The 129,513-nt window shown below is 45.8% G+C and overlaps 4 protein-coding genes across 5 annotated transcripts; 2 read left to right on the top strand and 2 right to left on the bottom strand.

The window, feature by feature from the left end:
* The first annotated feature begins 11,115 nt into the window (after nucleotides 1-11,115).
* Nucleotides 11,116-12,678, top strand: KCNA10 (potassium voltage-gated channel subfamily A member 10). The gene has a single exon (XM_090025380.1). It carries the CDS (start codon nucleotides 11,116-11,118, stop codon nucleotides 12,676-12,678), a length of 1,563 nt encoding a protein of 520 aa, XP_089881506.1.
* Nucleotides 12,679-40,960: 28,282 nt separating this feature from the next.
* On the top strand, nucleotides 40,961-74,169 carry LOC149853887 (adhesion G protein-coupled receptor E3-like). 2 transcript variants are annotated; one of them, XM_090026149.1, is made up of 16 exons: nucleotides 40,961-41,101; nucleotides 50,140-51,060; nucleotides 51,161-51,285; nucleotides 54,459-54,535; nucleotides 55,297-55,404; nucleotides 57,758-57,932; nucleotides 58,365-58,481; nucleotides 60,117-60,304; nucleotides 62,541-62,711; nucleotides 66,533-66,730; nucleotides 67,211-67,446; nucleotides 68,436-68,502; nucleotides 69,572-69,663; nucleotides 70,881-71,049; nucleotides 71,552-71,659; nucleotides 72,927-74,169. In XM_090026149.1, the coding sequence occupies exons 3-16, from the start codon at nucleotides 51,213-51,215 to the stop codon at nucleotides 72,978-72,980; spliced, it is 1,833 nt and encodes a 610-aa protein (XP_089882275.1). In that variant the 5' UTR covers nucleotides 40,961-41,101; nucleotides 50,140-51,060; nucleotides 51,161-51,212; the 3' UTR covers nucleotides 72,981-74,169. The 2 variants fall into 2 exon arrangements, with proteins under 2 accessions (XP_089882275.1, XP_089882274.1); XM_090026148.1 differs by having other exon boundaries at nucleotides 50,140-51,285.
* A 194-nt stretch (nucleotides 74,170-74,363) lies between these two features.
* LOC149853888 (embryonic pepsinogen-like) lies at nucleotides 74,364-85,992 on the bottom strand. The gene is made up of 9 exons (XM_090025460.1): nucleotides 85,917-85,992; nucleotides 85,268-85,424; nucleotides 83,140-83,257; nucleotides 81,138-81,256; nucleotides 79,845-80,044; nucleotides 78,910-79,023; nucleotides 77,262-77,406; nucleotides 75,914-76,012; nucleotides 74,364-74,610 (listed from the first exon to the last, which is right to left on the bottom strand). Exons 1-9 carry the CDS (start codon nucleotides 85,970-85,972, stop codon nucleotides 74,473-74,475), a joined length of 1,146 nt encoding a protein of 381 aa, XP_089881586.1. The 5' UTR covers nucleotides 85,973-85,992; the 3' UTR covers nucleotides 74,364-74,472.
* A 22,133-nt stretch (nucleotides 85,993-108,125) lies between these two features.
* Nucleotides 108,126-121,259, bottom strand: LOC149853889 (embryonic pepsinogen-like). Its single transcript, XM_090025492.1, has 9 exons — nucleotides 121,204-121,259; nucleotides 120,554-120,710; nucleotides 117,827-117,944; nucleotides 115,289-115,407; nucleotides 113,332-113,531; nucleotides 112,400-112,513; nucleotides 110,769-110,913; nucleotides 109,530-109,628; nucleotides 108,126-108,274 (listed from the first exon to the last, which is right to left on the bottom strand). Exons 1-9 carry the CDS (start codon nucleotides 121,257-121,259, stop codon nucleotides 108,137-108,139), a joined length of 1,146 nt encoding a protein of 381 aa, XP_089881618.1. The 3' UTR covers nucleotides 108,126-108,136.
* Nucleotides 121,260-129,513: the final 8,254 nt, after the last annotated feature.

A 129,513-nucleotide genomic window follows, 5' to 3' on the forward strand; every position in this document is an offset into this window, starting at 1 on the left:
CATCCCTACTAACAGGTTTCTATTTGCATGACAGGTTGCAGTCTGATTGTTCTCTCTCTAAAAATTAATCTACGAAGGAGAGCAAATGTGTATAAAGCTATTCCCTTTCTTAAGATGTGTTGCCTCTGTAACTAGAGAGATGAAGAAATGCTTGGGAACATGGGCAACCAATGAACAATTAAAAACTGGAGGCAGCATTTCACGACTGGCCTTATAGGCTGACGTTTTTGGTATAAATGCTTCAAACAGTCGAGAGTAAAGAATGCACTTGTAATTGGAGCTGGGTAAAATCTTTTGGCTCCAGCAAAAAAGATTTATATTTAGTGAGGTTCAATCATTTTTTTTAAATTGCTTCAATGTCACCCAACTTAACTAAAAAAAAAAAAAAAAAAAGGCAGGAAAACATGGCAATGCCCAGCATTTATTTAGCATTTTTGATCTATGGATCTCAAGGTCAGGTGGAAATATCACTACTCCCTTTGTATAGCTGAGGGAGGGAAAAGGAAACTGCCTTGCCTATGGCCATGTGGGAGCAGAGCCCAAGTCCCAGCGGAGCACTCCAAATTTCCAGTGTTTCATGTATTAATTAATAATTTTTCTGATATTAAGAAAGGGATGGGGAGTAAGTTGGCAAAACCTGTGGATAACACCAAATGATTCCAGTTAATGAAGGCGAGAAAAGTCTGTAAAGTATTCAGAAGGATTTCACTAGCTGGGTACATGGACAGTGCAGGAAACAAAGGACATTTATGGTCAACAATGAAGACAAATAAAATCTTTTACTTTCAGGGCTCTAAATTAACTCTAAATGGCTGGGGCAACAGGTCTGGGTACCGGTAGGGACATTTTTACGTACGGCGGCAGTCAAAGCAAAGGACTTTCAGATACAAGCTCCAAAAAATAGGAGATAATGCTGCAGCTAGAATAGTGGTGTTCTCATCTTCAACAGGATTGAGAAGGGGTGGAAGGAAATTCAAAAATGGTCCTAGGCCTGGTGAGATGTTGCTCGGAGGAGAGAATGAGAAGATTCGGGCTGGTTAGGGAGAAGGGAAGGAGGAGAAGGGGTGGGATAGTGGGATGCATAATGGCTTCAAACCCTGCAAAAAATAAGGGGTCCTTCCATCATCAAAAACAAGCCAAATGAATAGTCCATAATTAGCCGGTGTCAATTCAGTACTGCCACCAGATCTCTGGGGGTACCTTCCAGGCTAAGTATTTTAAGAGTGCACTGAGGCCACCCAGGAGCTCAGCTGGATGGATTCAGATAAGACAGGGGGGAGTGGGCAGTTTATGGGTCCGGAGAACATCCACAGTCACATTGGCTAGGGTAATTTATTTATTTATTAATAAGGGATATAAGCCTTCCTGCTCTGGGGCAAGAGCCAAAGCCTCACTAGCAGACAGGCTCTGAGAAGAGAGACATTCTCCCCTATGAGTAGGTTATTTCCCAATCAGCCACTACAGGACTTGTTTGCATCTTCCTCTGAAGCATCTGGTAGCAGGCGCTGTCGGAAACGGGATACGGGACTAAAATGTGCCGCTTGCCTGATCCGCTGGGGCGATCCCTGACTCAGTGCAAGTGTAAGCGTGCTGTCTTTAAAGGAGCCCGGCATACCTGTGATTGCAGGAGAGAGGTAGGCACCTTGAGTTATACAGTGGCTCTTGGGAGGATAGGAAAAGCTTACCCTGGGTTTTCCCTTTTTTAATACTGTTCTGGAGTCGCATATCAGAGTGTTTTGTTTAAATCTCTCTGCTGACGGCTGTCTTGCCGTCTCCTCCCCGTTCCAGTCTGGAAGTCATGCCATGAGCAAGAATTCACCGCTGTCAGGAGGCGGTTATGGAGTGGCATTACTGGGGATTATAAGCAGGCTTGTGCCCTGTTTCATTGAGGAAAAAAAGATTTCTTTCCTTCGATGCCCTGCAGTGCTGAATGGATCGGATGGAGGGGATCTCATGCAGTGGGTCATCACAAGAAAAATATTTGTCACGAAGTAGGGGGAATAAAAGGTGGCGTATCACTGAAGGAATGAGACCATGGCTGACACAGAACTGGGGTGTGGGGAGGGCTTACCTGCCTTCATTTCTCCCTTTTCTCACGGCTCCCAGGGGTTGTCTCATTTCCATCCCAGCTCACACCATCCAAAGGTTTTAAAGCACAATTATCCACAGGCTCAACAAATGCTTTCCTCTTGTGCATCTGAAGTACCCTATGAAGATGGGTGGGAGAGGAAAAGCCTTTCCCTAGCAGAATCAGTTTGGGTTAGGACAAATAGGGGCCAGGCTCTAAAACTGAAAAACACCCCTCTTTTCCATTTGCACTTAGGCAAAGCCGGTCCTCTAGCTATAAAGCAATCTATTATAAAGTTTAACAAAATAGAAGGGAGCCTGGCAAATTATACAGTCTGCTTCCTTTTATCCCAAAGAGACCTCATTCTCAGGCATGTGCAAATTAATTTTTCCCTTCCACACATTTCTTTCTGTATTAAATTATTTACTTCAGAAATGCACAAAGCTTTGAGGATGCACTGCCTTGTGCTGGTAAGTCCCTAGGTGACTGTGATATATAGGGGCATTGCAAACTGGGGAGGGGGAAAGCAATTTTACGGCTTCTCTAATCTGCTCAGCATGCCCAGTTTTCAGGTGGAGAGTTTTTAATTGCAATAAGTATGAGGGATCATTTGTGTTTATAATCTCCACCAGGCAGAAGCAGAAGCAGAAGCAAACCATGTGTCGTTCTTGCCAACAGCAGGGTTTGAGGTGGAAGGAGAGGGAAACTGTGACAAAAAATGATTAATTTGCAAAAATGCGCTAGAAAAAAAAAGCCGCGTAGTACCCTCTAAAGTGACCTTTATTTTTTTTTTCCAGCCTAGGATTTAAGATAAGGGATATTAGTTAATCAGATTCTGGGAAGCAGATGTTAAATGGTTTAGAAGGGGGAAAAAAGATAAATTTCTGGCTCAGACTACCACCAAAACTCATCTCACCTTCATGTACCTCAGTGGCACTGAAATACTGCATAAATGCAATTTTTGGCTTCAAGAACTGGTGGTAAAATAGGATCACTCGCGTATGTGCAAAACATCCCCAAGTGGCAGGGAGGGGAGGCCCCTGTGCCTTTTAGCCCTGTGGTTGAGGCACTTGGCCAGGGAGCCAAGTTTTAAGCCCCTTTACCCAGAGGGGACTTGAACCTTCACTTCCCACTGACTAACACAGGGCTATAACTATGAAGCGATGGGACAGGCAAGTAGGGGCCAACCCTTTTGTATGTCCTGCATCCTCCCTGAGTGCCACTGTGATCCCCTTCCCCTGCCTAACCTGCTGCTCTGCTTTCTGCTCCCAGCTGCCACGTTCCCTACCCTCCCTGCTCTGCTGTGTGCCGTACACAGAGGTTTCCGGTGGCACGTGTGCCACAGATTGGCCACCCCTGGGCTACATGGTGTCCAGTGGGCCCTCTGGTCCTCCACTTGAAGCTCGCTCAACGATCAGCCAAGTGAGGAAGATTATGTGGGGCCAAAGGGAAGCTCGTAAAACCCAGAGGGAGCATCTCTTACTAACATAGACTTGGAAAGGAGGGAGCCCTGGTTCCAAACAGCTTTTGGCAGCATGCATTTACTATTTATTCATGAGTAAACAGGGGTGGGAGAGCGTCCTCCCCGCTGGCCAGATCTCACTGGGGAATTTGGCCAATTTTGATGTGCTTTTGTTTAGGGAAAGAAGCCGAAGCAAAGCCTTTTGATGAGGTGGTGCACAAGAAAAACCTTTTGATGTTCCATTTTGACTTCACCAGAACAAAAAGATTTTAGTTTTCATTTCAAAATGCCTGTTTGCATTGCCCTTTATTATACTTTGCATTCAAACTAACATTAGAATAGACAATCAAGTCAGGATTGGCGTGAAATGCTTTGATCCACATGGAAAGCACTGATTCACCCGGAAGGATTTTCTTTCAGTCTTTCTTTCTTTGAAATCTGGTTTTAGTTTTTCAAATGTGGCGGTTTCTTGACAGTGAGTTTCAATGAAAAGCGCAAGTTGCTGCCTTCACTTTGCTGCAGAAACAAAATGAATTCCCCTAATGTCAGGATTTGATGTGCAGTGGAAAGTCTGAGACCAGCTCTGCTCTTCAGGCCAAGCATTTGTTAATCTCAGGGAGCATCACGGCAGAATGCAATAGGATGAGCAAGACGTGTTTATTATAGACCACAACCAGATCTCCTTACAGCACGTGCTTCATTATCTGTAGTGATTTGGTATCATTTCTAAGAATAACTATGGCTAAAATACAGGGGGTTGATCAGCGCTGGGCCCCACACCAGGGCTTAAGTAGTCTTCAGACACAAGGCACCCATGTCAACTCCAGTCTCCGCACCATGGGTTAACTGTTTCTTAAACAGTTTAGCCCTTTTGTGTAATAAGTATCAATCGTCATCCTCACTGGGTGCATCCTCACAAGACGCTCACTGCACAGTAGCCGAATAACACTGCACAATAGCACGCTGGGCAAAACCTGTGCTAATACATGGCTGCGCGGTCATATTAGGCTACTGTACAGTTAAAGTCCAAAAAAACCTATGCGCACCGTGGTGCTAGTGTGCAGTAGTGAGAGTTACCGAACATTGATGTAGTACTTGGTAATCCAAGTACTAAACTTAATGTGCAGTAACTATGGTGCATGAATGAATGTGTAAACACATGCACAGCTAACCTCAGAGCATTTTACAAAGAAGGTGACTATGGCCATTTCTCCCAGGAAATCTACTGCAGAACCAGGAAATCTTTTCAGCCACGTGCCTGTACCTAAACAGCAGACCTGGCCTTCCTCTGATTTTTATGTCAGATTCTTCCTGTTTGTATAATGGTATTATGTGTCCCAGTGCAGATGTCAAATAACTGGCTTTGCTCTCCATTATGCATCCTTATAAAAAAAAAAAAAGCCAAAGCTCTTTGTTTAAGGAGTGTGATACAGTGAGATACCAATGGTACCAGATACCAAATGCATTTGGGAGGTGAATTCTGGAGGAACAGAGAGCAGCTGCACCCACAAATTGTACTCCTGAGAGAAGAAAAAAATTTTCTTGATGCTGTTCCTATACGTTTCCAGTTGTGCTTCAGTGTCTTTCAACAAGTATTGTTATTCCCTAGCTCTAAAAAAGAAAAAGAAAAAAAGACAACCATGCAAAGTAGTTTCCAAATATCATTTCATGGTTTGGAGTGGTGTTGAGCAGTCCATTATTGCTTTACTTTTCTGCCTGCAAATGGGTTTCTGTGGTCCGGCGGAGGGGGGGGATATATTTATCAGTTTTGTGGCAAAAGGCAGGGCCAACTGTAGCCCTGTCCAGATTCACAGATTCATAGGTGTTAGGGTCAGACGGGATCTCACCAGACCATTGAGTCTGACCCCCTGCCTAGGCAGGAAAGAGCACTGGGGTCAGATGGCAACTACCTACCGTTCTCTCCCCTCTCACATACACAAGGATGACATCTCATTGGGGGTTGATTTCCAGCCTAAACTGCGTGCTGCTGCTCTCTGCAGCACCCTGATCTCTAACTGTTCATTGAATCATAGAAAATGAGGGTTGGAAGGGACCTCAGGAGGTCTAGTCCCATCCCCTGCTCAAAGCAGGGCCAACTTTCAGCAGTTGCTGATTAAATCCACCACTATTGCTGCCCAGAGAAATGCCAGAGAGAAGGAAGGGGAGAGATGACTCCCCTTTGGGAGTCCCACCTGTGACAAAGGCGAGGAGGAGGAGGAGGAAGAGAATGATGGCTCCCACACGGAGGCAGGGTCTTGGTTTGTCCTTAGCAGCAACAAGCCTTTAGCACTAGGGCTGTGTTTTCATATGTATAGTACCTAACACCCTAAGGATACAGTCCCTGACCCAGGGCCTCAAAATATTATAAGGCATGCAAATAACACTTCAATCCTTCAAATGACAGCATTTCCTACAAAACAGCACATCTTCACACTGCCCTGGGTGGAGCCAGGTAAAATCTTTCAGCTGCAACTTGTTCAGCAAAAAAAATGCAAATCCAGTTCAACCAAAACATGAACTCACCAAATAAATTCATTAGCTCCTGTTCCTAAATGATCATTTTCAGTAGTTTCAAAATGAAACCCGGGTTTTTTGGAATTCCAAATAACATCGCATCGAGGGCTTCTCTTCGGGGGGGTTTTTTCTTTTAAAAAACCCTCATGCCTACCAGAAGGCTTGTACGCAAAACAAAATGTCTCCGTTCTGCTTGAAACACTTCATCCAAACCGACAGGGTGGTGGGGTTATATTTAAATTCACCAAAAAAAAGATTCAAAAGACATTTATTTTGGGTCAATCCATAGCAACTTTTTTTCTTTCTTTTTCTTTCTTTCTTTTTTTTGGTTACACAAAGCAACAAAAGCATCACTTAGACTTTTAGCCCATGAGCAGTGTGTCTCAGAGCACAGCCTGATGCCTATTGACACAGCAGCCGCACTTCCTGTAGCATCTAACTGGCTTTTCCTGCCTCCGCACTATGTGTCATGAGAGCTAATGAGACCACATAGCCCAAAGCAAGAAAGCAGCACATAAAATGGCATTGTTTGAGTGTGAATCCCATAATCCTGCTCGGTGTGCCCTGAGTCACTTGAAAGATGTGCATATCATGACAAAAATGAAAACGGTCAGTCAACAAACATTAGATCTAGGCCAGACCTGAGCCAAGATCCAAGCTGAATATGGAAGCCAGATGACTTGGATCCTATTATTGCTTTTTTCCCGTGATTAACTTCACATTTTCTAAGTCGCCAAGGAAAAACACAGAGACCGGAGCCTGAACTACGGAGCTGAAGGGGTTAATGCTTTCCCCACTTACATTTTCAAACAGATCAAGGCTTCCTTAGTTAGAAGTCTCTGAGTCAGCAGCTGCTCTACTATCCTTTGTTTCCCTTTAAAAACCAACTCCAAAGCGCTGTCTAAAAAGGGTGAATCATAGCCAACAGAAGAAATATTTTGCTGCTCGACAGCTTCTTCAGCCTAGCTGTCTAAAGGTGAAGCATGTATTTGAATCGAGCCCTGCAGTGGACGTCATCATCCACTGTACGCTTTAACTCCCACCGTCCTGGGCATGGATTTTGCAGTAAAGTACTTCCCCAGGAAGAGCGAGCCTATAGCCGTGTTGAAAAGGACCAATTTTGTAGCCATCATCCTCTTTTCTCCTTATTGGCGTGGTGGCCCCAATCACTCCTACACACATTTGTGCCTTGTTCTGGACAAAAAGAAATGCAAAACTCTACAACTCTTGGTTCAGAGGTGATACCTTTTATTAGCCCAACTAAGAAATCGCAATAAAAATTATCTTTCTCCAAGCTTTCAGGCACATGTGTCCTTCTTGGTTCAGAGGTGATGCCTTTTATTAGACCAGCTAAGAAATAGCAAAAAAAAAAAAAAAATCTTTTTCTCCAAGCTTTCAGGCACTCATGCCCTTCCTTAGGCTCAGGGAAAATTAATGGTGGTAAAAAAAAGTCCCCATAGGTAGGAAATAAACTTCATTTTTGCCCAGAGGAAGCTGAAGATGGATGACATACTTCTTCCTGCTCTTCTCCAGTGTCCTGTGGGTGATCCTCTTCCCTGTTAATCACTGGCCTCCCGTCTTTCTTTTCTCTTGGTTCATATTCATAGCATATGATAAATAATACAGGACAACCACAGGACACCATCCACTTCCATTTGAGGGTCACTCAGAGAAGAGAGGAATATTTTCCTATCCCCAGAACACTGCAGTGCATATGAACATTTTTCATATTTTATTAAAATGTTTCTTCAAATAAGACTCATATGGAGGAAAACACTTGGACTCCCAATGTTTTTTGTTCTGGGCTTGTGCAAAGAGTCTGCTTTTTCAGCTCTTCTTGCAGTCAGTGGGAATGAAGAGCTCTCAGCACCGCATGGGGTCAGGCCCTGATCTGCTCCGCCACCGCTTTCCTAAGTGATCTGAGTCAAGGCTCCTAGGCCGAGAGCTTCAAAGCGGTTTAGGTGCCAAATGCATTACAACAGCAAGAGTTATACCTTTATGTAACATTGAGGATATGGACCACTCAACGCCACAGTTCTCCCGGCTGTAAAATGCAGGTCATAATGCTTTCTTTCCTCATTGAGCTGTTGTAGGTATGAAGTATTTAAAGACAGAGAGTAAAGCTCTGCAGAAATTGGAGTTTCATTTTGGCAAGCAATTATTTTGATCTTGAAATCTGGTTCAAATTGGAGCGAAAGCCAGAATTTCAAACGTTTCCCACAAAACAGAATTTTCAAGAAAAAAGCAAATCATTCTGGTCTATTGAAATGTTGTCTTTGAAAGAATGAAGCATTCATTTGGATTCTTACTTTATGACAGATGAGAATGCATAATATCATCTGAAATACATTTTACAATGTGTCCTTTCAAAATGAAAAATTAAACGGCTCCATTCAAATAATACTGGTATTATCCGAATGGAGCACTTTAATGCTTCATCCTCCAAGTGCATCATTTTGATTTGTTTATCAAAACAAAATTTTGTCACAATTGACACACCTCCTCAGAAAGTTTCCATTTATTAAAAAAAAGGGCTTTTTTTTTCCCCACTGGAAAATTTTCATCTGAAAAGTTTTCAACCAGCTTTAGCAAATGATCCTGAATGTATCAGAGAAGATTCACTCCAATTACTTCCAATTTGTATTCACCTATCTTTACTAGTTCCATCATTTTATATGGTCCCTGAGCTCCTCTGTGACTTTATCTGCAAATTAATGATACAGCAGAGAATAAACTAATGGGAAGAGACTGTATGAATAGCTCAACGGAGATGTGCACATAAGTATTCTTTAAGACATACAAGCACTTAGTGCATTTCTTTGAGCCACTGAAACGGAAGTGAATTGTGGCAGAATGTGATAAAGTTGCCAGGTTACTTGAGTGCCTGGTAATTGCAGGCGTTCGTACATGTGAGGGGGCTTTAGTTCCCCTAAATTGAAAGCAGTGGGTTTTTAATTGGTGGGTCCAAACAGAACAAACCCAAACTATGTTAACGCAGACAGCTACAAAAGTGCCACCTAAGCACATGAAGGTGAAATAGGATTTAGCTTGCTCACTCACTCACATGCTCTCTTTTCCTGCTTCTTCTGCTACTGCGAATGCATGCTGTGTAGTAGGAGGTATAGCCTTCCTGGACCTCTCAAGTATATTTTAACAATCCTTGTAGCAGCAGGGCACTGGCCACTGTTGTCCCTCTGCTTTACCTGTGGCAGGTTAGGATGCTATGCCTTGTGGCTGTATGACAGGGCTGACTCTGCAGTTTTAGCAATAGGTGAGCCATTAGTCAAGCCCTTGAATGGGATGGTTTTAATAGGGATGATCCTGCCTCAGGCGGGGGGGTTGGACTAGATGACTTTTGGAGCCACTGTTATATAGTCAAGATAAGCCACACAGTGACCTGACTCTAGGGAGTGGCAATGAGATTGCCAGGTCTCATGGCTCAGGTCTCTAATGGTTCACGCTCCATGGGAAATTAGCTGGAGGGGGGGCACCTGGGCATCTTACAGTGCGATGTGTGCACAAGTCACAAAATATCCCCCAGAGACACCCTCAGTGTCTGCCTTAGCAGATAGGCCAAGGAGGACTGAACCGTCCTTTCCTCAGACACAGTGTCTGGAGTCAGGCGCACTGCTCCAGTGTCCCTAGATGCAGGGGATTTTCAGTTCATCAGCTCAAATGAGAGACAAAGGGTAGAAATAGGTGTTGCCTGGTGACCCATGTGCACTGCCATAAAAAGGTTTATGGTGGCACAAATGGCGAGCGTATAGATGTCCCTACCTTTTGTTGGGTCACATCAGAGGAAAATCGACAAAAAGTAGTCATAAATTCTGCTGCTTTACTGCAGTGGACATTTATTAGCTCTGTGGCGGGACAGTGCAGATAGCCTGAGCCGCCTGTACTCTCCAGCCACCCCAGGGAGGCTCTCTGGGGGCTTGAGGGCCCTGCCTGGCTTTCCCCATTCACAGAGAGGTACCCTGGGCAATCTCCATGCCAAGAGTCAGGTACCCAGACCGGCACCTGGAAACTCCACGGCAGGTCTGGATAAGCGGAGAAGCAGGATTTCCCCACTTACTCAGACCGAATTCAGAGATCCCAGGGACAGGTCTAGGTGAGCAGGGAAAGTCTAGGTCTCCATGTTTACTCAGACCCACCCTTGGGGTACCCAGGGCCCTGTCTGGGTAACTGGGGACAGATCCACCTGCAGGTTTTCCACAAGGCAGGTCATGGGGAGTGGAAAAAGTGAGCAGGACTGTCAGAGTGTGTGGTGCCTGATCCTGGCTCAGGAATTCTTGGGTTTTTCAGGACTAGAGCCCTCATGCCCCAGGAAAATGCACCCCCCCCCTTGTCCCATACCATCAATAGCAGGGCAAGGGGTGACGTATTTTGCCTGGTGAAGCAAATCACGTGTGTTGCAATGCATCATGGCACAGCTGATCTGCTTCATTGGGAGAGATCTATTTCTGGCTTGGGAGCCAACCCCTGCCCGTTGCCTTCAGCAGGACGGGGCTCTGTCCCCACGTCTCTCTTGGTTCAAGCGGTCAGTCAGGACTCCTGAGCTCTTTTCCAGGTTCTGCCACTGCGTCACTCTAACCTCGTGTGCTGCAATTTGTGAAGCTTCGTTACTGTGATTGCACATGCAAAGCAATTTGAAATCCAGGCTTCAGAAGGACTATGACATTGCAAGCGTGGGAGGGCATTTCCTGCCAGGACATGCGAGTTCTATCCTAAGCTCTGCTGCTACCTCACCCTTTACCCTTGGACATTTTAATGTGTGTTGGAAGGTTTAATTGCAATAATGAATGTATGCAAAAACAGTCTGCAGAAGCGTAGACTGACAGAGATAACAGAAGCATGAAATATCCCTAAGTGCAACTGATATTTGGTTAAAAAAAATAAAGGCTGCATGGACGCTGATCTATTTAATTCTTTGCAAGAAAGCAAGCATCATAAGCATGCACACACAATTCACCTCTGTCTCTCTGTGTGTTTGCTTTCAGATCATCATAGCGTGGGAAAGACACAAGCTGCTGGTATCTGACCCGGGGATTTATCCTGCTAATCTGATTACTGTATGATGGACGTGCCCAGTTGGAAGGAGATGGAGGTAGCACTAGTCAGTTTTGACAATGTCGATGAGATAGTGGAAGATCCCTGTTATTCAAACGACCTTATCTCAGCTAGCCAATCGCAGAAGGGACGCCCCAGCTGTGCCAGCCTCCTGTCCAACTGGAGAATCCTCATCAATAGCGAGAATGCCAACAATGAAACCATTTTCTCCAAGTTTTCTGCTGAATTCAGTGAGCACCTGGGCACAGAACGGATGGATATGGATGAAGGTGACCAGAGAGTCATCATAAACATCGCTGGATTAAGGTTTGAGACGCAACTTAAAACCCTCAATCAGTTCCCTGAGACCCTACTTGGAGACCCAGAGAAGAGGATGCATTATTTTGACTCCATGAGAAATGAGTATTTCTTTGACAGGAACAGGCCTAGTTTTGATGGTATACTGTACTATTACCAGTCAGGGGGGAAAATCCGGCGCCCAGCCAATGTCCCAATAGATATCTTTGCCGATGAGATCACCTTCTATGAACTGGGCAATGAAGCTATGGACCAGTTCAGGGAAGACGAAGGATTTATCAAAGACCCCGAGACTCTCCTGCCCACCAGTGACTTTCACAGGCAGTTCTGGCTGCTGTTCGAGTACCCGGAGAGTTCCAGCGCTGCCAGGGGTGTGGCATTGGTTTCAGTGCTGGTGATCGTCATCTCCATCATCATCTTCTGCGTGGAGACTTTGCCTGAGTTCCGAGAAGAAAGGGAGTTTAAGGCCACCAAAGAGGTCACTAGCAATGTGACCAAAGCCATGCTGGTCCCTAGCACCTTTACAGACCCCTTCTTCATCATAGAGACCACCTGCATCATCTGGTTCTCCTTTGAGCTCTTTGTCAGGTTCATCGTCTGCCCCAGCAAGTCTGAGTTCTTCAGGAACATCATGAACGTCATTGATGTTGTCTCCATCATCCCCTACTTCGTGACTGTTACCACTGAGCTGATCCAGCACAGCGAACTCAATGGTCAGCAGAACATGTCCCTCGCCATCCTGAGGATCATTCGGTTGGTCAGGGTCTTCCGTATCTTCAAGCTTTCCCGGCACTCTAAGGGGCTTCAGATCTTGGGACAGACCCTCAAAGCCAGCATGCAGGAGCTGGGCTTGCTCATCTTCTTTCTCTTCATTGGAGTCATCCTATTCTCCAGTGCAATCTACTTTGCAGAAGTGGACGAGCCACAGTCTCATTTCTCCAGCATCCCTGATGGGTTCTGGTGGGCTGTGGTCACCATGACAACTGTTGGCTATGGTGACATGTGCCCTACCACCCTGGGAGGGAAGATCGTGGGGACTCTGTGTGCTATTGCAGGGGTATTAACTATTGCACTTCCTGTTCCAGTCATTGTCTCAAACTTCAACTATTTCTACCACAGGGAGACAGAAAATGAAGAGAAACAAATTCTACCCAGGGAGGTGGAAAGACTACTTACCAGCGTGATTACAGGGAATGGCAGCACGCAATCTTTGAACAAGACCAATGGGGGGTGTTCTCGTGATAAGCCCCAAAACAACAACAGATCATGAACTTGACATGGCAGTATGGCACCAGTCGGGGTTTGATAAACGAGGTATAAAATGTCAACACGTTGTCATTTTTTTAAACAAAATTGGATTTTTTCCAGGCATTTTTCAGTCTCCAGTTTCCTGTGGCTGTTCAAATAAACACAGTCTTTCTTATCTCTTTCCCATGTCCACTGGTCTATTTTATTATCTGATGCTCAGCTGTTTGGCATTTTACTTCTCAACTTAGAAATCTCAACTCATTTCCTAACTGATGCAAGATAGCAACGCTGATACCTTGCTCTTCTCAGCTGTACATCTCAAAGTGTGTTAGACATGAAGTAAGCAATAAGCGTTAGTATTCCACAGACTTGTGAGCACAAGCAGAAAGAGATGAAGCAGCTTGCCCAGGGTCACCCATCAGGTTAGTTGTAGAGGCAGAACTAGAATTTGGGTCTTCTGAAATTCGGACCAGCGCCTGATCTACTAGACCAAGGCTGTCTGAGCGGTCGCCTTTGGGCTGGCTGCATGCATCCTATGAGCAGTTAATTGTAGCAGGTGCCAGAGATGCTGAACTGGTGCAACTCGGGAACCTAGAGGTGTACGCCACTGCTGTTACCTCCCCATCTTACCCACCACCAGATTCACCTGTGAGGCTGGTCACCTATTTGAGATGCTTTCTCTCAATACAGGTAGGCACCAAGTCTAATCTTGCTGAGGCAGGTTTTATACCACAGTCACTGTTTGAAATGAAAGACACTCCTGATTTAGGCAGTGAGTGAAAAGAGGATCAGGCCTAATGGAGGCACTCCTGAGACACACCAGGTCAAGTGAAAGTAGAGCTGGCCTTCCTGATTCCAGTGTGTGTGCATGTGTGTGCGCACGCATGATCTGACTCCCCAGCTATTTTATGCTCCTGCTCCAGAATGGCTGTGCCAATGACAGTCTGTTGCTTTTAGTGTCATAGCCATAAGGAAGTGATGTTGGTGAGTCAGAGTGTCTCTGAGGGCATGTTTTCCAGCCTTTTTCCCTCGTCAAATTCAAACAGGTGGATCTTACTGTAGTTCGGCTTAAGAAAAGTTAATTGGCCCATATTAACCTGGCTTGTGTAGCCAGGATGATTGCTGCTGTTTCAGGATCATAGTGGTAGGAATGTTTTATGGGAATCATAAGTAAGAAAATGAGCGTGAACCAGGAGTTTCTCAGCCTTGCCCATCTTGAGCCCAGTCCCAAGCAGATATAATAGGGTATGTTGACCGACGCCCTTTCCCTTTAGGCTAGGGACAGAAATTACATGTAAACTGGTATAAGTGATCGGAAATTGGTTCAGCTCCTTAACACAACAAAAGTTCAGTGCATATAAACCACTTTCAAAATGGCCAAAACCAGTTTAAGACAAACCTGGAGGGATATAATATCAGACTTAACTGATTTAAGTTAAATCAGTTTATTGAACATCTGTCTTAGGTCCCCTCCAAGTTAACTTACAGTCCCCCAGCATCCCAAGATGCTTTGCACCTCCCCCACAAAACCTCCCTTGCAGGGTGGGCATGCTAGCCTTAGTCCAAGCTGTCCATTTTAGCCACAGAGAGATGTGCTCTAGCACCCCCTTCTGGCCTGGGCCATTGCAGGCCTCTGGTTGCATTTCTAGAATCAAAAGTGCATGTCTCTTCATTTGCTTACTGGTTCAATCTACACAGCTTAGAATAACCCGAGAAGATTGAATTTATTCAGTCTTGGGTTTGTTGCCTGTCTGTATTTAGCCTTAGTGCCACTGTGTCCTGCAGGCAATGACAGACATTGCAGTCCCTTTGCTCTGGAGAATAATCTGCTACCAGCTCTCTGCCTTGAGGTTTCCAGCTACTCTGATGGGCTGGAGCAGAGGCAGCACTGGAGCACAGCTGGCTATCTACAGAAAGGGGCATAAGAGCACTGCCACAAAAACTGCTGCAGTCGTCTCATTTCCCTGCCTGACAAGTGGTGTGTGCTGCACAAGCCCGTACCTTGTAATGCAGTTATCTATCACTACTCCTATGGTGCAGATGGGGTAACCAGGGCTTGAAGAAAGGTTACAGGAAGAGCCAGTACTGGGGATCTTTGGATAAAATCCTGATCTCTTTAAACCAAGGGGACCATTTTCCCCATTTTTGTCTCCTGACGCTATTTGCTAAATCTGACACAAATCTGTGACTTGTTCCATTCACCATGAAATGGCATCTTCTTCCTAATAAACTGCATGTCAGGAAATTTCACTCATCTCGAAGTTTCAGTTAATTTATGCAAAAAAATTCCAGTGTCGACTCCAGCACTTCCTGAAGAAAAATCAATTGCACAGAACATTGCACTGCTGCAAATGAACTGGCAATCGTGTGTGTGAAGCTGGGCATATTTGCAGCACAGCTGGGATTGATATTAACTGCAGTCCATGCAGGCTAGCCAGTGGATCTGCAGCAGATTGAGGCCCTACAAGTCTGTGTAGGGAGGAGTCTGCTAACACTTTTCTGCTCAGCCATAGTTGTCAGAGCTGTAGGCATAAAATCTGGGAACCTGATGCACTGTGTAGATTGGGGTGTGCTCAGCATTGCACCACAAGAAAGCAAGTGGTGATTAACGGGGTGAGCAGATAAAAGCTGCTCCCAGCACAGCTGCCCTCTTAGCTCCCAGCTGATCTTTTTCTGCAAAAATAGATTTCCTCTGATCCCAAGACACCTTGCAGTTGGCCTGCGCTGTGCTCTCCCTTTCTGATCTTGTGACGAAAGACTTGAGGTGCTATTAATAATACACCTTGCCATTACACATCCTGGTGTCTGCATTGTTGCTGCTGCTACTCACAGCCGTTGCAGTGCTGGTTCGATGAAAGCAACTCGAGCATAAACAGACATACCATTTCTGCCTATTTAATGTCCACTGCTGAAAAGAGCTATGAGTGAGATGAGTAGATGCCTACTGTGGATGTTTATAGGGTCCCCGGAGCTGCGTCACATGCAGGGAACTAGCGGATGAGCTGCAATTAACTGTGTTAAATTGCAATGCCCAGAGTTCCTGGCTGCCACGATGGGCTGGAAGCAACAGAGGAATTTAAGAAAAATGTAAAGTGTGTCTTTGAGATCAATCAAGCATGATGCTCATTTGAGGGTGGCCTAATTGTTGTGCTCTGGTGGAGTAGACGCATAGGTATTGCACCAGGGCAGGGATTTGCAGCAAGACTCAAGTGGTGAGCACTTTTAATAATCTTGTTCTTGACTGTGGGGGCTATTAACTCAACCATCCTGTTTGCTCCACAAAGCAGCAGCAAATCTATACCCACTTGCACGTGGGTGTGTCAGAGGAGCAACAAGGCTGCTCATCTCACAGTTCTCTACAACCCAGGGTCGTGTCCCCATTCTGCACTCATGCAGGCTCAGGAACCTCCATCGTTCCCCATCCTCGTCACCATTTCTAGCCTCACATGGACAACGTGCACATGGCAGCTTCAAGGCCTTCTTGGACATTATAAACAGCATTACAATGCCCTTGACTGTCCAACCCAACACTGAAGACACCCCCACCCATTCAAGTGCCTTTTCCAGTCACCTAGTAGCATACAAAGGCAAGGCAGGGCTATGTAGTGCATATCACTGCATAGGGGAACTTGCAGAGGCTTCCCAGCTCCATTGACCAGGTAAAACCCTATCCTTATTCTCCTGTGTCTTGGGTTAAACCCAGCACTCCATTGTCTGTACTGCTCAACTTTGCTTCCAAGGCCTAAATCCAAGCAAATAGTAGTAGATGGGAGGAACTCTGGGTCTTGGCTCCCTTCTAACACCCTAAATAGCAGGTTGGCTATGGCATGAATGAAACAGTAGAATGCCAGGCCGGTGGGACTGAATATTACCTTACGCACTAGACTCTCTTCATCAGCTGTTTTTTCTGCCTGAATAAGTACACTCTGCATAATTGAATGAGGCAAACAGTGAACATAAGGAGAATGTGTAGCATGTGGGCATTGTAATGGAATATGGAGCCTTCCACCTTTTGTTACCCAGAGTTTGTATTGAGCAAATGGTGGTATTATCTGACTGTTCAGCAACCAACTTGGCATGTGGGACCTGCTATCTGGTACAAAACCAATGCACCAGTGTTATCACCACCTGGTCCTGCTCAGGCTTGATGTCAGCATGCGTAAAGAGCTGGTGCCAGACAGCATAAGGTAGAGTAGCCTTATGTCTACCAGAGGGGCAGGCAATTATTTTGGGTGGAGGGCCGCTTACTGAGCCATCGAGGGCTACATGACAGGCAGCCAGGGGCAGATAAATATTAATTTTCTAAATTTTTTAGGGGCCCTGCAGGCCAGATAGACTGGCCTGGTGGGCAGCATCTGGCCGACAGTCTGCATTTTGCCCGCCCCGGTCTACCCTAACCTATGCTAGGAACAGGGTTGACACACATAAGCTTTAAGGGTAGCTTGTCCCACCAACACACATCCTGCAGCTGGCAAGATCCGTGTGACGTTTCTGGGTAGTTTAGTGAAGACTTCAAACTTTAAGGCACTCCTGGCTCAGTGAATCCAGGCTCCCGGCCTTTTCACTTTCATGCAGGGCTAAAAGAAAAGCAATAAAGAATTCAAGGAAAACAAATCAATAGCTGCTATAACCAGAGTTTCACAGAAAGGGGAAACGAGCAATGATCTTGCAAAACAAGCCATCCGGAGAGACAAAATGAACTCATTTCGCTGCACTCTCTTATTAAAAAAGAGGGGAAGGATCTGAACAACACTCTGATTGCTGCATTGGTTCTGGAGTGGGACTTAGCCTCTCCCAAAAGTTCAGAAACACTTTTCTCATTGTGACATGAAGAGTGCAGGAAAGAACATTTCAGGACTATCTGCTTTTTTCCCCAGCTGCACCATTAACTCTTTGCAAGCGGAGTTGCCTCATGAGTAGTGATGGATATTCACACTGAAATCTCTCTTACTACTACCTTGGACAAAGGACAAATTCCCAGGGAGATGACTCAGAAGAGAGTTATTTTACAGCCTGACTCTCTCTTCAGTCTTGCATGTTGTTGGAGCTCCAATGACCTGAATAAAGCGAGTCCTCATCTATACCAGAGTGGTTAAGAGTAGGAGCGGGTCTCCTGGTGCTACTCCTAATTTATACCAGGGATGAGGGGATATTGGGTGTGATGGGGCTTTTGCTAATTGACGTTGAGGGTGAAGGGAAATTGAGCTCTTGATTTACACTGGAACGAGCAAGAAGCAAACTCAGTTCATTTTTTAGAAAGGCACGCTGTAGATCCTTATTTTAGTCTAAATGAAAGCCGATTTCAAAACATTTCTTTTCTTCTATAATTTGTGGCTTCCTTTAACCATGAGGCAGGAGCTAAATTCAGATCCCAGTGGAGTCTTCAGAAAGATGCTGCTTTGGTTCAAGACCCTAATCATCGAATCTACAATGATACACTCATAGATGCAGTCAAATTGCTAGTCAGGAATTTTGTTATCCAAATGAAGAAATCAAAATCTTGGGGCAGACATTCATTCTTTACGTTCACTGGTGCTCTTGACGCATGGATTTCAAAGGAACATTGTGTTGTACCAGGGAAAGTTGAGACACCAAACAGGAAAGTGTGTTGCCAGTGGTAAGGCAGTAGGTCAGTGTCAGAGCTGGGTTTGGATCAGGGGTGGGCAAAATACGGCCTGGGGGCTGGATACACTCTATCTGGCCTGCAGGGCCCCTAAAAATGTGGAAAATTAATATGTATTTGCTCCTGACTGCCTGTCAAAGTTGACAGGCAAGAGCCAGCAGCAAGGCCTGCCCAGCCCTCCCCAACCAGAAATCCTGCCTAGCCCCTGGGATTGTGGGGCTGTTCCTGCTTCCCTGCACCGGAGAGGGAAATGCAGCCCTCGACAGCTTGCCAAAACTCGGTAAGCGGCCCTCCACCCAAAATAATTGCCCACCCCTGGTTTAGATCTGCCTGTCTGGAGCCTTTTTTATTCAAGCTGTGCTCCCAGACAGGGCCTGGGAGAGTTTCTGTACAATAATATCCCACTGATATTTAAATAGTTGCATAAAGCATTGCTGCTCATAATAGTAATACCTGAGCTAAGAAGCTGCTTATTTTGATATAAGTGAAGTCAATTTGGAAAGGTAATATTGGTATTGCCAACTGGAAAACTGAAATATTTTGACTTCTGAGGGGTTTTCTTTTTGTCCTTTATGACCAAAACAATTTGCCCAAATCACTCTGGATTTGTTAAGCTGCGTTTTTGGTGGAAAAAATTCCAGATGAGAAATTTTACTCTATTAAAATGGTAACTATCAATGTACAGGATGGGGCTGGGGTGGCATGGTAGACAGCCCAGAGGTCACACATTTGAGGCCACAGAAGGTTGTTTTTCTTTTCAGAACACCAAAGCACTGAACATTTTTGGCTATTTTTCAAAGAGCTTCAGTCTATTTTCATCTGGGAAAAAATGTGGTTTTCAGAGTTTTATTTATTTGTATTTTTTGATGAAAAATTGAGATTTTTCCACTACCGTTTTCAACATTTTTTCCCCATTTTCGTTAATATTTTTCAAGTGAGTGGGGAGGGTGGAGAATAGCAACTTATAAATGTGTTCAGCTAAACCCCTTCCCTTTCCCCAATGGTATATTTTTCCTTCACCAGATGCAACAGGCAATGTTGCTTCCCCTTTTTTCATTGCTGAACGGTTATATCCTCCCCTAGGCTTTGCCAAGATTGGAACCCAATTAAAATGCCATTATTTCTCAGCAATAACATCTGCTGTGGAAACTAGTTCCCACGTCCAGCTTCAGACTAGAAATGGCAAAAAGGAATAAAGTCATTAGAGAGTTTCCTTTTTGTATGGTTTTGCATAGCATCATTATAACGATAATCATTGTGTTTTACCTAAATCCCACCTGTGAACACCATGCCAGAATAAAAGTGCCTTTTTACCCCGCTCTGGAATTGTTTTGACTCAGAAAGCATTTACCTCTTTGGCTGTTTCCATTTATTTTCAACTGTGCTGGCTTTTTTTTGTGATTTTAAACGACAAAGCAATTGACCCTTGTTGGGTGATCAAAGCGTATGTTTTTAATGCTATTTTCGATGCTTCAGTCAGCTTTTTTTTAGTCCAAGGAAAAGGGATCGGAGAAAAAAGTAAAATAAAATTACGCGCGTGCATGTGCGTGAGACAGAGAGAGAGAACACGTCTCCTCCAGAATGGTCTGCAGTGACTCCATGCACTCTGGGAGCAGAAACAAGGCTTTGAGTTTTTAAAGGCAGAACACACAGAAAATGAAAGTCACCATAGTTTGGCTACAGTGAGGAAGAGCTTTTTAATCAGGGTTATTCAATGACCAGGCAGCAGCACTGTATACAAGTCCCAAAATGTAATCTGTCCGACTCCTCTTCCCTACCTAGAAAAATTAAAAGCCAGAACTTAGGCTGCAAACCTGCAAAGAGACTTGGGGACTTGGGGCAATTTCTGGGAGCCGATGTGAGATAATCCAGAAAAAATGGGCCTGGTTTTCAGAGCAGGCTGAGCACTCAGGCTCTATAAACCAGGACCCTTTAAGGGGATGCTAACCTTGAGGAAAAATGACTTCACGGCTCAAGAAGAGGCATCGAGATGAGGGACCTCATCAGCCCAAATGGGCACGTCTCAGTGAGATGCTGACTGCACAGTAGCCCAATACTACTGCACAGTGGTGTTGCATGGCAAAAACCATGCTGAGATGCTAGCACGCAGAAGTATTAGGCTGCTGCACGACAGCAGCACTAAAACACGTTCACTGTTGCTCCCGTGCAGTAACTCTGGTTACTGCGTATTTATTTAGTACTTGCTTATATAAATGAGCAACGACTGCTCAGTAGTGTCTCATGTAGATGCACCCAATGGGTCCTAAACCTGCAGCCAAATGCAACCTGAGGACAACCTGCCTGCCACCTGACAACCCCAGGTTGTCCTCTCTACATTTTACCCGCTAGAGTCCATCACCTGTCAACATTCCCGCTTTCCCCAGCCTCACTACCTGCTTTGCACCTGTTGTCTCTCTTGGCCTCTGATCCTCACTGCCACGCATTTGCATTTTCACAGACCTGCATTTTGCATCTTGGCTTCTATTCCACCCAGGAGACCGCAAAGCAAGAGCAGGCTCCCCCTGTGCCTGAAGAAAGGTGTTTGTGCCCAAAAGCTTGCAAAGAACAATTTTCCCAACTATTTAAGTTGGTCTAATAAAAGATGTCACATTTACCCAAAGAACCTTGTCTGCCTGGGTACTGTCAGAAACTTTTTCAAATCCACATGGATGCTTTTATCCAGTAGTGGAGGAGGAGGGGGAAATCCAGGCTGGGGGCAAATGTCTCATGGACACCTGGACACTCAGCAGGCACATTGTTGTCACTTCGTAGTTTTATGAGCTGGTTTAAACTCAGAGACCTTCCAAAAGGGTTTAGTCTGGCACCTGGCCTTAGAAAACAGATGATCCTAAGATCTCCAGGGTCTGAACTTTGCCTTCTGGTTTGTCACAGCAGCTACCACATCAATATCCAGGCCCGTGACCTGGCTTCCTAGGTGCTACTGCAAAGACAAAGAATGAAGGATGATAGCAACACACCCCAAGCAGTAAAACACAGAAGACCATTGAGAATCGTTTGATTTATTTGATCCAGGATAGAAATCTTTGATCCTGTAAGCGTCCTTATGACAGCAGTGAAAGCTGTTGTGTAAAAATTGACCTGAGAAAGAAACCAGACCTCTAACGCTCGTTTTGAGCAAGTTCTCCCCAGACGTTGTGGGCAGTCATCTCATTCGAGGAAGCACAATGCCAAATGCAGGATCTCATTAGCAGAATTGGTGGAGACAGAGGAAGAGAAATGAGGTATCTCTGCTGAGATGTGATCACTGGCCATGATGCGCTAAAATCCATGACCCTGCCAGCCAAAGGGATAAATAACCAGGGGCCTAGGACAAAAACAAAGCTTCGGAGAAAACTCTATCAATCCTTCAATAAGCCACGACAGCAAAAGCCAACCGAGGCTAGTGCGCATAATGAGGATGACGGCCCTGCAAAGGTCTCTCCATCGCCAGTGAAGCTGACACCCTTGACGAGATGAAATGAAGGCAGGGGGTGGAATTGAGCTGCAGTTTTTACGTACAGTTGATGTGATCTGTGTCTCTGTGATTTTGTCCTGACTGCCCTTGTTTAGTGGTGCCTTTGTGCAGATACAGGCCTGCTCTCAAACCCCTTCTGATTCCGTTTTCCCTCAGCTGGGCAGGATTGGCGCCCCCCTCTCGCGGCTTGGGTGCAGCCCTATGGCTGCACCGTGCAAAGGAAGGGTTGAGACAGGGTCTCTGGGACTGCTGTAGATGCTAGGGGCCAGATTCGTAACAGGTGTAAATCAATGCAGTTCTATTGATCAGGATGTAGCTGTAATGATCGGCACTCAATGAGGATCCAGCCCTCGCTCTACCCGAAACATTGGATGAGGAGAGTGCTGTCGTAGCATCCGTTTATACAGTGTGGCCTGGTGAGCAGAGCAGTGGACTGGGAGCCAGGAGAACCATGGTCTACCCCGGCTATTCACTGGGTGACTTACAGCGAGCCCCTTCCAGTCACTGTGCTTCAGCTTCCCCATCTGGGAAACTAGATTTCATAGACATTAGGGCTGGAAGGGACCTCGCAAGATCATCGGGTCCAGCCCCCTGCCCAAGGAATGCTGGAACCTATCCCCACCTTTGGAAAACCCTGTGTAATCACTGAACGGTGCCTGATACAAGATGTGAGCCCGCAGGCCCACATCCCATTTCATCCCCTAGGAGATGTGTGTGGTGCATCCAGTTGCCTTCTCCATGTGCAGGTTGCTGCTTTGAGAAAAACCTTAGCTGCTGTTGAACGAAGCCTCGTTAATGCAGAGCCAGCCAGGTGCCTGATGATGCCCATTCTAGAGGGCAGCAAGGATTTCATCCCTCTGCCTTCCCAGAGATTGCAAAAGGTTAATAAAAATCTGCAGTTCAAAGGGCAGAGGGTGCCAGAAGACAACTCAGCACGTGTGGCAAGGCATGTTAAGCAGCCATAAGTGGATGAGCATGTGAGGACATGCAGAGTCCCCCCTTGGTCTGGGCCTGCCAGGCAGCTCCCTGTTTACATGGCGTTTTCATCAGCCGATGAATTCTGAAGCTTGGCCTGGCATCTAGTGGGAAGTCTCAGTACTGTCTCATGCAGTAAGTGGAGCAGGCTGAGCTGTGCCAGCTGCTCAGTGTCTGGGGTGCTCATCATTCTGCTTCTTGGAGAAGGTGGCATTGAGTAATTGCTCTCCTTGGCTTGGAGTGAGTGAGTCATCTAGCATCTCTATTGCTTAGGTGCCTATTTGACATTGCATTTGTGTGTCTTGGGGGGAACAGTTGGAGGCTGAGGAGGAAAGTCCAGGAACTGGCATTTCTAGGGGTGCTGATGAAAGAGGATTTATTGGGACTTGACCGTACTTGGTTGCGTGTGTAGTCCTCAATGCCAGGGGAGTGGCTGTTGCAAAGGACTTCTAGGGTGACTGGGGAAGATGAGGCTGCTTGTCCAGGCGGAGCCAGTCCTGCCGTGGCTCTTTCTCAGTTCAATGCTAAGTGCATCGGAGATCCCTATGCAATGAGTCTGCCTAACCCCTCTAAGGACCCCTTCCCCTCCAAGCACTGCAGAGAGCCTGTCTCTTTGCTCTGGGCTGCTCCCTCCACCCCGTGTATCTGAAGGGGACTGTGCAAAAGAAAAGATGCTCCGATTTTAGTGGCATTTCTTCCAGGTAGGTTCTGTTGGCGAGCTGAGTTAAGCCTAAGCAATGCAGACAGCTTCCAGCCTCTGCCAGAAGCAAGTGAGGACTATTGGCTTGTCCTCTCTCCCAAGTTATTGCAAGCTCTTATCTGACTGGTGTCCTTATCCTGTATTGCAACACACAAAGGCTTTATGTGTGATGAGGTTGTGCACCTGGGTTGGCTTGTCAGGGTGTAGAGGCCAAGTGCTGCTAGTGCTAATACTTCAATTGGTAACCCAATTAGACTGTATTACGGGGGCAGGCCTAAGTCACTCAGAACTCTCCGGTGCTTTTCCATGGTCCTCCTGGCCTGTATTTTCTTGCCATTTACCTATTCCCTGCTTCCAAGTGGAAAGTCACTTACTAATTAAGGTAGCCCAATCAATGCCCCTGTGTGGGCACGCTTGAGCATGGCTTTGCTAGGAGGGCTCTGCCCCTCAATTAGAGACTCATGCTGGGATGGCAGTTTCCCCAGTTAACTCCACAGGGATCATGTCTACATGAGAAGCTGACTGCACAGTTGGTACTGTGCAGTCATTTAGTACTTGCATAGTACCCTGCACAGATGCTTACTGCTCAGTAGCTCATTACTACTGCACGGTAGCTCATTACTACTACGCAGCAGCGTCACATCACAATTCAAGCCCAGCAACGCTACTGCACAGTAGTAACAAGCTACTGTGCATAACATCTTGTGTAGACACAGCCAGTGAAGACCAACCCTGAGTGCAAAGTGTCCAGGTCCCATTATGAAGAGTTTAAATGCTCAAATGAAGAGGGAGGAACAGGCAGAGAAATGCTCCCAACCCATCAGCACTGAGTTGCCCTACTACTGCCGATCAGAAGGCAGGTAAGTCAGCTGCCTTTCCCTGCATGCTCTAACCTACCTCCCTGAAGGGACTGTTACTGTGATCCCTATAGCACTGCAGTACCTCTCCCCCCAGCAAGAAGTTCAGGCCACTATGGTTGCTTTAGTGGCCTCATCCAGTAAAGCCTGGATTATCTGAGTGCTAATAAACCCTTCTCTGTGACCTTTAGCAAACTCTTTTCTTTACTGTGCCTCACTTTCCTCTTCCGTAAATGGGAACAATGATGCTGATTTCCTTGTGAAGCCCTTTGAAGCACCAGATAAGAGGTAGGAATCATTGTTTTCTGGCCATATCTATGAATCTTCTTGCAGCCTCTGAGTAATACCTCAGTGCTCGTTTTAACAGACAATTGCCGTCTCCGGAGCGTGGCCACTAGGTGACACTCCAGGACAAACATTGGCCCTGAAACTGCTTTGCTAACCACTGAATTTCACGTAAAAGGTCCAATTCACAGAGTCATGATTGGGGACTGCACTGCAGTTGTGGCTGGGTATTGTCACTTGGGCTACCCTACAGCTGAGCTGGAGTCATGTTGTTCAGAGCCAAGTCTCAAACTCCCCAGCACTCCACACCAGTTAGATCTGGTACGGCTTCATTTCTGGTCCCAGAAGAGATCACAGCATACCACCGCTCCCATGCTGGGTGCTCCATGAGAAGGAGAAAAAAGCTCAGTCCCAATGGGTGAGGTGGGAAGCCCCTAACAGCACAGGCTGGTGGGCTAGCCCTCAAATTAGGGGCTTTAGCATCCCAACAGCTTTGCAGTCATCCACCCAGAAGGACACTTTGGTGTCCTTATGCTTTGCCACCACTTCTGTTCTGATCCTGGAGCTGGAGAAGCTTCCTTCCTTTCCTCCTGCCATTTCACAATGCTTTGCACTCCTTAATGGGGCTGCCATTCCAGGAGAAGCATGCCAACTGGGACAGCATTGGCCCTTGAAAGTGAGATTTTTGGGGACTGCTGCAGCCTGGATTTTCACACGTCTTGGGCAACCAGAAAGTAAAATGGAAATACATCCCATTTTTCGAGCTCTTTCCATTTGAGTATCACGTGAGCACAGAGACTTGGCAAATCCAGCCCCATCTCGTGACACTGGAAGGTATCATCCTTATTTTGCACATAGAGGAAACTGAGGCAGGGAGCAATGGGATGTCCTGCCTTTGGATGCACACCCACTTGGTAGGACAGCATGGAGTTAGAGCCCTGAGTTCCTTGCTCATAAACCAGTGTCTGAACCCATACGGTCTCCTTCCTCACCAAGCAGGGATGAAAACCATGTTCTGTTCTCATAGGGGATGTGTAACCCTCTAGCTCTGTACCTTGGCATGTAGCTCGTTTTCCTCCAGGTTTCCTCTTCAGTGCACCTTGGAAAAGCCTAAAGACTATTTAGGCCCTGTCCTGGAAGGGAATAATCCGCAGAAGGAAAGGGAAGCTCTGAGGCTTTCAGCGTGTGGAGTTTCCTAGGAAGTGCTTTCCAGGTATCTCCTTCCAGAAGTCAAGAGTTGTTTTTATTTAAGCCCAGCGCTACCCTTTAAGCAGTCAGAAATGATCCAGGCCTCAAAACTGTAAAGACGTCTCAGGTTATCATCAAGTCAAATGAGATTAAACATAACAACGATAAAGGGAAATAGGGGAACTGTCTGCTGGTTCATGTTTCCATGTGTCAAGGGCTGTAAGTGTATCACTGCATAATAAAAGCTGAGGTTTTTGCATACTAATGTGACTCCAGGAGCTGGAGCTTTGTGAAAAGGCAGCAAATATTCCAGAAACTTTGGTGATAGAGATGACAGTGCTAGGAACCACACATGTTAACTGTGGTTCAGATTCTGCAAAAAAAAAAAAAGACTCTGACGAGAATTTAGATCATAAGCTGAACTATATCAGAAAGAGGGAACCCAGCACACAAGATCCAGGGGTTGGTATAGTAGAGAAAAGGGAAGAGAAAAGGAGAAAAAAAGATAATGAAGGATGGTGGGGAGGAGAAAAAGAACAAATGATGGAGGAAAATAATGCCTTCTTAGCACTTCTGACACTTTATCTGCTATCTTGCCATCATCCCCAAGGCACTGAGAGTGTGCTCCCCGTGTATACCACCTGGAGATGTACTGCAGGTCTCCGCATCTGAGTGCTCATGTTACAGCATTAGAAACAGCGCAGTTACAGAGGGGAGCATGCCTAGTTTTTTCTCTCCTGAGATTCCCCTCTTTTTTCTTATACATGGTCTCAGAGTATAAAGGTGGCTCCTGGAATTAGTCCTATGTCTTGCTTTACATGGGGAAGCTTGTATAAAATAAGGTGTGGAGTGAATTCAAAGTCTAATAGCTGTGTTACATATACTCCCTGTATGGACGTTCTTTCTATTTAGACTAAGCTACAGTATCCAAAAGCACTTTTAGTGCAGAACAAAGCCGTCCATACAAAAATACCAGTGTAAGGTAGCTACTTCTCTGTGTCTGAGAGTCCCAAAATCATATTTGAATAATGCATTGGGCTAACTCCTACAAACGGAAGACGCTACGTGCTGGCTTGTGGGAATCAGTTCACAAGAGAGTGCTGACTCTCATGTCAAGGAAAGCATGAAGCTCTTCTGCAAATGAGGAAGGCAAGTAAAAAAACAAAACAAAAGATACTTCCTCTGTTTTTTTCCCTTCCACTTCTTCTGCATAGGGAGCACTTTTTGACCTGGAATATGCTGAGTCTCTACTAAGGGTGCATACAGAGACCTCCCAGAATCGACAGCTCTGAAAACACCCTCCCCCTTCCTTTGCATGCCGCGGATCGTGGCGCACACACTGACTTAGGGGACTAATGACATTCTTACAGCAAAGGCGATAGTGTGAAACCAGGCACAAATTGCTGATGGATTTCCACTGAGCAGAGTACACATTCACAGGCCTCAGGGCAGCTGCAAAGGGAAGCACTCAGACTCCAGAATTGCCACGGCTTGGGCTGCCCATGCCCATATCAGCTGGACTCCGACCTCTCAAACCCACTTGCTACAAGAGTCTGATTCTTCTCCCATGCAGTTAGAGCCATTTCTTTTGGCCAATACTTTTTCTAGGCAAAACATAAGTTTAATCAAAATGAAATGATGTGTGGAAAGGGCACAGGAATTCAGCCTGAAATTTTCTTCCCCTCTCCTTTTGAATTGTCCCTTTCCTTTTGCTGCAGTTTTTGAAAATAAAGAAGAAATCAACTCTTAGTTTCCAGATTTTCCCCTTTGTCTCCCTCCTCCCCCTTTTCTCTCCCCCTGTTCAGCCCCTTCTCCCTTACTGAGAAAAGTAAGGAAAAAGTAACAACAAAAATGGGCAAAAAGTGGGGAATGCCTCAAATTAAAACTAGAGTATTAAAAACCAACGATTCCAGTTTTCAGAACTAAAAAGAAGGTGAAACTGTCCATTGAAAATAAACTAGTTGCTTTAGTGTGTCAAATTTTACATTTTTTATGGAGAAGGGAGTGTCATTTCTATTGGCTCTGCATCTTACTGTTCCCCTGGCCGCTGCCTCCTCCCCTGCTGGGGCACGTAGGTGACTCCAAACTAGCAAGACAGGCAATACATGAAGGGGCAAATCCTCAGCTGATATAAATTGCCATTTTTCCACGATTGCTGTGGCAATTCACATTAGGTGATGACCTGCCACATAATGCTTCACTGCTTCCTTTTCACACTTGCTCCTCTGGGAGTAGATCCCCATGAGATAAGTGCTCCAGCAGCACTTTGAATCACTTCTTACACCACTTGAAAGACCTCACACAACGAGGCAGGGCTCCTTTCCCTGCCTGAGCCTGCCTCCATGGTATAGTCCTATGGAAAGTCTATAAGTGGGTTTATCAAGGGCTTCCTGCTGTTTGCTCCCTGCTATACTTACACCTGCAAAAGCAAATCCATTAGGGTATATTCAAGTGAACCTCAGCCCTGGCCTGCAGGATAGGGATTTAACACTGCTTCTGTTTGATAGCTGGGGATAAAAAAGAGGTTCAGAGGTCTACTCAAAGTTAGATCAGAGTGGATGTGAGAACTTGAAACCTAATTCAGAGGCTAGATCTTCATGAGTCATTGGAGCACAGCAGTTTAGTTTTCACATTGCTCTAGACCTTCTAGATGTGGATCAACATGAAATGAATGATCATAAAAGACTTCCCACGCCCATGCTGTTCTTGAAATCAGCCCTGTAATCATGGGAAAGGCCAGAACCTGTTGGCCTAACTGTTGTGGTGGACACTACAGAAAAAAGAACCTATCTATCTTTATTCATCTGTCCGCTCTGCACTGAAGCTGATAGCTGCCTAGCGGTTCACAAGGCATAGAAGGAAAGGTTGAGAGCTTTGCATTTTTAGTTTGGAGAAAAGGGTATTAAGGGGGACCATGACAGCAATCTTCAAATATTGGAAAAGCTGCCATAAAGAAGAGGGAAAGCGAACTGTTTAATTAGTTTGCATCTCACAAAGCATTACATCTCAGAAAAAGCTCTGTTACTGTTGCAACAGTGGGGCAATGGAATAGACTGCCTAAGTGATAGGGGAGGTTTTCAAGGGTAGGCTGGGTAGGCATTGGACAGGGATGATGTAGGAGTAGCATTCCTGTATTCTCTCCAGGGATGGACCAAATGAACCTCGAGGTCCCTTCCAACACAGCGATTGCATAGGACTGTGCCAGGAGTGGGCCAACTCTATGATCTCTCTGGCCACAACCAACATGGCGACGTAGTCATGAGCCACGGGACGCAAAACTTCAGAGACATGCTTGCTGCACTCATTGATCTGCTCATAGAGTCCAACCATTTCTCTGTCTTTGGGAGCTATGTGAAATGATCTGGGAGCTGTCATTTGGCCACCTGTGTTCAATCAGACATGTTGAGAGCAAGAGATGGGAAGTAACCAGAGAGGAGGGAGAATGCATGCACTTTGAGGAATTTGTGCTTGTTTGCAGAAGTAGATGCAGCAGTACCTACCTTATATAAGCTGCTCTCAGCAATTTAGAGTTCCTTCATGTTTTTGAGAAGACTAATTAAACTCAGGTCAGTGGAACCATGCTGAGCAGATTCCACTTCTTTCTTCTGGGTGAGTACAAGACCCGTGGCTAGCAGCTGGGCATACTTTCTATTAGGAGCAAATAAGCCCACCTTTGAGACCATGGTCCCTGGAATGAGAGAACTGGGGAGTACTGAAAGGACCTTTTCTCCAGAAATTTCAATATGTGTTTGTGTGTGTGGGGGGGGGGGGGGGGGGTGCGCGCACAGAGTGTTTGTTTAAATCACATCCAAGTGATTTGAGTTCAAGAGTGTTAGAAAATACTTTATTTTCCTAAAGCCCAAATGTAGAGTCTGCCTGTTAATGGCTGTACATGAATCCGAGAGATTCTAAAAGGTTGTAAAATTAGTTATTATCATTAGCAGGAGTAATATTTTATTGTAGCACCATTAACTAACAAGCCACTCAGCATGTAAAGCATCTCAGTTTATACTCCCCCTAGATCTAATTGCCTCCTCATAGCGACCTATAATTTATGCCCTGTTGTATAACACAATGGACTCCATTGCTAGATCCCTCCCCAGCCTCCACTCTTTCTAGTACTGGAGGACAAGGAGGACAGCCAGAGCTCCTTTGGGATCAGACTGAGATAGAGCAACATATAGCTTTTCTTGAATCAAAGCTCATTTCAAAACCAAGCCCAGCCTTTGCAAAATCTCTTCTCTACGTGCTCTGCACAGACGGAAATGAGGCAATATAGAAAATAACAGAAGGGCAAGGGAGAAGCTAAAGGAGTTGCTATGTGAAAGGGAGAAAATAGTTGTCTTCAGGGCAGGTCTGAAATGAGAGGGAGACTTGTTGAGGCCGAAGGATGTAGGGAACCTGTTCCATGGCTGAAGAGGGCACATCCTTTTATCAGCAGATGTTCAAAAAGACCAATGAAAGGATCATACTAGATGAGAGAGAGGGTACAGATGGGGACAAGACTTAGAAGATCGGATGGAACAAGTCCATAGCAGGCCTGAAAAGCAAGGAGATCTGACCTTATGTGAACCCTGAAACAGAGGAAGAATAGTCTGGAATTGGAGCTATTTATGACAAAATTCCTGCCTGCAACAGTTATTTTAGGTAGGCAGGTTTCCAGTGGCTCTGTTCTAAGAAAATGTTGTGATTTTGGGGGGCTGACTCATTTTTGAATGCTTGGGGTTGGCAATGTTGGGGACCAGCACCCCGCTTGCATACATTTCCCTCTGATGACCTGGTAGCCTTACCGTCTGAGATCCGGTCTGGAAGGACTGATGCCTGAATAAGCCAATAGGACATGAAATGCCATGCTGAAATAGACTTCTTAATTAGTTTTTCCTCTTCCAGGAGCCTATTATGTGCTGTATGGATCTGGTGACTACAGCGGGAGTGGTGATGATAACAGTGACCTGGATTGTGGTCCTAATGCTGTTCCCGATAGCCTCTCCGGCTGTGTCTGTGAAGAAGGGTTCGTGTCCACATCTGGAAGGGAGCCTTTCTGGAGTATCTATGAGTCCAGTTGTAAGGGTAAATGTAAACAGTTTGATTTTGTTGCTGTAGTTTGGTAGCATCTTTTGTCTAAGGGTCTCTAATTCAGGATGACAGTCAGCCTTTCATGAAACATTGATCTAATATATATAAACTAGTTTTTTGAGATGGAAGGGCGCTAATATCTTAATGTTTTGGTGAAGTAAGTTTTATAGTAATAGAAAAAAAGCCGGGCTGTCACCAAAAGGTGATTTTTGTCTCATCAAATTACTGAGTCTTAGAAATGTGGGCCTCGAAGTGACTTCAGGGAATCATCTGGTCTATCCCCCTACCCTGAGGCAGGATGAGTGAGTGTACCTAGCCCATCCAGGACAGATGCCTGTTTAACCTGTTCTTAAAAACCTCCAATGAAGGAGATTCCCCAGTGTCCCCAGGACTGTTAAAGTGCTTGACTCTCCTTCGAATTAGATTTTTTCCCTTTCTATTAAGGCAGAAATTCCTTTGCTGCAAATTAAACCAGTTTCCTCATGTTTTGCACCCAGTGGGCATGAAGAACAGTTGAGGATATATAACAATCCTTCTATAAAGCTACCTTACACCTATTGGAAGGCTCTTATCACTGGAGAGCTTGGCTTCCCTCGGGGCCTGGACATATTTACGCTGGGGGAAAACAGCAGTCAAATGTAGTGGTATAAGTTGCCTGAGCATAGGTGTTGTGTGTCCACAGTTAACATGCAAGTAAACACTTGTTCAATGCAAACAGGCTATTGCCTGCTTCCCCACTGTCTATTAGTGAGGTTCTGGAAGAGCTTCTTGTAAAGCAGCTACTTCACGATAGCCAGTCAGTCATCTTTCTGCTCTGGGACCCAGGGTAATTATCTGTGGTGTACAAAATGGAAGTAAATTATGCCAGTGTTTATGTATTGTGTATCTTGTTGCTCTCCCCTAGATTCAATAAGTTTCTTTAATCGTGGTGTCCAAAACCAGCCACAGGACTCTACAGAGCCATCATAATCACAGCACAGAGTGGAATTATTACTCTCCTGTGTCTTATATACTAAATTTCTTTTACTACAACCCACAATGGGATAGTGATCTTTTTTTCTTCCATTGCATGACATTGGTGACCACTAGATCCTTATTTGTGATACTGCAGCCTAGCCTTTATTTTCCATTTTGTATTCATGCAAATTAGTTCATCTTCCTAAGGGGAGCACTTGCCTTTATTAGGCCTACGCAAACAGGGAACTATTTGATTCAGGTTTGGATTTGGCCGATTTTGATGCCAGTGATTCGATTAGGAGCTCCGAATCCGTTTCCCGCTTCGATTCGGCGATTCGGCCATAGGGTATAATGAGGAATAAATTAAATATCTATAACCTTGTTGTTTTTGTGCTATTTGGATTAAACTTGCAGACATGGTAGCCTCTGCTGAGATCATGAAGCCTGCCAAGTTTCAAGGAGATAGGTACAGGGGTTTGGGGGAAACTGCACCTCAAGCTGCGGACAAGTAAAACTTGTGACATGGGTAACACTGCATGTTAAGGTGCAGCAGGGTGACAGCTGCAGAGATGGTAGCCCCTGCTGAGGCCGTGAAGCCTGCCAGCTCTCAAGGAGATTGGTGCAGGGGTTCTGGGGCCCTGCACCCCTAGCTGCTGACAGGCAAAACTCATGTCATGGGTGCTTGTGCAACTGTGTCTGTCTTTGCGGGGGGGTGGGGGAGGGTGGAAATACCACAGGCCTGGCTGCTAAGCCCTGCTGTGGCTGTTGAGGAGATAGGTGCACGGGGGTTCTGGGGCCCTGCACCTCTAGCTGCTGACACACAAACACCCATGTCACGAGTTTTGTCTAACTGCCTGTCTCTGTCTTGGGGCAGTTGATTGTCTGTACTGATGATTTCCTCTCCTTAGTTTGTGGTTTTGTAGATGCTAATCCTTGCTTGTTAACTTGTTACATTAGCTAGCTACTGTGTATTGAGGTGGTCCCTGAGTGAATCATGATTGATTGGTAACACAGTAGCTTAGCAGCCAGGCCTGCAGTAGTCTCCCTGTCCCCACCTCCCATCCCCTCCCTGTACCCCATGACAGTCAGTTGCACAAGTACCCATGTCACAAGTTTTGCCTGTGAGCAGCTGGGGGTGCAGGGCCCCAGAACCCAGAAGCCCCTGCACCTATCTCCTTGAAACTTGGCAGGTTTTGTGGCCTCACCAGGGGCCACCATCCCTGCAGTTTTGACCCCACTGTGGCTTAACACACACGTGTGACATGAGTTTTGCTTTCAAGAATTTGGGCTGCAGTTTCCCCCAAACCCCTGTTCCGATCTCTTTGAGAATTGGCAGGCTTTGTGGCCTCAGTAAGAGCTACCACCCTGCAGTTTTACCCGCACTTTGGCTTAATATGCACACACAACACAAGTTTTACTTTCAGAAACTTGGGGTGCAGTTTCCCATTAACCCCTGCACCTATAGCCTTGAAACATGGCACACATCATGCTCTCAGCAGAAGCTACCATCCCTGCAAGTTTAATCTGAATCAGCCAAAAGAGAACAAAGTTATAAATATTTAATCGATTCCCCATCATACCATATGGCCAAATCTCTGAATCTTTTCCGAATCGATTCAGAAGCTCCGAATCAATTTGGAAAGCCTAAGGCTTCCTGCAATTCAGTTCAGATTCATAGATTCAGCCTCTGAATCATCCAAATCATCTCCAAATCTGAATCATGATCCGAAGCTTTGCACAGCCCTAGTCTTTATTATAGCACTTGATTGTGTAGCCCTTATTGTTATGTAATTTAATTTTCTTGATTTTTCTAGGAGTGTTTCTTAGATTTTGAGTTTTTTCTGTCCTCAAAAATGCTTTCAGTCCTCGTCCTTTGGGGTCCCATCTGTAAATGTGAGAATGTACCCTCTGTTCTGTCATCAGAATCCTTAATAAAATATTGAATAGAATAGGGAACAGGACCCAGAAAGATACCACTGAAATATCTTCCCTATTTGATCATGAACTGCCCCTTAAGCATGATTGTTCCATCAGCTGTGCTCACACCTGGTGGTGAGTTCCCTGTTTTGCTTATGAGATTGGATGTGGGATGGTGTCAAGGCCTTGTAAACTCAAGATATATGATATCTACTGCTTCTGCCTTATTCAGTAGACCAAATAGCATCTGAAAGAAGGAAATTTGATTGTTCTTGTATAATTTGTTTTCAACAAGTCCTTGTCACCTGCTTCAGTCACCTTATTAGTCTTCCATAAATGGATTGCTTAATAATTGGTTCTGGTATATTTAATAGAATCATAGAAAATGAGGGTTGGACGAGACCTCAGGAGGTCACATCCAATCCAACCTCCTGCTCAAAGCAGGACCATCCCCAACTAGATCATCCCAGCCAAGGCTTTGTCATTACATTTTTTTATACAAAGCTAACAGTTGGAAGCCACTTTGTATTAGAGGATTTCAGAGAAATAAGGACCAATTATATATAAGCTACTCAGTATGTTGATACATTTTTTATACATTTTCCAAGTATCACATTTGACTTACCCGGGTTGAAAAGACCAGACTCCCTAAGTAATTCTTGGTTCCTCATTTGTTCTAGTGGCTAAGATTAGGAATTTTTTTTTTTTTAATGTTGAGAAAATGGAAATACGAGGGAAAGTATAAGAAACATGAGTAAAACAAGATTAACTCTTGGTGAATAACTTCACTGAATACAGAAAAAATATAGGAAGAATAGACTATTAAAGGAACTGAAAGCATTTGTACCCCACCCATTTCTCTAAGGGAAGGAGTTAAAGTCACATTCATGGCATGCCTGTATTTTAAAATGTCATGCTCAATGTATTTGTGGAGCTCAGCAATTCTGGGCTTCCAAAAGAGTAGATAAAGTCAGAGCTACTACTAACAGAAAATGACTTTGGGGAAGTGCTAAATTAATCTCAAGTCAGGCTCCCATTACTCATGCTTTATGTTGCCATACTATTGGGTAGCAAAACCTGGGATCTCTTGATTTGCATAAAATCTCTCTGAAGTGGTGCCAAAGATAGGGAGGGAATGCAGCACTGAGCTGGAATCACAATGACAGATATGCAAGCAAATGCTAAAAAAAAAGCTATTTCTTTTAGGCCCCACATCACCAAGCAAGGCCCAGGAATCCAAAGGAATGAGGCAACCAAGGGCATGCCTATACATTCTCCTTCTGGACACTGCCACCAAAATAAACCCTGCCCACACACCCCAGCTTGGGTACACTAGGGACCAGAAAGCAGGCAGAGTGGATATCTTGGAGCTAGCTGGCATGCATGCCCCATAGACGCACTCAGGCTCTCTGACTCTCAAGACTGGCACTGAAGTTGGGAGGGGAAGGGTGTTTAGTAGGCCTTTGTGACTCTGCAGTGATCCAATCTGGCTTCAGATCTGGCTGCTTCAGATGGCCGCGATGTGACCCAGAGCTCGGGACCAGGTTTCCAACTCAATCGGGCCAAAGCGTCAGAGCTGCCTTGGAGATCCTGCCACAGGGTATAATGGGGAATCAATGAACTATCTATAACCTTGTTGTTTTTGTCTGATTTGGATGACTTTTTCAGGGATAGTAGCCTCTGATGAGAGCATGGAACCTGCCAAGCTTCAAGAATATTGGTGCAGGGGTTTGGGGGGAACTGTACCCCAAATTCTTGAAAGCCAAACTGATGTCACGGCTGTGTGTCACACCACAGGGGGGTGAAAACTTCAGGGGTGGTGGGTCTTGCTGAGGCCACATCTTGCCAAATTTCAAGATCGGTGCAGGGCTTTGGGGGGAACTGCCCCTCAAGCTGGGAGAAGCAAAACTGGTGCCATGGGTGACACCGTGTGTGTTAAGGCGCAGCGGGGCGACAGCTGCAGGGATGGTGGCCCCTGCTGTGACGCTTGCCAGCTGTGGAGGAGATCGGTGCAGGGGGCTCTGGGGCCCTGCACCCCTAGCTGCTGACAGGCAAAACTCCTGCCAAGACTGTGTCCTTCTGTATTGATTCTTTCCTCTCCTTAGCCTGGTTTTGTGGGTGCTAATTGATGCTCGTTAAGTTGTAAAGTAGTAGCTAGGTCCCGTGTATTGAGCTGGTCCCTGAGTCCCTGAGTGAATCATGATTGATTGGTAACTGGGAACACAGCAGCTTAGCAGCCAGGCCTGCAGCGGTGTCTCCCCTCCCCGCCCCAAGACAGACACAGCCAGTCTCACGGCACCCACGGCACCAGTTCTGCTTGTCCGCAGCTTGTAACCGAAGAAACAAGGAAGGAAGCTACTCCACAGCTATTTGGCCTCAGTCTTCACAAAAAAAATAAGCTGCAACTGGACAGCTAACAAAAAGCATTACAGACAAAGCTGGGGAAATAAATGCTGGAGGCTGTGCTTACTAAAGAGAGCATCAGAGAGCTTTTAGTTAGCTTGAATTAATTTAAGTCAGTGTGCCTGTGTGTGTAAATCTAATTTGCCAGGAAAGAGAAGCTGATTGCTGGAAACCATTTTGCATTAGGGGGTTTAAGAGAAATAAGGATCAATTATATAAGCTACTTAGTATGCCACCGTCTTGAAAGGCTCTGTGGCTTACTCAGAGGGCAGGGGACATGCCTGAGGATGTTGGGATTAGTTTTCATGAAAATCCTTCACATTTCCTAACGTACCGATTTGAAGCTTGGTTGTGTTCATTGAAAAAAAAAAGACTTATTTTGATAGGGAAAAAAAGTGAATGTGCTGGTCTCAAGGAAGTCATTCATTAGCAAAAGATTTTTTCAGCTACTGTGCTAACTGGTATAGTGTCAATGCCTACAGGAAAGACAGCTGTCTGGAGAGTGCCCAGAACAGGAGATCAAGGGGTGGTGTAGAAAGAGAGAAAAAGAGACCGCAGATAATATAGGATGAGGAGGGGGAAAAAAGGTGACGAAGGGAAATCGTGTTTCAAATGCTAATCCACTATTTTTTGCTTCCGTCTCAAAGCAGCTCAGTGTTACCTGTTCATGCAATCTGGAGTTGTGTTGCTTTTCTCTGCTTCTGAGTCTTCATTTTCCAAGGCTAGAAATAGCTTGGCTATTAATATTTAGAGGCTTGTTGCTGGTTTTCAACCAAAGGTCTCTCCTTGTTTCTTGTGTGCAATGTTTGCTAATCTCAGGGTACAAAAAGTGACTCCTAGAACTAGCCCCAGGGCCTGTCTACATGGGAAAGCTATTTATTACGCAATGAAATAACCTATAATTTGAATTCAGAAAGGAGTTTCTATTTCATAATAATTTCCCATGGGAACACTTTCCCTAAGCAGACTAAACCAAACTGCCCAAACATCCTCTTTGTGTGAAATGAGAACATCTGCAGTGGAAGCTTTTTGCTCTTTACCCATGTAGATGGGCCCAGGTTTGCATTTGAATTACATATTGAGTTAATTCTTCCTGCAAAAGGAGGGATCTTCAGGTCTGCCATTTAAAGGTGGGCATTTGCATCGCAAAGGAAAACAAAGGTCCCACCTGTGGGGTCAGTTGAGTTCTTCTTCTTCTTCTGCAATCCCTCATAGTCAAGAATGATTGTCTTCCCTGGTTGTCTTATCTGTGGGTCCAAAGATGGCTGATGAGGCTGATCCAGGATCAATAGGCTCCATTGCAATGAAGGCAAGTGCGGGGTGTGGATTCTTGATTCGGTCCACGACACGCTGTTTCTGCAGCTCCCGCTTTCCTGTCTGCTGTTGTCATCATGAGGTTTCAAAGTAGTTAAATCATTACGGGGTACTGCAGATAAGGATGGGTCTGTCCAGACAAGCGAAGAGCCTACCATACCACTTACCCCGCATATATCTACGATATGTGTCATGTGCCACAGAAGAGGGAAACCCAGGAAGCAGTAGTGTGACACCAAGTACACACCAGCTGTGGTTTCCCCCAGACCAGACAGCACTTTTATAGGCCCCAGAACAGCTGCAAAGGGAAGAAGCATTCAAACCTCTGGAAACGCCAGTGTTAGGCTGCTCAGATATACTAGTCCCTGACCTCTTGAGGGAGTGCATAGCACAGGTCAGCCAGGACATGATCACACCCAACTAGACCTTTTCCACTGAAATGTTTTCCTGTAGATTCAAAGTAAGTTTTAAAAGCGGTGTCTGTGTTGGCAAAACATTCGAATCGATGTGAAATTTGACTTTCAGTTCAGGAATGCTTCTTTTCTCTCCCATTTTACTTCCCTAAGTCTTCCCTGTCTTCTGAACCAATGTGAAGAAGATGCTTTTTAAAAAATTTGGAGACTCAAAACTATTTGGAGTGATCCCCTGCCCCCCCCCACCCCCCCCCCATTTCTGAAAGTGAAGCAAGAGCCTTTCCATTCTCATGAACAGGGTTCTTTCGTTTCATTGAGAATGTCCTTTTGTGAAAAAAAATCCTATGTTTTTCTTGGGAGAGGAACATCAGCGTCTCTCAGCTTTGCCCTTAACTATGTCCCCAGGCCCCCCTGCCTGCTCCATAGCATGGGGCAAATAGTATGCAGAGTTTGTGACATTTAATGGGTAAATTATATGTGGTGACAAATGACTCTTTCCCCTGGGTCTTGCCTCCATGGAATATGAAAAAAAAAAGGTCCCTTCAGGCATTTATAGATGTTATGTTTTTCTATGTTTCTATTTTCTGGTCTCAGATCAGTCCTGTGGTTATAGATGCAAGAAGAGATAAGCTGGTTCATTTGACAAAGCCCCAGCCATACCTCTGGGGTAGATAAAATGTGTCCTTGCCTCTGTTTTACAGCTGGAGAAAACTGAGGTTCAGAGACAGGCCAGTCAGTCATGTAATTGCACTTGTGTTAAATGTTGGTGCTTATTGGTATTAATAACTCTGGTGGTGGACACTTCTGAGAAACCGGTTCTATCTATCTATCCATCTTCACAACCATCTCCCCATATAAGGGACTTTAGCAATTGCTAGTTCCTGGATTACAAAGGCAGAAAGAGAGATGGCTAATAAGGTAGAAAGAGTCCTTATAATGAAGAATTCCTCAAAGAAATACCCAGTGTTTCCATAGGTGAAGGAGGTGATCATTTCTATCCTCAAGAAGCTGTTCTCAGGAGTTTGAAGTCCCTTCATGCCTTCCAGCGGACCATAGAATAATTAACAACCTATTCATGTATTCCAGCAACACCTGCTTGGGTGAGTACAAAACTGGGATCTTACAGCCTGGTGGTGGGAAGAATATATTTTCTCCGATCTGTACCGGGATACCAATTCTCAAGCTGTGCTCCCTGGAACAAGAAACGGATAATGGGCATTTTTCTCCACGGATTTTTGTTCTGCAGAAATAAGTGATTCAAGTTCATGATTTGATCTTGCTTGCATTCATTTAATGAGTTGGTTAATTGTTGACTTCAGTTCATAATTTTTGATTTTTAGCTGATTGACTGAAATTGTAGCCTTGGCTTTGATTATTGTACTGTTTTGTTTTAGAAAGCTTAACAGGTGTTTTAGTACCTAATTAGGAGTTTAGTTGGTTTGTCATTGGTTTGCTAATTAATTTGCAATCAAACCCATACAAAGCAGGCAAAGCTGCTTTCGCTTTCAAAATGTCAGTACAAGTCACAATCCATAAAATGTCAAAGGGGATATATTGACAATACCTTTGACTCTGTTTTTATGTTCAAACCTAGGCTTTTTGACTGGTCTGGCATCCGAACAGGGAGCCTGTTAACTTTTTTGGAAGAAAATCCCAGTTTCTGCACTAATGACCTCTTTGGGGGGATTGGAACTAGATACCAAACTGATTTCAGTATATGTGATCTGTCTTTGACAAGGGCAGGCTGTGAATTAAAATGGGGAAGCAGTTTTGTGAGCTGAAGAGGGAAGTAGATGAGTCACTATTTTGTTGTGACTAGAAAAAAAAAGGGAAGGGTTTTTTTTTTTATAGCCCATACTGGGCAGAGAACTACTTTGCTTTCACTGAAACTACAGTTTGGACCTCAACACTTCCCTCTTATTTTTTAAGCAGTACCTGCAAATTAATATCAAGCTACAGGTTGCCAAGAAAAGCACATGATCCATGAACACTGCTGAGTATATGCCTCATCTGTATGCATTGCTGTGACTGGAGTGGAGCATAGGTTATAGTCACCTTGCTTTAAATTAGCTTGCTCAGGTACTACTAGCAAGTTAGCCCAGGAGCATAGAGGTCAGTGAAAGCTAATTCACTGGCTTTGTAGATGGATTTTGCAGTTTTGCTGACTTCTGTGCTGCTGCTGCCAGACTGTTACCAATACCTGAGTGTGACAAGCAGGAGCCTTTCTCTTGGTGGCTCTGCCCTCCTGTTGTGGGTCAACTGCCTGCTTACTCGCCTGCCATGCCTTAAACTTGATTGACTGATTAAATGTAATTAGTGGGAGGCTGCCCACTTTACGTGCCCCATTGCTGGGGGCGCTGTCTGCGGCTCCTTTTCCTCCCCTACACTGCAGCCCAAGCCTCGCAGATGGTACTAACGTGGTATTCAATCTGGGCCCTGCTGTGATTTGACCCTGTCTTTGCCTTCTCTCAGGGGCTCCACACTGCCCCCCTTGCCCTGGGGCTTCTTGTTCCTTGCAGCCCTCTCTCTGGGCTCCTCACTGCCCTCCCTTGTTCTAGGGCTTCTCACGGCCCCCTTGCTCTGGGGCTGGGGTTAATGCACCCCAAGTGCTGCACACTCTCTGGTGCCAGGGTCCCCAAACTACCGTGGAGCCCCTATGAGGCCTCCTCCAACCCCTAATAGCCTTATCCGGGCCTCTGGTCAAACAGCAAACACAAAACCACAGAGCCCCCGGGCTATAACATAAAAAGCTAAACCGTCGGGCAACATTCAATCCCTACCGGGAAATACTCCAACCCATAGCAGCACTCAGGGGATGCTCATGCAGTCGGGCCTTCTCCCCTCTGTCTGCACTGGCCGAGCCCCCCCGCTCTTGGCCGCCAGAGGGGAACTGCCCTCCTGGCCTCACACCTGGGCTTAAGAAGAGCCAAGCCCTGCCCCTTCCTGTCCGCTGGCTCCCCACCGGTTGCTCTAGCAACCAGCACCTGTGACTCTGGCTGCCCTGGTAACTGGCAGCTGAGCATCCCTCTTCTTGCCACTAGGGGCCTCTCCCAAGCCGGCACAGGGCACCTGAGTGCTCTGCGACACTGAGCTACCTCATTTTAAGCCAGCTTGGGTGTGTCTGTGCTCCTACTGCAGTCCCAGAAGTCTCTGCAGTATAGATGTGTCCTGAGAAACTCTGCAGTGCCTTCCCTCACACCGGAGAAGACCTCATGATGACGAGAGCAATAAGCTAGATTTTTCCACAAGAAAGAATGAAACCGTGAGTGTCAAATGTTTCAGTTGTATTTCTATGAAGCGATGTCTCTCTTATCTAACCTTACATACTAGATTATGGGGGGGGTGGAATTATGTAGGGCGGAGTGCTGCTTACTGAGTTCTGGCAAGCCATCAAGGGCTGCATGACAGGCAGCCAGGGGCAGATAAATATTAATTTTCTAAACTTTTTAGGAGCCCCACGGGCCAGGTAGAATGGCCTGGCGGGCCCCATCTGGCCCCCGGGCTGCATTTTGCCCACCCCTGCTCTAGGACCTAGCTCTGAATCAACTACATCCTTTAATCAGAGTCGGTCAGTTCACTTGCAATGTGAAGCTAAAGTAAGGTTCTTTATGTTAGCTTCATTAACCAAAGAGATCGTGGAGTTTGACCCCTCACCTTCCGAGGAGAGGGGGGCTGTCATCTGCAGAACAACATTACCCAAACTGTTAAGGGCATAATAACAAGTGCTTTGAAGCAATGCTGCCTTTGTTGTGTGTTGCTTTATGGCACTGTTTTTTTAGATCTTCTGTTTGTTGTTAACATAGCAAATAGTCTGGACAGAGAAGAATTAAACTCACTCAGCCTTGGATCAAGTATTGGAAAAAAAGTTGGATCAAAAAACCACAGTGGCAAGAAATTAACAGAAAAAAACCCAAATGAACATTAGCAGCAAACAGGGCTCCTGTCTAATGTGGGTTAAAAAGGACTCCTGGTATGCAGGAGGGATAGAGCCCCTTTGGGTTCATGAAAGGGATGTGACTCAGCAAGGGAGAGAGGCAAAGGAAGCAGTACTTTGAAAGCAATAATTAATAAATGATTCTCCACAAGAGCATCCAGGATCCACAAACATATTGCTACCATCAGAATATTTTGGGAGGCTCCCAGAAGGGAACACGGTTAACAGTTTTAATATGGACCTAAGTGACTAACCCCACAAAATGTGTTTCAACATGCCTCCCCCTAAAACAAGACATAACTAAGAAATCACATTAGGAACAAATTACTCGCTATACAAAAACAGTAAATCCCATCAATCGAGTTTACAGGTTAAGTTTCACAGAGACGCCACCCAAGGACACTCAACAGTCAAAGCTGTGTGACTGCTGATAGCAGGGGAAAGGACCAGACAAGCATCCTTGCTTAGGGCAGTTGTACCAGGAGAAGCCAGTGTGAAGGGTTGGACTGAACCCAGGTAAAACTTCCCATGAAGGTGACTGATACCAGAACTCAGAAAGCATGATTAAGAGCTCCTGCCTAAGGAAATAGAAAAAAAGAAGACACCGTATGCTTGGCCAGACAGTATTTGTGCTTTGAAACCAGGGAAAGCTGATCTGAAATTGGAGCACCCTTTATTGGGAAACTCGTCCCTAAAAAAAAAGGGTAGTAGAAGCTCAGTAATTAGGGTCTCTCCACCATATGTGGTGAAAGAAAACTAAAAACGTAGGCTGCAAAACTTATAGCAAATGGAAAATAAAGCCTCTAAAAAACAGGAAACCCAATATTAAGATATTAGTCTAGGCAGTGAATGACACACAAGAAAAATTGTTGTTCTTGTTAACAACCTATACCAAAAAAGTATGACAGTGTCAGGCATAGACATCCTTGTGGGGACTTCCTTCCCAGAGGAGCTGACTGCAGCAAGGCAGCCTGTAGGAGATGGTCCATACAATTAGGGCACATAAGGAAATGAAAACCCTCACAACAAAAAATATCAAGGGACACAACCAGCACAACCCACATTGGGAAAACCAGGATTGGATGAGTCTATTCAGTTTAAATTCTGAATTTCAAAATTCAAGATCCCCTGTGAAGAACATGCAGAAATTGATTATTTCCTCTCCTTAGCCTGTGGTTTGTAAGTGTTAATCATTGCTAGTTAAGTCCTTAACACCTACAAAACCACAGACTAAGGAGAGGAAATAATACAGACGATCAGCTGCCCCAAGACAGATACAGTCAGTTCCACAAGCACCCATGGCACAAGTTTTGTCCATCAGCAGCTAGGGGTGCAGGGCCCCAGAGCCCCTCTGCACCGATCTCCTCCACAGCTGGCAGGCATCGTGGCCTCAGCAGGGGCCACCATCCCTGCAGCTGTCACCCCGCTGCACTACACAGTGTCACCCATGGCACCAGTTTTGCTTGTCTGCAGCTTGAGGTGTAGTTCCCCCCAAACCCCTGCAGTGATCTTCTTGAAACTTGGCAGGTTTCATGCTCCCAGGAGAGGCTACCACCCCTGCATGTTTCATCCAAATCAGACAAAAAAACCAAAGTTATAGATATTTCATTGATTCCCCATTATACCATACGGTCAGATGTCTGAGGCGGCTCCGAAGCTTCGGAGCCGCTTCAACCAGATCAAAACGGGAACCGGTGTGGAGCTCTGGATTGGATCCCTGGCACCCAAAACAGCCGAATCTGAAGCTGGATCGAACAGCTGCCTACTTGCACAGGCCTACTGCATATTTGCAGAATGGAGCCAGATTTAGACACCAGGGAATCCCAGTTTCAAAAGAAAAAAGAAGCACGCAGAAAAAAAGCAGGGTGGCACATGTGGCAGCAGCATGTACAGCCCAAAAGCAGAGCCTGGTCAGCCAGAGCCATGCTCTGGTTGCTGGCCAGGCTGCATGCACCCAGATTCCTGCTGCTGGAGCCCCTGGAGGCCTCCAGGATGCCAAGTAAGGTGGCTGATGCCAGCCCAGGTGCTGGCCCCAGCCTCCCCTACCCCACCCAGAGCATTTTTCCCTGCACTAACCCTAAGTGTGGGAGCATGCACCAGGGCAAAAAGTAGTGGCATGAATTTGTGCCGCTGCTTTTTTCCCCAACGGCAACTGTACACCCCTGCTCATGGGGATGCAGCCAAATAATGAGTGTAAGTAAAGAGATCTTATTTACTGTCAGCCAGCTGATTAGACCAGCAGGAGGGGAAAATGCACAGGGGTTACACACCTGAAGATGAGATACACAAAATGTAACTGTGCTATGCTTGTTATACATTAAATGACTATAGAAACTAATTACATTTGCATATTTGCTTAAGAAACCAATGATCAGTTACAGCACAAATATCTATGCAGGTGTAGCCTCTTTTACTACTTTGGTATGTGTACCGATTTGTTGCTTCCTTACAATTAAGCCTTTTTTTTTTAAACCTTTCTCTCTTTCTGGGAGGTGTGTTACTTAATTTTTCATTCCCCACGTGCAACTGTAAACAATTTTTTGCTCATTATTTTTGACAGGCCAGCCAATGCAGTGATTAATATCTTCCATGAATGGAAAGGGAGAAGATGCGGGAGGCTTGGTTCAGAGCAAAAATCTTGTTAAAGTAAGGAGAAGAGGAAGTGAGGAGGTTGAGAGGAAGGGCAGCTAGAAGCTGAGGTTTGCTGAGCAAAGGTTTTGCTGAAGCCTTGGTAAAACAATGTCAGGGTTACAGGGTTTCTAGTCCATCTACCTGCACAGCGCTTCTGGATTTGCAACCAGAAGAGGGATCTTCAAGTGAAATTACTTTGCCAGTAAGACCAATGGGAAACCACAAGCTTATAAGAAAACAGAACCAAATTAACTAGGCGCACCCAAGATCAGGTATATCTCGAGGAAGTTTTCTGGGTGAAGCTGTATCAACCTAACACTTCCTTTTGCAGCATTTCCCTTAAGGTCAAAAGCCTGTTGATGGACAAAGACTTCACTGACATGACAAAGTGTACAACTCTCAATACCCTGTGGCCTTTACCATGCAGGCCAATCATAAAAGAAAAGGCCATAACAATGTTTATGTATCACTCCATTGCACGTGGGATTAAAAGCCCTGATAGGACCTGAGAGAAAATAGCTCTGATGTCTATCCAGGGAAAATGGTAATATTTACAAAAGAGCAGTTAGTGCAAATCTCAATCCAAAAAAAAAGTGAAATCTGCTAAATAAAAGGGCTTAAAGCTGTCATAAAATATCCCCTCTGCACAGCCTAGAAAACTTGTGGTTAGTCCTTGTCTCTCAGATGTCCCAGAAGAATTTGAAATAAATGTAAATCTTATGTGAATGCCATGAACTTCCCTACAAGAGGGTGGTGGGCAGGGAGGGTGCCAGGAAAAAAATTGCAGATTAAAATGAAAGGGTGAGCAGTCAGTAAAAACTTTTCTCAATTTCAAAGCCAAAAATCTTAATGAGTACCAGCTTAGTTCAACAGCCAAACAAAAAAGCAGTCTTCAAAACAGTGTTTAACATTTGTGTGGCAGTCCCATCATTAGAAAAAATGATTAAAAAGTGCTCCAAATATCTGAGTAAATGCTATACTCTGCCTGAGTATTTGTAGGTTTAGAGTCTGTCATTCATTTTGAATCAGACTTTATAGTCAGGGTCACAGACTGAATTTAGAGAATGGAGTTGTCTGCTTTATAGTCCGAAGAAGGACAAGTGTACTCTTGCAGACGCAAGAGCGCACAAAATCAAGCCCACACCGGGTGCATCTATCTATGCAATTAGCACGTAACAATAAACTGTAGCACAGTTCTCTCCAGAGTTTTTCTCCCAAGTGCAGTGTTTACACGTGTGCCTGGGATTGCAGCATGTTGAGCCGGGGCAGAGCAACAGGGGAACCGGGAGGGTCAGCCTGCCAGTCTGGAGCTGCTCCACCCCAGGTCAGTGTGCTGTGGAGGGGCTGGCTGGGCAGGAGGATGCTCCAGTGCAGGCCTAGCCAGCAGGCAGGCCCCACACTGTAGCACCCCCATGTCCCAGCAAGCCCCGGTTACTGTGCGCATGTGCGTTTTGGTGCATGTAGCTACTCCATTGTAGGATAGTATTTGTCCCAGACAGTAATATCCTATAGTGGAGTTAGTTTCATAGTTTTATAGTTTCTAGGGTCGGAAAGGACCTCAGCAGATCATCAAGTCCGAACCCCTGCCATGGCAGGAAAGAGTACTGGGGTCAAACGACCCCAGCAAGGTGTTCATCCAGCCTCCTCTTAAAGACCCCCAGGGTAGGAGCCAGCACCACTTCTCTAGTAAATTTACTGCACCCTAATATGGGTGCATGTATAGACGGTGAAGCTAATTAGTCAGCTCTGCAATGACACGCACATGTAGATGCACCCACTATTCCCAAAGTTTGTCAGCTAACTTTTGAAACTCTGTAACAAAACTATGATTGCAGCTAACAGAACAGATGAGCCAGAGATCTGGGAAAGAGCGTTTTGGTTTTTTTTTAATACCTCTCAAAACTTGTTATCCACTAGGATAAAAACCTGTGAATAACGCTTCCTTCAAATTTAGTTAGAACGATGTAAAATGTGTATGTAATTTAAGATTAAACCCCCCCATTAATTATTATTTAACAGTATACAACTAGCACAGAAAATATTTGGCAAAGCAAAAAGTAAAAACAGCTGTTCTTAACATTTCAGGGTTTTTTTGTGATTTTGGGGAGGAAAACTTAGCTTAAGTATGGTTGAAATCCCTACAGATCAAAGAGCTCCATTTCATTTTAGCAAACAATATAAACTACCACCATCTGCTTATAAATCCGTACTGAAGAGACTGGCTACGCTCCAGAATAGAAAAAAAAATGATGCATGAGTGCCATTCCCCATTCAGTAGTCCAATCTGGACTGCTTTAAACCTATGGAAACTGGTGGTTTGCTGTAAGCAGCAAACAGCTTAAATACCCTCCTTTGTTTTGGTGGCTAATGGAATACATAAATCAACACATAGCTGAGGTTTCTAAAGGCAGATTTCAATCCATCTTGGCCATAACAAATGAGACTTGAATCTTAAAGTTGGAGCTAAATGATCAGCATAATTTGGCATTCTTTTTTAATCACCATCAATGTGGAATAAATGCTGCTTGGATAGGCAATTTTTTTCCTATTGCAAATTGTAACGTATATCTGTGAACAGCTATGCAAACAGTTGCTTAAAGAAACCAAATATAGGCAAATAATGCACTGAGCAAAACCCCCTTTTAAAAATAGCACCGGAAGAAACTAAAGTAAGTGGTTGCTGCATTGGGAAAAGCTAAATGAACTAAAATGTCATTACTGAGCAGGACGGCAGTACAGGAAAAGGGTGGATGGTCTGTATATAAAAAGAAAATAGGACACGGATTAACAGAATGCAATCTAAGCTATAAAATATCCTCTAACCTTACAAAAACTTAGGAGTCAGTGTAATTTCTAAAAACAAATCTATTAATGAAGACTCAGAATATTTCCTGTCCCTTTCCCACTTGTTATAATAAACCGGGACAGAAAGAGAAAATAGCATTGCTAGAATTAGAAAAAATAATCTCTGATTCCTTTCCAAACCTCCCTGTCTTAAAATTGCCTGTGCTAAATGTGTTAGTGCTGTGTTATATTTAAAGTATAAAATTAACAGCCATGTAATAAGTTGTAAAGTAAAAACCTGAGCAAGGTTAAAAAGGATGTTCAAATTTGTATAAAATCCCTCTTTGCTATTTGTCTTTTCAGCATACCCTAGTAAGGGGGGGAGTGGGGGGGAAGCTTGTGGTTAGTAATGAAAACACGATAAAATAAAGGTTTCTGCTTAGTAATAAAAACAGTGAAAATGTAATAAATTTGTAAATTTAACCAAACAGACCATGCTAGTGACTAGGTTGGGAACCCATCTGAAAAGATCGAATGCCTGGGGATGGACTCGGGACCTGATACATGCTGTATTCTAAAAATACAGCTAGTTGCATTTAGACTTAGTAAGAGCTCAAGCCTAAAATATTACCCTTAGTAAGGTGATTCAAAATTGGAGGGATGCTAAAACATATGTATGAAACCTAAAAAAATTAAAATAAAAACGAAATGCCAATTATAAACTGACAAGATGCTTTGGTTTAAATCTGATATCTTTTATTAGATCAATTAAAATTGTTGGGAAAATTCTTCTTTGCAAGCTTTTTGGGTACAAACGCCTGCAGACTTCCTCAGCCTGAAGAAGGGTGGTTTTACCTGAAAGCTTGCTAAGAAGAATTTTTTCCAACTTTCTGAGTTGGTCTAATAAAAGAGATCAGATTCACCCAAATAACCTTGTCTGCCGATGTCCTGAGACCAGCGGGGCTACAATGTATACCCCTGAAATTATAAGCTGAAATATTGGCTTGGTTAAAAATGGGTTAACACTAGATAAAGAGGTGTTATAGAATCATAGAAAATTAGGGTTGGAAAAGGACCTAAGGATCTCATCTAATTTAACCCCCTGCTCAAAGCAGGATCACCCCCAGCTTTATCTCCCAGCTAAGGCTTGGTCCAGCTGGGTCTTAAAAACCTCCAAGGATGGAGATCCCACCTCCTCTCTGGGTACCCTGTTCCAGCAGCTGCAAAGTGTTAGACTAAGTCAGTAAAGAAAGAACTATTCTGCTGGGTGGTGCCCTCAAAATACGAAGGCATCATGTTGCAGTATACTCACAGTGAACATTGTGTGAGACACCGAAGAGCCAAGGTTACTTATCAGATGCTCAGAAAAAAAGAAGCCCCATATGTTTACAGCACGTCAGGATGTGCACAAAAGTTCCTCTCGCCTGAGGTTTGCTCCAGACATCATACCCCAATCCTAAAACACCCCCGCAAAACAAAAAAGAAAGAAAGAAACACCCCCTACACACACACACACACACACAGACGCACGCAAACAAAAAAACCCATTTGCCCTGGAATAATATCCAGTAACATCCAGAGGAAAAGAAATAACCACCTCCTTTTATTCACTAAATACCCTTAATAACACTTCAGACAGGTTTTCTGTTATTAAAGCAAGTGTGCTTAGTCACTGAGGCTTACCAGTAACCATTAGATCAAAGGTACTCATTTCATGCACAAGTTACAATAAGGATGTGGAAACTTTAGCAAGTCCGGAGTTGCAAGGAAGTTATTGATACCATCTTCTGAAGAGGCTAAAAAGCTCAGAATGGTTATCAGTATTTAAGCGTGTCAACCATGGCAAGGAAATGGGCCTTAATGTCCTGACATTAAAGGCCATCTCTTTAAAACAGTAACAGGTACGAAAAATGCCATTAATCTCACATCTTTGCTACCAGCCAAAAATATGCCTTCATATTTCTTAGTGCCAGAGCCATTATGCCATGTTATCAGAATGGTGAAGCAATGGCGGCAGACCTGCAAATGCCAAATGTGGTTTAAAAAACAATGGGAAGAAAGAAAAACTTGGTCTAACCAAAGAACCACGGCAAAAAAAGGTTCCAAATGGATAATACAGAATTGTAGTACAACTGTGCAAAAATCTCAGAAGAGCCATTTTTTGCCCCCTTTCTTGCTTGGTATGTTCTTACAAATAAAGCCCCAACTATTACCGTGCCAACTTAAGTTCAGTGAAATACTGAGCCAGACACGACACTGATGGGACAACACTAATCAGTTCTGCTTCTTTCACCTTTATCAGATGGCTGAGCAAAAAGGACAGAAGAAGCAAAAGCAACCTATCAAAGAGTTACACATAAATCTATTTTGCTGGCTTGCTGATTAGAAAGGCTAGGAAAGCCATCTGAACGCGAGGGCCGATTCTCAACTCCTAGCTCAAATAATTAAACTTGCCTACCTAATGAAATGCTCCACTGCAACATCTATGAGTTTTGGGGGACTGACTGTAAAGCTGTCATTAAGAAATATTCTGTATACAAAACGGACTCCTAGTTGGCCCTCTGCTTATCTGTGCCCCAGGGTTTACATGTGTAAGCAACAACAGTTGCTGAAACACATCAGGCACAACATCAAACCAGGGGGAAAAACGTGGCCAAAAGAGGGGAAAGCTACCTGACTTTCTAGCCCAGAAATGGTAACAGAAAATAACGCACCAGGAGACGATACTGTACAATACTGGCTTTGTACAATACTGCTGTTTCTCCAGTTGGTACCAGGCAGCGTCCTTGAGGCTGTATACCAATACTTGTAAAGAAGCCAAAGAAATGAAATGCGGGTAAATGGATTAGAAGTGTGAGTAGTTCCCCCTGCAGGGAAAAGGTCAATATCTTTTTCGCAGTCATCTGTTTTTGATTCTGCTTTTTCTTATTCTTGGAATACACCTATTGCAGATTTTCAAAGAAGCCTCTGATACCAGAACTGACCATTGCAGAGATAACTTTGGGGAACTCTTAAGATGACTTAAGTGCATGTCCCGCCCCTCAAACCCGACTGGACCAGAGTATTATGGTGCAAACCCCTGCCATTTCCTTGAAAGGTCTCTGGAGACATGCCCTGAGGTGGAGCAAGCTGCTTTGCAACCTTGTCATCAGGAAAATGAGTACTTCTGCTGTGCTGGGGCCTATTCAGTGAGATGAGATCAAGACACCATAGGCCAACCAATGGTCCAGGACATCACAGGCTATTGCAACACACAGCGTGACGGATCGGCCAGAGACGACATCGCCTTGTTCCCCTGAACTGCAGTCCTGACCTTGAAGCTCTGAGGACCACACAAGCTAACAATTCAATTTTTTTAAATGGCTTTTTGTTTTTAATTGCTGTTTTATTTTGATTTTTTTGTGGCATGACAGGAGCACTTGCCTATCTGCTAACTTTGAATGATCATTTTTGAGGTGTAAATGATGGTGTGTGTGTGGGTGGGTCTGTCTGAGAGAGAGAGACTGTACGTAAGGTAATAATCATGTATCCAGGCTTCTAGGTGCTGCATCCTTGTTGGTAAGGTTCGCTGTTCAAAGTAGATTGAAATGAATGTGGATGTGACTGCCTGTGCAATCAGCTTCCTATGCAGTGTAGAAATACATTCATCGTCCTTGTCACAAAACTCTGTGTGTGCGCACATGTATGAGTGGTATGTGTGTGTATGTGTGCACTAAGCTGCCAAAAGAGAAAAGTGCAGAGCTGTGAGCCATTTTGTGTTGGAAATTTGAAGAGAAATATGGGTTAATTATATATACTGCGCAGTTACTTCGAAGGGTCCGGCTGCTGTCCTAGGAGGCTGGGAAGCAGGCTACACTTCTGAGCATGCTGGGGTTAGTTTTTCCATGAGAATCAGTCAAAAGTAACTTGACAGTCTAAATCTTGTGGGTATTCAGTGAATGATTTAGTTTTATTTTTATTTTTTTATGGAAGGAGAAGAATGATTACACTGGAGGGGCAAAACTGATTCTCAGATACTGGATGAATGACTTCAGTATCAATGCTCAGACAACAGAGAGATGATGAGTATGTCTTCACTGCAGGAATCGCAACGTACCGTAGGTGTGCTCAAGCGAGTTTTGATCTGGCTAGTGGAACCGCTGCTAGCAACATAGCCACAAAGCCACCAAAGGAGCAAAGAGTTCAGCATCTGCAACCCCTTAGTCCCATGGGGGCTCAGGAAATATATGGGAGGTTGGCCCACAGGGAGCTCTTGGCTGCTATGGGTTATGGCTACCAGTCCCCAAATTTAAAGCTAGCTCAGTGACTGCAGTTCAGACATACTTGTATACAAAGATAGCCCAGAATATGGGATCAAGTGATGGTGTAGACAGAGAGAGAGACTAGGGGAGTGAAGATAAAGCATGATGGAGGGAAAGACTGTCTCATAAAGCCTCACAAATGTTAATCTGCTATTTCCGTCCCCCATCCCAAAGCAGCTGGGAATGTTTTTACCCTGTGTGCAATCTGCACTTCTTTGCTTCTGAGCTTTCATGCAGCAGGGCCGGAAATAGCTTGACTATTAATACTTAGAGGCTTGTTGCTGGCTCTCTGCCTGTGGTGTCTTCCTCTTTATTGCACATGTCTGCTGGTCTCCGATAAGGGCTCTTAGGAGAAGCTCAGTGGATGTGTATTCAGGGAAGCTCTTATGAAATAAGCTCTGGTGAAATGCTAAAGTGCAATAGTGATTTTACTCTAACTCCCTGTGTGGATTTTCTTCTACAGCAGACTAAGCTAAGCCACCCCAAGTACTTGGAGTGCAGAACTGGAACATCCGCATGCTACTGTGGGATGGCTGCACCTGGCTATTTTCCCAATGAAACATTGTATGCCCTGGGGAGACTCACAAGGAGGACTGCCCCAAGACCCATGCCTCTAGTGTCAACAGCTCTGGGATAGAAATCAAGCAGAAACTAGGGCCCCTATGTTTCAAATATTCCCAGATTGTGAAATGATATAACATGTGGATGGCCCTAGGCACCTACATTTCCCAGCTCTTGGACAGACTTGCCAGATAGACTGCCTCTGAGCTGGGAGCTACTGCCATATGGTGTGGCCTTGAGCTTCCAGGGTCCCAAGTTACAAGGCAGATGTGTCAGGGGACTGCTGTGGAGGTGGAGAAGCAGGGCCTTTTCAAGGTCCCTAAAACTGGGGAAGGCAAGCCAGCGACTTCCCTGAAGCCAGGGATGGGGGGGCTTCAGGCTCCTGCACTTCCGTTACAGCTGGCTCCAGACAGACCTGCCTGCCTGTCAGGTTGCCCCAAAACAACTGCCTTCTGACCCCTTAGAAGGACAACAGCAAGGGACAGAGATGTTTCCAGTGTCCCCAGTTCAAGTGACTGCCCTGGAACTAGGGATCCAGAGCCTCCCGGCTTCCTACACATAGGCCAGCACCCCCAGGAGGGGGCCTGGGACACCATTAATGACTTCCAGAGTCTCTGGCTCCCCAGAAGACCACCAGAGACCACCAAAGACCTGCTTTCCACCTCAGGGTAGACCAGCAAAGTGGACGCTCATGAGCTGATGACTCCATGTCTCAAGATTCCCCAGCTTTGGTGCTGACTCACCAGGTGAAATGCTCTGAGACCGCACACCTGGAGCTCTCCATGGCCTCCAGCTGGCTGGGGTTGGGGTCCGGTATCTCCAGGTCTCAAGCAGAACCATCAGGTGATGTGCTCCAGGGCAGGGAATGCCAGAACGGAGTACTGCCAGCTCCAGGACAGTGTCACTGGTAGGACTACCCCCCACCAAGAGCCTGGAGCTCTCTCCGGGTCAAGGGCAAATCTACTTGGCAGACCTCCCTGGATCCAGGGTCACTGTACCTCCGGAGTTTCTAGCTCTATAGTAGACTCTTTAGTTGGACTGCTGTGGAGCTGGAGACATCGTTGGGATCCTGTCTTGGATTTGGCAAACGTTCCTTGCACCTGAGATGTTTCAAAAGAAACATTTTGGGCTTAACAACATGAGGTTTTTCCAGTGAACCTTGTTTATCCAGAAAATTTCTGAGCAGCTCTAAGAACAACACCGCTGCCCTCTACCATGACAGAGGGCTACTACACAGGTCCAGGACACCTGTGGGAGCCAGAGTTTGCAAAAAGAAACACTCTGAACTCTGAAAATGCCACCGTTAAGGTGGTCCTTGTTAACTGGACTCTGTCCTCTGATCCGGTGCTGTTCAAGGGGCTTTAACCAAAGAATTACTAGTCAGAGCTGGTTGCAGCACTTCCACTGTGGTTTTTTTTTTTCCATAGAGAAAGAAGTTTTAACAGGATCCTATTATTTTGATACTTGATCACTTCTTTTCTATAGGCAAAACATTCACACTGACATGGTTTTCTCCTTTTCCTTTTCCCTATGACAGGGGGGCTGGACTCAATGATCTCGTGAGGTCCCTTCCAGCCTCTAGTATCTATGACGTCTATGAAATGCAGCTTTTACTTTGACATTTTTAAAAAATCAAATAATTCCATTTTCAGCTTGGAGAGATTTTCCTTGCTTCACTCAGATACTTTCCTGACTCCCCATTTCTACCCCCCCCCTTCTTTTCCCTGAGACATGGGGGTTAAGGTAAGTAATGGGTAGAAAGTAGAGGGGGAACACCCCCCACCCAACTTCAAAAAGTGAGTTCTTCTGGGATTCCCTGCTCCAAGCTTGTAATGTCTGCAGCGGCAGATTATCCAGGTCTATTTGTCTAAGCTCAGTCTGACCCCCATGAGCTGGGTAGATGCTCTGCCTTTCTGCAGCATCTTTCATTTAAAAGTTTCCCAGGAGCAAACCATGCAGCTTCCATGGTGCTCCCAGGAGTGCTGGTCTCAAGCACTCACATCCACCTGTTGCAGCTCCTTGCGTGCCAGGCCTGGGATGGGGGTCGGGAACCTGTGCTGAGGGCGCCCCCCGCCACTGGTCTCAAGCACACCAGAGACAAAGATCTCCAGAGCAGTCCAGCTTCCCTGACTCCTTTCTGGGTCTGGCCAAGCAGAGCAGGAACAGGTAGGCTGGGCACGCTTGAGACCAGCACCCCTGGGAGTGCTGGAGAAGCTGCATAGCTGGGTCCATGCCTTTGCAGAGTACTAGCACTGGGGCTTCGCGTCTTTTAGACAGGCATGTCCAACACTTGGCTCTGTGGTTTCAGCAACATGATTCTGTGAACAAATTGGATTTGTCTTTTTTTTTTTTAAATGCTTTATGATTATATGAGGCCAAATGGTAACACTGTTTTCTGCCCTGCACAGAAATCCCCTTTCACTGCCAATCAGAGTCAAAAAAACCCGAGGAATACACGAAGAAGTGTTTGAAAGGATCAGACGAAGTAAGTCACACCATGCTTGTGCTTTGTGCTGTTTTGTGGATGTGGAAGACATTGTTAAGTCCACACTTACCTTCATCTATGCCAGTATGACCTGTGGATACTGGTGTACTGGACTGGGATGCGGGAAATGTGCATTCAGTACACTCCTCATTTTGCAGCTGGTTGGATGGGTGACCTCAGCCAAGTGTGACCTGTCACTTGATGGGCATCATGGGACCTGTGCGCCTCAGTTTCTCCATCTGCAAAATGGAGCTAATGATGCCACCCTCCTTTCTAAAGTGCTTTGAACTTTGTTTATCTGCCACATGCTATGGAGTCTTTTCAAACTTCTGGGTGTTGTGACTTGCTGTTGGTTGGGACTGTTAGAAATAGCAGTTTGGGGAGTACCTTGGGTAAGTGGTTGCCTACGAACACATGGAACTAGATTAGATTGCCCAGGGGGCCACCTTGATAAAAAGTGCTACATGAGTGACATATTAGTATCTTCTATTCCAAATGCCAAAGGAAAGCACTGGTCATAAATGCAAGGAGTTTACTCTGTAGAGAGAAGCAGCAAGGGATGTTAGAGAGCCTAGAGATGCAGCATAGTTCTTACATAAAGAGTCTTTATGCCAGATCCTGAGCTGGTATCACGCAAGATAGTTTCTTGGAGGTCTACTGATATGCATAAGCTTAGGATTTTACCTATTGGGTACAATTGGTCTTTCATTCATTAGCTGAATCCTAACACTAGACTTGTTTGTCTTTGAAATATTTTCTAGAGTGTGCAAGGTAGTACGAAAGACAACACGTTCTGCTCTCTGATCAACTCCACCTTGGAGATCTTTAAGTCTTCCTGTGAGAATGACACCGCGACACTTCCCCTGAAGGTCAGAAATGCTTGACTGGGAGCTAGGCAGACAAGGTTCTTTGGGTGAATCTGGTATCTTTTATTAGACCATCTTAAATAGTTGGAAAACAATTATTAAGCAAGCTTTTGGGTTCAAAAACCCTTCATCAAGCTAAGGCGGGGAGCTAGATTCTTCAGTACTGGAGCACCCCTGTTTTTGCCTGGGCTGCAACAGTGTCCTGAGTCTGATCCATTTGGAGCCTGTGTAAAGTGAAAATATCAGCACTAGGAGATTCCCCCTGGAAAACTGAGTTTTAGTGATTAGGAAGATGGACCTGGCGCAGAGGAAGGCTGGTGTTATGGTTGAGATATTAATTTAAAACTTGGGACATGGAGTTCAAGGTCTTTCTCTACCACTGATGTCCTGTGTAGCCCTGGACAAGTCATTTGGGCACAGATTTTTAAAAGGATTTAGGTGCTCAATTCACATTAATTTCCAAGAGCATAAGGTGCTTCTGTATGCTTTGAAATCGGATCCCTCTGTAAAATAGGGGAATAACATGAATTTCAGAGCTGGAGTCAATCTGGATTTAGATCCAACTGTCCCATACTGGAAGGAGATGCTTTGTGCATGTGTTTGTGTGTGTGCATGCACATACGTGTTTATATATTTGCATTGTCCTATTGTGCCTGGGGTTGACAGGCTCAGTAACAGGGACTGGATGAGTACCATAGATTACATAGAGCAAAGGCAGATGAGGATCTAAATCCAGACTTGACTCCAGCTCTGAAAAGCATGTTATTCCCTCTTACAGAGGGATCAGATATTTAAGCATACAGAAGCACCTTGCACTCTTGGAAATTAAAGTGCATTGGGCACCCAAATCCCTTTAAAAAACCTATGCCCAAATGACTTGTCCAAGGCCATACAGGACATCTGTGGTAGAGAAAGACCTTGAGCCCCATGTCCCAAGTTTTAAATTAATATCTCAGCCACAACACCACCCTTCCTCTGCCCCAGGATGAGTACCATAGATTACTGGATGAGTACAGTGAAGAAATTGCCCTTTTCATCTGCCTCCCTGTTCTGAGTCTGCCCAGCCCCCCGCTGTTTCAAACTCTAGCTGCTGGATCCTGAAGGTCAAGCTAGGTGACTAGGTTGTGAAAATTCGATAGGGAGCGGGGTCATACAGGTATCTCCCACCAAGATTCCTATATGACCCTGCCCCCCACCCCACCTGAGGATGCTGATGACTGTTAAAAGGATTGGTCTGCATCACATAGCCCCTGCTTCTGGTTGGGACATAGTGATGAGGTCACAAAATGTTTTAAAAGAGGGTCACTCCATTTTGGAGACGCTCCATTTTGAGACACTGAAGCAAGCAAAAAGGCCTCCAGAGTTCTATCAGTCTCTGGATGAACATGTGAGTAACTTAGCTGAAATGTAGCCAGTAACTTAAGATTCAGTGAACTAGAAGCTTATCAAATGGGCCTACAAGGCCATTCTGATTTGTTCAAGTGGGTTTTCTATTAATTTTCCATTGTTTTGTATTCCTTCCTCACCCTCTCCCTCTTTAATCAATAAAGCGATCTGTTATAGCATGCTTTGCTATGAATGCTTATGAGGGTAGGACTAGCCTTTGAAGCCCCCTTTGATCAGCTGGCTAAAGTGGGCACGTCTTTTTACTTTCCTCTCACACGGGGGGCTTCTTGTTAATGCTTCAGGCTAAAAAGAAGCACCTCAAAATTCCACAGTGGGCTAAGCACCCCCAGGGTCTGCAGGGTCTGTGTACCTTGGGCTGCACTGAACCCTAACAAAGACCCAGGCCTGGGTGGTGGCAGCGGTTACCCCAGGCTTGAGGGTGTGGTCCAGGAAGGGGGCTGGCCAGATGTAGGCACCCCAGGTGAGGCACCCAAAGCATGGTTTTTGGTTGAGCACAATGAGGCGGGTGGCTCAGCGTAGGAGTGCCCTCTGCTGGCCTGCCACAAGTACCATAGATCACACAGAGATACTATGGCGATGGTTACAATGGAAACTCAAGACAGCTTGAGGCCATCTTTCCATTCTGCACTCGCACAGCACTGAGGATAATGGAGTCTTAGTTTATAAATAGGGGTTCTTGACATCTACTAACCTACAAACAATAACTGGTGATAATAATTAGAGCATAGCCAAAAACTGTATTTGCAATAGCATAATTCTCCACCTGGGCCCCATTGCAATAAATAAGACCAGCTGTAAAGTTCTTGCTCCATGTCCATGGAATCTCATTGCCAGGAATACGGATGTGATGTCCCCAGGGGAAGGCTCTTACCTGTGGAGTAAGCAGCCACATAGCAATACCCATGTTTATAGAGGCCGTGAGGCAACCTCTAATCACTTAACCTTGTAGAATACGATGGCATCCTTGGACAAAGCCATTGAAAACATCTCCCTCAAGACACTGGACAGAAAGGAAGTGGCTTCTACTGCAACGCTGATTCTTCAGGGAGTGAGTTCAACTGCAGTGACGTCTGCTCTTGCCTCTCCAGAGAACCAAAGCCAGACTGTGACTACCAACCAAATGGGTAGGAAATAAAGCTGGTGCCAGAGCCAAGCTGGCAAAATCATGTTGCAACTGGAAGCTTCCTACTGACTTAAGCAGGCTTCCTATTGACTTAAGCTGAAAGTTTTGGGGTATTCAGATGAGAGGTTATGGTTAAATCTATCAAGCAAACAGCCTCTGATCTCAGAGCTGGTGTCAAGTCTGGATTTAGATCCAACTGTTTAATACTGGAGGTAAATGCTGTGTGCAGGTGCTTGTGTGCAAGCATGGACATGTGTGTGCATGTATTCACATTCTCCTCTTGCATCTGGGTTTGACAAGAATATCCTTCCCCTTTCTTACCCTGCCTTTTAAGGCTGTTACAGGAACAGAGATATTGCTGCTGTGAACTTTAGAGCAGGCACAGCTTTCTCTTTTGTATCTTCACAAAACCCATTTCTTTATTCCTTTATAGTGATCCAGACAAAGATTGTTGATAACTGTACCTTGCAGACTAATGCTCTCAGACTTGAAGCTCAAAAAAACACCATTGATATTGACTGCGCTGACATCATTGAAGATAATGGCAAAGGTACCGCTGAGGTGTCCCAACAGCTCATTGATCATGGTGGTGACCAGGCCTTGTAGCTCAGACATATAGGGCAGAGCCTAGTGGTATCTATTTGGTGATCAGTTGGCTCTTAGTCTACTGCACTTTTAGCATCTAGTGTGGATGCACCTACAGAGTAAATCTCTTGTGCATTAGTACATCACGGTGAAAGCCATGCTAAAGTGCTAATGCTCAGTAGAATTAGTCTACTGCATGGTAGCGGCACTTAAAAGATATGCATCAGTGCTACTGTACAGTAGCATCAATTACTGGGCATTAATGCACATATAGACGTGCCCTGTGAACAGTGCTATGTGGTTCATGCGATTCCTTGTGGGGTAATTTACTGCCCATTGGCATTAAGTGGCATAAGCAATGATGTTGATCCTACATGTGTAACAGAATCTAACCCATTGCATAAGATTGGCCACACCTTCCTATTGACTTAGTAAAATGTCATTCAATAATGAAATGAGTGTTTCCATGTTTGTGGCTTCTTCTGGTGTTAATCCTCCAACATTACTAGACCTTGTCCATCATTCTCAATACTGATTGATTCCCCAGGAACAGGTCCAGACATTTCACTCCTTAGAAGGCCTTTAATTTCTGTTCCCCTTAAGACCCATGCCCTAAAATTCCCTGCTGAGTTTTTACTTCATGCTTGTTAGGAGAGGGGAAAAAACCCCAAACCTCATTGACTTCAATGCAAATTGACCCTAGAATTAAGTATTTTGAAACATGTTGCATGGGAATGAGCTTCACTTGAGGAAGCTCAAAAGCCTGTCAGAGTCAATGGAAAAACTCATTAGGATCTGGCTCAGGCCATTAATGGGGTTTTTCTATGAAAAGTCTAATTTCCTTTTTTCTAGTGAACATGTAAATGTATCTTCATAAGAAGAAAATGACCAGATATTAAAGAGCTTCTTGATGTAGCAGAGAAAGACAAGGCACGAATCAAAGGCTGGATGTTAAATCCAGTCACATTCAAATTAGAAAGAATACACTGTTTTTTTAATGAGGGGATTTCATCCCCCAAACTATCAGTGGCATCTCTTGATTCTCAGCTGCTTTCGAGGCTTTCAGCTCAAGATTGCCTGACTTTTGGGCACAATCTAGCTTAACAGGGTGAAATTCTCTAGTCAGTGCTATACAGGACGTCAAACCTGATGATCTAATGGCCCCTGTTGCCCTTAAATCCACAAACAGATTCCTGAGCATTGTCTTCTATACTTCTACCTAAGCCCAGTCATTGTAGGTGCTGAGTGTCCACTGCACCGTGTGTAATTCCAGCTACTACTGAAGTTAACAGCAATTTTGAGTGGTCTGAACCTCGGGGAGACTTAGGTATCTTCTTACTGAGAACTAGTGGAAAATCCCCCTTGATTTTCTTTCCATATAAAAAAGGCGTTTTCAATTAAATGGCATCTTTAGGAAAAAATAGTTTTGGTTGAAAATGTTTATTGATGAACGAAAATGCATCCATTTTTAAAAGGTGTCAGTGCCCAATTATCACTTTTGTTTCAAAAAAAAAAAATCCCCCAATTTTCTTTTTTTTCCCCAAACAACCTCAGCATCTCCTCCCCCCCATCTCACTTCCACCTGTGCTCATACCTGCAGAACGTGCTGCTGTGGCTTTTATATCCTACACGGATCTGCAGTCAGTTCTGGGAATACAGTTTTTTCCGAAGAAAACTAAGTGGAGGGAAGACTATGCTCGTGTGAACTCTCAAGTGGTAAGCGCCGCTACCAGCACACAGAGAAGAAATGTTTCCAAACCTGTCAACCTCACCTTGTGTCATACCGAGGTAAGTAACTAGTGTGACTCGGGACCAAAGAAGTCATGATCAACCTAGCTCATCTGCTCCATTCCTATGAATGGCATATTAATAACTTAAACCAGGCCTGTCTACCCAACCCTCAGGGAACCCTGAGGGATTTTTGATTTAGGTCCCCATCTAGATGGGACCTCTGTCTTAGACCCTTTTTAAAATGCATGCTGACACAGGCCACGCAGAGCAGTGGTAGTTTATGGCAAGATTCTCTGTTTACCTGGGGCCTGCTCATGCCGCACGGTGGGGAAAGGCTATGAAAGTGGGGAAGCTACTGGAGAAGTACCCAGGGGAAGTAACTTCAGCCCAGAAATGAAAGGGGCAGCAGGTGCTGGGATCCCACTGACATGGTTTTATTAGGTAGTAGAAGCCACTTGGCCTTGCAAGCCATAGGATTCCCTGTGCAAAGTGGATCATGGACTGCCTCTCGCCTGGCATGGAAAGGTGGAGGTTGTGGCTGGTGTAGTGGGCTGGGGGAATCTCTCCTCCGTGAGACTGGAAGCAGAAAAAAATATGGAGATTGGTTTCCAGTGTCCTTATCCTCACAATCTATTTTAGCCTCTTGCTAGGTCAAGAGTCTCTCTTGCCACACTTCTATGTGCTGTCTCCCTCAACCCGTACCCCATGGGGCTGCTGCCTGACAGGGGCCTGGGTGAGCTCAGGCCCCATCCCTTTTCTCAGCTCCTTGAAGCTATTCTCTAGAGAAGCACATCCAACCCTTTCCCCCTCTTCAGCCTGTCTTCCCCTCCCTTCCTGCCCCATCCCCTGGGATCTAGGAGAAGGTGGCTACAGGCTGTTTTCATGTCCTCTTGGTGGGTTTCCTGGGGTGGGAGGTATCTGTTAGGTTGGGTGCACTTACTTGTGAAATTAATATGAAAATTCAAATTCTGGAGAAGGGGCTAAGTCAGACATCCTGCATCTCTAAGGCTGGGCTGCAAGGTCAAAACTCACCCTGCCCTTAGGCAGCCCATTGGGCCACTGTGGCTAGATACACAAATGTCTGTTCTCCATGGCAGGATATGGCTCATATCACAAAATGGTCCTAGTCCAAATGACCAGGTGTCCACATACAGCTGGATTGGCAGGGAGTGACCTTCAGTGGAGATCTGAAGCAAGGGTTGAACCTTTGTCTCTGATGCCTTACCTACTTTCACACCATGCCCCTTTTGGCTGCATACTAGTACAGCTCAAATTCACTCCTGTCAGGTCTTAACTGATCCTAGCAGATACATTTGGCTTTGCTTCCTATTCTTCTCACTCTCCTGATGCTTGTTCACCCCGTGATACTTTTTCCTGCCTAAGTTTTAACCTCCTCAGACGACAGCACATTTGAATGCCTGGAAAATAGGAACTGATGTGGCTTAAAGGGCAGGGCACCTCCTGGTGTTTAGAAAGCCTTTGGGGTCTATCATGCTTTCAAATGTGACCTCTAACAGGTTGGTTAGTTGCTCTGTGCCTCGTTTTTGCTCTTTGAAAAAAAAGATATTAATGTTCAACTGTGATCCTTAAATACAAATTATTTATGGTGCTTTAAAATGATATATTCATGTATTTACCCATCGTCTGGACCCCAGAGCCATAACAAGGCAGCTGGGTGCCCAGGGCAGCCTGATACACGAGGGCGGTGGTGACTTCCAGCTGCCACCATGCGACTGGTACAGTTATGCAGTGGCAGATATTGGTTTTACACCCTTTTCCCCGTCCCCCCAAGTTGGCAACTGGATCTGCCCTGCCTTAGTTATGCTGCTGCTTCAACCAGTGCCAGTGTGCTGAGGTGGAAGCTTTAATCAGGGTACATCATACTAGCTCCCTGCTTCTGCTGGCTGCAATTAGGTCTTAATGGAGTCATGCTCTTCCATCACCTGAAAATAGGGACATATCTGAAGGTCTCAGCACATCCTAGGAATGTATATTCAGCTGCAGCAGGTCAGATCAGGCATCCATTAATACAGCCTAGCATCTGCTAACTGTAGTCATTTGCATCATGCCATACACTGTGGGTAGAGCCCCTTCCCCCTTTACCCGAAGCCACTGCATCCTGCAGTCCCCTGGCTGGGAATCCACACGCTCAGTTTATATCCTGGGCTGGACTCGCAGCCCCAGGGCGTCCCTTTCTGTGCTGTGTTCCTGAAGTCAGTATTCTCCTAAAGGCTCCTCTTTTATGTAATTGAGTCTCAGCCGCCTTTCTGTCTCTGATTGAAAACCCTTGCAGGACACGTTCCTCCAGGATGAAGTCACCTGCGTCCACTGGAAGCCAGAAGGTACGAGTGGTGCCTGGACCTCCCAGGGCTGCCAACTCATTTATTCCAACGCCACTCACTCAGAGTGCAGCTGTCACTACCTGGCCAGCTTCGCAGTACTGACGGCACCTGGTTTCATAGAGGTATTGGAGGCCTTTGGGCTTGGCTTCATGTGTCTTTGGAGGCACTGGTCCATAGATTGCTGGGCCCTCTGCTTTGCATGCTGTTGTTTTGTTTGAGTCAGCACATAGGCCCGTTGAAATCAATGATGTGATTCAGGTATCTGCTTTGGTGGGGTCCTGTCTATTTTCAAGGGTCCTGTTTTCCTGAACATAGAAACTATCAAACAGCCGTCAGATATTCCCAAGTCTGACACTTCTGCGAGCTCTGCTTACAAGAAGCTCTGTTCCCCTGCTGCCTCTCAGGATCGTGCCCACAACTGCTTCTCGAGGCTTTTGCCTCTAATCCACAGCAGGTTGTGAGACTAGTGTTTGAGGCCCTCCATTTGTACTGTGGGAAACCCTTCAATCCCAAGGGAGGAAATGGGTTGTGAACTGCCAAGTTTGGTGCATTGCTGGTGGTGTTGCTAGAACTAAGGGTTGGCATAAGCCCTTCAGAGAGATAGGATTGCCTAGTGCTTAGAGCACTTATGGTCCTGTTTGAGTATCTCAGGCTTTTTGTGTGATCCAGGCAAGTTGCTTAAACGTTATAAGAATCATAGAAAATTAAGGTTGGCAGGGACCTCAGGAGGTCACCTCTGCTCAAAAAGCAGGATCATCCCCAACTAGATTATCCCAGCCAAGTCTTTGTCTATGCGGGTTTTAACACCTCCAAGGATAGAGATTCTACAACCTCTCTGGGTAACCTGTTCCAGTGCTTTACTGCTCTCTTTGGGAGAAGGTTTTTTTCTAATATCCAACCTAAACCCCCTTGCTGCAACTTAAGACCATTGCTCCTTGTTCTGTCATCTGCCACCACTGAGAAGAGTCCAGTTGCATCCTCTTTTGAAACCCCCTTCAGGTAGTTGAAGGCTGTTATTACATGCCCCTCTCAGTCTTCTCTTCTCCGGACTAAATAAGCCCAGTTCCCTCCACCTTTCCTTAGAAGCCACGTGCCCCAACCCCCTAACTATTTTCATTGCCTTCCACTGGACTCTCTCCAACTTGTCCACATCCTTTCTGTAGCAGGGGGCCCAAAACTGGACACAGTACTCCAGATGTGGCCTTATCAGTGCCAGATAGAGGGGAATAATCACACCCCTCAGTCTGCTGGCAACACTCCTACTAATGCAGCCTCAGATGCCATTAGCCTTCTTGGCAACAAGGGCATGCCGTTGGTTCATATTCAGCTTATTATCACTGTTATCACTGTAACCCCCAGGTCCTTTTCTGCAGAGCTGCTGCTTTCGCAGTCGGTTTCCAGCCTGTCCTGGGCCCATCTCTAAAATGGGGCTAATAGCATTTCCCTGCCTCACAGACAGGCTGTGAGGAAAAATATATTTTTACAAAAAATGCTTAGATGCTATGGTAATGTGGGACAGAAAATGATTTAAAGAAAAAGGGATTTTACAGTGGTTATTTTATTTATTTATTTTTGTTAATAGTCGCAGCACAGATTCCACAGGCTTTCCCCATATTTACATGCAGAAATAATTGTCTTAATTTGGATACTACTTCATGGTTACTGCTAGCTAACACTACCTTCTTAATGGCTACTATTCCACAGCCAACGGTCATCCTGAACGTGTCATCTGTTTTATATTGGTTGATCTAGTTCCTTTTAAAATGGGAATGAAGATTTGGCAATGAGAGTGATCTGTGCAAGGAGAATGGCCATAAAAATAACCATGTTAGATATTTTTTCAGGTGCAGCACCTAGTTAAGCCATAAAGACCAGTAATGAGGATGTTTCCAGTCCATAAATAGCAATGTGAAAAGAAATGATAGTTCAGTGTTAAACCAGAAGACCTTAAAATGTGGATCGAGGCCGGAAAGTCACCAAGTGCAAAGGACACCGTGTTAGCAGTCAGTTCTGGGAAGTGATGTGATGAGCTGCTGAGTTAGGCAAGCAAGTCAGCAATCAGAAGGGCAAGGTTGTCATCTCACTCTCTGATAGGGACTGTGTGTCACTCTAAGCCAGTCACTTTCCCCTTGTGTTTCCCTTCCCACCCTTTGTCTGTCTTATCTATTTAGATGACTAACTCTCCAGAGCAGGCATTATCTCTTCCCATCGATCTGTACAGCGCCTAGCACCATGGGACACTGATCTTAGTTGAGATTTCTAAGTGGCATTGTAAGAGAAATAAGATAGGCTGTTTCCTCCGTGTATTAAAATAAGGTTTTGCAGCTCTTTGCTCCTGTATTAGTCCTGCAAAGTCAATGCAGTCAGGGGGTGTAAACACAACTTGTTTCTCATTCCTGCATCAGCAGCAGACCTGATAGCTAAATTCCAGCTGCAAAAGTGCAAGTGATGGACGTGCCAGGTAGAACCTACCCAGGCTTCTTGATGCTAAGCCAAGTCCATAGGGATCTTGGTAAAGAAATATTTATTTTGACCTGCAAACTGAGCAGGTGAATTATCCTTCACTGAGCCCTGTGGTGCTGTGCCTAGGCTGCTAGCAGCCCCCGAGCTAGCTAGCTTAACGCTAGTGGAGATTTCAGTCAACCATGCTGACATCACTTCTGTAGCTGCAGTGTGGATATATTCGGATGCATGAGGCACGGCCATTTTCAAATAGCAGAACCACACTTTAGTCAAGTTATCAGACAGTGATGCTTATTCTGGGGTCCTTTCATAATATAAACCAAGAACATGTGAAAATGCAAACAATGTCCATTGCCCACCTTGCATAATTGAAAACCTGATCGACAACCTGTCGGGACTGCAAACTCCTATTTTTATTACTGGGGATAAAGATCACAGCAGTAACCGGTAGATCATCAGTCTGCACGTTGTCTTGCATCTATATTATAATTGTAAATGTTTTACCACAAGGCATGTTGAAATGTAGACCTGGTTCTGGTATCTAGTGCATATGCCCACTGGAGGGCACTGTAACATAGGAAAACTTGAAGCAAAGGATGAGCTGAGCAAAGCTGGCAAAGAGATAAATGCCTCTGAACGCAGTTAACATTATTACAGGAGGTTAGGGCCCTGATCCTTCTCATGACATACACACCACTGTGTCTAATAATCTGGGGAAATCCCTTGCCATTCTGCCATTAAAATAAAGCAAGCAATGAGTCAGATCCTCAGATGATGTAAAGCAGCATAGTTCCATTAAACACTAAGAAGGCAGTAGAAGTATGGGAATTAACATCAGCCAAGGGGATCTGGCCTTATAAATGAATTGCAAATAGACTGGATAAACTGTACTAATGACTCACGGTGTATTCCCCCCCAAGAGACCTAAGCAAAGTACTGTGAAGTGAACCACTGCCTTGTATACTATCTTCCTTGCTTCTGGGTGGAATAGCACACATGACACGACTTGCTGAATCACTCAAGCTGGTCAGAGTCTCGTGAGATCCTTCCTAATTTAGATCACGGCCATTGTGTCAGTGTAACAGAAATGGGGCAGGCTGGGGTTTAAGGAAATGATCATTTGTTTCAGACAGCATGTTGTGAAAGCAATGATTCCCTCGCTCTTAAACTGCAGCTGACTCCAGGGGGGAATGCAGCTCTGAAAATCAGTCAAACTTCAGCGCCAAAACCTGAGTCTCTGTCACCTTAGCTAAAGGGAAAAACTATAGCTAGCTTTATAATGGGCACCTGATTCACTCTGTGGGTAACCAATAAGCTGCGGGATGGCTACCTCATGCATCTACCAGGATGCAGTAGGTTCTCCAGCAAGCTAGGATCATGGACACTGAAGATCTTTGATCCTCAGGGAGGTCAATGGGAAACAAATGCAAGTGAGTGGCAAGAAGGCCCAGGATCTGACTTTAACTCTTCTTTGTCACAGGCCAATGTCCCTCTCACTATGATCAGCTACATTGGGCTGATCGTGTCCCTGATCTGCCTCATCCTGGCTATTGTTACCTTCCTCTTCTCTCGCACCGTCAAGAATACCAGCAGCAACTTCATCCACCTGCAGCTGAGCATTTTCCTCTTCCTGGCTTATATTATCTTCTTAGCAGGAATAAACCGAACTTATGTCAAGGTACAATAGGCAGGCTTCCCCAGAGCACAGGTCTTGCCATGGTGTCTTCCCCGGTTGAGGCTGAGCTCCCAGCTGGCCTGATTCTGTTTGCACTTTATACCAGAGTATTCTCCACTGATGTCAGGGGACTTTCTCCTGATTTATCCCAGGTGGGTGAAGGAGGAATTGGGCTGGTTACAGTTTTCATTACAACCCCATGGCTTCAGTGAGTTCAGCAAACTTGAGCTGACATTGGGCTGGGTTTCCCCTTGGAGCTGATTCCATTGCAATGCAGACCTCAGCAGGTGGGAACCTGGATGAAACAAGGCCAGACCCAAAGTCTGCTCTGATCCCTCTGAGCCAGCTGGCCAAATTTCATGTATGACCAGTTTTACACTGGTGGAATATTTTCCTAGCCAGGTGGTTGGTAGCCAGCCAGCATGGGAGAAGTGAACTCTTCCCTTCAGACAAACCCACGCTGACCTCTCATTCCTCCTCCAGCTCCTGTGTTCCATAATTGCTGGTGTTCTGCATTATCTCTTCCTGGCTTGTTTTGCTTGGATGCTCATGGAAGGAGTGAATCTTTTCCTCGTTGTCAGGAACCTGAAGGTTGCAAATTATTCTGGTGCTGGCAGACACATGAAGACATGCATGTATGCCTTTGGCTATGGATTCCCAACTGTGATCGTGACGGTTTCTGCAATCAGTTTCCCAAATGGTTATGGAACTCCTTATCAGTAGGTGCTGGATTCAAGGGGGTGGTGGGGACCTTTGGCCTGGCACAGGGGAGCCTTTGCAGAGCTTTCTGCTTAAAATGTGGTCAGTGCTTTGCATGCCTGGATAATGACTTCCATAGGGTCTCAGCAGTGGGGTCTGAACTTAAACATGCTAGCCTCCACCATGGAGCAGCTCCTTTAACTAGGATCACTAGCAGACCCTCACCCACCTTATGGATCAGGTAGTAGCTCAGTGGACCAGGAACGCATGCATCTTGCACATTACAGTTGCAGTCAGCAGGCTTCCTCCTCTGCCTGCTGGGATCTAATGCCTCTGCTGGGCTGACATGGATTGCAGACAGAAAACAGAGAATGCATAATATTTCTTGCACTCCATACAGGTGGTAAATGCTGATATAAGACACTGTGACAGGAAGCTTCCTGTGAGCTCATAGCATTATTCCAGTTTCCCCTTCCTTGCACTATGTCCTAGCCCTCTGATCTCCAAAAACTCCCATCCTGGGGCACAATTTCTTCCTCGTGTCTAAGATCCCAACTTCCCACTCTGAATCCAAGCAGGTTGTTCTCGCTATTCACGGAAATTTCTCCCTTTGTCCCAGGCTAAGAATGCATCGCCTGGTTTTTTCTGGCTTCTGCTTGATAACCAATGTACCCATCCAGAAACCATCAGACCCACTGCCTCTTTCAGGATTTGGAAGCAATGGGCCCTGGATATTTTTACCAGGACTCAGTCCCACTCAATGTGAAGCATACAGCCTTCTAAAATTCCCCACTTCACACCTGTGATTCTTCTGTTTCTGGTGTCTGACCTTACTGCATGTGTAACCCCCACTAGCTTAGATGGAGGATGAGCATACAAGGTAGTGCCTGTGCCACCAACTTCTATTGTAATGACTTCCACTGTCCAGGCAGCTAAATTAGGTAATAAAGGCTGTACCCCGTGTTCAATACCCGAGTTTTACTAAAGGGACTTCTCTCTTTCTCTTTAGCTGCTGGCTGAAACTTGATAGGAATTTTAAATGGAGTTTCCTTGGACCAGTCTGCACCATAGCTGTGGTGGGTACAATCGAGTCTGGGGATTCCCAGAGCAGCAGGACCCTTGAGTGTCAAGATAATCTATCACAGGAAAGAACAGAGAAAGTATGGGCCCAAAGTGGGTTCATTAGTAGCCATCAGGACTGGAGCTCCCTGGCTTTGGAGTCTTGTTCTGCAAACCAAAAAAACCTGGCCAATGGGATTTTGCAAAGTATGGCTATTTTTGCTCCCTTTCTCATAGCCATCTCTAGTGCAATTAGTCTAGTCCCCAAACAACATCAGGCTGCCTCACTGAGCCTTACAGTGATAAACATTAAAAGGAGACAAATGTCTTGAAAGAGGGAAGCAGCACTGGAGAGCTGGGAACAAACTACGCAGCACACACATTACAAGGCTGTTTGGAGCCTTCAGACCGATTCTCCCTTCACACAAGAGGTACACTGGTCTCCCCCCCAGTCTTCAGTGGAGAATTGGTCCCAGTGGCATTACTCCTGATTTACACCAGGCTGAGAGAGAACAGAATGGGGGAGTGAATATTTTGTATTCACTCATGGTCATAATAGCCTCATGAATCCATCCTTGGGCCTGTTTTCAAAGGACTTGGGCTGGGATAGCTTAATGGTGGGACTTCAGGGTAGGGCCTTGTTCCGTGGTCCGAAATCACTGGTCAAAACTTCCAGCACAAACGTCCCACTCCATATCCCAACCCATGAGCCCCCTGCCAGTGGCTTAAGTCACTGAAGTCAGATCAGGAGCTAGGCTGTCGTACAGCTGACCAGAGCGGGAAGATTGAGAGCACTGTGCTCCTCCAGGTGGGCCGCTTATACAGTCATGTCCATGTGGCACCGGAGGCAGGCTAATTAGCAGGGAGAAAGTGTCACTTTGCCATAGTGATATTCATTGGCCTGCTGAAGGCACTGCCTGGATGTGGCTACATTATTTCTTGTCTAAGAAGCAGCCTGCCCCAAGCAGTGCAGCATGTGAGGGCACCTCTTGGGACTACAGTAAGCTTGCTGGGTAGACGTCCCCATGAGAGGCTAGGTCTTCCATTTCATTTAACATTCATCAGACTTTTTCTTTTCTTTTACAGATAAATTTGGTTCTTTTCTGCCTTACTCTGATAATTTTGCAACGGCACCTTTCCTCCCTCAATACAGAGTTATCTACTGTGAAGAATACCAGGCAAGGTTCAGGGGAGAGAAACTGGGCATCTCTACATGTTTACCTGGCCCCTCTTGGTGTAGTCGGTCACCACCAAAACTATGTACTAATCACTTTCCCTTCACGACACCCAGGGGAGGCATGGAAACACTCAGCCCATTTTACAGGGGTATTATCCGAGGGCCCTGGCAGACATTATACTGATGGTATGGTGTTACTTACACTATAAAAAGTAACCCTGCCACACATTCACTCAATTAACTGTGCAATAAAATGAGAAATCAGCCACAAAGATGGTTCCCATTTAATGCACAGCCTCTTTGGGGTTGATTTGCGTTGCACCTTAAATTGAATGTGTGGCACCCCAGGCTGCTCCACACCACCCGGCAACTCCTCATGCTGACAATTGACCAGTCAGCCAATTGTCAGCATTGGGAGGGGAGCTAGCTCTGGTTAGCCAGAAACACCAGGTTACCCTGTCTTCATGCTAATAATCAGCTGATTGTCATCAGGGCACCTCAATTGGAGCTGCACAGGGGTCTGCAACTGTGGGTGGGGGGAGCTGATCATTTCCCCCACTCCCCAGACAGCAAGTTCAAAGCTGAGCATTGGGAACTTGCCCCTCTGTGGCACCTGCACAGCCAGGCAAGCACAGCCCTACATGCAGGGCTGCCAGTGCCTGACTGTGAATTTCCTAGTTCAGATGATCCCAAACTACCTACTCTGGCAATTAGAAAGGGTATCATTGTGATCTGACCCCTGATTCCAACATCATATATTTTGCTATACATGTGTTGCATGGCATGGCATGGCAAGGATGGGCAACTGTTGGGGTCCAGGATCAGACGCCATCATGCTATTAAATGAACATCTGCCAGGGGTCCGAGATGCAGAAAGATCACATGACTTGCTCACTGTCCACAAGGCATACGTAGCAGATCCAGGAACTGAACTGAGGTCTCCTCAAACCACTACAGCTGCTCTCCTCCCGTGATGCTGGGGATTTAACTGACCTGGCCCGTTGTCCCATTACCAGCCTGCACACGCTCCCATTAGCAGTAGCAGCCTCTTTCCCTAATCCTTACTGAACGTTGAGGAGGAGCAGGATACATTTGCAAGGAGCCCCTACAGTAGGGACCCTGGGGCGAGACTGCTTTCAGATTGCAGCTTCACTGGTCTTGCCCTCCTGACTGGTGCTATCCCACCCACCTTCACTGCTGCTGTTTCCCCTGTTTCAGATTATTGACATTCAAAGCGCTGGCTCATCTCTTCATCATGGGCATCTCTTGGATCCTGGGTCTTTTCCAGATTAAGGCGTTGGGTCTGGTCATGGCATACCTCTTCACCATCGTCAACAGCATCCAGGGAGCTTTCATCTTCCTCGTGCACTGCCTGCTCAATAGAAAGGTGACAGGCCTCCTCTCCTGATTTCAGGGAACCTTGCTATGGGGTCCTCCATGGTGTGTTCATACCTTCGAGATCTTCCTGTGGTTATTTCAGCAGGAAGGTGGTGGGGAGTGTGACTGAGCTTGATCCACCTCTGGGACCACAGCATGAGAGCTGTTCAGCATCATACACTAACTCAACACAGCTGTTGAACCCTGAGACAGCGGGTCTGGATCCTTTGTGGGGAAATTAAGATTGGTCCAGTGAAGCCCAATATCAGCTGAGGACCTGGCCCACAGAACAGAATAAAAAATCATAGGAAAATAGGACCGGAAGGCATTACAGATAGTGACCTCAATCCAACTCCCCACTCAAGACAGTCATGTGCAGAATTGGCAATGTTGGGATTTAGTCAGCAGGCCAGGTTGCTTTTGCTGTGGGACTCAGCATCAAGATACAGTCAGGGATTCATGCTTAATCCCTGTCCAGATCCCATTAGTGACGGTGGGCTTTCATTCCCCAGGTGAGAGAGGAGTATTGGAACTGGTGTAAGAAGTGTCGTCCAAGCACAAAGGGACAACCTTCAACCTCTGATGTTTCTATGGCTACCCTCCCATCGAGCGCTATCTCGGTAAGAGAGCAGAGATTCATGGCTTTAGGGAACCAGCAGCAATGTTGTAATTTCAATTATTCCACCTCTCTCTCTGTGTTGCTCATTTGTGGATGTTAAACTTATGGCCTGCAGGCCGTATCCAGCCCAAGGAGCCAGGTCATCCAGCCAGAGGACTTCTATTCCAGCTCTGGCCATGGTATAGCAGTGTTTCTGCCTCTTGCTAGGACTCTGGTTACTAGTGCCAGGTAGCACTGCCACCACGATATGAGATGGGTTTCTGGCCACAGTGGTAGGACTTCCAGTTGCAATGCTGCTGGGGCTGCCTGCATGAGAGTTGGGCTGTGGCCTGCAGGCACCTGAAAAGCAGGGAATGTGGCCCTCCAACCAACCTGAGTTTGACACCTCTGCGGTAGCACTCTCAGTGAGATATTGTAAGCAACACCAAACCTTGTACAACTAATCTCGCAGGTGTCTTTGCCAACGGATAGAGTCTCATGCCAGTAATGGTGGGTCCCAGGGAACAGAATCAGCTGGTTTCACTGGTGGAGCTGATTGTAAAATTCAGGGGGCAATTTGCAATTTTAGCACTAAGTTGTCGTAATTTTGAACCTTTGCTAAATTTGCTAAAGCGTAAGGGATCAGTCTACACAGCATCCCTTACGCTTTCAAGGCTGTGGCCAAAAATGCCTCACCTACTTGCTCTGCTCTCACGTTTCCCACCTGGAAATGTAATCGCGGACGTGCTCTGGGACTGCTCTGCTCTCATTTTGGAAACCTTGGTCTCCAGAGCACTGGAGAGCAGTGCCAGGAGTGTCCCCAGAGCACCTTCACCACTGCATTTCTGGGTTTGGTGCTCGCAAATGGGAGGCACTGGTCGAGCCTGTGTTCTTTGTCCGTAGCCTCGAGAGCATTGTGGTGCAGGGAAGAGATGCCATTTGGATACTCAAATGGCTGGTTTCATAAATAAATAAGAAAAAGGAACACCTTATGCAAAAGATTTTGTGCATGTCCGTGACAACTTTCTATAAAAACAAAACAACAAAAAAATCCATCAAGATTTTGAGGACTTCTGGAAACTACCTTCACCAATAAATGATTTCAATGGATGTTCTCTTGCATTCTGAATGCTACAAGTAGCTGTTCAGTGGCACGGGAGACTAGAAAAGCCAGGTGCTTGCTCTGATGTCTGTTCTGTGATGCTTCTATGTAAACGCGGACCTCAGCATTTGACATACCTATTTCAATGGCCTATTTTAAGCTTCATATCCTTTTCTTTCTCTTTCAGGATGTTCTGCAAAAGACCGGCCCACCTCAGGAAAAGAAGATGCAATGGGAGTAATCTCCATGTCTTTTTATCTCCCCTGGTCTGATGCAGTGGAAGTAGGATGGCAGACTCTGTGTGTCTGATTCCTTAAAGTTCCTGCATCACCGAAGAATGTCTCTGTTCCCCAACCTTTGAGTGATAATGCCTTGAGATGGTGGATGTAGAGCCATCAGGCAAAACTGTGCCACTTCATGAGATGGGAGCTATGAAGTCCTGATTGCCCAACCTTTCCCCTATGCAAAAGCAGTTTAGTTCAGGTTTAGCTTGAGCAGGACCTGCATCCATTTCTTATAGTTGAATTCAACCAGGTTCTTCTTGGTCTACTCTTTCTATTTTTCTTGAAATTAGTCCTATGGTATTTCCTAGGGATTTTTCCCAAGGCACAAATCTCAGTCCAGAATCAGATTTTCTATGTCTTGACATTTGGCGTGATATGTGAGATCTGGGGGGATGGAGGCAGGGATGATTTTTTGTTCTTTGCTTTACAGAATATTTTATACTTCTCGTTTCAGTGCTTATTGCTTTGTTATTTGTATGCCATATCTAGGATCCAGGCACTTTCAGTGGGTAATGGACAATAGACAGATATACCACATGAAGGAGGAGCAGTCAGAGCTAGGCTTGTGTGTACAGCCATAACTGTGGTATTCCCTGACTTCCAAGTGCTTAATTGGGAGGTCTTGAAGTTGCTTTTCTTGGTGTAGCTTTTTGTTTTAAAGTGTCAGCACTGATTGTGAATAGCACTGTACTTCAAGGGAAGTCTCAAAGATGAAGGATGGTCCGGTGAGTGGATGCTAACTCAAGTTCAGTCCCCACCCCATCACAGACTTCCTTTGTGAGCTGGGACAAGTCATGAAGCAGCTTTCTCTCTCCATTCACACTCAGTAGCTGTGGATGATGGCACTGCCCTGTCTCACAAGGGTGGTGGGGTGCTCAGATACTGTGGCAATAGTAACCAGGTAGGGGACAGCTTCTCAGATAATAAGAGCCACATAGCAGCGTTCACTTCAGTGGAGCAATGGCAGTTTACACCCACTGAGGATCGAGTTCAAAGACTTCGGCAGAATTACTTACAGAGTACAGTAGGAAGGGTAAAGGGAATACAGTGTGGGTCTGTGAGGGGGTGGAGAGTATGTTTGGCAGTTGGAAATGGGAAGTGTTTTGTGTCTTATTTTGTATACAAATAAATATCTGATCAACCAGTTCTGAATAATTCCTGTTTTCTTTATTTCTTGATAAGAATCATATCAATTGTACACCACAGCAATTCTTTCCAGAGATATAATCACATACTACTAAGATGTTACTATCTAGTTCAACAGAATCAGAGCGAGAAGGAGCAGAAGGGACCTATAAGATCACAAAGTCCGTTCCTCTGCTACAGGCAGGAGGTAACTGGGCTCAAATGAGCTCAACAGGTGCTTATCCAACCTCCTCTTGAACACCAAAATATAATTATGGTAAATTGATTGCAGGATGGATCATAGCACCCGCTGCTGGGTGATGTCTAAACAGACTTGGCCAGACCAACCCGGTTGTTTTCCCTGTCAAAGATGCTGTAGTACTCCCTGATGAATACATCTCCCAAGATCCACAGGCTCATATCTGTTTCCTCAAAATTAGCAATGCAGTCTAGTTTGTCAACCTAGATTAGGACAAAAAGACCCCAAACAAAATAATTGGTTAGTAAGTCTTGTTTCCAGAGGAGTTGGTTCTTCCACTGTAATTCCCAACAGCTTTATTACGTCAAGTATTACAGGGTAAAATTCTCCCACCGGCCCCAACTGGAGCAGCAATTGGCAATATCCTTTAGCAGCGGCTGGAATGACCCAGCTTGGGTCTGACACCGGCTGGTGCTAGGACCTGGCTGTGGACACTGCTTGCTTCCCCTTGCTGTGGCACAGCAGAAGCTCCCACTGCCTGGCCATGGCATGGGCAAAGCTTCTCTGCCAGCAGAATCCCGCCAAAGCCCCCCGTTCCACGGGCAGGTTCCCGTAGCTCCACAGGCCAATCGTAGCCCACAGGCCATAGGTTGCCAACCCCTGTGCTAGTCACTGGAAGAGCTTTAAAGAGCCATTGTGGCTGGAACACCAGCTGGGATTTAGACCCTTCGAAATATAGCAGAGCAGAACATCAAGTGATCATCAAATCTGCCTTGTGCCCCAAGGCAGGGTAAAACTAGATGAAGGCTAGCCTCAATGGATAGTTGTCCAACTTGTTCTTAAAATCTTAAATAATGGAGAATCACACCATCTCTAAGTAGTCTGTTCTAGTGCATTTTTTCCAGTTAAAAAATGTTTCCAAACATCTAGCTCAAATCTTCTTTTCCTCGAATGATGCCAATTCTTTCTTTTCTTTCCTCCCTGGACAACATCCAAATACCATCCTCTGAATAACAACTTCTTGCATAGCGAAGAGCTGTGATATTGTCTTCCTCCAACCCTAGTCCCCAGTTTTCTCAACTAAAACCCCCCTACTTCTTTCAACTTTTCCCCACAGGTCCTGTGTCCTAAACACTTTAGGGTTTCTGTTGCTCTCCTCTGGACTCCCTGCAGCTTGTCTTCTTGAAGTACAACATACAGACCTAGAAACAACACTCACACCGAGGCTTCATCACCACTGAGCTGAGCAGAACAACCACTCTTCCTGTCTTACATAAGATACTGCTAATACACTCCTCGGGCAGTAATTCAGACCTCTCCTAGGAAACCTGATACAAAGCCTCATAACATCAGTCTTTCTACCGATTTCAGTACACTTTGGGGCAGGCTACTAACTCCTTATCCCCAAAGCCTTCTCTCAAGCATGCTCCTTGCTCTGCTCCCCAAGCCCTTCCTCCTGAGCAGCTGTGCAATGGGAGGGGGCAGCTGAGCTGCGACTGAACCCAGTCCATTTAGCTGTGCCCCACCGTGCTATTGTGTCCCATGAAGAAAGGCTCCATATCATACCTGCTCAGTGTAGGCTGAAGGAGGCAGAGGGAACTGGATCCCATTGATTACAAAGATGACATCGGGCAGGCTGGGAATGTCATTGCAGTTAACACTATACTACAGAGGACCAGAAAAAAAGAGAATCTAGTTATGAAAGAAACAACGTGGTCATTTTACAAGGCAAAAAAGGGCAGAGGGGCTGTCTCAGAAGCTAAGTGGTCTGGGGTATGGGTAGTACTTGGATGGGCGACCACCCTGTAATCCTGTATTTGTGACAAGAAGTCATGGCCTGTGCTTTGAGAAGAGTAAATTATAGAAACCTAATGAGTAGCAAGACAAAATTTGATCCTATTGTCACTGCTGAGAAATAGATGGAACTAGGCAGGGTTTGGATTTAGGTTGCTTTGGCTTTAAATTAGGCAGGCATTGGGTTGAAGACAGCATTGGTTTTCTCCAACGATCACTCAGCCACCTCTGAGATGATTATTGATTCATATGTATAAAAGCCTTGATAAATGCCAACGTTTTGCTCATTAATTCCACGGATTATGAAAGCAGACCCTCACCAGTGCATCATCCTGACTGATCCAGCCCCAGGGAAAGGAGTGATCAACCCAAAAAGAAATAATTAACTGTTGATACGACAGTCGTAATAAAATAAATCCAGAGCTTCCAGCCCTCTGTCCTCCCCCACTCACAAACGTCAAGCCCTGGAGTCCCCCAGGATAGTGCCCAAAGCTGGTTTATGATGATTTTCCCCCCTAGTTATGCTGATGTAATACCTATGACATTTATGCCATTACATGGTGTAATGAAATAGGATTCCCTCCTGCACCATACTTAAAGCCCTAAGGCTTATCCCCACATATGAGTTAAACTAGGATAAGTCAAAGGTGTGTACAACCCTAATGAGTGTGTTGGGCTAGTGCATGCCAGTTCTGATAGCCAAGTGTACAGAGAGGAGTTACGTGGCCTTTGCCCTCCCACACTGGCCAGAACCCATGTACAGTTGGGTCAGCTGGGGGCAGCTTTCAGTGCAAGTCCAGATCAGGGTTCAAACTCATGTCTCTGGAGCTGTAGTAAGACATACAAATCATTTTGCTGCCAAGGACCCATCTGAGATAAAATAGTTATATGGACCAATAGGAAGTAGGGAACTAGAATAGACAAGGTCCCACAGGAAACCCTAGGATCAACCAGGACCCTGAGGCTTTTGCATTGTTGCTTTTTCTGGATTACTAGTAAAGCCAAAGCTCAGGAAGTGGAGTGAGGCCGAGCCTGCAGGCTCTGCTGGGAATGTCCCAGGGACTGAAACACTTTGAGTGCAGGGGGCGGTGTGACAACAGGCTCCCACAAGGACTCTCACCTCGCCATACTGTCCTGGAGCAGCTCCAACGTGTTCCAGTATACTCATAATGCCTGATACAGGCCCAACCAAGAGAGATGTGCCGGTATCAACAACAGCTTGGCAGCCAGATTCACAGGCGATCACCTTGCCATTCACAATGACGCTGAATGATTGAAAACATAAATAAGGTGCTATAATAAGGGGCTTATATATCAAAACAGCTCTCATTGACTTCATCCTGATGTCTGCCAGAACAAGGACTCCGTACAGTCAACTGCCAAAACATGCAGGATGCAATCCAAAGCCCACTGAAGTCAAGAGGAGCCTTCCCACACCCGCTAAGGTTTGCAACAGCTTGAAGAGAACTGGCCCAGATTCCAGGCCAGCTCCATTGGCATAACTGACCTATGACAATTCATACAAGTTGAGGATCTGGAACAAGTCTGCGCTCAGCTGGGGCTGATCCAGTTTCTAGCTCCAGCTGGAGGTGATCAGGGCCCTGACTGGGTGATCCCCAGGGCCCTCAGCAAGAGGTGCCACCCACACTGGCTCAGACCTCCCAGCAGACAGCTGTCTGAGCACCTAGACTGCCTGTCTGTGTCTCCTGGGCTGCTTGGAACCTCGCTAACCTGCCCGACTGCTTGCTTTCACCTAGATCCTGAATCCTGCCTCACCTGAGCCAGTACATTGCACTGCCTGAACCTGTGCCTCACTCCTGCCAGACCCTTTCTCTAGATCCTGTCTGTCTCGACTGCTATGCCTGCCTGATCCCATGGTTTTCCTGCCCTTCCTGCCTGTTCCTGAGTGGTCCTATCCTTGGCTTGGACTCCCTGATACAACCAAGGGCCTTCTTTGGCCATGATCTCGTTACAACTGTGTCTTCAGGCTTTGGACTCAGGCTGATATCCAGCTTGGGAACCAATTGCTACAGACCACTGAGTGGGAAGAAGCCGTGAAGCAGAGTCTACATTGCTTCAGGATGGCGAGGGTCAATGACGAGCTAGAGAAGAGGCATCAAAGGCAAGTACTCAGCATGCCAGTGCAAGCTCAACTGAGTTTTTAAGAGCAACTTGCTGGAGGACCTGCCTGTCGCACATTGGACTCCTCAGCCACTCAAGAAGCTGTGGTGGTACCCAGTAACCTACCAAGGGTATAATCCTTATGGTCTCCCGAGACCAATGGCTGCCAGTGAATGATACCCAGTTTAACCTCTGTGCTCTTTATGGTACCTCCTTCTCTACCATGTCCCCTTGGACTGACTGCCCACATCCCAGTCCAACCTTATGTGTGCCCTGTCTGTCCTACCACATATGCAGAATGGAGATGATAACAGAAGGTCTTTATAGTAATTGCTGTAAAAGTCTATAGGGATGTGAAGTGACATCATCACGGTCACCCAGTGCAAAGGTTGGGAACAGACTGGTTTCCTAAGTTCTAGGTAGACGGGGTCTCCAGCCAAATTTACAAAGTTATATAGGCACCCAAGGATGCACATAGTGTTTACATGAGAGCCTAATGGGGTTAGACCCCACTGACATCCTGACTCCTAAAATCAATGTGAGTTAGGTACTAATCGAGGAAAAAATGGCTTTGGGTTTTTAATTGCAATTGTGGAAGTGTACCAAAACCAAACATAGTTATTTCAATACCTTTGTGTGTTACATACCTGTCCATTGTGACCTGCCAATAGCCCTGGTAAGAGACAGGGATCCAGTTGATGGGGCCAGTAAAGTAGGACTCATCAATTCCACCAAAAGTGACCATACTGCCAGTTTCCTCTCTAAAAATGGCAAACGTGTATAATTACTTGAAATACCAGTGTGTTAAGTGCTGTACAAATACAGAAACTATGTAAGACAGCCCTTTTGCCAAAGAAGTACAATATCAATAATGGACCAATCCTTGTAATAATTGCTTGCCTTAAAAAAAAAAACAGATTAAAAACATGTGCATTTGTTTCTAACTGAATCATTTTAGAGAAATAATCAATTTAATTATATTCCCATCAGCAAGACCATCACTTCTTTTTCACCATTTGCTATTCTTCTGCTTAAAGTCATATAAGTTATGTAGTAGGGGCAGCAGGATGCGACTTAGGTGACTGATCACATATCACAACAGCTAGTGAATAATTTAGCTCTCCTAGGATACCATTCACCCGGGACCTTAGAGTGCTTTCAACAGCAGTATCCCCATTTTATAGAGCAAGAAACAAAGGCACAGAGAAGACAATTGTCTTGCCCCAAGTCACGTAGCAAGTCAGGCCAGGATGAAACTCAGGCTAGCACCATAATCACTGCTTGCTAAAGAGTCATTGGGAATAGTCCATGGACAGGGAACAGGACTTTGTTTCAATGCGGAGGCAATGTGTTTTTGTGGACCGTACACCACCATGGAAGTTGGGAGAGCAGGGCTCTACTCCCGGTTCTACCACTGGTGATGGGTGGCCACAGGCAAGTCATTGCACCTCACCATATCTGAGACTTCACATTTATAAAATGCAGCTATCAACAGCAGGGAGTAAGTAGAGGATCTTGATCCAGGATTTCCCACCACACTTCTATTGAAATGCATTGCTTCCATGTTTAGCAAGTCACTTACTGACTCAGGTACACTGAAAACAAGTGCTGCTGCACCAAGTTTTCGCTTATCATGTTATCAAAGACAGGAGTGAGCCCATCAGCAGCTATATTTGGATAGGCCAGGCCCAGGATCCCATCAGGAACAGTGTAGGTGAAAGCATCCCCTGGCTCGCTGGTGCTCAGTGCTAAGGGCTGGTTTGTGTCCATGAGGGAGGAGATCTGGGAAAGAGAAGGGTCAGTTCTTTAGCTCCTTATCAAGCCAGAAAACCACTGAGTTGATGGGTATTTAAAGGAAATGTCATATAAAAGCAATGCTGAGTGGGTAAGGCTGTTCTCCCAGGAAATGTTTTTGCTGCTCTGTGCTTTACACATCCAGAGACCACTAGAGACAGTTTACACACACAACTTGAGTACTCCTGCGGTCATTTACTCTGGTTTTCATTCCTCTCCTGGGGAAGCTCTGGCCACTGCCAGCTATCTCCCCTGCCACTGAGGGACCAGACACAGTCACAGTGCCTACTGTGGGCAACTGGCTTGAGAGAGCTGATATGTATCCACTCCTCAAAGTGCTCACAGCTCTCAATGCCAGGACATGTGTTGGGGACTTCACTGGAGGTATTCACCCCAGGAAAAGACAGACTGGCAGGGCTCTGGGGGATGGCAGAGTGGGTAATGTGCTTGCAGAATGGTCCCCTCCCCCAGCTGCCTATTGCAAAGATGCTGGTTTAGCACTGGGTGGATGGCCTTTACGATTGTTTGTCCACTCACTTCTGGCACCACCTCCGTGGAGAGTTATATAAGAAGGGAGCCAAAGAAGCCAGTGCTCCCATGAGGTGTGAAAGAGGCAAATACTTGTGCTGTGAGTATACTCTGCATGGGCCTATGGCCAGGGCAGATGGCAGCTGGCTATTGTAACCCCATTGGTGAGCAAGAGGTGAGCTTATAGAGCTGCAACCCGAAAAGAGTATTGTGGAGAGGCAAAGTACCCCATCCTGTGAAAAGGACACATCTTTGGAAATAACATGCCCTATGGCATGTGTCCCTGGGGCAGTGTGCCTATGTCCCACCTCCTAGCCAGGAGTTTTGCACCTAAGTCCCTTTGAGGGTTTGTGTGGCAGTGCCCAGCTGTACAGCCAAGCCTGTTTCTTTGCATAGCAGGAAGGGTGTAAGTGGCTTTACTGAGTGACTCGCCATTTATTGTCTCCTCTGGAGTGAGATCTCCAGTGGGTATAAGCTGGCACAGTGCCACCCCATTTGTGAATCACTGAAATAATGGGGAGGGCTGTATCCTTTCTACTGCGTTAGTACTTACTAGCACTGTATCGGATCCCACAACCCCGGTCATGCTGCCTGTGCCATACTGAATGGATATGTTGGCCCCTGTGCTATGGTAGGTGGAGGATTTTGATGGATCAAACCTCTGGTGATTTTCTGCAAAAGAATATTTAGAAAAAGCATCAGCATCCAGCCCTACTATAAAGAAGAGGATAAAGCTCAGCACATAACTGTTTAGTGTAATCAATGCTGTTAACTTCATGTTCTATATTTACAAGTACTTAGTAAAATCTAAGGTATTTCTTTGGCCTCGGCCCACATACCATGTTTTTCTTGCATCAAACACCTCTTCCCACCCCCCCACCCCCCCAAATCAGGGTGTGTGTATTAAGTAGGGAAGCTACTAAATACTGAATTTCTGCCTATTGGATCTCTGCCTAAAGGAGAAGCCTAATGCTTTGATTTCTTCTCCAAGATCAACTGCCCAGCAGCAGCAGTGCAATTTCCTTTCACACAGCTGAGGGAGTCAATTGATCTAATGTTAATGGTCATCTCTCTCGCTCTCTCCCTTTAATGGTCTTGATTTCCATCCATTAATCAACTAACTTTTCTTCTGGCAGTTTAGATGTCTTCTAGCTACTCCTCATGTCACTTCTGTTTCACAGCCTTTTACAACTTGTTTAGCTCTGTGCCACCTCTAAGAAGCCATGATTGTGGAAAAAAGTTTTTTCTTTATTTTTGCCTTCCTAAAGACACACTGCATATTATTCCAGGGCATGTTGTACGTGATAAAATGTGGTAGTATCATAGTACCTTCTAGTCTTTAATGCATTTATCCTCAAAATGTCCCTCTGGAGAAGGGCAGGGCAGTGCTGTTAGACTATGGGGGATGAAAAGGGGATAAGTGCTTCACCCCAGGTTACACGGGACCTCTGAGAGCAGGGTCTGAGTCTGAGAGCGCAGATAGAAGTGCAGCCCCCCCTGTATAACTGAGAACACTTTGCAGGCTCCAGGAGGAAGGGGATCTAGCTTCTGGTTGCAACTGCGACTGAAAACAGTCTGGGAGGCAGCACAGGCAGAAGTTACAGAAGATGCTCTGTTTTGAAATGTCTTCATCTGACCCCTCATGGAATAAGGGTTCAGCTTTTTGCCCAATCAGCCTTTTTTGCAGCTGTCTGCAGCCATGTACTTGTGTTTGGAAATGGCTATACGCTGGTTTCTGTGACTGGATCAAGCAAAAACTGCTGTACAGTTCCCTAGGTCTTAATCATTGGGAGCGCCTCCATGTACGCATCCTACGCCGTAGCCTATTTTTAAATTAAAGTGTTACATAAAAAAAATGCTATTATGCTAACGTGCAGTAAAATAAGCACCACTTAAAAAAATGCACACTCTTGGCACTGGGCATTGATGCAGATTAATGCCCATTTATTTGGGACCTCGCATTGGAGGTACTAAATTTAATGCTTATTAGCAAAAGCACATTAATGCACGTGGAGACGCACCCAGGATCATAAACTCCACCTACAGAAGGGCTTAACTTTACTTGCACAGATAGTCCCATTAAAACAAGGAAGACAACAAGCACTGTGTTTAGAATCAAACACGAGCCTGTTTGCAGCACAAGATGTGCACAAGGTAGTAATTCTCAACCAGGGTCCTGTGGCACCCTGGAGCGCCTGGAGATCCAAGGCCCTTGGGTGCCACACATTGTTAGCACTGTTAGATGTGCAAACCTTATTCAGAAGGTAAACCCAGAGATTTCAGTTGGAATCCACAGTGAAATAACCCTTTCTAAGATCTAAGTCCTTTGCAACAGAAGAATTGCTCCAGTGTTTTTCTGCAGTGCAAAAATGAGTGAAAACTAAGAGCTGGTATTTTGTTAAGAGTGTCTTGAGCCTAAAAAAATTGAGAACCAGTGGCAGAGAGTCACACTGGGAGCTAGCTGTGAACACGGGAATTAAGGCCAGGTCTCTCATGCAGTCTCACAACATGTTAAAGGAGTAGTGTAGATGCGGGGGATGTATTCAGTTACTTACGGCAGGCCGGACTCTTACAGGCGATGGAGGGAACCCAGAGGTTGGATGAACCGGTATCGAATACAACGGCGAACTCCTGAGGAGGGGTCCCAATGGAGATTATTCCAAAATACTCTGACTGTTCAGGGAAGAGAGACAACAATGATTCTCAGCAGCTTGTTATACATACACGTGTGTCCTCTACATCTATAATACTCCACTTCAGGCATGTGAATAGGCACTAAAGGCCAGAGCCAATAAAGGACCTAAGCATCTAGGCAAATCTCACTTTAGGCACCTAATCCAAACTTTTCAGTGGGAAAGGCCCTTCTGAGCTTCTGCCTCAGATTGCATGTGCCTGAATGCTGGGGGTGCTGCTGTTACTGACCTGAAAGCTCCTAGCTACCAAGGCTCGACACCTGCAACTGTCTCAGCTTTGCCAGGTGCAGCATTTGTATGTGTGTCCAGGATGGCAGCAAATCGAGTCAGGGTGGCACAGCCCCCTGCCAGTCAGCCTGCCAGCCTGGAGCTGCTCTGCCCCGGCTCAACGTGCTGCAGAGAGACTGGCTGGGGCACAAGGTTGCTATAGTGCAGGGCTAGTTGGCAGGCAGCCCCCACACTGTAGCACCCTCATGCCCCAGCCAGCACAGGCCACCATTTACATATGCATTGTGGCACACCACAAAACTCTGCCACAGGAGAGGACCTGTGTTGGGCAGTACTGTCCTACAGCACAGTTAATTTGTTCACTCCAGCCTTATCGCGCTGCATGTGTAAATGGTGAGGCTTTAGTGTGAGTCTAATTAGTCAGCTCTGCAGTTGAGCATACGTGCAGTTGCCCCCACTGAGTCCTCAGAGCAGAGCTGGCCTTTGAGCAGTGCAAATGAGGCAGCTACTCTGGACATAGTGTTGATCTGCGGCCACACACTGCAATAAGCCTCAGCTGCAGTTTTTAGACTCCAAGGCAGAAGAACTGCAGTTGAAATATGGGGAAAATTAAATTGAACAAGGCTTTTCCCCTTGTGTTTTATATTGCCTCACTGGGTTCAGACAAGTTGGCTGCTCCATATGCAAACACTTCTTTGTAGCTGTTAGCATTCTTCTGATACTGTTCGTCACTGTTGCAAGCACTGAACAGAGTTTCCAAGGTGAGGTCAAATACGTGCTAAGAACAACGTCATGGTTTGATCGAGGGTGAACTATCACAGTCAGCCGATGACCCCTACTGGTCTTTGCTGCAAAAAGCCTAAACAGTCTTATTTCAAACTAAATGATCCCCTCCATACCACCTGATCATCTTCCAATAACATGAGCATGCATTTTACTTAATTTGAAAATGTAGTCAGCTGTCTACAAATTTTGTCCATTTATTTTGGTACATATATTTAGATACTTAAGTGGCTAAAATACATTCTGGTGCCTAAATGCAGCTCTAAGGTCCTGACCAAAGTCATTGAAGCCAACAGGAGCCTTTCTACTGACTTCAGTGGGCTCGATCAGGGCACAAAAGCCCTTAGCACCAGGAGCACAGCACTGTGTTCTCCTTCCTGTAGCATGGCAGGACTTGCACATCTATCCCAGGGATGCATGAGGCCAGTGCCTAAGGCCAAGTCAACTTGCAGTTACTCATCTTCTCAGTTTTCTGGGGACAAATAGGCTGGCAATTCCACCAGGACGGACACAGGTAAATGTGAACCATAGCTTAGTCCCGGACACAAACATACCACATTGTCTTGAATACAACATGCACCTTTTCCCAAAAACTCGTGCTGGAAATCGCAGTGTGACTTATGAAGGAAATACGGTAAGAGCAGTTTCTGCCCATTACTGAACAGAAGTGAAAGTAAAACCTGCACTCACAGGGAGCAGAACAATGAGCAGGCCGGGCTCCCCCACTGCTGCTATTCAATTACTTATTACAAGGGAAAATCTTCTTTTCTCTTCCATCTGCCTTTCAGAATCAGGGTACATATTTTATTCTAGGGAATTTTGTATACGAGAAAATGTGGTGATAGGGGCTTTGTTCTATATTGGCAGGTAGACCTACCCATCCAATACATCAGCCTTGGGATCCCCAGGAAATCTGGAAAGCAACCATAAAGTACTTCCTTCCCTGAAGCAAATGAATTGTACCAGAGCATAAACTCACATCAAAGGCATTTAGTAGTGGCTCAGAGACCCCCTGGGAAGCTAACGAGCGTGAATATTTGGTGGCAATGTTACGGCGGTGGTGATACAGGTAGTCTTCCAGCAAGCCTTTTTTCTTCAAGATTTGCCTTATCTTCTTCCCTTTCTGCAAAGCAACCCTTGTGTGCAAGAAAACAAAAAACAAACAAAAAAACAATCAAGAACCCCAATCAATATACTGTCCTTCCTCAGACTTTTCTTGTTCACTGAGCCTAAGGGAAACAGTTTATATTAAAGCCATCAACTCCCATGATAAGTGCAATAGCTTTCCTTATTTGGCTGGTCGAATAGACATTTTAAATCAACGGAAACATTCCTCTGGTTATTAAACATGGGTATAGTCTCACCAAGGCCAGCACAAGCACCTTCTCCATTTAGAATGGCCTTGTCCTTCTCATAACTTCCCATCTCTTCCCAGTCCTTATCCAAAAAGAGTTCTTTTCTCCCTCCCATGTTTAAGCTTTCTACATTTCTTATCCTTCTGTTGTTAGATTAAATGACCCGGGAGCCAGAAGGAACCATGAGTTCATTTTATCTAAATGTTTTTTTTTTAAAGCAAGCTGGTTAGCAGCAGTGGCAGATGAAGGAGAAGCAGTAAAACAGCAACTTACTTGGTCAAGCCTTCAGAGAGGGCAAAAAGAGCACAGAGAACCACGAAGAACCTCATCCTTCCGTTTCTACAGAGACTGCTGCAGATGCGGGACTGTTGAACATAACTTGACTGTTTTTATAGTCTGAAGTTCACCCTCCTCAGGGGGGGACCTTCAGGAAATCAGATTACAATAGAAATTCCAGCTAATTTTGGTGATAGCAGATCACTTTGCAAACACCCCAACAGCTGACCAAGGACAAGCCCCATAGCAAACAATTTCCAACGGCAGTACATTGCACCAAAGAACAGTGCACATGTTACTCGCTGCAGTAGATTGTGCCTTTGATAATCATTTGGAGTGCTTTAATCGTTCACTGGTTTATACTTTCCTTTTTGGATTCAGCTTTTATTTCCTCCTCTTGCCTTGGATAACAATGAATGAGACCCTGGCTGGTTTCATCTCCTTTTACTCCATTGCCACGCAGGGAATGGATATACATACCTATATCCCAGTGCAGCATATTGGGTTTACTGATTCCAGTCCCTAACATCTATGGAAATATGAAATTAAATGACTAGGGAATGCAGCCATAATGCATGTAATGTGAGTGAAAACTGCTGGGAGGCTGAGCTAGTGATGTAGAGTAAATGAAGGCACCAGTCAGGAAAGTGAAAATGTTTTGGTGCTATCTTTTAAGAACCTAGATGCAATGTAGCAATGCTGCAGTCTGAAGATGAACAAATGGCCTTTAACCAATCTTTGGCAAGGGATGGGTCACAGAGGCACCTTCACCCATCAGTGGCAAGGGGTGGGATTGCCATGAAATGCCTGTGAAATGGGCCCTGTGCCCGGCGAGCAGGCCATGAAAAACCCTTTGTCTCACCATGATTTAAGCAGGTCCATAGTAATAGTCTGCTTGCAGTTAGCAAACTGCTACATGAGGCTGGACGTGGACTGATGAATCCGAAACTGGTGGGACTTACACCAGTAACAGGTTAACTTAGATTCTTTCCACTTTAATTCTCCACCACACTGGGCAACTTAATGGCTTGTCTTCTACTTTTTCTATTGGTGTAATGTTAATGACAACAGTGTACTATATCATCTCTCTATGCCCCCAGTCTGCTATAATAGCATATCTTCCCTTCATTTGCTCTCTGTCCCTGCCTTTCCATACCGCTTTCTACACCACAATCTGTCGTCTGTCCCTTTTCATAGTTGCATAATTTCATAGATGTTAGGAGCTGGAAGGGATCTTACAAGATCAATGGTGTGGCAGCACAGTAGGGGGTGCTACTATGCAGAGACACCAACCTCACTGTGCCAGGCCCAAAACCCCACTTTGAGGGTCTCCCACAGGGAGCCTACAGCTGGCTGTCCTGCTTTCTGGAACCCCCCGGCAAGCCTAGGGTAACACTGCCGCCACCCAGGCACTGGTCTCTTGCAGGATTCTAGGCAGCCCGGGGCACAAAGATGTCATGAACCTAGGGGCTGCTTTACCCACAGTAGTATTTCTGGGTACTTCTTTCAGCCTGAAGCATCCCAAGATAGTATCAGGAAGAACTGAGGGAAAATAAAAAGACAAACTTCACTGGCTAGGCAGGGAGCAGGAGACCTCTCCCTCTCTTAGTATCCAACAATGCAGGATGTAACCTAATACCTTTATTGATCAGAGAGAGTGGGGATTGGGCAAATAAGTTAGAATACACTTTGAGCAAACAAAAACAACTCGAGTCTTTACAGAGTCTGGGTACAGTGACCCTTTTAAGATGTGACTTGCCTATATTTAATTCCTAACTCCTGACATGTTTCCCGGTTTCTACTTACATAATTCACCAGGCCACTGCCTGGCGTACTTGCTTGTAGTTTCCAGATGACCACCAGAAGGAAGAGAGAGTGCTCCCCGCTCCCCTTTGGAATTTTATCTGTCCAGGTCACCTGATGGACCAGCCTGATCCAAGAGGAGCAGTGAGGGAGAGGAGTCACCTGGGCTGACCCAAGTGAGGGTCAGAGTGAGAGGAAGGGGATTTCTTCATACCTCCCCTTCCCCTTTTCCAGAAAGTCTGTGCCCATAGCTTTTCAGCACTGTGGGCACTGGCATCCCTACATTTAGGAAGGATTTTCATTACATAAAGAAAACCACGCAAAGCACAGAACTAACTATAATGACAACACACATAGAACACAAGAAACATTTGGGGATGTTATGCACTAGAGTGCTTTGGGATGGGCCTGCGGTTTCCTGCCTGTTACCCAGAATATTTTCTGGACAGTGAGTCTGCCATCACATTCTGGCATCCCTTTATGTGTTCTACTTTCATGCTGAACTCCTGAAGCTGCCATGCCCACCTTTGAAGCTTGGCACTGGTATTCTGCATTATTTGCAGCCATTGAGGTGGGGCATGGTCTGTTAGAACTGTGGACTTCCATCCCCACAAGTAAGTTCCCAGCTTGTTCAGTGCCCAGAAGATTGCCAAGCTCTCCCTCTGCACAGAAGATAGGTTCCATTCATGGGGAATCAACATCCTGCCTAAGTAAGCCACTGGGTGTCATGTCCCTTTGCATTCCTGCAGGAGCATAGCTCCAAGTCTGGTGTCTGAGGCATCTGTGGCCACAAAGAAGGGTTTATCATAATCTGGTGCCCTCAAAATCAGCTGTCTGATCAGGGCAGCTTTCAAGGTGTTAATTGCCTGTTGACATTCCTGCACCTAGTTTATCTGATTAGAGCATGCTTGTCTTGTCAGCTCATGCAGGGGAACAGCTATTGCCCCAAAGGAGGGGACAAATCTTCTGTAAGTACCTGGCCAGGCCAAGAATATCTCTTACCTGCTTCCTAGTTTGAGGGGGTGGCCAGTTTCTAATGGCCTCAGTCTTGTTCCACATAAAGGTCATTTTTCCCCCACCCACACAGTGTCCCAAATATACCACCTTAAGCAATGCCAACTGACATTTTTTTGCTTTCACTGTTAGTCCAAACTCTTTAATTCTTTCCAGCACAGTGGTTAGATGAATCAGGTGTGAGTCAAAGTCCTGGTTAAGGATGGTGATGTCATTGATGTAGGCCACAGTAAACTTCTCTAATCTATGTAGCAAGTTATTAATGAGTTTTTGAAAGGATGCAGGAGAATTGAGCATATCAAAAGAGAGGACTGTGAACTCAAACATCCCAAAGGTGTGTTGAAGACAGCCTTGGCCATAGCATCCACATCTAGTGACATCTGCCAAAACCCATTGGATAGATTGAGAGTAGAGATGAACTTGGTTAGGCCAGGGTGTCAAGCAGGAGCCCATCCTGGGTGTAGGATAAGCATTGGGGGTGGCGATCATATTCAACTTCCTGTAGTCCACACAGAACCTGATGGATCCATCCTGCTTTTGGACGAGCAACTCAGGGCTTGCCCAGGAACTTGTCAAAGCCCAAATCACCCTTAGCTTTAGTGAGTTCACATGTTATCTCTTCAAGCAGCTTCCTGTTGACTGGGTAGGGCATTGAAGAGATCAGGCAATGTCTGTCAGGATCTATAGTGTGTACTGCCAGCTCTGTCCTCCCTGGTTTGTTTGAGAACACTATTTTGAAGTCTTGGAGAGCTTTACACAGCTTCTCTCTATCCTGATGGGGAAGATGATCAGTCAGGGGAAGCTCCTCTACCCCTACTTCCCCCGCCCAGTCAACGCACAGGACCAACTCCTCCTGTTCCTCAGGGGATTCATCGGCAGAGGAAATCCAATGTATGACATTATTCTTGTCATAGTAAGGTTTGAGCATGTTTACATGCTCCACCTTAGGCTTTTTACTTGACTTATTCATGGCAACACCATAAGTCACATCATCCAGCTTGTCCTGGTTGATATGAGGACTTTGAGCTAGGGAACAAGGTTACAGTTTTCCCGCCATTAAAGTCAGAAAACTTCAGGCAGCTTGGGAAAGGTATCTGAACGAGCCCCCTTGTCATACCAGACACTGCTTCTCCTGGGCCTGGGCCAGGGAGTCTCGCACCACCTTCATCATGTCAGCCAGCTTTTGGGGAAAGTCTCACACATACTCTACCACCGATATTTTGGAGGAGATCTTCCCTTCCCACTCCTCTTTCACAAGATCAAGAGAGCTCCTAACTTACATCCCAAATATCAGTTTAGTGGCTGAGAACCCGGTAGACTCCTGAGTTACTTCCCTGTAAGCAAAGAGCAGATGTGAAAGCTTCTCATCCCTGTCGTTGGAGTGAGAGGCCACATAGGGCTTCCACATGCCCTTCAGGGTTCTCTTGAACTTCTCTACTAGCCCACAGGTATGTGGGTGATAGGCTGTGGTCTTGAGGTGTTTAACCCCAGAGCACTTCCACAGGCACTCCATCACCTCTGCTAATAAGTTTTCTGGATTCTCTTCTTCTTTGTATGAAGTGAAGTCTTTGGGGTAACCTTGCGGGGTTTAGCTTGCCTTGTTCAGTGCAGCTCAGCCTCACACTAGTGATGTGCCTCCTGGGCTTCTAGCTCTTGTCTCAACTGGAGTATCTTGATCTTCTGCTTGCACTGTGCCTCTTGGGCTGCTTCTAACTCTCACTGGCATTGTTCAGCCTTGCGTTTGTATTGCTCAGCCTTGTGTTTGTGCTGCACCACCTGGGCACAGGACAAGCTCCTTGAGCAGTTCCAGCTCCTTGGGACCCTCGAGGAAATGGGCTACTTTGGCTGCACTCCCACTTGGAACCAGGGTGGGAGGTCCCTGGGCTTGATCATTGGCCCACAGGGACCTAATCAGGTCCTTTCTCTTGTGGTCCTCAGGCTCAGGGAGGCCTCTCTGAGTCAGTCTGTACGGCAGGTCTTTAGCAGACATTTTTGGCATACTTATTGGCAATTCTAGCTAAGCCATGTCCAGTTGACCTGATGCCAAATCAATAACTTGATTGCTCAGAGGTTTTCAGTGACTATGATTCTCCCCCCAAGGTTATGCCTTCCAGACAGCAGTCTGAGGGATCCCAGATCAATCACCATGTGTGGTGGCACAGTAGGGGAAGCTACCATGTGGAGACACCTGCATCACTGTACCAGACCCAAAACCTTGCTTTGAGGGTCTCCCTTGGGGAACCTACAGCTGGCTGAACCCCCATAAGCCCAGGGCACACAGACCCCACAAACCTAGGGGGTGCTTTGCCCACAGTAATATTTCTGGGTACTTCTTTCAGGCTGAAGCATCCCAAGAACAGAGGGAAAATAAAAAGACAATCTTTGCTGGCCCGGGAGGGAGTGGAAGGTCTCCCTCTCCTTAGTGTCCAACAACACAGGATGTAACCCAATACCTTTATTGATGGGAGGCGGGGGGTGTTGGATGCTGAAGTCAGAATACACTTTGAGCAAACAAAAGCAACTTGAGTCTTTACAGACTCTTGGCATCGTGACCCTTTTAAGACACAACTTGCCCATACTTAATTCTTAACTCCTGGCAGGTTTCCAGATTTCTACTTACAGAAATCACCAGCTGCTGCCTGGGGTATTTGCTTGGAGTTTGTAGATGACCACCAGCAGGAAGAGAGAGCACTCCCCTCTCCCCCTGGGAGTTTTACCTGGCCAGGGCACTTGATGGACCAGCTTGATCCAAGAGGAGCAGTGAGGGAGAGCGGTCACATGGGCTACCCAAGTTAGGGTCAGAGGGAGGGGGAGGGGATTTCTTCACAATTGGATCCAGACCCCCTGCACTTGGGCAGGAAAGACTGCTAGGGTCAGATGACCCCATGAAGGTGGGTGTCAAGACACTTTTTGAAGATGCCCAGGGTGGGTGACTGTACCACCTCGGGGGGAAGCATTGGCACTCGACTTCTAAAGAAATTTTTCCCTATGTCCTGTCTGAAGCAATCTTCAGCCAGATTCTGCCCATTGTTCTTCATCTTCTCCTTATTGTTTGCCTGATCCTCTCCTGGCTCCGACTAGAACTGGTTTCTAGACTTCAGGAGAAGTACCTGTCAAAATAAAAATAAGCAATATTTGTATACCTTTGATCTATGTATCTGAAAAGCCACTACAAGCACCCGACCAGAGTATAAGATCCTAGCAAGGGTAGCTAGGAGAAAAACCTATGATGGAAGGATAGATAGCAGAGCTCTGAAGGATGACTAGATAACAGACCTCATTCTTATTCATTTGGCCATGCTGCCTCTATGGTGGAACAAGCCACACGCGTGTGGTTCAGTTAACTTCACTCTAATATATTGCTCCTCTCTAGAATACAAATCTGTTCTAGATCAAAATCTAGAAACAAATCCCAGATCTTAGTGCCTGTCACCCCAATTGCTACCTGGGAAGCTATAGTGTAACTACTGAGGGGTGACCAGAGCACCAGCCCCAGGCAACAACTTGCGGGCAGGAGGCACGGCAAGATTAACAGCTGCTGCCACTGCCAGATGACTGCACCCCGGGTAACCTGTGGCCACCGCTGCCCTGTGCCCTGCTGCTGCCCAGAGCACATAGTTACCCTGGTAGTTGGAAGAACGTCTTCTGTCTGCCCTTCACTGTTGCAGAGAACTGAGCTGTAAACAAAGAATCTGATATCATGTACTGCCACAATGAGATTACGATATTTGCTGTCTCCTTTTGCTGGCAAGAATGAAATGGGTCAACCTTTAAATACCAGTACTGCGGAGATGGTCCAGCTCCCCAGTGTCGCCTGTTATTAGCACAGAATCACAGTGTGTAGAGTCAGAGGCAAACACTGAGAAAGGTGACCCTCAAGCAAAGGTAACACCATGTAGCCCTTATCCAGCAATATAGGGAACATTAAAAAGGGATTTACATCATCTACATATGTCAATATAAAAAATGCTGATAATAGCCGTTGTTGCTTAGAGGAAAGAAAGAAGGAAATTGCTTTAAGGGGGCAGTCCTGCATTAGCTGTCACCTGAGGAACTAGGATTGGGTCTTGTGACGAACAGTATTTTTTTTCTGAATAGGGGACAGGCCTCTGTGGTGGGTTGTTTGCTGTGGAGTTAGAGTCCATAGAGTTTTCCAAGGAAGCAGGAGGGAAGTGGAAAACACAGATTCAGATAAAAAGAATCCCCCAAAACACTAACATTTCATAGTCAGGCTCCTAGCTTTGAGGAGATGGGTTCTTGAAAAGCTGAAAAGAGAGATGAAAGGGGACTTAAAGCTATTACAAGACCCTGAGACTGGGGAAGGTCTGCTGGAAGGGTGTGGGACATTGCTCCCTGCACACAGGAGCTGCCTGCTGCTGGGGCAGGCTTATCCACTGGAGTTCAGGCAGGCACAATGTCCACTTGGCAGCGGGGAGCTCCCACCCACTGCTCTGCAACTGTAGGACCGGGGTTGGGAGAACCTTATCTCCCAGTCTGAGCCCTGTGGTCACAGGCCCCGTGCTGGGTGAGCCTTACCTCCCAGTGCCAGCTCCACGGTCATGGGGCCAGTACGAGGAGATTCTTATATCCCAGCCTGAGTCCTGTGGTCATGGAGCTAGTGCTGGGAAACAAGGATCTCCCCAGCCTGGGCCCTGCGACCACAGTGCTTGGGCTGGGAGATAAGAATCGCCTGGCCCTGTGATCGTGGAGCAGGGGCTGGGAGGTCCCTGCTCTTGGGGCAGGGGTACTTGTCCCCACCCAGGCTCTGGTGTTAGAGCCCACCTGAAGCTGCAGTAGGCTCCCTCCCCCTGCTTCCTGGGAGCACATTTGCTCCTGGTCTGCTCCAGGTCAGGTATGCTACTGTGCAGTTACTTATCATGAGTAAATCTGTATTTGCAGGTAGCAAATTTACTTACTATTATAGCCGAATTCTGCATAGTAAGCATCCCCACATGTAGCCACAGATGTTTACTTGCAGCTATTAGTTCTACTTTGCAAGAAAGTGTCTCATGTAGATGCACCCTGTGAAGTGAGAGGAGGCAGGGCTTTACTGCATGTCCGCTACTTGTGATAAGCGCTCTTGTGTGTGCTCTTAGAGTATGAAAGCCCATCTGTGATAACTCTAGCCTTAATTCATTGAAGGGCTATACCTCTGTGGGTCCACTTTCATTTACTGGGTGGGAAGATCAGGCATATGGCTAGTCATGGAGGTCTATTGGTCTATTGTAAGCCGGTCTATTGTATTGTAAGCTGGTCAATTGTAAGCCATACCCACTTTTGCTTTATGGTACTTTGTATATCCAGGTCCTCCCTTGCACAGGATCTGTACACACTAGAAATTTCTTCAGAACATTGAGGTCCCAGGATCTGAATGCTCCTGCCATAAAAACATAATATAAAATAAAGTCTTTTAATGGTTAAGATAAATTCCACCTTGACAGCTTATCTAACTGGCTTCTTAAAATCCATTAATAATATAATTCTTTGATACTACTTGATATCATTTGGGAATTTGGGCAAGAATTCAAAGATCCCAGCCTGCTGTACCCAAAGCATATTTAACCAGCAACCCAGATAAGAACTTCAGTGTTTGTGGAGAGCCAAAGCCTGGGAAAATACTGTTCTCCCTTCTGACTTAAGCAAATAGCTCAGATTTGGGTTCGTGCAGGTCATTCCAGGTAGGAAGAGAGAATGGAATCCGGTATTTCTTGGATGTGACCTTTATATTTATAAGGAATCTATAAAGTCCTGTTTTCCTGAACATAGTAGGAGGAATTAGGGAACAGGAAACAGCTATTTTCCTCACACTTGCCAGATTCTTTCAGCCAGCATCCCAATCCAAAAGCACACCCAAGACTTTTCCCAGGTTTCCACTGCTGGTAGCTGTCTCCTTGCTTCTCCTCTGGAGCTGCCATCCTCTCTCAACAGCTCTAAAGAGAGCTCAGAAAGTTTCCTGTACTAGATCAGACATATTCCTGAATGGACTTGCACATCTCTTGGATATGTAGATCCACTCAAAGTAGTGCTTTAAGGCTGGAGACCATTGCTTGTTGAAAGACCTTAATGAATTCTTTCAAGCTGCTTTAAATTGAAGGCCACAGTTAAACCAAGCAGATTTACCCAACCAATAACAGTGTAAGGGAAGGTTGACTATATGTAATTCACTGGTCTATAGTAAATCCCCTGGAATTAGATAGGAGACAGATCCAAACTGTAGATGAGGGTTCAGTTTAGGCATTAGAGGCATTAACTAAACAAAAAAAAAAAGGGATTATTTTCTTAAATACACAAGACTTTAGTGCTTCTCAGCAGATCAGCTGCGAACCCACAGATTGTAGGGGCATAGGAAAGCTGGGCTGGAAGGGACCTTGCAAGGTGGCAAAGCAGAGTCATCCCTGACTAAAATATCCCAGCAATATGAATGAATGTGACCGACACATGGCAGGGCAGGAACCTAAAGGCTCTTCCTTTTCCTGTATCACATCCCCAGTGCTTCTTCGGCAGCATACAGCATATTCGAGGGTAGGATACAGCCTCTTTCTTTGATTTAATTTACGGGGACCCACATAACACACAGCCAGCCTGGAATCCAGCTAACACAGCTGCTTCCCTGGCCATCGGACCTGCCCTGTCTCTACTGCATAGCCCGGCACTTGTCCCCTGACTTACCCAGCTTTCCTTTTTCTGTTTCCTGTGGGTGTGTCTACAGGAGAAGTTTATCGTGGAGCTGACTAATTACCTCAACAGTGAACATCTCAGTGTATGCACGAGGCCCTATTAGGCCACAGTAAACTAATAAACTCCACTATAGGATATTACTTGTATCTACACTGGAGTTCTTCAGTGCACGGAAACGCTTGTGCAGACACAGACCTGGCTGCCTGGGGCAGGAGGGTGCTTCAGTGCGGGGCTGTCTGCCGGCTAGACCCACACCGAAGCACCCTCCAACCTGACTCAACACACTGCAGTCCTGGGCGCATGTTCATACATCCCAGTATGTGCCAACGTTTATTCCTGTGTCTTAATTGCACATGTAGAGATTCCCAGTGTCTCCAATGTTGCTTGCAAAGCTTGAATAGTGATTAATAAACCCACTCCTGCAGCCTGTGCCATGTAGGTGGGTGCCTGGGCCTGCACTGGGCATTTCCAAAGTCAGGAGGAGGTGCAGATGCCAGTCTGCTTCCATTCTGCAGCACAGAGGACTGCAAGGTAGGATAGGAGCTACACAGGTTTGAGCTGCAGGTATGTGGGCTATCAGAGGGGAGGTGAATGTGAGGTTCTTTTCCCAAAGCGGGGTAGCTGCTTAGCTTGTACATGTGAAGATTCAGCAGTCAAGCAGTGTCTCCTATTTGGTATTATATTGCATATACTATATATATCACTTGTCACTTCACAGTAATCAAGGGGCTGAAACTCCTATATTGTAATGCTGCAAAATCTGTAGTTTGAGAAGCAAATCTCCATCAGCTATTGGCATTTGATGACCCATGGCACAGAGGGTATAGACATGCATGTGTACTAATTTGGCTTACTTTCAGATAAAAGCAACAGACACATAATGTACAGCAATTTCATGGGTGTAAATTACTCCATTTTGAGGTAAAGTTACTCCTCTTAGATTGAGTAGTACCTATGGACTTGTGGAAGTTACTCTGGTAGACTGATCATGTGTCTGCTTCGATTGGTAGTTTTACTCTGGATTAGCCATTTCCTCAATGCAAACTGGCTCCTTGCTAGACACTAGGGACACCTACTTCAGGTGTCTCAGTTGGGAGAGCTAGTCATAAGTCTGCTTCTTACATCTGAGTACAGTTACTGTTTTGTCTTACATGTTACCAAATGCACCTGTCTCCCAAAATTGGCCCTTCAGAGCAGGGAAGCTGATTTTCTGCACTTGAACTTAAGTGTGGAGAAAAATGCAATGGCTGCTGCTTCTTCCATTTCTCTTCCAGGCAGCAAGCAGCCTGGGCAGAGTTCACTAGAGGTAGCCCTCTCACAGCCTTCTCATACTGGCAAGAGTTTTCAGCTGAGTGGTCACAAACTTCTCCAAATTGGGCAGCAGTTGAGAGGGCTAACTAGTTTTTGTCTAAGCGGGAAAGGGAAGGGGAAGTGAGCTGGAGAGTGGGCTCTCCCCCTGTTCCATAAGTAAGCCAGGCTCTGGTGGTGGAGACCACCCCAGCAGCAGGCAGCTCCCAGGGGTAGGAAGCAATCTGCCACCCCCTCCTACCTGGGAGCACATGTGCTCCCAGTCAAGGGTCTACACATGTACTATTGTGCAGTTACTAATTAGGAGTCAATCTGCATTTGCAGGTAGCAAATTAACTCATGACTAGAGCCAATTACTGCATAGTTAGCATCCTCATGTGTAGATGCAGATAGTTACTACCAGTAATTAGCTAGACTGTGCAGTAAAGTGTCTCATGTAGATGCATGCACCCTGTGAGGTGAAAGGAGGCACACCCGGAGCCCTCCATGGTCCCCAGCTGGCCAGGTTTGGGGCCCGTCTGCTTTCAGTATCTCCAGGTCTAAAGCACAAGCGTTAAGTGATGTGCTGCAGGGCAGGGAATGCCAGAATGGAGTACTGATAGCACCAGGACAGTCTCACTGGTAGGACCACCCAACTCCATGCCACCAAGAGCCTGGAGCAGTCTACTTCTTGGCTCTTCAGGTCCAGGACAAAGCTACTTGGCAGACCTCCCATCCAGGGTCACTGTACCTCCAGAATTTCTTGCTGAGGAGTAGACTCCTCCAATGGACTGCTATGGTGCCAGCGACATCGCTGGGATCCTATCTTGGATCTTTCAAAAGTTCATCACACCTGAGATGATTCGAAGGAAACATTTTGGGCTTAATGAAATCAGGTTGTCCACGAAACCTTGTTTATCCAGAAAATTTCTGAGGACAACACCACTGCCCTTCACTATGACAGAGGGCTACTAAATGGGCCCAAGACACCTGTGGGGGCCAGAGTTGGCAAAAGCAAACACTTTGAACTCTAATAATGTCACTGTTAAGGTGGTCCATGTAAACTGGCCTCTGGCCTCTCATCCTGTGCTGTTCAAGGGGCTTTAGCCAAAGCATTTTTCACAATCAGAGCTGGTTGCTGGTTGCAGCCTTTGCACCATGCTTTTTTTTTTCCATAGGGAAACAAATTTTAACAAAATCATATTATTTTGGCACAGGTATTTGATTTTTTTTTCTATAGGGAAAACATTCACACTGACATGGTTTTCTCCTTTTCCCTTTGAAATGCAGTTTTTACTTTGACATTTAAAATAATAGACTAATTCCATTTTTAACTTGGAGAAATTTCCCTTGCATCACTCAGATACTCCCTGACTCCCCATTTCTACCCCACTTCTTTTCCCTGAGAAATGGGGGTTAAGGTAAGCAATGGGTAGAAAGCAGAGTGGGAACACCACCCCCCAACTTCAACAAGTGAGTTTCTCTGGGATTCCCTGCTCCAATCTTGTGGTGCCTGCAGGGGCAGATTATCCAGGTCTATTTATGTATTTATGATCCAGATTACCGAGGTCTATTAATCTATCTATCTAAACTCAACCTGACCCCCAGGAGGTGAGTAGATGCTCTGCCTTTCTGCAGCATCTTTCATTTAAAAGTCTCCCACGACCACACGATATGACTTCCATGGTGCTGTGAGATGTGCTGGTCTCAAGCACTCGCATCCACCTGTTGCAGCTGCTTGCGTGCCAGTCCTGGGATGGGGGTCGGGAACCTGTGCTGAGGGCGCCCCCCGCCACTGGTCTCAGGCACACCAGAGACAAAGATCTCCAGAGCAGTCCAGCTTCCCTGACTCCTTTCTGGGTCTGGCCAAGTAGAGCAGGAGGTTGGGGGGACACTTGAGACCAACACTCCCCATGCTGATAAATGACCAGACAGCCAGTTGTCAGCACTGGGAGGGGAGGCAGCCCTGGCCAGTTGGAAACACCAGGCTGCCCTGTCTTCAAGCTAACAATCAGGTGATTGGCAAAAGGGCACCTCAGAGTATCCAGATGGAGCTGCCCAGGGGTCTGCAACTGTGGGAGGGGGGCAAAGGTGGCTGATCATCTCCCCCAACAGACAGCAAATTCAAAGCTGAGCATTGGGAACTTGCCCCTCTGTGGCACTTGCAGAGCCAGGCAAGCACAGCCCTACATGCAGGGCTGCCAATGCCTGACTGTGAACTTCCTAGTTCAGGTGATTCCAGACTCTACCTACTCTGGCAATTACAAAGGGTATCATTGTGATCTGACCCTTGATACCAACATCATATATTCTGCTATACATGTGTTGCATGGCATGGCATGGCAAAGATGGGCAACTGTTGGGGTCCAGGATCAGACGCCATCATGCTATTAAATGAACATCTGCCAGAGGTCTGAGATGCAGAAAGATCACATGACTTGCTCACAGTCCACAAGGCATACAAACATACATAGCAGATCCAGGAACCGAACTGAGGTCTCCTCAAACCACTGCAGCCACTCTCCTCCCTCGATGCTGGGGATTTAACTGACTTGTCTCGTTGCCCCATTACCAACCTGCACAGTCTGTGTTCTTTGACCGTAGCCTCGAGAGCATTGCAGTGCAGGCAAGACATGTCATTTGGCCACTCTGATGGCTGGTTTAATAAATAAATAAGAAAAAGGTGTTTGTGCATGTCTATGAAACATAAAAACAACCAAAAACCATCAAGATTTTGAATGCTATTGGAAACTTATTTCATCAATGGTCTCAATGGATGTTCTCTTGCATTCAGAACGCTACAAGTAGCCGTTCAGTGGCACGGGAGACTAGAAAAGCCAGGTGCTTGCTCCCATGCCTGTTTTGTGATGCTTCTGTATAAAAGATGACCTCAGCATTTGAGATACTTATTTCCACAGCCTGTTTCAAGCTTCATATCCTTTCCTTTTACTTCAGGATTTTTGGTAAAAGACTGACCAATCTGAGCCACAGAATATGCAATAGGAGTAATCTCCATGCCTGTTTGCTTCCCCTGGTCTGATGCAGTGGAAGTAGGATGGCAGACTCTGTGTGTCTGATTTCCTTAAAGCTCCTGCATCACCGAAGAATGTCTCTGTTCCCCAACCTTTGAGTGATAATGCCTTGAGATGGTGGATGTAGAGCCATCAGGCAAAACTGTGCCACTTCATGAGACGGGAGCTATGAAGTCCTGATTGCCCAACCTTTCCCCTGTGCAGAAGCAGTTTAGTTCAGATTTAGCTTGAGAAGGACCTGCATGCATTCCTTATAGCTGAATTCAACCACGGTCATCTTGGTCTACTCTTTCTATTTCTCTTGAAATTAGTCCTATGGTATTTCCTAGGGATTTTCCCCAAGGCACAAATCTCAATCCAGAATCAGATTTTCTGTGTTGACTTTTGGAGTGACGTGTGAGATCTGGGGGGTGGGGACAGGGGTGATCTTTTGTTCTTTGCTTTACAGAATATTTTCTCCTTCTCATTTCAGTGCACATTGCTTTGTTATAAGTATGCCAGATCTAGGATCCAGGCACTTTCAGTGGGTGATGGGCAATAGACAGATATATCACATGAAGGGTTTCCTTTAAAACTGCCCTGGTTTCTATTGCTCATACTGAAATTTCCCAGGTCTAAAAAATAATTAATAGATTTTATAGATTTCTAGAGTCAGAAGGGACCTGGTAGATCATTGGGTCTGACCCCCTGCTCCAGGGAGGAAAGAGTGCTTGGGTTAGGTAACCCCAGCCAAATGCCTGTCTAATCTCCTCTTGAACATCTCCAGGGGAGGGGAAAGCACCACCTCTCTTGGCAGCCCATTCATATTCTGGCAACCCTTACCATAAAGAGTTTCTTCCTTATGTCCAGTCTAAATCTGTTCTCCTTCAGTTTGTGGCCATTATTTCTGGTGACCCCAAGGGGTGCCCTGGTAAACACAGTTTGTAGGCAGCTCACCTCTCAGCCTTCTCTTTTGGAGGCTGAAGAGCTTCAGATCCCTCAATCTGTCTTCATAGAGTCTTACCTGCAGGCCCCCAACCATACGAGTAGCCGTCCTCTGGACCCTCTCAAGGTTATCCACATCCCTCTTGAAGTGTGGTGCCCAAAACTGGATGCAGTACTCCATCTGCAGCCTCACCAGTGCCACACAGAGGGGAATTATCACTCCCCTAGACCTGCTTGTGATACTCCTGCTGATGCAAGAAGGAGTGTGGTTAGCTTTGCTTATTACCTCGTCACACTGGCGACTCGTGTTCATTTTTGTCAGGACTCCCAGATCTCTTTCTGCTGTTGTGTGAATGACACCCCCCCCCCAGTCTAGAGGTTTGTTGGAGATTCTTTCTCCCCAGGTGCAGCACCTTGCATTTATCCTTGTTGAATCGCATCCTATTCTGATCTGTCCACTTCCCCAGTCTGTCCAAATCTGCCTGAATTCGCTCCCTGCCCTCCAGTGTGTTTACTATGCCCCATAGTTAAGTGTCATCTGTGAATTTGGACAAGATGCTTTCAACAATTTCGTCCAAATTGCTGATGAATATGTTAAACAGTGCTGGTCCAAGGACAGAGCCTTGGGGGGACATCACTTCCCACATCCCTCTGGGGTGAAACAGCCCCATCCACCACCACTCTCTGGGTGCATCCCATAAGCCAGTTTTTCATGTACCTTACTGTGAAAAAATCCACATCACAGGTACTCAGTTTGTTCATAAGAATCGGGTGCAATACTATGTTAAAGGCCTTGTTAAAATTCAGGCAAATAATATCTGCTTTTCCCCATTGCATCTAAGCACTTTGTGACCTGATCATAAAAAGAAACCAGGTTAGTCAGGCAGGATCAGCATGCTATAAACGCATGCTGGTTGCCTCACCATTGTGCTACCCACTGGCCCCCTGCAAATGTGGTCCTTTATGATTTTTTCTAAGGTCATGCCAAGAATAAAGGTGAGGCTAGCTGGCCTATAATTACCTGGGTCCTCCTTCCTCCCCTTCTTGAAGGTGGGGACCAGGCTGGCCCTTTTCCAGTCCTCTGGGACCTGTTCCAAATGCCATGAGCATTCAAACAGCTGCATCAGTGATTCTGTTACATCATCAGGCAATTCCTTTAGTACCCTTGGGTGAAGATCATCAGGACCTGCCAACTTAAATACATCCAACCCTTCCAAGTGCACCTTCACAAGGTCAGTGCTGACCGTTGGTTGATTGGTATTACTTTCATGCCAGACTAAAGACTCATTGGGAAGTGCAATTGTATCTGTGTCCTGGAAAACAGAAGCAAAGAAATTATTTAAGAGCTCAGCTTTTTCCATCAGTTACGAGTTGCCCTAGTTCATTCTCTAGTGGCCCTATGTTACCCTGTGCCTTCTTCCTGCTCCCTATGTACTTAAAGAAGGACTTTTTGTTATCCTTAATTTTTGTTGCCAACTTGAGTTTTGTATCTGCTTTGGCTTTTCTCACTGCTTCCCTGCAAGTGTGAACCAAGCAGGTATACTCCTCTTTGCTGGCTGTCCCCTGCTTCCACCGCCTGTAGGCCTTTTTTTTCCTCTGAAGGCTCTCCTGGATTTCCCTGCTCGGCCAAGAAGGTTTCTTGACTCCTTTGCCTCCCTTTGCGTGTACTGGGATGGTGTCCCTCTGTGCCTGTCGGATCAGTCCCTTGAGGAACTCTCACCCTTCTTGGACCCCCATCTCACAGATGTGATTACCCCTCAGTCCCACCCTAACCAATCTCCTGAGCTCATTGAAGTTGGCCTTCCGGAAGTCTAGCACTACTACCCTACTAGTTGTCTTTCCCACTTGATGCTGGATAGTGAATCCTATCAACTGGCGGTCACTATCCCCCAGGTTACCTTGTACCTGTACATCCCCCACCAATTCCTCCCCTGAGGCCAGCACCAAGTCAAGTAAAGCATCTCCCCTAGTGGGACTGCATACCTCCTGTGTTACATTCAAGTCCTGTATGCAGGTTAAAACCTACGTGAGCAGGCAGACCTGGCCCACTTCTCCTCCCAGCAGATGTCTGGGTAATTTAGGTCACCCATGACAACTAGGTCTTTTGAGCATGCTGCCTTTGAGATCTGTCTCAAGAATTCTAGGTCTAACTCTTCCCCCTGGTGTGGGGGTCTGCAGGAGACCCCCACTACCAAGTCCCTTTCCCCCCTACTCCTTTCTAATCTAACCCATAGGACTTTGATTTGCCCATCTTCTGTCCCCATCTTTATTACAGAGGATATATAATGTTCCCTAACATATAGAGCAATGCCCCCCACCTTCCCTTTCCCCCAGTCTATCCTGCCTGTATAGCCGGTATCCTTCAATGTCCAGTGCCCAGTCATGGGTAGGGTCCCATCAGGTTTCTGTTAGACCAACAAGGTCGAAGTCTTTGTCTGCAAGCAGGAGTGCAAGTTCCTCCTGCTTGTTTCTCATACTTCTAGCATTAGTATAGAGACACCTAAGCCTCCCAGTAGGTGCCCTTAGTAATCCCTTATTCTGAATCTTAGTGGGCCCCTTAGTACCTACCTGATCATTTCCAGTGTGCGGTTCATGGCTTGTCCTCATAGTTTGAACGAGGGAAAAAAGATCATTTCTTTTGCTTTATTTGAGAAACCACTGTTGATCATGGAATCAAATCTGTTCCCTGGGGAGTGAGGGAGGAGTGGTCAGAGCAAGGTTTGTGTGTACAGCCATAACTGCGGTATTCTTTGACTTCCAAGTGTTTAATTGGAAGGGTTTGAAGTAGCATTTCTTGGTGTAGCTGTTGCCCTGTGGGGTCAGGCCAACTCTCAGGATCTCAATATTGCACTGCTAGACAGGAGGGTGTAACACAACTGCACATATACAAACATACAAATCAGTCAGGTTCATACACATGCACACTACCAGCTCAGGCACATACACATCCAAACCAGCCTAGGCACATGCATACCTGTTACCAATCCAAGCACATACTCTATACACCCCAGAAGTTAGACACAGATCACTAATTTGTATATCATGCACACAATGCTATACTCACACACACACACACACACCACTTACACTAGCAACTTAGATACACACATGTTCAAAATAACTAGTTTAGATTCATGCACACCTCTCACCAGTTTAAGGCCATACACGCTACACACACCAAATTTAGACAGAATCAGCTACCAGTTACCAATACCTGCACATCCAATACACATATGTGGATTATTAATTTATATACCCCCCCACACAATGATATCTATATATGTAGATATATGTGTATTCACTAATTTGCACACATACCATGCACCTACACACAAACACAGGTGAGTTCTTAAGTTGGGTGTTGTGATATGTATGTATGTATGTGCTTGGTGTACTTGGGAAAGGTTAAGGTAAGAAAGTGGAAGTGTAGGGGGTTAAAGTTACCAGGACCGGGATTAGAACTGGTAGACTACAGGGGCCTGGGCTGAAGAACTGAGGCTGGGGGGTAACTTTAAGTTAATTGATCTTAATTGATTAAAAGACAATGCCCAAAGCCTGAAGAACAGGGAAGCATGCCGGCACAGAGTCTGGGACTGGAGCCAGAGCTACAGGAGAGGTGAACAGGTAGGTGGGGAGATGGAAAAATGGGACTAAGGGAAAGTGTGGGTGTTAAAGAGGGGCTCTGGATGTGGGGAACCAGAGGATGGCTCCGGGGCAGCTAGAGAAGTTGCAGGGAGTGGCAGTAGGTGCTGGAAGCTGGAGAAAACTGCAGGACAGCTACGAGGATCTGGGAAGCTTCAGGGGTAGGGGGAGGATTACAGAAGGTGTGGGGGAAGCCTGAAAACAGAGAGAGGACAGCAGAAAATCACAGGAAAAGGAGCAGGTGGCAGAGCAGCAGGAAAGCAGGGAAAGGCAGCAGAGAGTCACAGGGAAAAGGTAGTAGGAGCAGGAAAGGCTGAGAGGTGGCAGAAAAGGGGAGATGGAATTGGGAGGAGATGGGGAAACTAGCAGAGAGGGTGGGGACTAGAGCTGAGAGAGAGAGAGAATGAGGCTGGAATTTAAGATAAGGAAGGGACTGGGATTTAATAAAACATGACCCAACTCGGGGTTGCAAATAACAGTGGTGTTATTGAACAGGGGAGATGGTGACACAATGTCAAATGGGTTCCCTTGCACCCACCCACCCACCCACCCACACACACACACACACACACAATGGCAGCAGGGGTTAGAGAGGCTTGGTGTAGGAGCTGAAGTCTAGTTGAAGTCCAGGAGGAGAGAGAGAGAGAGAGAGAGAGTCAAAATTGTAGGAGGAGGTGTGCAGGTAATATCTACCTATCCAGGCTGGAAGGGGTCCTTGTCCAGCAGATGTTGTCCGGAGAGGGGTTGCCAGCAGGGCTTCTGGGTGGATAGGTGGTGTGGCATGGTGCTGGTCCAGATGGAGAGGGCATCCCACTGGGTCTGTCTTCACTGCCCCTTTTTATAGGGGCAGACCTTGTGTGACCCTACTGACAGGAGGCATGGCGAGGCAAGGGTCAGCTCCTGGCATACTGAGCATGTGTGCTCCATGCAGGGATGTACAGTTTCAGGTGTTTGTAATGGTGAGAGTTGCTAGTTCTGCAGGGTCTTTTGTCTTTCAAATGCTGGTCTTGTCTCTGTTCCTGGGTGAGGTCCATGGTTCCTGGATGAATCAATGCAAGGTGATGGCCCAATCATTACAGGCCATTCAGTAGAGGCCTGCTACCATTGTATTTCAATCATTTCCAATTACACTCATTCATTGGGGAACTAATTTACATGGGAGGGATATGTGACTCATACAGTTGCGACACACAGGGGATGCCCAGGCAGAGAACACAAGATGGAGACTTGACATATAAAATGGAAACTTGACATGACTTTGGTTCACTTACAAACACAGACCTAAACCATACAATATCCATATGAAACAATAAAAATCAATACAAAAATGATAAAAATACAATGTACAACAGTAAAATTAGTACAAACCTAATAATAGTACAATATAAAACAGTTGATAACCAAAACCAAAAACTTGCTACCAAAATAAAAATGTTTAAAGCTTATCCTATATCTTAGCTTACTTATACTTACCTATAGGGAATAGAGAGAGATAGTAAAAGTCAGAAATGGTTGGGGAAGGAGAGTGAATGCGATTTAAAAAAAAAAGAAAAACTGGGGGTTTTGCTACATAGCTTTTCGTTTTAAAGTGTCAGCAATGATGATGAATGTACCTTACTTCAAGAGTAGTCTCAAAGATGAAGGATGGTCCAGTGAGTGGATGCTAACTCAAGTTCAGTCCCCACCCCATCACAGACTTCCTTTGTGAGCTGGGACAAGTCATGAAGCAGCTTTCTGCCTCTGTTTACACTCTGTAGTTGTGGAAGATGGCACTGCCCTGTCTCACAAGGGTGGTGTTGTCATGAGGTGCTCAGATACTGTGGTGATAGCAACCAGTAAGGGACAGCTTCTCAGATAATAAGAGCTACCTAGCAGCATTCACTTCAGTGGAGCAATGGCAGTTCACACCCAAGGAGTGAGGATCTAGTTTAAAGACTCTGGTAGAATTACTTACAGAGTATGGTAGGAAGAGTAAGGGGAATACAGCATGGGTCTATGAGAGGGTGGAAAGTAGCTGCGTATGAAATTTCACCACCAGTTTTCTTTTGATGCTGTTTTGACCTGTTTTGAGGTCAAAACAGCAAAAATGAAATGAAACAGATATGGTAGGAACAGCCTCAAAATGAGGTAAGTCAAAACGTTTCACCGTTTCAATGCTGTTTTGATGTTTCACCCACAGGCTACAATGGGGAAGGACAATACAGCCTATAACTTTGTAATTTCCAGCCAAATTTGGATAAAACTTGCAGAAATGGTAGCCCCTTCTGATGGCCATAAAGCGTTGCAAGTTTGTAGAAGATAGGTGCGGGGGGTTCGGAGAAACTGCACCCCAAAATCTTGAGAAGCAAACTTGTGTCATGTGTATGTGTTAAGCCACAGCAGGGTAAAAACTACAAGATTGCTAGCCCATGCTGAAGCCACAAAGCCTGCCATTTTTAAAGGAGATAGGTGTAGGGCATTTGGAGAAACTGTACCCCAAAATCCTGAAAGCAAAACATGTCACATGTACGTGTTAAGCCACAGTGGGGTCAAAACTGCAGGGGTGGTAGCCCCTGGTGAGGACACAAAGCAGGTCGAAACAGTGTTGAAACAAAACTGGTGGTGAAATTTTGTACAGCTCTAGCATATGCTGAATCATGTGCCCGGAGCTTTCCAAACCCCACTGTCACTCTGATTTCCATTTAATATTTCTGGGGTCCAGTGTCATCCATGCAAACCCACAGGTGGGAACACGTTGGTCAGGCAAATCAGCAGCTTTGAAGCCAAGGAGCTTCCAAGGGAAGATATCACTGCAGGGGAGAGAGGCACAACTATGGAAAGGGGGAAAACATATGGTTCTTGAGGTGGGTTTAAGTTCACAGACCTCGAGTCACATCCCACCTTCTTGCCCTCCCCTTTCCTAGTCTCTTCTTTGTGGCAGGATGGTTTTCTTAGTGTACATTGAACTGCTCTTCTGCACTGAGTGATGCATTCATGTTTTCATGGCTTATTTATGGACTTACCTAACTATGACGCTAGCTAGGGTGATATTTGAAAAGGTGTTTTCCTTTCCAAGCTGCAAGTTCAGAGTTATATTTTGGGAGAGGAGAGGAGGAGCAGTTGCAGTTAGTTTTTCAACTTTTCCCAGAAAGAACTAGACATACACGTGACATGAGTTTTGCTTTCAAGACTTTGAGGTGCAGTTTCTCTGACCCCCCTGCACCTATATTTGTAAAACTTGGCACGCATCATGCTCTCAAAAGGGGCTACCACTCCTGCAAGTTACAACCTGTTTCAACCTTCCCTATTATATCCTATGGGCAAAAAGTCAAAACAGAGTCAAAACCTCAAAACGCTTTGACAGAACAAAATGGAACAGCTGTTTTGACTCGAAACAAAAGTCGAAATGAAACAGTGTTTTGTAAAAATGTCGAAAAACTGGTTGAAATGAAATGCTTCCATTTCACGCAGCCCTAGTGGTGAGTTTGTTTAACAGTATGAAATGGGAAGTGTTTTGTAGAATATTTTGTATACAAATAAATGCTTGGTCAAACAATTCTGAATCATTCCTATTTTATTTATTTATTGATAAGAATGTCATCTACTGTACACCAGAGCTATTGTTTAGAAATATAATTACATGCTACAAAGATTTTACTATCTAGTAAAATAGAATCATACAAAGAAGGACCAGAGGGGATCTGTAAGATCGTCAAGTCCAGTCCCCTGTCACAGGCAGGAGGTAATTGGGCTCAAACGAGCTCAAAAAGGGCTTGTCCAACTTTCTCTTGAACACCAAAATATAATTATGGTAAACTGAGTACAGGATGGATCGTAGCACCCGCTGCTGGGTGATGTCTAAACAGACTTGGCCAGACCAACCCGGTTGTTTTCCCTGTCAAAGATGCTGTAGTACTCCCGGATGAATACATCTCCCAAGACCCACAGGTTCATATTCGTGGTCTGAAAATTACTAGTGCAGACTCCTTGACTATACTAGATTTGGACAAAAAACAAACAAACATTAAAATCATTGGTTAGGAAGCCTTTTTTGCTTCCAGAGAAGTTGTAATTCCCAGAAGCTTTATTTAATCAATTTTACAGGGCAAAACCCTGTCACTGGCAGCAATTGGCAATATTCTTTAGCGGCCGGCTGGAATGACCCAGCTTGGGTCTGAGACAGGCTGGTGCTAGGACCCGACGGCTGACACTACTTGCTTCCCCTTGCTGTGGCACAGCAGAAGCTCCCACTGCCTGGCCATGGCATGGGCAAAGCCCCTGCGCCATGAGAATCCCACCAAAGCCCCCCAGCTCCATGGGCAGGTTACTGCAGCTGCACAGGCTGATTGTAGGCCACAGGTCATAGGTTGCCAACCCCTGTGCTAGTCACTGGAAGAGCTTTAAAGAGCCATTGTTACTGGAACACCAGCAGGGATTTAGAGCCTTAAAAATGGAGTAGAGCAGAACATCAAGAGATCATCACATCAACCATCTGCCCCAAGGCAGGGGTAAAACTAGATGAGGGCTAGCTTCAGTGGATGGTTGTCTAACCCATTCTTAAAACCTTAAATGAAGGAGCTCTCACAGCATCTCTCAGTAGCCTGTTCTAGTGCACATTTTTGGTTAGAGAATATTTCCAAATATCAAGTTCAAACCTTCTTTTCTTTCAATTATACCAATTCCTTCTTGGCCTTCCTCCCTAAAGAACATCATAATACCATCCTCTCAATAACAACCTCTTGCATCTGGAAGAGCTATCTCCACCTTTCCAGACTAAAAAAGCCTACTTCTTTCAACTTTTCCCCATAGGTCCTGTGTTATAAACCTCTTAGGGTTTTTGTTGCTCTCCTCTGGACTCCCTGCAGCTTGTCTTCTTGATGTACAATGTGCAGACCTAGACACAAGTCACCTACTGATGCCTCAGCACTACTGAGCTGAGCAGAACAACTGCGCTTCCTTTCTTACATAAGATACTGCTAATACACTCCTCAGGCAGTACTTCAGGCATCTCCTAAGAAACCTGATACAAAGCCTCCTAATGTCAGTCTTTCTACTGATTTCAGCAGGGTTTGGATCAGGTTACTAACTCCTTATCCCCAAAGCCTTCCCTCAAGCCTGCTCCTTGCTCTGCTACCCAAGCCCTTCCCCCTGAGCAGCTGTGCAATGGGAGGGGGCAGCTGAGCTGTCCCAGTCCATTTAGCTGTGCCCCACCGTGCTATTGTCCCCCATGAAGAAAGGCTCCATATCATACCTGCTCAGTGTAGGCTGAAGGAGGCAGAGGGAACTGGATCCCATTGATTACAAAGATGATATCAGGCAGGCTGGGAATGTCACTGCAGTTGACAGTATACTACAGAGGACCAAAAAAAAAAATCCAATTATGAAACAATTAACATGGCCATTTACAAGGAAAAAAGGGGCAGAGGGGCAGTCTTAGAAGCCAAGTGGTCTGGGGTCTGTGTAGTACTTGGATGGGAGTCTACCCTGTAGTCCTATATTTGTAACAAGAAGTCGTGGCTGAATCTTCACTGCTGAGAAATAGATGGAACTAGGCAGAGTTTGGATTTAGGTTGTTTTGGCTTTAAATTAGGCAGGCATTGGGTTGAAGACAGCATTGGTTTTCTCAAAAGATCATTGAACCACAACCGAGATGATTATTGATTCAGATGTATAAAAGCCTTAATAAATGCACACTTCTTTTTTGTTAATGCCATGGATGACCAAAACAGACCCTCACCAGTGCATCAACCTGACTGATCCAGCCCAAGAGAAAGGACTAATCATCCCAAAAAGGAAGAATTAACTGTTGATATAACAGTTGTAATAAAATAAATCCAGAGCTTCTAGCCCTCTCCCCTCCTCCTCTCACATATGTCAAGCCCTGGAGTCAGCCAGAATAGTGCCCAAAGCTGGTGTAGGATGAATTTTCTCCCTAATTATTTTGATGCAATTCTTATGATATTTATGACATTACATTGTGTAAAGGAATAGTGTTTTTTTTCCCCCATACCTGAACCCTAAGTCAAAGGTTTGCTCAACCCTAATGGCCATGTTGGGCTAGTGCATACCAGTTTTGATAGCCAACTGTACACTGGGGAGTTATGTGACCTTTGACTTCCCACACTGACCAAGCCCTATGTATAGTAGGGTCAGCTGGGGGCAGCTTTCAGTGCAAGTCCACATTGGGGCTCAAACTCATGCTTCTGGACCTGTTGTAAGACATACAAATCATTTTGCCACTAGGGCCCCATCTGAGATAAAGTATTTCTTTGGACCCATAGGAAGTAGGGAACTAGAATAGAGAAGGTCTCACATGAAGCCCTAGGACTAACCAGGACCCTGGTGTTGTTTGTTCTGAGTTACTAGTAAAGCCAAAGCTCAGGAAGTGGAGTGAGGCCGAGCCTGCAGGCTCTGCTGGGACTGTCCCAGGGACTGAAACCCTTTGAGTGCAGGGGGCGGTGTGACAACAGGCTCCCACAAGGACTCTCACCTCGCCATCCTGTTCCAGAGTAGCTCCAATCACTTTCTGTACCTTGCAGATGTCTGGTGAGGGCCCAACCATGAGAGAAGTGCCGGTATCAACAATAGCTTGGCATCCAGATTTACAGGCGATCACCTTGCCATTCACAATGATGCTGAACGAGTGAAAACATAAATAAGATGCTTGAACTTGAATGGGCAAGGATGCACAGGAGGCTGTAAAATGTTAGACCTTAACAATGCAAGAAACAGCATTACTTCATTCAGGCCTGGAGTGGCTGAATCAGTAAATGTACTGTCCTTACTCACGCCACAGCTCATTGACTTCTTCCTGATGTCTTCCTGAACAAAGGCTCCGGGAGCCTGGCCTCCATACAGTCAAATGTCATAACATGAAGGGTGCGAACCAAGCCCACTGAGGTCAAGAGGATCTTTTGCCAGTCTACTAAGGTTTGCAACAGCCCCAGGAAAACTGGCCCAGATTCCAGTCCAACTCCTTTGGGATAACTGAACTATGACAATTCATACAAGTTCAGGATCTGGATTGAGTCCACGCTCAGCTGGGGCTGATCCAGCTCCAAGCTCCAGCTGGAGGTGATCAGGGCCCTGGCTGAGTGATCCCCAGGGCCCACAGAAAGAGGTCTCACCCACACTGGCCTACATAAGCTGGTACCAGCTGGCAGAGTGTTGTCTGAGCAACTAAACTGCTTGGCTGTGTCTCCTGGGCTGTCCTGCATGACTGCTTGCTTTCTCCTAGATCTTGAATCTTGCCTCATCCAAACCTGTGCCTTGTTCCTGCCAGTACCTTGCACTACCTGAACCTGCACCTCTCCTGCCTGGATCCTTCTCTATGTCCCGTCTGTCTCTACTGCTATGCCTGCCTGATCCCACGGCGTTCCTGTCCTGCCTGTTCCTGAGTGGTCCTGTTCTTGGCTTGGACACGCTGGTATAACCAAGGGTCTTCTTTGGCCCTGATCTCATTACAACTCTGTTTTGATTCTTTGGACTCAGGCTGATACCCAGTTTGGGAATTAATTGCTTCAGACTGCTGTGAGTGGAAAGCTGCCATGAAGCAGGCACTACGTTGCTTCAAGATGGCGAGGGTCAATGATGAGCTAGAGAAGAGACATCAGAGGCTAGTACTCCGCATGCCAGCACAAGCTCAACTTGCTGGAGGATCTGCCTATCGCTCATCGGACTCCTCAGTCACTCCAGAAGCTGTGGCAGTACCCAGTAACCTACCAAGGGTGCAATGCTCTACTCTTACGTCTGCTTGATCCCATCTTGGACCAGTTATACAAAAAAGATTATTGTAAAATCCACTGAGATGTGAAGTGACATCATTAAGGTCACCCAGTCAGTCAGTGCAAAGGTTAGGAACAGACTGGTTTCCTAAGTTTCAGGAAGATGGGGTCTGCAGCCAAATTTACAAAGGTATTTAGGCACCCAAAGATGCCTATAGCACCTAACACGATTTACATGAGGGCCAAAGAGGGTTAGACACCACTGATATCCTGACTCCTAAAGGGAATGTGAGTTAGGTACTAATGGAGGAAAAATGAGCTTTGGGTTTATAATTGCAACTGTGGCAGTGTACCAAAGAGCATCATAGTTATTTAATTACCTTTGTTTGTTACGTACCTGTCCATTGAGATCTGCCAATAGCCCTGGTAAGAGACAGGGATCCAGTGGATAGGGCCAGTAAAGTAGGATTCATCAGTTCCACCAAAAGTGATCGAACTACCATTTTGGTCCCTAAAAATGGTGAATGCATATAATATCTTGAAATACCAGTGTATTAGGTGCTGTACAGAAACAGAAACTAACTAAGACAATATCTTTGACAAAGAATTAGTCTCAATAATGGACCACTTCTAAAGTAATTGCTTTCCTTCAAAGAACAGGGGGAAAAAAAAAAAATTTGCATTTATTTCTAACTGAATCATTTCAGAGAAATGATCAATTTAAGTATATTCCCACCAGCAAGATCATCACTTCTTTTTCACCATTTGCTGTTCCTCTGTTTGAAATCTTTTAAGTCGTGTAGCAGGAGCAGGTGAGTGTGACTTAGGTGACCAATCACACATCATAACAACTAATCAATAATTTAGCTCTCCTAGGGTACTTTTCACTAGGGGCATGAGAGCACTTTCAACAGCAGTATCCCCATTTTATAGAGCCAGAACCAAAGGCACAGAGAAGAAGATTGTCTTGCCCCAGGTCACGTAACGAGTCAGCCAGGATGAAACTCAGGCTAGCACTGTAATCACTGCTTGCTAAAGAGTCACTGGTAATAGCCCACGGACAGGGAACAGGACTTGGTTTCAATGAGGAGGCGATGTGTTTTTGTGGACCGTACACCACCATGGACGCTGGGAGAGCAGGGCTCTACTCCTGGTTCTACCACTGACGATGGTGGCCTTAGGCAAGTCATTGCACCTCTCCATGCCTGAGACGTCACATTTATAAAATGAAGCTAACAACAGCAGGGAGGGGGCAGAGGATTTTGGTTCTGGATTTTCCACCATACTCCAATGGAAATGCATCACTTCCATGCTTAACAAGTCACTTACCGACTCAGGTACACTGAAAACAAGTGCTGCTGCACCAAGTTCTGGTTCATCATATTATCAAAGACAGGAATAAACCTATCAGTAGCTAGACTTGGATAGGCCAGGCCCAGGATCCCATCAAAATTGCAGAAAATAAAAAAGATTCCTGGCTCGCTGGTTGCCAGTGCTAACTGCTGGTTGGTGTCGATGAAGGAGGAGACCTGGGAAAGAGATGGATCAGTTCTTTAGCTCCTTATCTGGTCAGAAAGCCACTGAGCTGATGGGTATTTGAAGGACATGCCACATAAAGGCAATGCTGAAGGGGTAAGTCTGTCCTTACAAGAGATGTTTTTGCTGCTCTGTGCTTTATGCATCCTGACAGCAGGAGAGACAGCTTGCAGTGGTCAGAGCTGCCCCAGAAGAGGGGTGAAAACCAAAGTAAATGACTCAAGCTGTGTGTGTGTAAACCATCTCCTCTGCCACAGAGGGACCAGACACAGTTACAGTGCCTACTGTGGGCAGTTCTCAATGCGTGAATATGTGCTGGGGTCTTCACTGGAGGTATTCACCCCAGGAAAAGACAGACTGGCAGGGCTCTGGGGGATGGCAGAGTGGGTAATGTGCTTGCAGATTAGTCCCCTCCCCCAGCTGCTTGTTACAAAGATGCTGGTTTAGCACTGGGTGGATGGCCTTTATGATTGTTTGTCTACTCACTTCTGGTACCACCTCTGTGGAAAGTTATATAAGAGGAGAGCAAAAGAAACCATGAGGTGTGAAAGAGGCATGTGGGCAGTCGCTGTGCCCTCCACCCCTCCCCAGACTCCGGGGGCATTGCCTGCCCCAGACCCCTTTTTGTTTTAAGTTAAATCAGAGTCTCCCAGCATCCCAGCATGCTCTTTGGGCTGGGCAAGGCTGTCTGACCCAGAGGGTTGGGCTGCCCCCACCCCTCTGCTCTCTGGCTGCAGCTCCAGCACAGACTGCAGGTATAGCAGGTATAGCAGGGTCTACCTGACTTCCTCCTGCTCCCTCCCTGCCCCTCACTGCTCCCTGCTGAAACAGGGATTCCCCCCCCACCAGCCTTACACAGAGCCCTCTCAGCATTAGCTAGCATACCACATGCTGGCTATGACAAGACAAAGGCAGACCGGACAGTTTGTCTTAGGGCTTTTGGGAGCTAATGAACAGGTAGCTGGTGACATCCCTTCATTCCTTCCTTGCAAAAAGTTGTTTAAGAGTTCAAAATAATGAGAAAAGCTTTTTTTTTTTTTCCTTAATGGGCTGATAAACACTGAGCGAGGGGTGATAAACACTGTATTATTAGCTCCCTGCTGGGCTGCTGCGGGGTGAGGGGGAACCTATCTCTAATCAGAGCATCCTGCTGGGGCCTGATGTGGCCCTCCTCAGCTCAACACTGAAAGGAAAGCAAGGGCTAGTCCAACACCCCCTGGCTTCTAGCCTGAGCTAGTGCCGGCATGTGCCTGCATTTCTGGAATAAAAAGGGAATGTCTATACACCTCCAAGTTGGTTCAAGCTTTGCAGATTAGCCTAACCTGCAAAGATTAAATAAAGATAGGGTCAGGCTTTTTGAATGTCTACCCCCAGCCATAGAGCTACAGCCCTAAAAGGGTACCGTACAGAGGCAAAGTACCCCCTGTGAAGAGGTGACATCTTTGGAAACAGCATGACCTATGGCATGCGTCCCTGGGCCAGTGGGCCTATGTCCCACCTCTTAGCCAGGAGTTATGCACCTAAGTCCCATTGAGGGTCTGTGTGGTGGTGCACAATGGTACAGATGACAAACCTGTTTCATTGTTTGAGTAACAGACAGGGAATAAGTCACTTTACTGAGAGACTTGCCGTTTATTATCTCCTCCAGAGTGAGATCCCCAGCAGGTGTAAGCTGGCACAGTGCCACCCCATTTGTGAGTCACTGAAATAATGGGGAGGGCTGTAACCATTCTGCTGCATTAGTACTTACTAGCACTGTATCAGATCCCTCAACCCCGGTCATGCTGCCTGTGCCATACTGAATGGATATGCGGTTCCCTGTGCAATGGTAGGTGGAAGATTTTGATGGATCAAACCTCCGGTGAAATTCTGCAAATGAATATTAAGAAAAAGCATCAGCATCCAGCCTTACTCTAAAGAAGAGGATAAAGCTCAGCACGTAACTGTTTAGTGTAATCAGTGCTGTTAACTTCATGTTGTGCATTTATAAGCACTTAGTAATATCCAAGGTATTTCTTTGGCTTCTTCCCACCTACCATGTTTTTCTTGCATCAAACACCTGTTCTCCGCCCCTTCCCCCAAATCAGGGTGTGTATATTAAGTAGGGAAGCTGGATTTCTGCCTGAAGTAGAAGCCCCCTGCTTTGATTTCTTCTCCAAGATCAAGTGTCCAGCAGCAGCACTGGGATTTTCTTTCAGGCAGTTGGCTGGTGGGGGTAAACTGATTTAATGGTTCATTGTTCTTCACTCAACAGCTGTGAATGGTCATCTCTCTCCCTCTGTTTCTCTTTCTCACTCTCACTCTCTCTCTCTCTTTAATGGTCTTGATTTCCATCCATCAATAAAGCTATCCTTTCTTCTGGCAGTTACCTGTCTTCTAGCTACTCTTCATGTCACTTCTGCATCACAGCCTGTCACAGATTTTTTAGCTCTGTCCCAGACCTATGAAACCATAATTCTGGAAATCATTTTTTCTTCATTTTTGCCTTCCTATAGACAAGGTGCATATTATTCCAGGGCATGTTGTATATGGGAAAATGTGGTAGTAGCATAGTACCTCATAGTCTTTAATGCATTTATCCTCATAAGTTCCCTCTGGGGAAGGGCAGGGCAGTGATGTTAGCTTTGGGGATGAAAAGTGGATATGTGATACACCCAAGGTTACACTGGAATTCTTTGTTAGCAGAGTTTGAGTCTGACGGTGCAGACAGAAGTGCAGCTCCCTGCTGTGACTGAGAGCAATGTGCAGGATACGTTTTGAGTTGCAAAAATCCCCCCAAACCAAACTGAAGTTCACTGTTGGTTCCGGGGGAAGGGAATCTACTGCTGGCTGCAACCTGCAACTTATTTCCCCTGGAAACGGCCCCCCTTCCTCCCAGCCTGTCCCTCTTTCATAATGGGAGGGGAGAAAGGGGACAGAGGGAGCTCATTCTAGGGGTTATCCAACCTCAGGGTGGGGGTCCAGTAAACCCACCCTCCAGCAGGGGCTGAAAAAACCCCAAAACAAACTCCCTCTGTTCCCTCTGTTCCCCACTCCCATTCCCAGACAGAAGTTACAGAAGATGATCTGTTTTGAAATGTCTTTATCTGATCCTTTATTTAATGAAGGTTTGCATTTTTGCCCAATCGGCCATTTTTGCAGCTGTCTCCAGCCACGCATTTCTCTTTGGTCACAGTTATAGGCTGCTTTCTGTAACTAGATTGGGCAAAAATTGTCACTTCTGTCTGTCCCCTGAATCACTATCTAGTGCCTTAGCCTCTGAAATCTCCAGAAATAGGAAAAGCCACCGAAGCAAGAGAAGAACAATTCAGGCATGGAGATAATACTCTGCAGATGGAAATAAGCCTGCCTAGAGAACTTCTCTATATTCAGATTTAAGTCCCTGTTCCTAAGCATCTAGTTAGTCTTGTTGAAATTCAAGGGACTGCACTTATGCATAAGAGTTTGAAGATTTAGAGTCCCGTTTCCGAACCTTTATTGGCATTTGTGCATTGAAATGGTAACCAGGTCCCCACTCTGACAAAAAATAATTCACCAATTTAAGATGAGCTCATGAGATGCCTATTCCAGATTGGCCCACTGATAACTATACAGCTCAAACCTTGGTAGCACTGAGATAGCCATTTAGCAATTGCTCAGCCAGTCCCAGAGAAAACTCTGTCCCATCCCTGTATCATTGTACCTCACATTGGAGGTACTAAATTTAATGAGCATTAGGAAAAGTGCATTAATAATGCATGTGGAGACACACCCAGTATCATAAATTCCACTTACACGTGGGCTTAAATTTACTTGCACAGAAAGTCCCTTTAAACCAAGGAAGGCAACTAGCATTGTGAGCAGAATTAAGCATGAACATGCTTGCAGAACAAGATGTGTGAAAGGTAGTGATTCTCTGTGGCATCCTGGAGCTATGGGGTGCCACAAATTGTTAGCACTGTTAGGTGTGCAAACCCTAGTCAGAATGTAAACACAGAGATTTCACTTATAATCCACAGTGTTATAACCCTATTCAAATTCTTTACAACTGAAGAATTGGTCTTGTATTTGTCTGCAGTCAAAAAGTGAGTGAAAAGAAAGAGCTGTTATTTTGAGTCTTGAACCTATTCTGGGATTCCTTGAGCCTAAAAAGACCAGTGGCAGAGGGTCACCTTGGGAATTAGCTGTGAACACGGGCATTAAAGCCAGGTCTCCTGAGTGGCAGATATAGGGTCTGTCACACAATCTGTTCCATCACACCATATTAAAGGAGAAGTGTAGATGTGGGAGAAAGCATTTAGTTACTTACGGCAGGCCAAACTCTGGCAGGTGACGGAGGGAACCCAGAGGTAGGATGAACCGGTATCAAATACAACAGTGAACTCCTGAGGAGGGGTCCCAATGGAGATTGTGCCAAAATACTCTGTCTGTTCAGGGAAGAGAGACAACAATGATTCTCAGCAGCTAGTTATACATACATGTATGACCTCTATGTCGATAATACTTCATTTCAGGCATGTGAAATGCTCACAGGAATAGGCACCAAAGGCCAGAGCCAATAAAGGACCTATGCATCTGGACAAATCTCTCTTTAGGCACCTAGTCCAAACTTACCAGTGGGAAAGCCCCTTCACAGCTGCTGCCTCAGATTGCATGTGCCTGATTTCTGGGAGTGCTGCTGTTATTGACCTAAAGCTCTTAGGCATCAAGGCTCTACCCCACAACTGTCTAAGGTTTGCCAGGTGCAGCATTTACATGTGCATCCAGGATGGCAGCAAATTGAGCCAGGGTGGTGTAGCCCACTGCCAGTCAGCCTGCCAGCCTGGAGCTGCTCTGCCCCAGCTCAAAGTACTGTGGATAGGCTGGTTGGGGCACAAATTTGCTATAGTGCAGGGCTAGTTGGCAGGCAACCCCTGCACTATAGCACCCTCATGCTCCAGCCAGTACAGGCCACCATCTACATGTGCATTGTGGTACACTGCATAACGCTGCTGCTGGGGAGTACTTGTGTTGGGCAGTACTGTCCTACAGCACAGTTAATTTGTTTACTCCAGCCTAATAGCACTGCATGTGTAGATAGTGACACTAATTAATTACCTCTACAGTAAAGTGTACATGTAGATGCTCCCACTGAATCTGCAGTGTACAGCTGGCCTTTGAGGTGGGCCAATAGGGCAGCTGCCCTGGACATTGTGCTGAGTAGTAGCCACACACTGCAATGAGCCTCAGCTCCAGTTTTTAGACTACAAGGCAGAAAAACTGCAGTTGAAACATGGGAAAAATCAAATTGAAAAGGCTTTTCCATGTCATTGGGTTCAGACAAGTTGGCTGCTCTGTAGGCAAACATCTTCGTAGCTGTTAGCATTCTTCTGATAACGTTCATCGCTGTTGCAACATGAGTCTGATAAACAACCATGTAAGATCAAGTCTGTGCCAGAAACAAAGTCATGGTTTGACGGAGGGTGGAATAGCACAGTCAGCCAATGACCCCTACTGGTCTTTGCTGCAAAAGCCTAAAAAGTTTTTCTTCAAACTAAATGATCCCTTCCATATCACCTGAGAATCTTTCAATAACACCAGCATATATTTTACTTCATTTGGAAATGTTGTCAGCTGTGTACAAGTATTTTCCATTTATTTTGGTAAATATATTTAGATACTTAAGTGGTTAAAATACATGCAGGTGCCTAAATGCAGCCCTAAGGTCTAGACCAAAAGGACACTGAAGCCAACAGGAGCCTTTCTACTGACTTCAGTGGGCTCAATCAGGGCACAAAAGCCCTTAGCACCAGGAGCACAGAGCTGTGCTGTCACTGCTGTATCATAGCAGAACTTGCACATCTAACCCATAGATGCATAATGCTGGGTCTACTAGCAGGTACTCGCTCACCTGTAGGCATGCTAGGTTAAATCCAAGTGGCAATACCTCCAGGACAGGAACAGGTACATGCACAAGGGAGAGCATGTGAAACATAGCTTATTCCCAGACACAAACATACCATATTGTATAGCATATAACATACACCTTTCCCCAAAAACTACCGCTGGAAATCGCAGTGTGACTTATGAGGGAAATACAGTAAGAGCAGTTTCTGCCCATTACTGAGCAGAAGTGAAAGTAAAATCTGCACTCACAGGGAACAGAACAATGAGCAGGCCGGGCTCTCTCGCTGCTGCTATTCCATTACTTATTACAAGGGAAAATCTTCTTTTCCTTTCAATCTGCCTTTCAGAATCAGGGTATATATTTTATTCCAGGGCATTTTGTACGTGAGAAAATCTGGTGAATGGGGCTTTGGTCTATATTAGGGCTGTGCGAAACAGCACCGTTCTGTTTCACCTTCAGTTTCAACGGTTCGATGGAGCAGTGTTTTGTCTCAAATTTAATTTCGAGTCAAAACAGCTGTTCTGTTCCATTCTGTCGAAACAGAAAGGCTGTTTTGCTGCTGTTTCGAGTTTTGCTGGGGATGGGAATTCAGCCAAGCTGGGCTGCTTTTCCATGCCCTGTGTAAGATTGTGCTGGGGCGAAAGGCAGCTCAGCTAGGCTGCTTTCTGGCCCCATGCATTTGATCGTGCCAGGAGCTTCCCAGTCCACCACGCTAGATTGCTGGACTGCTTCCCACCTTCTGGCATGATATAACACGGGGGACCAGGAAGCTGCCCAGCTGGGCTGCCTCACTATCCCCTGCCGGATCTTAAACTGGGAATGGGAAGACAGTCCAGCTGGATTGGTTTCCCATCCCCAGCCTACGGTCGAAATGTTTTGACTTTCGAAATGTTTCAGCCAACCGCATTTTGTTTTGAGGCTATTTCGATGGCCTTTGTTTCATTTCAATTTTGCTGTTTTGACCTCAAAATTGGTCGAAACAGTGTTGGAACAAAACAGCTGGTGAAATTTCACACAGCCCTAGTCTATATTGGCAGGGAGCCCTACCCAACCAATACCTCAGCCTTGGGATCCCCAAGAAACCTGTAAAGCAGCCATAATGTACTTCCCTTCCTGAAACAAATCAATTGTATCAGAGCATAAACTCACATCAAAAGAGTTCGTGAGTGGCTCGGAGAACCCCTGGGAAGTAAATGAGTGTGTATATTTGGTGCTAATGTCATAGCTGTGGTGTTTCAGGACATCTTTCAGCAAGCCTTTTTCCCTCAGGACTTCCCTCAGTGTCTTCAATCTCTTCAAAGAAATCCTTGCGTACAGAAAACAAAACAAAACAAAAATAAAAACAGCCAAGAACCCCAATGACTAAAATGCTCTTTTCAGACTTTTCTTGTGCACTGAGCCTAAGGGAAACATTTGCATTAAAGCCATCAACTCCAATGACATGTGCAATAGGTTTCCTTATTTGGCTGATTGAATAAACATTTTAAATCAACAGAAATACTCCTCTGCTTATCAAGCATGGATATAGTTTCACCACTGCCAGCAAAAGTGTCTTCTCCATTTGGAATGGCCTTGTCCTTCTCATAACTTCCCATCTCTTCCCAGACCTTATCCAAAAAGAGATCTTTTCTCCTTCCCATGTTTAAGCTTTCTACATTTCCTATCCCTCTGTTGTTAGATTAAATGACATGGGAGCCAGAAGGGACTGCGACTTCATTTTATCTACATGCTTTTTTTTTTTAAGCAAGCTGGTTAGCAGCAGTGGCAGATGAAGGAGAAGCAGTAAAACAGCAACTTACTTGGTCAAGCCTTCAGAGAGGGCAAAAAGAGCACAGAGAACCATGAAGAACTTCATTCTTCTGTTTTTACAGAGACTGCCGCAGATGCTGAGCTGTTGAACATAACTTGACTGCTTTTATAACCTGAGGTTGACCCTCCTCAGTGGGGAACCTCTGGGAAGTCAGTATGCAATAGAAATTCCAGCTCAGGCTGGTGATAGCACATCACTCTGTAAACACCCCAACAGCTGACCAAGGCCTAACCCCATAGCACACAATTGCTAACAGCAAAACATTGCACAGAAGAACAGTGCATGTGTTACTTACTGCAGCAGAAGTGCCTGTGATAATCATTTGGAATGTTTTAAGCTTCCGCTGGTTTATACTTTCCTTTTTGGATTCAGTTTTAATTTTCTCCCCTAACCTTGGATAACATAACATGAGTCTCCAGCTGGTTTCACGTCCTGTTAGTCCATTGCCAACTGCGGAATCAATATATATACCTATATCCTAGAGCAGCATATTGAGTTTATTGATTCCAGCCCCTAACATCTATGAAAGTATGAAATTAGAGGACTAGGGAATGCAGCCGGAGAACATATGATTTGAGTGAGAACTACTGAGAGACTGAGCTAGTGATGTAGACTAAATGAAGGTACCAGTCAGAAAGGGAAAGGTGTTTAGGTGCCATCTTCTAGAAGCTAGATGCAATGTAGCAATGCTGCAGTCTGAAGATGAATGACTGGCCTTGCAGGCGATTAGTAGTAAGCTGTGGGACTGCCATGAAATGCCTGTGAAGTGGGTTCTGCACACTGCAAGCAGGCCGTGAAAAACCCTTTGTCTCACCATGATTTAAACAGGTTCCTTATAATAGCCTGCTTGCATTTAACAAACTCCTATATGAGGCTGAACATGGACTGATGAATCCAAAACTGGTGGGACATACACCAGTACCAGGTTAACCTAGATTCTTTCCAGGTTAATTTTCCATGAGGTTGAGCAATTTCATGGTTTGTCTTCTACCTTTTGTACTGGTGTAATGTTAATTACAACGGTGTAAAATATCATCTCTCTCTGCCCCCAGTCTGCTAAAATGCCATCTCTTCCCTTCATCTGCTCTCTGTCCCTGCCTTTCCACTGCTCTTTTTACACCACTATCTGTCTTCTGCCCCTTTTCATAGTTTCATAGATGCTAGGGGCTAGAAGGGACCTTACAAGCTCATTGGTGTTGCAGCACTGTAGGGAGCACTACTACACAGAGACACCCACCTCACTTTGCAAGACCCAAAACCTCACTTCAAGGGTCTCTTTCAGGGATCCTGCAGCTGACAGTCCTGCTTCCTGAAGAACCCCTGCAAGCCTAGGGTAACGCAGCCTCCACCCGGGCACTGGTTGCCTGCCTGTTATGAAGAATCTTTTCTGGGCAGCGAGTCTGCCACCACCTTCAGGCATCCCTTTATGTGTTCCACTTTCATGTTGAACTCCTGAAGCTGCCATGCCTACTTTTGAAACTTGGCATTGGTATTCTGCATTGTCTGCAGCCTTTGAAGTGGGGCACGGTCTGTAGGACTCCCCACAAGTAGGGCCTTAGCTTATTCAGTGCCCAGACTATTGCCAATCACTCCTCCTGCATGGAAGATACACTCCATTTGTGGGGAATCAACTTCCTGCTTAAGTAAACCACTAGGTATTGTGTCCCTTTGTGCTCATGCAGGGGAATGGCTATTGCCCCAAAAGAGGGGACGAACCTTCAGTAGTACCTGGCCAGAACAATAAAAACTCTGACCTGTTTGTTAGTTTGTGGCAGTGGCCAGTTTAATGGCCTGCATCTTATCCCATATCAGGGTGATCTTGCTCCCAACCACAGTGTCCCAAAAACACCAGTTTGTGCAATGCCAACTGACATGTTTTTACTTTTACTCTTAGTCCAGCCTCTTTAATCTGTCCAGCATAGTGGTTAGATGAATCAGGTATGCATCAAAGTCCTGGATGAAGATGGTGATGTCATCGATATAGGCCACTACAGATTTCTTAAATCCTTTTAGCAAGTTATTAATGAGTCTTTGAAAGGAGGCAGGAGAATTGCACATACCAAAAGGAAGGACTGTAAACTCCAAAATCCCAAAGGTGTGGGGAAGGCAAACTTGGACATAGCATCCACATCTAGTGCCATCTGCCAAAACCCCTCAGATAGATTGAGAGTAAAGATGAACTTGGCTAAAACCAAGGTGTCAAGCAGAGAGTCCATCCTGGGCATAGGGTAAGCGTTGTGGGTGGTGATCACATTTAGCTTCATGTAGTCCACACAGAACCTAATGGATCCATCCTGCTTCTGGACAAGCACCAGCGGGCTTGCCTAGGGACTTGTCACAGGCTGAATCTTCTGTCTGTCCTGAGGGGGAAGATGATCAGGTAGGGGAAGCTTCTGTACCCCTGTCTCCCCCTCCCAATCAGCATACAGCACAGACTCCTCCTCCTGTTTCTCAGGGGATTCATCAGGAGAGGATATCCAAAGTATGACATTATTCTTGTCATAGTAAGCTTTGAGCATGTTTACATGTACCACCTTAGGCTTTTTACCTGACTTATTCATGGCAACAACATAAGTCACATCATCCAGCTTCTACTGGATGATATGAGGACCTTCCCAACCTGCCTGGAATTTGTCCTACTTTAATTGTAGGAAAACCATAACCTTATCCCCTTGCTCAAATGTATGTGAGTCCACCTCTTGGTTGTACCAGACACTCTGCTTCTCCTGGGCCTGGGCCAGGGAGTCTCACATCACCATCATTGTGTCAATCAGCTTCTGGGGAAAGCCTAGCACACATTCTACAACTGATACTTTGGAGGAAGAAATCTTCCCTTCCCACTCCTCTTTCACAAGATCAAGAGGGCCCCAACTTGCCTCCTGAACATCAACTCAAAGGCTGAGAACCTGAGATACCTCCCTGTAAGCAAAGAGCAGACGTGGAAGCTTCTCCTCCAAGTCGTTGGGGTGAGAGTCCACAGAGGGCTTCAGCGTGCCCTTCTTCAGGGGTCCACCCCCACCCTGCCCCCCACACTCACTTGCAATCGGGTTAATTTTGTTTGCACCTCAGTTCTCTGTAACAGTGAAGGGTAGGCAGAAGATGTTCAAACAAGAAAAGTATCTGATATCATGTACTGCCACAAGGAGATTAAGATATTTGAATGTGCATTTCCTATTTGGTGGCAATAATGAAACGAGTCAACTTGCAGATACCAGTACCTGTAGAGATGGTCCAGCTCCCCAGTGTCGCCTGTTATTACCACAGAATCACTCTGTAGAGTCAGATGCAAACACTGAGAAAAGTGACCCTCAATCAAAGCTAACACCACATAGCCCTTATCCAGCAATATAGGGAACATTAAAAAGAGATTTACATATGTCAATATAAAAAATACTGATAATAGCAGAAGGCAACAGATTGCATTTGTGACTTAGAGGAAGGAAAGAAGGAAATTGCTCTAAGGGGGCAGTCCCGCATTATCTGTCACCTGAGGAGCCAGGCGTGGCTCTTGTGATGAACATAATTTTCTATGAATAGGTGACAGGCCTCTGTGGTGGGTTGCTTGCTGTAGAGTTCAATCCCATAGAGTTCTCCACCTAAACACATGAGAAGAGGAAAACACAGACCCGGGTAAAGAGAATCCCACAAAACACTCAACTTTTATGCTCAGACTTCTAGCAGGAGACAGCTGTCTGCTGGCAGGGTCTGGGCCATTGCTCCCTGCCCACAGGGCTGCCTGCTGCCGGGTGGCTCTGCCAGCGGAGCCCAGGCAGGGACAACGTCCCCTTGCCTTGGCAGCAGGGAGCTCCCAAGTAGGGCTGAGTGAAATGTTGATGGGTGTTTCATTTTGAAGCTGTATTGCCGCGTTTTGAGCTTGAGACAGCAAAATCAAAATGAAACAAAAGGCTTTGAAAGAGCTTTGAAATGTTTAGAAAGTTTCAAAATGTTTCGAGTTTCAAAGCTGGGCTTGTTTGCAGCTAAACAGAAAGTAAGGAGAGAGACGAGGAAGAGTGGGGGAAGGACTGCTCTCATATTGACTGTGTCGCTGGCCAGTGACTGTGATCCTTCCCCGACGTCCCCCTCAGGTCGCAGTCTTTAGCTGTACTGTGCAGTAAAGTATCTCTTGTAGATGCACCCTGTGAGGTGAAAGGAGGCAGGGCATTATTGCATGTCAGGTACTTGTGGTAAGTGCTCTTGTGTGTGCTATTAGAGTATGAAAGCTCATCTGTGATAACTCTAGCCTTAATTCATTGAGGGCTAAACAACTATGGGCCTACTTTCATTTACTGGGTGGGAAGACCAGGCATACGGCCAGTCACCAAGAAATACCTGGTTTGTTGTAAGCTGCACCCACTTCTACTTTATGGTAATTTGTGTACCCAGGATCTGTACACATCAGAAATGTCTTCAGAATATTGAGTTCCCGGGACCTGAAGCCACCTCCACAAAAACGTAATAGAAAAACAAATCTTTTCATGGTTCAGGTAAATGCCATCTTGATAGCTTATCTAACTGGCTTCTTAAGAGCCATTAATAATATCATTCTTTGATACTACTTGATATCATTTGAGTATTTAGGCAAGAATTCAAGGATCCCACCCTGAAGTACCCAAAGCATATTTAACCAGAAGCCCAGATAAGAGCGGTAGTGTTGTTTTGGAGAGGCAGAGACAGAGAAAATACACTTCTCCCTTCTGACTCAAGTCGATAGCTCAGATTTGGGTTCTTGCGGGTCATTCCAGGTAGGAAGAGAGAATAGTGTTGGAATCAGGTATTTCTTTGATGTGATCTTACATGTTTATAAGGAATCTATAAAGTCCTGTTTTCCTGAACATAGTAGGAGGAATTAGGGAACAGGAAACAGCTATTTTCCTCACACTTGCCAGATTCTTTCAGCCAGCATCCCAATCCAAAAGCACACCCAAGACTTTTCCCAGGTTTCCACTGCTGGTAGCTGTCTCCTTGCTTCTCCTCTGGAGCTGCCATCCTCTCTCAACAGCTCTAACGAGAGCTCAGAAAGTTTCCTGTACTAGTTCAGACATATTCCTGAATAGACTTGCACATCTCTTGGATATGTAGATCCACTCAAAGTAGTGCTTTAAGTCTGGAGACATTGCTTGTTAAAAGACCTCAATGAATTCTTTTTAAGTTTCTTTGAATTGAAGGCCACAGTTAAACCCAGCAGTTTCACTCAACCAATAACAGTGCAAGGGAAGGTTGAGTAAATGTAATTCACTGGAATATATGAATTTACATCTACAGTGAATATGTAAGTCACTGGCCCTGGAATTAAAAAGCGGGAGACAGACCCAAACTGTAGATGAGTTTTTGGTTTAGGCACTGGTGGGAATAACTAAAGAAAAAAAAGGGTTATTTTCTTAAATACACAAGACTTCAGTGCTTCTCAGCAGATCAACTGCCAACCCACAGATTGTAGGGGCATAGGAAAGCTGGGCTGGAAGGGACCTTGCAAGGTGGCAAAGCAGAGTCATCCCTGACTAAAATATCCCAGCCAATATGAATGAATGTGACTGACACATGGCAGGGCAGGAACCTAAAGGCTCTTCCTTTTCCTGTATCACATCCCCAGTGCTTCTTCGGCAGCATACAGCATATTCGAGGGTAGGATACAGCCCCTTTCTTTGATTTAATTTACGGGGACCCACATAACACACAGCCAGCCTCGAATCCAGCTAACACAACTGCTTCCCTGGCCATCAGACCTGCCCCGTCTCTACTGCATAGCCCGGCACTTGTCCCCTGACTTACCCAGCTTTCCTTTTTCTGTTTCCTGTGGGTGTGTCTACAGGAGAAGTTTATCGTGGAGCCGACTAATTACCTCAGCAGTGAACATCTCAGTGTATGCACGAGGCCCTCTTAGGCCACAGTAAACTAATAAACTCCACTATAGGATATTACTTGTATCTACACTGGAGTTCTTCAGTGCACAGAAACGCTTGTGCAGACACAGACCAGGCTGCCTGGGGCAGGAGGGTGCTTCAGTGCGGGGCTGTCTGCCGGCTAGACCCACACCGATGCACCCTCCAACCTGACTCAACACACTGCTGTCCTGGGCACATGTTCATACATCCCAATATGTGCCAACGTTTATTCCTGTGTCTTAATTGCACATGTAGAGATGCCCAGCGTCTCCAATGTTGCTTGCAAAGCTTGAATAGTGATTAATAAACCCATTCCTGCAGACTGTGCCATGTAGGTGGGTGCCTGGGCCTGCACTGGGCATTTCCAAAGTCAGGAGGAGGTTCAGATGCCAGTCTGCTTCCATTCTGCAGCACAGAGGACTACAAGGTAGGATAGGAGCTACACAGGTTTGAGCTGCAGGATACGAGCTATCAGAGGGGAGGTGATTGTGAGGCTTGTTTCCCAAAGCAGGGTGGCTGCTTAGCTCATATATGTAAAGATTCAGCAGTCAAGCAGTGTCTCTTATTTGGTATTATATTGCATATACTATATTTCATAGATTTCACAGACATCAGGGCTGGAAGGGACCTTGGGAGATCATCGAGTCTAGCCCCCTGCCCAAAAGGCAGGAAATCAGCTGGGGTCACAGGATCCCAACAGGATAAGCATCCAATTTGCTCTTGAAGGTGTTCAATGTAGGTGCTTGAACCACCTCCGCTGGCAGGCTGTTCCAGCCCTTGGGGGCTCGGACAGTAAAGAATTTCTTCCTTATGACCAGCCTGAAACAGTCTTGTAGTAGTTTATGACTGTTCGATCTCGTCATCCTTTGGGGCACTCTGGTGAACAAACATTCCCCCAGATCCTGGTGGTCACCCCTGAGAAACTTGGGCATCAGATCACCCCGAGCCTGCACTTTTCCAGGCTAAAGAGTCCCATGGCTCTCAGCCTGTCATCGTAAGGTCTGTTTTCCTGACCTCTCATCATGCGCGTGGCTCTTCTCTGCACTCTCTCAAGCTTCTCCACTTCCTTTTTGAATTGTGGAGCCCAAAACTGGATGCAGTACTCCAGCTGCGGCCTCACCATGGCTGAGTACAAGGGGAGAATGATGTCATATATAGCACTTGTCACTTCATAGTAATCAAGGGGCTGAAACTCCTATATTGTAATGCTGCAAAATCTGTAGCTTGAGAAGCAAATCTCCATCAGCTGTTGGCATTTGAGGAGCCATGGCACAGAGGGTATACATGTGCATGTGTACTAATTTGAGTTACTTTTGGATAACAGCAACAGACACAATACAGCACCTTATTGGTGTAAGTCACTCCATTGTGAGGAAAAGTTACTCCTTGTAGATTGAGTAGTAGGCCTGTGTGGGTAGGCAGCTGTTCAATCCAGCTTCGGATCTGGCCACTTCAGATTCGAGGGATCTGACCTGGAGCTCCGGACCGGGTTTCCACCTCGATCTGGCCAAAGCGACTCCAAGGCTTCAGAGCCACCTCGGAGATCCGGCCATAGGGTATAATGGGGAATCAATTAAATATCTATAACTTTGATGTTTTTTATCTGATTTGGATGAAACTTGCAGGTGTGGTAGCCTTTGTTAAGAGCCTGACACCTGTCAAGTTCAAGAAGTTTGATGCAGGGGTTTATGAGACACCGTGCCCCAAATTATTGAAAGCAAAACTCCTGTCACTTGTATGTATTACACCACAGGGGGGTGAAAACTTCAGGAGTGGTGTCCCCTACTGAGGCCACAAAGCCTGCCAGGTTTCAAGAAGATAAGTCCAGGGGTTTGGGGAAAACTGCAGCTCCAGTTGTGGCCAAGGGCTTACAAAACTCATGCCATGGGTGACCCTGTGTGTTAAGGCGCAGCAGGATGAAAGCTGCAGGGATGGTGGCCCCTGTTGCAGCCATGAAGCCTGCCAGCTGTTGAGGAGATGGGTGAAGGGCTTCTGGGTTCTGCAGCCCTGGACCTCTAGCTGCTGACGGGCAACACTTGTGACATGGGTGCTTGTGGGACTGACTCGGTCTGTCTCGGGGCAGTTGATTGTCTGTATTGATTATTTCCTCTCCTTAGTGTGGGGTTTTGTAGGTGTTAATTGTTGCTAACTAACTGGCTACATGAGACAGCAGCTGTGTATGGAGCTGGTTCCTGAGTGAATCATGATTGGTTGGTAACTGGGAACACAGTAGCTCAGCAGCCTGGCCTGCAGTAGTTCCTCCCAAGACAGACACAGTCATTGCACAAGCACCCATGGCACGAGTTTTGTCTGTCAGCAGCCAGAGGTGCAGGGCCCCAGAACCCCTGCACCAATCTCCTTAGCAGCTGGCAGGCTTTGTGGCCACAGCAGGGGCTGCCATACCTGCAGGTTTCACC

Source organism: Crocodylus siamensis, chromosome 13 (assembly GCF_052110815.1).
Source record: "Crocodylus siamensis isolate JL-2025a chromosome 13, ASM5211081v1, whole genome shotgun sequence".
Taxonomy (NCBI): domain Eukaryota; kingdom Metazoa; phylum Chordata; order Crocodylia; family Crocodylidae; genus Crocodylus; species Crocodylus siamensis.

Bases quoted from the DNA above. Each gene is read 5' to 3' on its own strand.
- KCNA10 (XM_090025380.1), top strand. From the start codon at position 11,116: ATGATGGACGTGCCCAGTTGGAAGGAGATGGAGGTAGCACTAGTCAGT.
- LOC149853887 (XM_090026148.1), top strand. From the start codon at position 51,213: ATGACTTCAGTATCAATGCTCAGACAACAGAGAGATGATGAGTATGTC. The intron at 57,933-58,364 runs GTAGGAAATAAA...ATTCCTTTATAG, and splicing joins TGTGACTACCAACCAAATGG to TGATCCAGACAAAGATTGTT. The intron at 69,664-70,880 runs GCAAGGTTCAGG...CCCCTGTTTCAG, and splicing joins TCTACTGTGAAGAATACCAG to ATTATTGACATTCAAAGCGC.
- LOC149853888 (XM_090025460.1), bottom strand. From the start codon at position 85,972: ATGAGGTTCTTCGTGGTTCTCTGTGCTCTTTTTGCCCTCTCTGAAGGC. The intron at 85,425-85,916 runs GTAAGTTGCTGT...CTTGCACACAAG, and splicing joins CTCTCTGAAGGCTTGACCAA to GGTTGCTTTGCAGAAAGGGA. The intron at 79,024-79,844 runs GTAAGTGACTTG...TGCCATTTTTAG, and splicing joins TTTTCAGTGTACCTGAGTCA to AGAGGAAACTGGCAGTATGG.
- LOC149853889 (XM_090025492.1), bottom strand. From the start codon at position 121,259: ATGAAGTTCTTCATGGTTCTCTGTGCTCTTTTTGCCCTCTCTGAAGGC. The intron at 112,514-113,331 runs GTAAGTGACTTG...CACCATTTTTAG, and splicing joins TTTTCAGTGTACCTGAGTCG to GGACCAAAATGGTAGTTCGA. The intron at 108,275-109,529 runs GTATGATATGGA...GTCCAAATCTAG, and splicing joins CTTCAGCCTACACTGAGCAG to TATAGTCAAGGAGTCTGCAC.